The 121,896-nt window shown below is 49.7% G+C and overlaps 6 protein-coding genes across 7 annotated transcripts; 4 read left to right on the forward strand and 2 right to left on the reverse strand.

The window, feature by feature from the left end:
* Positions 1 to 18,720: 18,720 nt before the first annotated feature.
* Positions 18,721 to 20,383, forward strand: EMC4 (ER membrane protein complex subunit 4). Its single transcript, XM_086479842.1, has 5 exons — positions 18,721 to 18,794; positions 18,875 to 18,974; positions 19,328 to 19,481; positions 20,049 to 20,209; positions 20,304 to 20,383. The coding sequence occupies exons 1-5, from the start codon at positions 18,721 to 18,723 to the stop codon at positions 20,337 to 20,339; spliced, it is 525 nt and encodes a 174-aa protein (XP_086335968.1). The 3' UTR covers positions 20,340 to 20,383.
* A 4,121-nt stretch (positions 20,384 to 24,504) lies between these two features.
* TOMM5 (translocase of outer mitochondrial membrane 5) lies at positions 24,505 to 25,751 on the reverse strand. The gene is made up of 2 exons (XM_086479997.1): positions 25,619 to 25,751; positions 24,505 to 24,950 (listed from the first exon to the last, which is right to left on the reverse strand). The coding sequence occupies exons 1-2, from the start codon at positions 25,737 to 25,739 to the stop codon at positions 24,916 to 24,918; spliced, it is 156 nt and encodes a 51-aa protein (XP_086336123.1). The 5' UTR covers positions 25,740 to 25,751; the 3' UTR covers positions 24,505 to 24,915.
* Positions 25,752 to 62,736: 36,985 nt separating this feature from the next.
* FRMPD1 (FERM and PDZ domain containing 1) lies at positions 62,737 to 86,324 on the forward strand. The gene is made up of 15 exons (XM_086480027.1): positions 62,737 to 62,837; positions 63,659 to 63,816; positions 65,812 to 65,914; positions 66,322 to 66,367; positions 68,815 to 68,922; positions 73,005 to 73,100; positions 75,532 to 75,657; positions 76,795 to 76,914; positions 77,219 to 77,355; positions 78,587 to 78,713; positions 79,110 to 79,205; positions 80,452 to 80,634; positions 81,062 to 81,209; positions 81,904 to 82,719; positions 84,004 to 86,324. The coding sequence occupies exons 1-15, from the start codon at positions 62,737 to 62,739 to the stop codon at positions 86,322 to 86,324; spliced, it is 4,686 nt and encodes a 1,561-aa protein (XP_086336153.1).
* A 2,644-nt stretch (positions 86,325 to 88,968) lies between these two features.
* On the reverse strand, positions 88,969 to 93,275 carry TRMT10B (tRNA methyltransferase 10B). Its single transcript, XM_086479592.1, has 8 exons — positions 93,120 to 93,275; positions 92,928 to 93,043; positions 92,711 to 92,828; positions 92,064 to 92,216; positions 91,877 to 91,955; positions 90,971 to 91,038; positions 90,538 to 90,661; positions 88,969 to 89,215 (listed from the first exon to the last, which is right to left on the reverse strand). The coding sequence occupies exons 1-8, from the start codon at positions 93,273 to 93,275 to the stop codon at positions 89,109 to 89,111; spliced, it is 921 nt and encodes a 306-aa protein (XP_086335718.1). The 3' UTR covers positions 88,969 to 89,108.
* A 112-nt stretch (positions 93,276 to 93,387) lies between these two features.
* Positions 93,388 to 102,941, forward strand: LOC147413219 (uncharacterized). The gene is made up of 5 exons (XM_086480294.1): positions 93,388 to 93,438; positions 95,279 to 95,440; positions 97,262 to 97,361; positions 99,893 to 100,023; positions 102,660 to 102,941. Exons 1-5 carry the CDS (start codon positions 93,388 to 93,390, stop codon positions 102,939 to 102,941), a joined length of 726 nt encoding a protein of 241 aa, XP_086336420.1.
* Positions 102,942 to 103,560: 619 nt separating this feature from the next.
* On the forward strand, positions 103,561 to 121,130 carry DCAF10 (DDB1 and CUL4 associated factor 10). 2 transcript variants are annotated; one of them, XM_086479516.1, is made up of 7 exons: positions 103,561 to 103,862; positions 107,921 to 108,034; positions 114,968 to 115,165; positions 115,604 to 115,812; positions 116,629 to 116,736; positions 117,922 to 118,067; positions 120,236 to 121,130. In XM_086479516.1, exons 1-7 carry the CDS (start codon positions 103,561 to 103,563, stop codon positions 120,602 to 120,604), a joined length of 1,446 nt encoding a protein of 481 aa, XP_086335642.1. In that variant the 3' UTR covers positions 120,605 to 121,130. The 2 variants fall into 2 exon arrangements, with proteins under 2 accessions (XP_086335642.1, XP_086335641.1); XM_086479515.1 differs by having other exon boundaries at positions 115,604 to 115,806; positions 116,614 to 116,736.
* Positions 121,131 to 121,896: the final 766 nt, after the last annotated feature.

Genomic DNA, 121,896 nt, shown 5'->3' on the forward strand with positions numbered 1-121,896 from the left:
CCAGGTTTGCTTGCTGATGCTGAGGGAATTGATGCATGGACTCCAATCTGAAGACCTTTATTGTTTGCTACAGTGTCATTATATACTTTTCTGTACTAGTACATGCGCCACTACTACTGACCCTATTGGCTGCTATTTAGGAGGCTCATGTTCCTCTCATATCTAACAGTTCACACCTGTTTTCTTCCCTGTTATCTTTCTTTACTCTTGTTCAAGCTTCAGGGCGGAAACTGCCTGAATCTTATTAACTCTTTCCATCCCTTCTCTCCTTGTTCCTCCTCAATGCAACAGTGCCTGCCTGGCTTCCAAAGGCCTCTGACTTACTCCTACATGCCGGTTGTTAAGCATACTCACTGTATGGGGCTAGTCCTGTGTCAGGAGGCTCCAGTCTCTGTCTCCAGTGTGTGCCCTGTAGGTGCATCAACCAGGGCTATCTGGTGGGGACAGGGGACATTTGTTGCCTGGGGGAGTCCATCCCAGTGCGGGAAGGGAGGAGGAACATGGCAGAGCCTCAGCAAGGGACATGGCACTGTACTGTGGCACACTCCCCTTGCTGTGGAGCAGCTGGTGTGGATTATCTGGTGTGGGTAAATCATCCAGAGTGGATTATCTCTTGTGGGTTATCGCAGGTGAGTTATTTGCTGTGGATTATCCCAGGTGTGACCCCTTTGTGTAGGTCGTCCTACACACATCTCCCCATGCATGTTTCTACACACACTTATCCCCTCTGTCCCCAGTCTGTCTTTCTCCTGTCCTCCTGGTCTGTCCATCATCTCCCATCCTGCCCATCTGGTCCATCTGTCTTCCCCTGTGCCTCCGCCCCTCATTTTCTTGACACAAGTGTGTTTCCATGTGAGTGACATGCCCACCTATGTCCCCTGCTCTCCTCTCTCATGCCCTGCCCACCCTCCTGTATTCCACACTGCTGTCCCATAACCCTTCTGCCTCTGGACCCATGGGGTGCTGCCTGCACCTCCCCACCTGCTCATTCCCCACACCAAACACCCCACACACACACACCTTCCCTGAACCCATCATGACCATATAAAGTCATGTTCAGTAGTAAAACTAGGCGGTAGGTTGGCAGGGGTGCTGTTCAACCCATGAGTTTTTTCACTTTTACACTTCTGATTCTCTCCCCCATCCCACCAGGGGCAAGGGGAGTGCATAAGTGGTGTGATGTTTAATTGCTGACTGGAATTAAACTGTGACACAAGGTTGGCTGCAAGCCCTGCTGGGCTAATGCTTTAGGCTCTCCATGTTACTCCTACCATCTTGATAGGCCATCCTTGTTCTTTGTTGCTGCTTTATAATGCCTTTTGCGCCATAAGTAGCAGTAATCAGGCCGTGCAAGCATACCCGTCTCCCAGCTCTGTGAAAGACAGAGCAAAATAGCCATGGCACAATCTACAGCAATTCTGTCTCTTAAGGAACCAGAGCTGCTCACCCAATGCAGGCAGCAAAGGGCCGCTGCCACATGGCAGTGTGGAGTATGGAGCAGCAAGGAGTTCAGAGCTGTGCTCCTGTAGAGAGCAAAGATGGGACCTCTGGGTTCTACAGTCATCTGTTAAGGCCCTCTTTGCTTTCCTTGCTTCATGTCTAATTTACTTCGCACGCTGGAGGACAGGGTGGTAAGTAACATCAGATATTGTCTCTAATCTGAGTGACAAGGCTGGCAGAGGAAGCCTTGTGTGCATGCAAGTTCGGGAGAGCAGAGTACAGCTAGCACAGAGGCGTGGAAAGGTGCAAACAACAAAGCTCGAGGAGCGCCAGCGTGCTGTGCATTTGCTGAGCACCCACTTGCACCAGGTCAGCTCGGATGCACTGTTTCCTGATAAACATTGCAGCCCCTCTCAGAAAGCAGTCTCTTCTCATGTGCCTTCAGCATGGTGTCTGTGGTGCCTTCCGCTCGCCACCTCAGCTTCTGTTGACTTGCTGCTGTCACTCCCACCCCCCTCATGTCACAGCAATAGCTGGGGATTACTGTGGAGGGAAAAAACCTCTTCCAGAGGTTCCCTGTGCTGCTTCTTCCCCTAGGTAAAGGTGATTGGGGCGGGAGGGCAAAGACACGAACAGCCAGCCACCCGGATGTTAAAGCAGCCAAATGCAAAAGGCTGAAATATTCGAGCCATGTGGATGGTTTTTGGTACAAGGCAATGAATATTACTGCTGGGGCTGCGAGTGGGAAAAGAGCAGAGCAATGGAAGCCCTGCACCCCAAGCTAGTAGCCACTTTGGATGGGCTGAGACACCCGCCGCTGCTGAGCCTGCCGGCGGTCCAGAAAGACTCACTCAGGTAATGCTGCCACCCTGTGACCAAAATTCGGTACTGCAGGCCGGGAGCCGCGCACGCGCAGTGGCGGCGCTTTTGCCGTGCTCGCTGCTGCCGCTGGGCGCCGTTTCTGTCGGAGGCGCTGGCGCCGGGTGAGGCCACCGGGGGGTCAAGCGAGCCCCCTCGGGCGGCTGCGGGGTTCTCTCTTGTCCGCTGGCCGCTGGGGGACGGGAAGCGTCAGCCCCCTGCTGCGGCAGGCTCCCGGTCTGCTCAGGGCGAGCTGGGTCAGGGCAGCCCCAGGGGTGTGCCTGGGAGCTGGCAGGAGGAGGTGGGCGTCCCCCCAAGGCGCAGGTGCCAGGTGCCTCCCCAACTCGCCAGAGATCCCTGAGGCTCCCCCAGCCCTGCTTGCCCTGTGCAGCTGCCCCCAGTTCCAGCAACTCCCCCGAAGCCTCTTGTGTAGCCCCAGGTCGCCCCCCAGCCCTATCATGAAAGCAGCAAACTTGCCTTCGAGTGTCCCTTAATGTGGGCGCCACTAGCTGCAGTGCGGGGAAAGAGTGGCATCTCCAGGAGCCCCTGTGGAAGGAAGGGATTCAGCCAGGGTCGATCTACGGCCGTAACAGTCATTGCTGCTTCTTCCCCTCTTTGTAAGAGTCGGTCCGAAAACAGCGTTGTCTCAACCTTGTCATCAGGAATATGGACTCTGAAAGTTAGGCTAACATCTTGACATGAGTCTGCAGCGGCCTGCCTGAAACGCAGTTGCTGATCCTGAATGCCAGGCCTGTGAGGTCATTATGCCCTGGACAGAGCAAGGATGAGAACTGAGCAACTTGTTCATCTGGCTGAAAATAGCAAAAGGATAAAAGGTGTTGCTGTCTGCTTCTCCCTTCTAGAAACCCTGTGGGGGGAGATAACAGCCAAAGGAGGGAGCCTTGCAGAGGCAAGACAGCACTGTTTTGGCTAAGGGGTGCCGTGCTGTTCTCCAGCGCCAGGGATGCGCCTGAGAACTGTTATCAAGAAGAATCGATCAGCACCGATGGAGCCAAGAAGAGGCAGAGATACAGAGGAGGAGCAAGGTGTGCTACTTGGCTCCTCAGCAACTGAACTTTGAAAGCTTTCCCAACCAAAGATCGCGACAATCTTTAGGACTGGCAGGATGCTGCCTGGACCTGGGACCATAGGGACGCCTTGGACCCACAGTGGTAGCTATTGACCTCTTTCCTTTTTTCACTTTAGTTTCTCCTTTCCTTTCACCCTCTTTACCTATCGCACACCGCTTTACAGACAAACAATAAAATTTCACTGTTTGATTTTAGCAAACCCCTTCGGTGTGGTCGCCTTAATTTTGCACTTTGAGATCACAGCAAACGAACCATCACGAGTCCACTGAGTGGACAGTGACACTCTTCCAGAGGCTGTGCTGAGGATGTGGTTGTCTGTTCGTCCCCTGGGGATGCTGTTGACTGCACCAGCCGCAGGCTTGCGTGGGTTTTCTTTGCCTGGCCTTGCTTTCCTCACGGTGTGGGGGCGACAAGGAACAGGCGGAGCACTTACTGGCTGTGGACAGTGGACAAGACCTGCCATGGCTGAAGCTGGAGAGGCCAGAGAAAGGTAAAGAAGAAGCAATCGAAGGCCATCCAGCCAGCAGTTGCCTCCTGCTGCAGGCAAGAGTGAGCCTGCCTCTCCAGGTGAGGAAGGATCGCACTTTGTAGCCTGCAGTAGGCCAGGCCGCCAACATGCACTGCAGGGTCTGTATGTGTAACCCAAAGCGCAGTATGGTCACCTAGCGCACAAGCCAGAGAGGCTATGTGCCTAGGAAGCCTCATCTCGTAAGAGCTGTGAGACACCCACGTATTCTCTTAGGTGGAGAACAGCCAAGTGACCAGAGCTACAGAAGAGGAAGGGATGAGAGAAGGAGAAAGAAGCATCTGACCTGTCAAATTCTCCTGGCAGAACCAACAGCAAGAGATGCGGTGAGTCCTGAGCCCTTGGGGCCCTGCTGCCCCTCTTGTGCATTCTGGTCCCTCCCTTCCCCTCCCCTGGCCCCCTTTCTTTCCCATGCTGCTGTGATTTTTTTTTTTTTTTTTGCTTGCCTTTATCTCTCTTCTTCTCTCTATTCTTCTGTCCTGCTCCCTTGTCCTCTCTCCCTTTCTCTCTCTTGTTCTACCTCTCCCTTTTCTTTTTCTCTCTGCACTTTTTTCCTACTTCCTCTCCTTCCTTTTTTTAAATCCTGTATCCCACTGCTGTTTTTTCCTTCTCCATCTCTTTGGCCTGATCTGCATCTCTCTCTCTTTTTCCCTCCAATTTTTCTGGCCTGTTTCCTGGTGTTCTTTTCATCTCTGCACCTGTACATGCTGCTCTGTGTCCCTGCCCTCCGATAGCTCTTCTTCCTTTCCTTTCTCTCTCTATCCCGCATTGCCTTGCTGACTGCCACTGCTTTTTTTCCATTCTGTATCTTGCTGTCCCTGTCCTCCTTCCTGTTCATCTCTTACTCTCCCTCTGACCCTTTGTGTTGCTCCCAGACCCTATTATTTATTACTTCACCTCTCTCCCTGTCATTCTCTCTGTTGCTCTCGTTGGCGCTCTATCTCGGTATCCGGCTCCCTGTCCCTCTTTGTTTCACAGTATCCCACTTTCTGGCTCACCTGTTTTCTATATTGCTCTGTCCTTCCTCCTGTCTTTCCTTGCCCCTCTTGCCTGCTACTCATAATTTTTTCTTTCTTTCTCCATCTCTCTGCCTCAGTTCTGTCACTCTCCTCCTCTCTCTGTCTCCAATGTTTCTTTCTTCATCTCTGCCCTGCTCCCTGTCCCTTTTCTCTTGTTCTCTCTGTCCTCCATCCTCTCCCTAACTTTCTGTCTGTATATCTCCATACCACTGTCCCATTGTTTCTTGCTATGTTCCCCTGCCCAGCTCACTGTCTTGTTATTCCCCTCTGTCCTGCTCCCTAGCCTTTTTTCTCGTCCTGCAGCCCAGCACTGGTTTTTCTCCCTTTGTCTGACCTCCCTCTCCCGTCCCGCCTTAATCCCTCTGGCTCATTCCCTGACTTTTTCTTTCCCTCCCTCCTTCCTTATTCCTCTCATTCAATTTCTCTCTTGATCTGTCTGTTCTGAGCCCCGTTTATCATTTTCTCTCTCTTTCCCTCTGTCCTACTCCTGCGTGTAATGCATGAGTGAGCGAGGCTGTGTGTCTAGGAAGACTCATGTTGTAAGAGCTGTGAGACACCTACACATTCTCTTAGGTGGAGAGCAGACAAGCAACCAGAGCTACAGAAAAGGAAGGGAGGAGAGAAGGTGAAAGACACATCTGAACTGGAAAATTCTCCCGGCAGCATCAGGAGTGAGCGCCATGGTGAGTCCCAGCCCTCAGGGCCCTATCGCCCCTCTTGTGTGTCCTGGTCCCCTCCCTGGCCCCTTCTCTTTCCCACCCTCCTGGGATCTTTTTTTTTTTTTGCTCTGCTGTACCTCCTTGCTCCGTATCACTCTGAGTGGCTCCCTGTCCTCATCTTTTAGGTCCTCCCTTTCTCTGTGCCCATGGCTATTTTCCCCTTCCCTGTCTCTCTCTGCCCGGCTCCCAGCCACTATTTCTGCATTCCTCCCTCTTGGTCCTGTCACCTGTCTCTGAGTCTCTCGGTCCAGGTCCCTGTCCCTGTTGTTCAGTCTCTTCCTTCTTGGCTCTGTAGTACACTGTGACTGTTTCTTTCTCTGTCTCTCTTTATCCTGCTCCCTGCCCCTCATTTTGAATTCCTCCCTCTCTGTCCTGTCACCTGTCAGTATTTTTTTCCTTTCTCCATCTCACTCCATCTTGGTCCCTGTCCCTGTTTTTGTAAGATTTCCCCCTCTGCCCCTTAGACTGTCTCTGCATTTTTCTTTCTCTGCCTCAGTTTGTCTGTCTCCTTGTCCCTCTTCCTTAATTGATTCCTCTCTGCTGTGTCACCTGTTGTTTCTTTGCTTTTTTTCTCACTCTCTGCTCGCTGTCCCCATTTTAAAACTCTCCTTGGCCCAGTAGCCCGCCACAGTTTTCTTTCTTTCTCTGTCTGTCTCTTCCAACTCAGTGTCTCTCCATCTCTCTTTGTCCCACTCTCTGCTGCTATTTTGTATTTCCTCTCTATCTGTCTTGTTGCCCATCACTGTTTGTTTTATCCTTTCTCCATGTCTCTCTGTCCGGCTCTCAGTCCCTGTTCCCTAATTCCTCCCTCTTCCCTATGGCATGCTGCTATTTTTTTTCCATTCTCCATCATGCTCTGTCTGGTCCCCTGTCCCTATTTATCAATTCCTCTCTCTGTGGCCCATTGCTTTTCCACATTTTATTTCTGCCTCTCTGTCTGGCTCCCTGCCCTTGTTTTTGAATTTCTCCCTGTTGCCCATGCGATTTTTTTGCCTTTCTCCGTTTCTCTCTGGACAGCTCTCTGCCCCTATTCCTCCCTCTCTGCCCTGTAGCCTGTTGCTTCGGTCCTTTCTTCATCTTACAGTCTCTGTCTCCCCAATGACCCTATTTTAGAATTCACTCCCCTCTTCTTTCTGTATGTATTGCTATTCCTTTTACTCTCCAGCACTCTTTTTTTCTGGCTCCCTGTCCCTATTTATTAATTCTTCCTTCTCTGCCCTGTAGTGTGTACCTATATGGTTTGTTTTGTGTTGTTCCCCGCCTCCGCCCCCGCCTTTCCTCCATATTTCACTTCCCCCCAAAGGCGGCCCTGCCTTCTTTTTTTTTTGGTGGCAGGCTGCAGTTGGAGTCTAGATGATATTCCTACATGGAAATGAGACCTCTGGAAGTTAAGCTATTGATCTGCAGTTGTTCCACTTGTTTGACATTGGTTTTGCAGAGGGATGAGCTGTTCATCAGAGGGAAGGCGTGGCCAGTGGATGTGTGACTAGATCATAGGTTTATTTTATTTTGAAGTTGTGAGGTGATGAGCAAAGCAGGACACCAGCACCGGTTGTGTCTTGGGCAAAGGGAGCCATTGTTACAGAAGAGTCTAGCGAGACTCTCCACCGAGTCATGAGGTTCAGGCTGGACCCCCTTACTTTCTAAATTTCCTCTCAGAGAGGACCCTGGGTGCGGGTGGATCCAGTCTTAGCCCCCGACTGTAAGAAAGAGTTTGGACCCTTGGTTCTGCCACAGAGTCAGTTTATTCCAGCTTGAGCTTGGATCCTGAACAAAGAAATCCTTGGGCACTTATACTCTTACAATCTAAGCTCCTCTCCCCTCATGTGATGGTTCAGTCCAATAACAATATTTGGGTCTGGGGTCATTTTGTTCTTCACTGGAAGCTTTTCCTGTCTCCAGCTTTTCTTATCTTGAGGATGCAGCTTCTGTTGCGAACATGTGTAATAAAGAATGGCTATCAAGCCTTTAGAAAACTAGCTTTTAGAAAAGAACTGCTGACCAGCCCTTAGAGATAGGGAGGGAGGCTGATTTGTACTAACCCTTATGCATATATCCATTGCGGACTGACTCACAAACACTTCAAAGATAAGAATGAAGCAGAATCCGCCAAGCGAAGGACACCAGGTGGAATCTTCCAATTAGACTGTGGGGCTCAAGGAACACAAAGGGCTGAGCAGGAGAGATCGGGAGGGCAGCTAGCAAGAGCTGGTCCTGCAGTTTGGAAAAGACCCAGGATGGTACAGGGCATGCGCCACAGCATAAGTTCAAAAGTTCATCCCTGAGGAAGACTCGGACCTTCATCCCCAACGACCACCAAGGACCCCCGACAGGGGCGTAACTTGGGCGGACTGAGGCGGGACTATGGGAGGAACTTAGGGACTATGGGAGGAACTTATGTTAACGAATTCCTGGAAATAATTAGAATAACCCAACCGTTTCTTGGAAATGTAATGAATAAACATGAAAGCTGTAAATATAAGGCAAGAATCCTAATGCTTGGGTGCGCACATATGGAAGGAGCTATCCCCCGTGCTGCCCGGTGCCGCAAAAAAGAATATCTGCTTAATAACCCTGAGTTGTTACTGAGTTTTCTCAGATTCACATGGACACTGTATTTTCCACAGGATGCAGTTTCTGCTGAGAAAGAGGCTACCTTGTTTTTCCCAGGATATGGCTGTCTTGAGGCCTCCCCTCCTATATTAGGTATGAGTTCACCACTTGTGGCCAGTAAATCTGGCTACTCATGCTAAGCAAGTTATGCCAAGTATTATACCAAATCGCACAAAGGGATTCATTCCTTGTAAAGCTTACTTGAGCTAAAAGACTAGTATCCCTTAATGCACACTAATCAAAGCAAAACAAGTTCCAATTCAGCCTAAATTTAAGTGATTACACATTTAATTCTAATATCCTACAAGTAAACTATTTTAATTCCCAACAGCCATGACTGGCAGGCTGAAGTAGCAGTTAACTTTTCAGGAGTCATATTGTCAGTGAAGTTATTAGAAGCCCCTGTTGTTTGTGTGTTACAGGTGGTACCCGAGCCTCAGTGTGGTAGTCTGTAAAGGGCAGAGGCAGGGCGGGCAAGTTGCCAAAGTAGAGGAGTGGGAGGTGGCAATGGGGGCAGAAAGGCTGCAGTTTCGGGCAGTATCTCACGATATGCCTTTTGCTTTGGTTTTTTCAGGTGCCACAAGTAGGCTTGGAGTGGTGAAGCCACACGCCGATAAGCTGTCAGAGTTTTGTAGACAGTTTTCTGTCTACTTTTATCCACTCCTTGTCTTTATTTTTTAATTATACCTTGTCTTTCCTTACCACCCTCCTTTTTAAATTTTCTTTCTATGTCTCCATTTTTGTCCAGTCACTTTTTATACTGCTATATATTTTCCTTTTATTTCCCTAATCCATACTGGTTTTAAGATTTTCTTTCTACTTCTCTACTGTTATTTTAAATTTTTTTTTCCTTATTTCCTTAATCCCCATTGCTTTTAAAATTTTCTGTCTCCTTTATCCCATTTGCATGTCTGCATTTCGCTGTTGTGCTACAGGTGTAGCCCAGACCATCTTGTCATACTCACTGTAAAGGTGGAAGGTTTGCTGAGGAAGGGGAGCTCCTGTGGGGTTCCTGCTGGGGTCTGGCTGGGATCTCTCCTCTCCCTGCTCCCAAGGACTGCTCTCCTGTCGATTGTGACTGCTGCATGTTCATTTGGCTGAGTATAACTTTGTATACGTGTGTTGGTATTGATGCTGTCTCGTTAAATCAGATTTCACTCCTACCCACGGGTCTCCTCTCCTTTTCCCAATGCCCCTTTCTGGCTGGTGAGCGGTCATCAGGTGACAGAGCGACTGTTACAGTTTACCCCTGGATATGGACTAAAGGTAGATATTTGCTGCCTTTTTTAAACTTGTTTCTTGTATTTCCTTAGCGCCCTCGCTTTTTAGGTTTTCTTTCTACATCTGTTTTAGTTCACTGTCCCTATTTAATAATTTTGTCATTTCCCCAGTAACTACTTTTATTATTTCTTCTCTTTCCTTGGTGCCCTTTCATTTAATTTTTTTCTCCATTTTAGTTTACCATCACTGTTTTCAAATTCTTTTACTTATTTTATAATCACTGGAGCTTTTAAAATTTTGTCTGCTTATATCCCATTTGCAGTCTTAATTTTGCCACATTTTTAAAGTATTACCTGTCTTCCTTGGCACCCTCGCTGTTTAGATATTCTTTCTAGCATCGCATTTTATTTTGCTGTTGCTATTTGTTAGTTCTTTCCTCTCTTGCTACATTGGCTATTTTTCCATTCTTCCCTGTCTTAGTCTCTTGGCTTTAAAAATTTTGTTTCTATGTCTGCTTTTATCTAGTTGCTGTCTGTGTTTTAAAGTTTTTTTATTTGTCCTCTGCCCAGTCACTTTTGAGATTTTCTTTCTATATCTCCTTTGACCAAGCTCTCTATCATTTTTTTTATAGCTTTTCGTCTCTTGCATACCCTGTTGCTTTTTAAATTTACTTTGTATGCGTCTCTTTTTGTCAGCCTTTCTTTATTTTTCAGGTTTTCTTGTCTTTCCTAATGCGGCTTTTTAGGTTTTCTGTGCCTAATTTTGTCCCAGCCAATGCATTTATCTGTTAATTCTTTCCCATCGGTCCTCCAGCCCGTGCTTCACTTTATAAATCTCCTTTGTACGTGCCCATTCATTTAGGCTGCCATTTCTGTCTTTTGATGTTTTTCCTCTCTTAAGCTCTTGGCTTTTAAAATTTTGTTTCTATACATGTACCGGTAATCTAGTTTGCCATCCCTTATTTTTAGTTCCCTGCTGACCTTACCGTAGCTTTTTGCATTTTCAGATTTCCTTCTACGTCTACTTTTATTAAGCTCTCTATCCCTGTTTTTTAATCCTTTCCTGTCCATTACATACCCTGTCACATTTGATTCTTTCTTTCTCATCTTTTATTCAGTTTGCGCTCCCTATTTCTTTTTCCATTTTCCTTACCCTGTCACTTTTTAAATTTTCTTTTTATGTCCCCATTTATCTGGTTTCCTTGCCCTTGTTTTTAACTCTTTTCTGTGATGTAGCACGCTGCTTTAAAAATTTTATTTCTATGTCTTCATTTACCTAGTTCCCCAGTCCTAGGAACTGTAGCCCCTCGCTTTTTATTCTCTGCCTCAAATCTCCCTCTACAGAGCTCCCTTTAACAATTTTTTTAATTTCCTGCCTCTGTTCTGTTCCCTTTCTATTTCTCACTCCATTCATCTTACGTTCTTTAATTTTTAATTTTTTGCCATGTTTGTCGCTTTGTAGTTTGTCTGTCTATGACTACCTGTATCCGGCTTTATGTCCTTTAAAAAAAAAATTCTTTCTGCTTTCTTCCCCTTTTGTAGTTTTCTCTCCATTTCCCTCTATCCGGTTCCCCATCCTCGTAAAATCCACCCCCCCCTCACTCTCTCTGTCCCCCTCTGCCATTCCTTTCATCCTGTTCTGTCTCTTATGCCTGTCTGTCCTGCTCCCTCTCGGTCCTACTTGTTGCTCCATCTCTCCATTCCTGTGGCTTTTTACCACATTTCTCCATCTACCTCCTTGCTGCACTCCATGTCTCTCTCGACATCTTCATGCGGTTCCCCATCCCTTTCTCATTCCCAGTATCCCATTTTCTGACTCCCTGTCGCATATCTTTACCTCCCTCTGGCTTTCCCCCTCCTTTCCTCATTCCTCTTTTCCTGCGGCTTGTGGGCACCGAGCCTTGTAGCAAACTCACCGCTGGGACTTCTGAAAGGTGCGAAGGAACAAACCTTTGCAATCCTGGATGCGTTTCCAGCCGCTGGGCTTGGGGCAAGTGTCTGTGGTTGGGTCCAGGGGAGGGGGTGATGCACTGTGGGCCCAGGGTGTCCTGTTCCATACAGGCTCCAGCTGGGGCCTATCTCTGCCACGGTTCTCCAGATCTCTGCCTGCCTCCTTGCCTATCCCTGCCTCTGCCTTTCAGGCTCTCTGGTTCCCCAAAGCTTTTTGCTCTTCTGCTAGCATTACCCTGTAAACTGTCACGTTCTACCTTTCCTTTCTATGTCTTTCCCTTTCTGGCTCCCCACCAGCTCTTATTTCATTCTTCCCCATTACTTGTGAAAATGGCATTTCTAGGTCTCCCTCTAAATGTTTTCTCCATGTCTCCATTTATCCAGGTCCCTGTTGGTATTTTTTATGTCTTCCTGCCTCTCCTCACTTTCATCACCTTTTACATTTGATTTAGTGTCTTCATTTATTTAGTTTGCTGACCCTATTTCTCCCACCCACCACCCTCAGTTTTTAATACCTCTGGTTTTAAAATTTCCTTTTTATCTGCCCATTTTAGTTCACCGTTACTTCCATTTTGTTTGTTTTATAGGTAAAGGAAAGCACATAATTTTTTATCATAACATTGCTATTGCGTTTAATGAGCTACTTTCCTACACAGCTTAGTAGGACAACTATCTTTTTCTACCCTGGGAAAATTAAGTTGAATTCCCTACGCAGTCACGTTGCTGATGCAATGGATGTAGGTGCAGTGGAAGAGCAGGGATAGTCGTTTCCAATATGGGTGGCTTTCTCCATTCAGCACTTCGCACCCCATAAACTGAAAGCAGATGACAAAATTTGCTGCTGCTCCTCTGGCTGCCTTTATGTGTTCTGGTGGTTGGCCCTGCCCCTTTCCAAGGACATTGTGGGAAGGGCGGTGGGCTGGGCCTGGGGTATATGAGCCCTGGGCTGTGCCCAGGGAGCTCATTCTGCTCTGGGGCTTCTCTAGTGTCAGTGCTCTGCTGGGCCTTCAGTTAATGATAGCTTTTGGGCTGTCTAAGCTACTTGGGCAGATGTGTTTTTATGTTTGAAGGAGCAGAGAGCTCTGTCTGAGGTAGGAGCTTTAGAACCAGACAAGGTTTGGCTGTGTTTACATTAGAAAGTATGCTTGTATGCAGCTTTTTTTTTTTAGGTCAACCCTTTTGTTTTGAGTGTTCTGGGCTGGCAAGATGGCTTAGTAGTATATTTTTGGTTTATTTGTTTGCTTGTTTTGTTTTTTTTACATCTAGGTGCATTGTGTTTTGTTGGAACCCCTAACTTTATTGAAGATGGAACTAGTTTTGCTGTATACTGTATTAACTGTTGTTACCATCACTCTCAATAGGACTGATGGTGAGGTTGTCAAGCAGGGGTTAGGGTGAACATCTTGTATGCATCTGTGAGATGATGAATCATTTGATTTCTCCTAATCACAACAGTCACTTTCTGTCTTTTGGTTTTAGGCGCTGCAAGCGATGATGGCTATAGCATCTGATGCTGGAACCCTAATGGCCCTAATGACCATAAGCTGTAATGACCCTAAACCCCAACTCTGGCTATAACCTTTAACACTGGCCCCAGCCTTTGCTGTAACCCATAACAATGGCCCTAACTCTAAACCTGAGAGTAATGAGGCTAGTGACACTAACCTGTTACCCTGAAACCCTAAGTGCTAAGAACTGTAACTGTAATGACCCTTAACCCAACCCTGGAGGGCTGTAACCCCAGCTGTGTAACTGTACCTGCTCTAACACCTCCCTGTGTGGGTGGGGGAAGAAAAAATTTTTCCTCTCATTTGCATAATTAATGATTATTTGCATGTTAATGATTTGTCAGCTAGTGGTTGTCTTGGTTTGAAAGACAGGTGTCTCCTGAGGAAGGCAGAAGCCTCCCTTGAAATGGAAAATGCAACCCCCTTCCCTCCAAATTATTACAATTTTGAAATTAAGGGGCCTTCAGGCAAAGATATGGGGAATAGGAATAACAGTTCTTTACTAATATATATATATTTATATAACACAAGGCAGAAAAAAACCCCAACCCACTGGTTTACACTGACAGAGTCAGAAATACAACCTGACCCCCTGTTAGGGTGGCAGTAGCAGTCCGATAAGATGCTGGCTGCAGTCCTCCTGAAGCGATGGATGTAGTTCTGTGGAAGCAGCAATCAGGTAAAAGGGTCTGGTCTTCCTCCGAAGGTCCACTGGTAGGTAGGTAGCTCTTGTCCTCTGGAACTCCAGTGGGGGGAAAAACTCCTCTGGGAATCCAGTGGAAGAAGGCTGCTAGGGTGTTCGAGATCTCAGTTTTTATTTAGCATGGACTGCTTGGCTCCTTCCCCCCCCTCCCCGGGCGGAGCATCTCACAATGGGATGGGGAGTCGTGAGGCAGTTCCTTGATGGGCCATTAACAGGAGATAGCCCAGGAGCGAGTTATCGATGGGTCAGGCGATAAGGCATTGTTGTGCCCATTAACAGGAGATAGTCCAGAGGGGGGAGGCAGGGAGCACCGCCCCACCTGGTCTCAACAGCTCCTGAAGATGGTAATAGAATACTTTTTGGGCACATCTTACACTGTAACCTAGGACAGTGGTGTAGCTGGAGGTAGGGGCAGGTATGCAGCTGGGTCTGGTGGAGATTTGTGTTACAAGAGGTTACTCTCAGCTGGAGAACTAATTACCTATGCATAATAGGTATAAGAAAAAACCTTTAAAAATAGTAAGAGGCTGGTGCAGCCACCGGGAATGGCTCACTCCCGGGGAGTAACTTTTTCTAAATTTCTAATTTTAATTGTTATAATTACTCCCCGGGAGTGAGCCAGTTCCTGCTGCTACTCATCACTTCTTAAGAAAAAGGGGTTTTTTTAAACAAAGAAGGACACACACACAAAAAAACACACAGGAGAGAAAACTCTTTATTAAGACTTCATGATTTTCTTCTTTATTGTTTCCTTTACTGATGTGGTAAATAAATAAAAGTAGGAAGTTTACAGAGCTGCTTACAGAATTATAAGCACAAAGCTGTTCGCAGAGTACACAGTACAATGTACTAAGTTTACAGAATACAAAGTACAATGTTTACACAACACACAGTGTACAGAATACAAAGCTGTTCACACAATACAAAGTATGCAGTTTACACAACACAAAGTTTACAGAATAATAAGTACACAGTTGTTTACAGAGTACAAAAACTTGTTTACAGAGTTAAAGCACAGCACTTTAACACCAGTCGCTCTGGAGCTCTCCCTGCCCTTAAGGTCTTCCCACACAACTCTATTAGCACTCCACCCTCTCTGCTTTCTCGTTTTTTTGCTTATTTTGGGGTTGGTACCTAAAAATAGCATCCCTGTTTGGTTTGGGTATCCCTTACACCAAAGTACTAACCCACATTTCTTTTACCCTAGTCCACTTTGTTTGCAAAATAAACCTTTACACAACCACTTTAGACCTACCCAAGCGCCCTCAACCCACGGGCTTGCTTTTAAAACTCTCAATGACCTCAGTCACATACAAAGACTCTCAACTTCTGTTCAGATGCCTCCTTCTCCTTGACCCATATTTTTTACCTTTTGTTTTGAAGTCCTCAATGAGCACTATCACCACCCATCATTTTTTTCTTTTCCGACAGCTACATTTACCTACAGGTGTTACGGACGAGACCCTCGGCTGAACACAGCTCCCTGCAAGGACAGAGAAATTGCCACGTTCCAGACAAGTGCTGCTCTGCAACGTGATTCTTGGAGGCCTCCAATATCACCCTGCCTGCCAAAACCCTGGCCCTAGACCCTCTGCCACCCATACCTTGGCGATGAACACTGCCATGCAGACCGACTAGAACCAGGATAAAAACAAAACCTCCCAACTAGGTTTTTTTTATTCTAATGTGGTTGGGGGGGGGGGGTTATAAAATGCTTCAGAAAAAAGAAACAACTCAACTCCGTATGCAACTATTACATACTACCACACAACCACACAAAGCCACACACATGCACAACACAACTGTCATTCACCTACCCCACAAACCACCTCCCCCTCTCCGCTCAGCCCTTCGCCTGCCCACCCGCCACCGCGGGCCGTCACCCTGGCTCTGTGGCTCTCCTCAGGAACACCATTCACGGGGGCCTGTGAAATTGCCCTGCCTGCAAAAACCCCGGCCCTAGGCCCTGCACAATACCCGGCCATGCAGCGCAAGAAAACACCAATACAGAGCCATACAGTGCAAGGCAGTCTCAGTCCACACAAGCACAGAGCTGCAATGCGAGATTAACACAATACCGTGCCATACAGTGTCACACAAAAACAGAACGCTACAATGCAACACCCCCTCAGGTGGGCATCAATACGAATACAGAGCAAAACAACACAAAACCAGAACAACGGACATGTGAGAAGGTGGGCTTGAAGATCTAAGCCCCTAATGACACCAGGATGAAACGCTGTAGGGGATGTCTATAGAAACAGATTTTTCAAGAGCAGATCATTCCAGACCACATTGTCTCCACAAAGGTGACCCTCCAGAAACATCTGCGATGCAAGACAGGCTTCCGGCTCTGATGACAAGACTATAAGCACTTGACGGGCTCTATATTTAAGCGGTGAGGCACTCTAGACGCTACCGATGCACGCACCAAGCACAGAGAGCCTGGGGGTGAAACAGGGAGACCTGTGGAAGGCACCGTGTAGGAGATGGAAGGCAGACGACACAAATTATGCTAGGCCACGGATGCAGGGTCAAACAGCCCTGCTCAGCATGCATTCACATCCTGCAGAACAGACCCCAGGCACTCTAACCGTCCCCAGACTCAAGCCTCCCCAAACAGCCCTCTCTTCAACCCCAAATTTATACACCCTGATGGCCCCAGCCACCTACCACTTTTTGCCCCTTGACCTACCTTTCCAGAATCCATCCTCATCAGAAGCACGAGATCTAAGTGGGATTCTCCTGTATTCATCAAGTTCTTCTTCATCACTTGCAAGACAGAACGCCACCTGTCACAGAGACACCAGGCTGCATTCATCTCTACCCAATGACACCCTCCTCATAAGTGCCGCTCCCAAGAAATCAGATGTTGTGTCCAGCATCTCCCATGGAAACCAGAAAACCAATGAGATACAGCACCCATTATACTCCAAAGTTGTCATCCTCTCCAGTTCCCAGCCTGCCGCTCCTCTCTCCTTTACCAACTTGCCTCAAATCCTCAGCCCTTCGAGGAGAGCCCACGTGGCACCCACAAAACCAAAGTGAAATGCCTAACTGAGTCGCTGAATGATCCTCAGCTATTCGGGCCTAACCACGCCACTTGCCGAGTCTCTCACGCTCATTAAAATTTCAGTTCAATACATCTCCTGCTTTAAGTTTGTAGAATAATTTGTAGTGCAGATGAGTACAAATGAGCTCCATGCACAATTGTTCAAGGAGACAAATCACTTGACACAGCTGTGGGTATCTCTAGGTTTGCTTTATTAACAACTCAGAGTTGGGCCAACACCTCAAGTGTGCGGCAACTGAATTCCAAGCCCTCGCAGGTTTTATACCTTTTCTTTATCAATACACAGAGTCCAAAGTCACTGTAAATTTTCACTCAACCTTTCAGTTCTTCATCACTTATTCAGTCCGCTCACAATCCCCTTATTCAGCTGGATCCGTCTTTTCTGGTTCCAATTCTTGTTTTCAGTTTTGGGTCATCTCTAGGTCATCGTCTACAAAATTATCTTTTCTACTAGCCCTATATGGTTGCAATTCTGAGAGCTTCTTACATCAAATACTTATAAAGCACTTATTTAAGACTTAAGCAACAAGTAAAATTCAAACAATCCTAATTCTAATCTTATTTCCCTATGCTCAGCACACCTGTTACTAATTAATCACTATTATTTTATTTTATTTTCCAATATGATCTGCACAACCGGGTTGGGAGGGTCTATACAAAAGACACGGCTAAGAACATTTTCTTGACCTTTAGAGCAGCTTATTCAACTGTAAAATTTTGCTACAACAATACAGTGAGGATATCAAGAATGTCGGAAATGTGTATTCATTCATTGTGCTCTAAAATCTGAAAAAGCCCTTTGCAGTCATTTAAAGCATGAGAAAGCATATTGATTTAAAACTTTTGGGTTTGATCTGTGCAAGCTGAAACAGATGTTTTACAGTTATTTGAGTGAGACTGCCAGAGGTTTAATTTTATTAGTTTTAACAGGAATTCTTGCCTCTCTGGGTCACAAGTGTTTTGATGTGGTTGAGTAAGGTTCAGATTGTAAATAAATTAAACTCTCGTGTTTTCAGTCAATTCTGCTGTGGAAATGGCCTTGCATGTAATATGAAGTACCTTGTATGGACAACTTTTATTTAAAACTGATGACATAATGAGGTATTCAGGAGTGGATCTGAACAGAGTACAGATATCCTCAGGACAGCAGGGACCAAATGGGCATGGTAGATGGCAGAGAGGAAGGTAAGAGGCACACGACGAATGTCTGGGCCGTTCTGAAGGAACAAGAGTGGTACAAAGCTTGCTGTAGAGCCAAAAACGAGCCGTGGGGCACAGGGAAGGTCTCAGAATTCATTGTACAAGAGCACGGTGAGGCAGAGTGACAAAATAAAGCTTGAAAACACAAGAATGAAGCCGGGGAGAATTTGAAGAAATGTTCTCAGGGAGTCAGGGACTAAACGGAGGCATCCCAGATGACAAAGAGGCTTACAAGACCACTCCGGAGCAAAAGAAAACCTGAGGATGTGTTCTGAGGAAACAACAGCGGTCCAAGCTGTGCTACAGAGTCAAAAGAGGGGCGTGGGACACCACGAAGGTCTCAGGAGCAGGCAGGGGCAGGGGCAGCGGGAAGGCAAAGGATCGGGCACGGGCAGGGCAGGACCGGGCCGGAACCGCACCTGACCGACACTCCTCGCCGCCGCGAAGCATCTGCGCATGCGCCGAGGCTCGGCCGGAGCGCCCGCGCGGCACCGGCTCCGGGCGGAACCCGCGGCTCTGCACCGCAGTTCCGGGGCGGAACGGGCCGGGGTGCTGCGGGGCGGGGGGGCGTTTGTGCACGGCCACAGTGAGGTTGCTGTGAGGAAGGGGGCCGCCGTGGGGCTGCTATGGGGCCGGGCATTGCTATGTCGTTGCTGTGGCTTTGCCAGGGGACACGGAGCTCTGTGTGGGGACCAAAGGGCCCGGGGGGGGTGTGGAGGGAGGTGCCCCCCCCCCCCTCACATGACTCCCCACGTGGTCCCCCACGTGACCGCCCCCCTTCCTGTTCGGGCGCTCTCAAGATGGCGGCGGCGGCGGCGGTTCGGGGACGGCGCTTCAAGTGGTCGCTGGAGCTGGCGGCGGCGCCGGGGGGGCGGTGAGGGCCGGGGGGTTGGGGGGGATTTGGAGGGTCCAAGGGTCTCCCTGGCTTCACCTGTCCCCTCCTTTCCCCCCCAGGCCCCGTGGAGCCGCCGAGGGCCGCGGGCCGCTGGGGTTCGCTGAGCGGCAGCTGGGGGAGGGTGGCGTCCACGAGAGCGACAAAATCCTCATGGAGAAGGTCGGCGGGGGGGGACCTAGAGGGGCAGGGCGGGGGCGCGGGCGAGAGGGATCCCAGAGAGGAGGGAAGGGGGGCACGGGCGGGAGGGGACGGGACCCAGAGGGGAGGAGAGGGGGGCACGGGCGGGGGGGTGCCCAGAGGGGAGGAGGGGACACGGGTAGGGGCGACCCAGAGGGGAGGTGGGCATGGGTGTGGGGGGCACAGGCGGGGGGACACGCACTCATAGGGGAGGGGAGCACCCCTGGGTGCCTGCATCCCCGTGGCGGGTGGTTCCTGTCCCAGCCGCCTGGGTCCCGCCCGAGGGCGCCCCCCCCCCCACATGCCCGGCACCCGGGTCCCCTCTTTCCCTGCAGCGCTGCTGGGACGTGGCACTGGCACCGCTGAAGCAGATCCCCATGAACTTATTCATCATGTACATGGCCGGCAACACCATTTCCATCTTCCCCGCCATGATGGTCTGCATGATGGGCTGGCGCCCGCTGCAAGCCCTCATGTCCCTCTCTGCCAGTGAGTACAACCCCACATAGGTGGCAGCTCCCCAGGTGTCCCCCCATGGCCATCCTCTACTGTGCGACAGTTTCCCCACGTACCTGCGGCAGTCCCTTGCCCTGCATCTCCCCCGTGGCAGTTGTCCCCATATATCCCCCTGTAGTCACCCATGCAACAGCCCCCACCATGCATGTCCCCCTGCAGCAGTTTCCCCCATGTCAGTCACCCCTGCACGTCCCCAAACAGCCATCCCTATGACAGTCACCCCAACATCAGTTTCCCCACATGTCCCTGAACAGTTGCCCCTGTGTCAATTGTTCCTGTGCAGCTGCCAACAGTCACCCCCACATCACTCGCCCCCATGCATCCCTCTGCAGTCATCCCCGTGACAGTCACCCCCGTGTTGGTCACTCCTGCATGTCCCCTGACAGTTGCCCAACAGCCACCCTATCACACCTACCCCACCGCTCTGCCCCGTGATGCTCCCCTGCTGTTCCCCACCCATGGTTCCCCCCGGCCCCCCACAGTGCCAGGTGTGTGGGTGACAGTGGCGTGTCCCCCCACCCCACCCTGTCCCCCCTGCAGCACTGAAGGCGCTGGAGAGCTCGAGCCGACGGGCACTGCAGGGGCTGGTGTTCCTGGTGGGCAATGGGCTGGGGCTGGCACTGGCCCTCTACAAGTGCCAGGCCATGGGGCTGCTGCCCACCCGCCCCTCCGACTGGCTGGCCTTCGTCGCCCCCCCACAGGTGCGCCTGGATGCTGGGGTCCCCCTGTCCCACCCTTGCTGCCCCGGACACTGGGTACCCCCACTCACCCTCTTTCTCTCTCTTCCCTTGGCAGCGGATGGAGTTCACTGGGGGGGGCCTGATCCTGTGACCCAATGTGCCCACCCACCAATAAAGGCGATGGCAGTCTGGTGATGTTGTTTTTGGGGGCAGTTCCAAGGGTTTGGGGGATTAGGACAAGTTGGAGCAAAAACAAGTTATTGGCGTCATGTGCTGGGAGTGCTGGGGTCCATACTGGGAGTGCACTGGAGCACCACTGAAGCCTATACTGGGAGTGCCCTGGGAGCCTTGGGGCCTGTGGTGGGAGCCTTGGGAACTGTACTGAGAGTGCATTGGAGTTGCACTCAGAGCCTCAGGGTGCATACTGGGAGCACTGGGAATGCACTGGGAGCCCCGAGGCCCATATTGGGATTGTACTTGGAGAGCTGCAGCCCAGACTGGCACTGTACGGGGAACACTGTTCATACTGGGATCTTAGTTTGACTGTAGCTTATGCTGGCATCATACTGGGAGTACTGGGGCCTATACTGTAATCTGACTCACGGCTGTGGCTCAGGCTGGCATTGTACTGGAGTGCTGGGCCCACACTGGGAGTGTTGAGGCGATACTGGGATCCTACTTGGTGACCTGTGACCCAGACTGGCATTGTACTGGGAGTGTTTGTGCTATACTGGAAGCACTGGGCCCATACTGGGATCATGCCTGGAGACCTAAGGCTTAGGATGGCATCATACTGGAAGCACTGGTGGTATACTGGGATGTGGTGGTTTGGTGTCTGGCAGGGTTTTGGTGCCATTTTGGTAGCGGGTGAGGGAGCTACAGAGGTGGCTGCTGTAAGAGGCTTCGAGAAGCTCCCCCAGCTCCAATTTCGGACCTGCGTGTGGGCAAGGCCGGGCCAATGGCGCCTCTGCGAATAACTATTTAAGAGTGAAAGAAGGGGTTAATTGGGTCTTTTTGTTCTGTTTGTGTTGGTGAGCGAAGGGCGATGGGAGAGACACAGCCCCGGGACACCCCGGTCAGTGAGGCAGGAGAGGGGGAGCTGTGCCGGAGCAGGGGTTCCCCTGCGGCCCGCGGTGGGGTGGCGGCTGAGCCCCTGGAGCCCAGAGGTCGCCCTGCAGCCTGCGGAGGGCCCCGGCCCAGAGCAGCCATGACTCTGGCCGCGCTGGAGCCGCCCGTCGGTGGGAGGGCGGCAGCCCCGGGAGGGACCCGCGCTGGGGGGTTCTGGGGAGCTGCGGCCCCGCGGGAAGGACTCGCGTTGGGGCGGTGGGTGGAGGAATGTCTGCCGGGAGAGGGACCCCGCGGTGGGGCAGCGGAGGGCTGCGAGGGCCCCTCTCCCTGAGGGGGAAGGAGCAGCAGAGACCCCTTGTGCTGGATGGGCTGTGACCCCCATTCCCTGCCCCTGCGCTGCTGGGGGGGGGAAGAGGGAGCAGAGCTGAGCCCGGGGAGACCGGAAGGGTGTAGGGGGGAGGTGTGTTGTATTTAAGACCTGGTTGTAGCTCTCATTCTCCTTGATGGTGGTGGTTGCTTTGTGTTAAATGTGCGTTGTTATCCCCAAGTTGAGTCTGTCTTTTGCCTGTGACCATAACTGGTGAGTGAGCCCTCCCTGTCCTTTATCTTGATCCTCAAGCCTCTTTGGTTGCATTTTCCTTTGGTTGCATTTTCTCCTCTGCATCCCTCAGGGGATGAGCAAGCAGCATGGTGCGTTTGGAGGCAGCTGGGTAGGCTCAAACCAGACGGGGATCATACTCTGAGAGCTGTGTCTCAGACTGGCATTGTACTGGGAACATTGGATCTTTTGCTAGAACATTGGGCCCATACTGGGATCATGCTTGAAGACCTGTGGTTCAGGCTGGCATCGTACTGGGAGTGCTGGGCCCATACTGGATGGTGGTAGGCGAGCCAGGGCAGTGTATGTGTGGTACTGGGATGTACAGGGCCATACTTGTGAGCCTAAGGACCAGGGAGGTCCCTATCACCCACACCACCAGCCCCAGCCCCTCCAACAGCACCTCCAGGAACTCCAGGGATGACCCATGTTGAGGGCCTGGCCCACGGCTGACCCATGCTGCACCCCACACACCCCACACTGCCCTGTAACTGCCCCAATTCACCCCACCTGCCCCATAACTGCCCCACACCTGTCCAAGTGCCCATAACTGCCCCCAGTTCACAGAACGGTTTGGGTTGGAAGGGACCTTAAAGCTCATCCAGTTCCAACCCCCTGCCATGGGCAGGGACACCTTCCACCAGACCAGGTTGCTCCCAGCCCCGTCCAGCCTGGCCTTGAGCACTGCCAGGGAGGGGGCAGCCACAGCTTCTCTGGGCAGCCTGTGCCAGTGCCTCACCACCCTCACAGGGAAGAATGTCTTCCTTGTGTCTAATCTAAACCTGCCCTCTTTCAGTTTGAAACCCACCCCTTGACAAAGAGTCCCTCCCCACCTTTGCTCTTGGCCTGCTCTAAGCACTGAAAGGCTGCTTGAAGGTCTCCCCAGAGCCTTCTCCAGGCTGAACAACCCCAACTCTCTCAGCCTGTCCTCATGGGGGAGCTGCTCCAGCCCCCTGAGCATCTTTGTGACCTCCTCTGGACCTGCTCAAGCAGGTCCAAATCTGTCTTATGCTGGGGGCCCTAGGGTTGGACACAGCACTGCAGGTAGGGTCTGACCAGAGTGGAGTAGAGGGGGAGAATCCCTTGACCTGCAGCCACGCTGTTCTTGATACAGCCCACGAATATCCTTGCCTTCATTTCTCAGTAAAATCCAGGGAATTAAGTAGGACTGGGTTATTTCGTTTGACTGCAGTAGGCATCCAAGGCTCCAGGGCTGTCAGCTCTGGAAAGAAATCTCCAGATTGCTTGGTTATGCTTCCAAATTAATACCCACTTTCCAAGCCTGCCATTCATGAACTGCACTTTCAACCCCTGCCTCTCTTCAGGATGAGTACTCAGGGGGGGCTTTTTACGTCAGGCCTGAAGCCAAGAGGCAATACATAGACCTTGGTGGTTGTCCCCACTCCTCCCCTGTCTGTTCCTCTTGCAGCTTCAATCCTACATATGCTTGAAGAACAGCTTTCTGCAGGCAAGCTCAAGCTCTGGCCAAAACGGAAGGGTGGAAATTTCCAAGGGTCAGTCTCTCCATTGTTCGTAATTCCTCTCTTCTCTTAATGCCAGCCAACAACAAAGTGCGCCCCTGCCATCTGAACTGACCCAACAATCTCTGCCCCCTCGCTTTTCATAGACAACTTTGCACTCACACAAGATCTGGGCAAGCACAACAAATATTCCACCGTGCTTCACACAGGTACCGTGCTCAGCCAAGGGCACAGCAAACGGGAGGAAGAGAGTCTTCCTACAGCTGAGCAAGCGAGCAGTAGAACAGAGCAGGGTCTCTGCAGGCACTGCCTTAACAGCAGGTAAAAATTACTTCAAGTACAAGCCTGGGAAATGCTTAAGTCTCTCTGGAGATCTGGTGTGCAGCTGATCTAAGGATGTCGTGTCAAATCCCAAATCTATCTTTTAAGACTTAGGCAAATAGAGAAGTAACCCAAAATGGCTGAAAATCCAACTCCTGCTTTGGCAACTCAGTTCAGGGTCATCTTAAACCCACGCATACTAGTAACCACCAGCCCCAGAGATCATGGAATCCCTTTCAGAAAGGAAAATCACAACCCTCTTCACAAAGCAAGCTGCTTCTGTGAGGAAACACCCCCTATTTTGACACCGGCATAAGGAGAACAAGGTAAGAATATTGCAGGCAGCCTCTGAGTAAAGTGATTCACCTGAGCTATCAGAATACAGCAATTTGTCATGGTAAAACCAGCTCAATTCAAGACATGACAGAACACTGCAAGTACTGGCACGAGGCAGTAACAGGCATTATAAAAGTCTGCTGTGACTAAAATTCAGAAGTACGGCATTGTCCCTGCTTTACTTTGTGTAAATTCAAGGTCCAGGATGTTCTGATTGAAAGGGAAACTGGCACAGGCCTGCTCGATAAAGCTGAGCCACCCTTCCCCTTCTATTTAGCTGAGTCTTGAGTACACATTCATGTTTCACAGCTGAGCAGCTACATGTTTAGCAACCCGAAAAACACATCATTGCCTTGTCCTTTTCACTCTCCTTTGCTTTTCCTCAAGTTCACTTTAAAGTTGGAGGAGTGAGCTTAAGAGAAGAGCCAGGGAAATAATACCAGATGAACTCTAGTTTAAGTGATGATTATTAAAAATGAATTACTACCAGAGTTAAGTGGTGCAAGTGCTCTTCCATTTATTTAAAATCAAACTGCTTGTGAACTGGATTCATTAAAGATTTAATTTTTCATGCAGACAGATTCAGTAAGGTTGACAGCCAGAGCATGTGGCGGTTTAGAAGCAGCTGCACAACAAAGCAAACAGTCAGCACTTAACACTTCATTCAATGGAGATGGACTTATATTTTAAGCAGTACAAGAAATGTTCCACAACGAGTCATGGCTTGATGGTATCAGGGACCGGAATTCACCTGTGGGGACAACAGGCATTTCCCCAGGCTGTCATTCTCAGGTCAGATATGCTTAAGTGAAACATCTTAGAACCATTTAGTATTGGATGTCTGCATCTGGCACAACATTTAATTAACAAACAGGGGAAAGCAGCTACAGTCCACTTTTCATGTACTGAGTCTTCTTAAGGGTTCATATACTGTCCAGCTTCTTCAGAATGAAAGGAGCTGAAAAGAGAAAATAAAGCAGTGTGAACTTAAGTCAGCTGAATGTAACGCGAAGTTTGCACATAAAATACTCAGACTCTGGGTGAGACACCACCCCCCTACCTCCCACACGGCCCCTTGTTTGTTTTAACAGCTCTCTCCCTGCACGTTCGCTTTAACAGGCAAGGCAGCACGATTCAGGTGGGAACCGCCTGAGCCCGCTTCTGCTGCAGGGCAGAGCCCAGGGCCTGTTCCCGACACCACCGGGGGACGGACGGACAGACGGACGGACGACACACCACCCAAGCCTGACTTTTGGCTCGCCAGACCGGAGGGCGCCCTAGAAGGAGAGGTCGAGCCTCTGATGCAACACACAACAGCACGGCCGTCTCCGCCGCGCTCCGGCACAGCCCAGAACCCCGCTGCTCGACCAGCGCCCGCCCTGAAGCCGCCCCCGGCCCCCGCCGGAACGCTGCCGGGACGCCGAGCCCAGCCCGCTGCCCCCGGGGACGCGAGGCCCCGGCCGGGACGCGGGGGGTGTGTGTGTGTGGGGGTGTGTGTCTCCCCGCAGCCCCGCGGGCAGCAGCCAGGACGCCGCTACGGGACGCGAACGTCCGCGCCGGGCTGGGCCGGGCGGTCCCGGGGGCGCAGGCTCCGCCGCCGCAAGCCCCGCCGCGCCCAGCACTCACTGATCCGCAGCAGCGCGACGTAGATGAGAAAGTTGCGGACGGAGGTGAGGACGTCGCGGCGCATCTTCCTCTTCAGCTCCTCCGGGTCCATCTTGGGCCCGAGCCCCTCGATGCGGAACATGCCGGCGGCCGCGCGCCGCTACGGCTGCCGCGCGGGGACACGCACGGCCGCGGGCGGGATGTCCGGCGGCGCATGCGCAGGAAGCGCGGCGATGCCACGGCCTCCAGCGGAGCTCTGGCGTCCGCCCGGGCCCGGCCCGGAGTCGGGGGGAGCTGCAGGCGGCCCCGGGCCTGGAGGGTCGGTGGGCCCGGGGCGCTGGGAAGGGGAGCTCTCCGTGGGCCCGCCGCGGCGGGGAGGTGCGCTGCGGGGTCCTGCCGTGCGGCGGGGCTGCGGCCTGCACCGCCGTGCCATGGGGCTGCGGCCTGCACCGCCGCGCCGTCTTCCGCGGTGCGGAGCGCGTCTGGGCCCCCCCCCCGGCCTGGCCCAAGGGCTGCTGCACGGACAGTCTCCCGATTAATTTGTTCGAAGGATTGTCCTTGCTCGGGGCCGTACCCGAAATGGTTCTTCTGCTGGGTCACTTCACAGAGAGGGCTTACAGTCAAGCCGTAACCGGGAATAGGCATCTTCCAGAAACCCACAGAACACTTCGGTTTACTTTTTGCTAGTTGATGCATTATTTTCTCTGCATTATTTTATTAACCGCTTTCATTGGGATCTGGCATCATCCATCGTGCCATTTTGTTCCAAAAAACCTGAATCTGCTGTGCAGGTCCCTTGTCCTTACTTTATTTTATGGCAAAAAAATGCCCTCAGAACAATTTGGATTGTTTTCTCCCCTTTCTCAAAAACTTTTGCTATGTTGCCCCATATGATGTCATCATGTTATTGCAGGTGTTGCGGAGCTTCACGCTGTTCCAGTGTAGTCTCAATCAGTCTATGGCAAATGGTGGGGCTGTGTTTCCACCCCTGGGGCAGTCAATTCCAGGTATACTGCACACCCCTCCAGGTGAAAGCAAACTGTGGCCTGCACTCTGCTGCCAAAAGGATCGAGAAAAATGCACTGGTGATATCAATTGTGGCATACTGCTAGGCTACCTTTGACTCTGATTCGTACTGAGGTTCTAGCATGTCTGGCAGCGCTTGGCAGCAGCATGACTTCATTCAGGCCACAATAGTCGACTGTTAAAGTATCTGCTCCTGTCTATGTTTAACCTATACCCAGGGCCACACTGTAACAGTCACTCTATCACCCAAGAACCCCTCATCAGCCAGGTAGGGAAACTGAGAAAAAGGAGAGCAAACCTGTGGTGGAAGTGAAACAGATTTAGTGAAACACCACCAATACCAACAGAGATATACTCACCCAAACTAGTATCCAGTCATCACAATCAACAGGAGAGCAGTCCTCAAGAGCAGGGAGAGGACAGAGAAGGAGGAATGACCCCACAGGAGCTCTCTCTCCTCAACAAACCTTCCACCTTTATAATGACCATGACATTATGGGATGGGCTACGCCTGTAGCTCACTCAGGTCAGCTGCCCTGGCTGGCTCCAAACTGCCAATGGTCTGCCTAGCATGGCTGGGCTGTGATTCTGTCCCAGCCAAGCTAGCACAACGCTCCATTAGACTTTTGCACTGGCCATATGGGGCTGTTGAAGGGTGAGTGAGTCCTGCTGATCACCCCTTGGCTCTCCAGTTGACGAATCAGCTTATGGATAGGAATCAAGGAGTCTCGGTTGGTGCAGTATTGCCACCGATGTACCGTTGTGGTAGCGATTGGCACCTGTTGTTCTTCAGCCTTCAGCAACCCCACCACAGAAGGGTGCTCTGAGAGACCAGGCAAGGTGAACTACTGTTCAGTTTCCTCCATCTCCAAGGCAGCTATGCCAAAGGCCCACCGGTACCCTCCTGGGTCCTTAAGTACCTCCTCCTGAGGCAGTCTATGCCAAGGATGCACGGAACCTCTGGGCCAGTCGCGGTGGCGTGTTTATGCCACTCATTCCCAGTTAGACTCACTTCAGCTTCCAGTACAGTTAGCTGTTGGGATCCCTGTCACTCCTGAATTACAGGCGGGGTCTTCCCCTTTGATGTTTGATGGCATTAGGGTGGATGGGGCACCACTGGAGCCTTACACTCCTGTGGGTCTGACGTGCCAGTCCAGTGAACTCTGTGGCCTGTTCCCCCACTGGGCCGGAGACCGGGCCCCTCTACGCTGGACGTAATATTCGTTATTGACGGATGGGTTACTGTGGTATGCATGGGTCTCAATCTCATCTTGGTTACTCACTTCTCATAAATATGAATCAGAACTTCTTCTTGTAGGATTGGGAGCAACCCTTCTACTCTGTGCAGCTGATTACTGGAAACTGGATCGGCAATTCTCCTGACAGAACCTCAATTTTTAGTTGTTCTTTCTTGCCACTCACATACCCTTTCTTCTAAGATCGAGGTAGGTTTTCCATCCCATTTTTTTGTGTCTTCTCCACGGCCACGCAGGTAAAACCACAGGTTCCCCCGTGGTGTACACCATCTTTCTTAAACAGGTGAGCACATGCTCCTTCCTATTAGCAGAGATACTGGTCTATACAGCTGCCACCAATCACCTCCACATTTTCCAAGTGCCATAGCAGAGCCTTCAGGAGGATCTGCTCCTTGATCTTGCCAGGCACAGAGGTGAGACTGACTGGCCTGTAGTTGCCCGGGTCTTCCTTTTTTCACTTTTTGAAAATGAGGGTGTTGTTTCCCCTTTTCCTTTTTTTGCTTTTGGACTCAGAGGAGGTGGTCCTTGACTATGGACCAGCTTTCTTGGGCCCCTCTCCTCTTCAGGGCTTCCTCCCATAGTACTCCACTAAGTGGACTCCTGAAGAGGTCAAAGTCTGCTCTCTTGAAGTCCAGGCTAGTGGACTTGCTGTGCGCTCTCTTTATTGCCCTGAGGATGTTGAATTCTAACATTTCATGATTACTGCAGGCCAGGCTTCTCTTGAGCTTCACATTAGCCACCAGCCCCTCCTTGTTGGTGAGAACAAGGTCCAGTGTTAATAAATCAACACTATGACCAGCAACTATTAAACCAGTACAATGAATGCTTACAACAAATTTGTTTTAACACAGTCTGATCCGATCTGTTGTTATCTCAACCCCTTGAGCCCCACATCGGGTGCCCAAATGGACTGTTGTGGTTTAACCCCAGCCGGCAGCCAAACACCATGCAGCCACTCTCTCACCCTTCCCCGCCCTGGAGAGCAAGAGGAGAGAATTGGAGGGGTAAAGGTAAGGAGACTCGTAGGTTGAGATAAAAACAATTTAATAATTGAAATAAAATAAAATAATAATGATAATAGAATACACAGACAAGACATGTGCAATGCAATTGCTCACCACCTGCCAACCGAGGCCCAGCCCATTGCCAGCTAACAGTCTCGGAGAAGAAAATCCGAAAATCACAATCCTGGAGAGTCCCCACTTCCCGACCAACCCTAATCTATATACTGAGCATGTCGTGTGGTATGGAATATTCCACTGGCCAATTTGGGTCAGTTGCTCTGGCCATGGTCCCTCCCAGGTTCTGGTGCACCTGCACACCAGAAAGACATGGGAAGTCAAAAAGTACTTGATTCTTTAGCAGCGACTGAAAACATCGGTATAGTATCAGCATTCTTCTCGTACCAATTCCTGTACTGAATCCAAAACGCGGCACTATTCTAGCTACCAAGAAGGAAAATTACCGCTTTCCCAGCTGAAACCAGGACACAGGAGCCTGAGTTTCACAGCCTGCCTCTTCTGAGGGGTGCTGGCAGGGGTGCTGGCCATGGCAGCACCTGCTTGTGCCAGGCCAAAAGCACAGATGTGGGGTCTGACCAGGGGACGTGGAGCTCGGGGGGGTCCCCACAGACACAGTTTCTCTGGTCATGCCACCAGCAGTGTGTGCCTTTTCTGGTCCTGCCCGGTTGCAGACGGTGGTGTGCTGTTTCCCTTGACAAAGAGGGCTGAGGTGGGTTTGTGATGGGGAGCTGTGCCATCTGAGTTACCACTCCTCCAGGGCTGGAAGGCAGCTCTCTCCACCCTGCAGTTAAGATTACTGCAGAGCAGCCTAGAAGCTGCCTGGAATGGGAGTTCTCCTGGTTAAGGAAAGCTGTCATGGAGAAGAGTCATGCAGACTACCAGGAACCTCTCCCCTCAGTCAGGTGCCTTTCCCTAGAAGGCAGAGAGTAGGGACCAGTTGTGGAACAGCCTTACACAGAAAGGCACCGAGGAACTGTACAATGCCTGCCAACTCTATTGCAAATGATAGTGCTTGGAACGTTTGTTACCAACAAGATCTGTGACTAACGATGGTCCCGAGGAGCTGGAGTTACATCTGAGCAGTGGGTACAAGATGCTTGTCTTGGGCATGGGAACACATCATACAGCTCTGTCTCAGGGAGACAGACAGAGGTGAAGCAGAGCATGCTTTTGCGGATTACACCTCATGACACTTCAAAATGTCACACACAGCACAACAGTCTCAAGCTGAGCAGCTCTGGCCGTGCCATCACATCCCCTGCTGCAAACCTGTGGTACTACTGTATGAGGTGTGCATGAGAATGCAGTCCTGAAGAGCAAACTAGTCTCCATGTGCTTGGTCACTGAAAAGAGAGAGGGTTATAGCCACGCCAGGCAGGAGTGGAGGTTGCCTTGCTGGCCTCTCTGAACTCTTCCGAGCGCCTTCATTCTGTGTAATCTATTTACAGTGGGACTTAACAGATGTCTGCTTTTGTCTAATTGCAGGAAGGAATTCATGTGGCTGTGAGTCAAGGTGCATCTGGCTCTGCTAGCTTTCCTGAATCATGCACTGTCTCCTGAATTATGCACCATTGGTTTTGGTACCACTGCTGATCTGCAGAGCTTGTTACCGCTTCAGCTAGTAACTGACTTATCTGTGCTGCCTTTTTTGGTACACAGGAGACTCCAACCCAACACAGAAACCCATGTGCAAGCTCTTTGTCACAGGTTAGGGCTGACTGGCCACTAACAAATTCCAGATGTTCTCTATTAACCCCTCTCCCTCCCCAGAAGGGGAAGAGAGAAAGAATAAGGGAAAGAGACTTACGGGCTTTGGAAAGAACACTGATACGACTTTAATGAAACAATGTCAAGAAAAGATAATAATACTGGTAAGAATATGATAATATATACACAAATATACACACGACTAGTACCGATTAGCCTCTACAGGTGCTATAGCAAAGACCCAGCAATGCCCTCTTGGGTCTTTAAAATACTCTCTCATGAGAAAGTCTATGCCAAGTATGCATGCAGCATCTGGACCAGTCACTATAGGGTGCTTTTCCCACTTATTCCCAGTTAGGCTCACTTTGGCCTCCAAAACAGTCAGTATTTGAGATGCCCCCATCACTCCAGAAATAATAATGGATTCTGTCCCATTACAATTCAATGGCATTAGCGTGCGCTGTGCACCAGTGTCCACAAGGGCTTTATATTTTTGTGGTTAGAATCATAGAACAGTTTTGGTTGGAACAGACCTTCAAGATCGTCGAGTCGAACCTTTGTCCCAGCTCTACCAAGACCACTAAACCATGGCCCTAAGTACAACATCTACCCATCTCTTAAACACTTCCAGGGATGGTGACTCCACCACCTCCCTGGGCAGCCTATTCCAATCCCTGACAACTGCTTCAGTAAAGAAATTCCTCCTAATATCCAGCCTGAACCTCCCCTGGTGCAGCTTAAGGCCATTTCTCCTTGTTACCAGGGAGAACAGACTGACCCCTGCCTCGCTACAGCCTCCTTTCAGGTAGTTGTAGAGAGCGATGAGGTCTCCCCTCAGCCTCCTCTTCTCCAGGCTAAACAGCCCCAGATCCCTCAGCCATTCCTCATATGAGACATGCTCCAAATCTGGCTTGGTAGCCTGCCTCTGTACCGTCTCCAGCACCTCAGTGTCCTTGTAGGGAGGGGCCCAAAACTGGACACAGTATTTGACATGTGGCCTCACCACAGCCAAGTACAGGCGAGTGATCGCCTCCTTACTCGATGTGCCAGGCCGTCAAATCCACCAATGTGTGGTTCTAATATGCCAGGCCATCAAATCCACACTGTCCAATAGACTTGATTGTCCCTTCGCTCCACCCGGCTGGAGGCAGGGTCCCTCTACTTTTGAGGGTAGTACCCACTATTGACAACTGGGTTCGCAGGGTTTGCAAGGTTTGTGAGGTTTGCGGGGTTTACAAGGTTTGCAGGCTTCACCAGGTTTGCGGGATTTACAGTTTGAGTGGACTACATGGATTACACTTTCATTCCCCGTACTTACATTTGAACCAGAGAACTGCTTACTGTCGACTGGAGCAACCCTCCTGGAAAAACTCTGTCTTTTATTTGTTTTACTTTGTAACTTACTTACTTGAGCCCGTAGGGCAGAGGTAGGTTTTCTATCCCATTGAGCATTGAGGTTTTCTATCCTGCATGAGCGCAGAGATCACAGGGCACCTCGTGACAGGTGCCATTCCTCTTGAGCTGCTCTTGGAGGAAAGCATCTTCTAATGGCTCCAACGTGGGTCCATTCAGGGGATGAATAGGATCTATTCTCCCTCTTAGACAGTTTATCACACAGTTTTGCAGCTTCCTTAGTCGTTTGTTCTACGGCCAAGACGCAGGCCTCATCCTTTGCAGGGGACAAGAGGGACTGCCTTCGTACTGTCGTACTTTGTTAGCCACTTCATTCACTGTTGATGTCTTGCCATCTCCTCCCCAGACCATTGTTGACAATGTGTGGGAATACAATGACAGTGCACTCTGCACAAACTTCTTTAATATAGGTCACTGACGTGGCATTTCGTGAGGACCTCCCTTTCTTGCGCTATACATCACCTCTTGCACAGCTAATTCTCTCAGGTACTTAATACCTTTTTCCATAGTGTTCCACTTGCTTGGGTGGCATTTGACATCATCCTTATAGGGATACCTGTCCTTTCAGCTGAGAAGAGTCACCTCCAGAAGCCGAGAGCTTTCCTTTCTTACCAGCGCCTTGTCAATGCCTCCCTTTCTGGCCAAGGATCCTAACTGCCTGGCTTCAATACTGCCCAAGTTTATGCTATCAGCCCCATTATCCAGCATTGGAGCAACCAGGACAAAATTGTCTCACCTTCATGATGGCTGAAGTCCTTTCTCACATTTCACTACTCCTTCCTAGATAAGGGTTGGGTCTCTGACTCCTCCTCCTCCAATGGTTCTGCTTGAGAACTACGCTCATCCGAATCTTCGTCATCCTTTGCCTCTGATTCCAACTCACGTGCTGATTTTGCTTGAGATGCCAGGTGCCCACCAAAGCCGCTCTATCACTCTCACCTGCTCAGCTGGACAGGGGAGAGAAAATTTAACAACAGGCCCATGGGTCAGATAAAGACAGTTTAATGAAGCAAAAGCCATGCGTGGAAGCAAAAGCAAAACAAAAGATTTTATTCTCTACTTCCCATCAGCAGGCGATGTCCAGCCACTTCCTGGGAAGTAGGGCTCTGGTACATGTAGCCGTTGCTCTGGATGACAAATGTGAAACGAATGTCCCCCCCTTCTTATTTTCCCCAGCTTATATTGCTGAGCAGACGTCATGTGGTATGGAATATCCCTTTGGTCAGTCTGGGTCAGCTGTCCTGGCTATAGCCCCGCCCAAGTTTTTACCCACCCCCAGCCTACTGGGGAAGTGTTGGGGAAACAGCCTTGGTGCTGTGTGAGCCCTGCTCAGCAGTAGTCAAAACGCTGGTGTGTTATCTAGCTATCACTGCACAGCACAGTGAGGGCTGCATCTCAGGCAGACCCATTACAGGGACCCTGTCTCAAATCTGCTTGAGAGGGACTCTGAGAAGGACCTTCTCCCAGATCTTCCTCATCCTTCACTGGGCGACCTGACTTTTTTGCGTGTTTCTTTCTGGTCATAGCAGCGACTGGTACCAGTACGGATTGAGTGGGTGTTGTTAGTGGCTGTCAGTGTAGCAGCAGTGATTTTTGTGGCAGTTGAGGTGGCCACCACCCCTGGAACCCCTGGAGAATCAATAATAGTGTAATGATATTTTGATAGTAATGATATCCGGAATCCTCCAAATCTAATTAAATGGGTTTGCCATAAAAGGAAGAAGTATAATTTCTCCACGCATAAAAGGGAAAGTATAATTTCCCAAGGTGAAGCTGAAAGTGCAATTAGTAACAAAACTCGCCAGGTGATGCCCAAGGTACACAGGTGTGGCCATGACCCCATGTAACCCAAGATAAATCAGTATCACAAGCCATATGAAAACAACAGCTTCCCCCACATGCCCTACACAAATAGACTGCAGCTAAACACCGACAGCTAAACCGTAATACAACACAGCCAGCAGAAGGGGCTGCAATATGACACTTAACGCTGAACCCAGCTCTACTAACCGACGATGTAACAATGCTTTTAGCAACCCTATCATGATATGACCTGTCCTTTTTAATTTCCAACCCTTGAAGATTCTCAAAGAGAAAAATCTGATAGTCTCTCAGTTGAGCAAGACAAGATTTGAACTATTCAGGTAATTTATCGGAGCCCAGTTGGGCCCCACATTGGGGTCCGATTATCCATCAGACCCCCCCCCACAAGGGTCTGACACTAACGGATGACAGATGCTCTCAATTAACCCCTCTCCCCAAAGGGGAAGAGAGAGAGAGAATAAGGGACAGGGACTTGTGGGTTTGGAAAGAATACTGAAACAGCTTTAATGAAACAATAAAAAGAAAAGATAAAATACCAATAAGAAAATGATAAATCTCTACAAATGTACACGAAACCAATACCCAACCACACTGATGGCAATACCTCACCGCTGACACTACAGGGCTGGCACTGGGGCAATCCCAGGCTGGACTCAGCAGCAGGTGGGAACCAGACTCTGGAGCTGGATTCAGGAGCTGGATTCATGAACTGGATTCAGCAGTGCAGAAGAACTGACAGAGTCCTCAGATGCTGCCCATCAAAGTAGACAGCTTAACCCTTGTGATCTCTCAGCTTTATACTGAATATGACATGTATGGAATGGCACACTTAGTTGGTCAGTTTTGCGTCACCTGTGCAGTTCGCTCCTCCCCACAGGTGTGAACTTTTTACTTGCTTACGATCTTTTCCCTTACAGCACTTCAACATGGGACACCAGATTCAGCAGTGACCTTGGTTGCTCTAGGAGCAAGTATAAGCAAGAGCCTTTCTTCACACCATTCCTTGGTAGTGACTATAAACACCAAGCATTGTCACTACTAGGAGCAGTCACTGTCTGGAAAAATATGCTGTTGGTTTCAGAAACTGCAGTTACTTAGAAGAGACTTAACAGGAAAGTAAAATCACTGAACAGAATTATCTCTGGTTTTGCTCAAACCAGGACAGTCTTGTGCAAAGGCAATGCCTGTTCCCAAACAAGTCCAGGGAAACTGTTGGAGGCCAGTAATATTTAATAACAGAGAGACTGAGAGAGCCAGGGATCTCAGCTTTGGACAGGCCCCTTGCCAACCACAAAGCTCCCTGTCCGGGAGCTGGAGGTCATGGGAAGCTGGGCTGTGGATGAGTTTCAGTCAGAACAATGGATGACTGTGAATGCTGAATTGAATCGTGCCCTTTTGTAAGGATAGGAGCTGGTTCAGGCCTGAGACTAGGCTTACCCACAGAACTATGTATGCAGCCCTCAGTCCTCACTCTTGAGCTCCATCTGCACCACAGAGGCTTCAGCCAGCCAAGCCCTATGTTTCCTGGCCAAGGCAGGCAGCCAGCAATGCTTTCAGAAGCACTCCTCAAATGCTGGGCATACTGACAGATGGACACGGGCACTAGTGATGCCTGGAGAGGCTCAAGCAAGCAGGCAGTGTCTTGTGTTTCTCCCCACCACTCCCGCAAGTTGCCTGGGTTCCACAGCCCGCCCTGTTCTGCCTTATGCTCCTTGGGATCAGGCAATACACAGGAGGCAGATTATTCCGGAAAATGGATTTCTCTCAGCTAAGCTGCGTATGACCGGAGGCAAAGCCAATTACAGAGCAACTGCTTTCATTGTGCCAGTGATTAATGGGGCTAATTGCATCTCCCACTGGCTGGGGGAGCTTTCCTGCCTTTCTGTGCTACCTCGAGTGCCCTCCCTGACTTTGCAGAGGATGGCCAAGGAGGCATGTTCCCAAACCACGCTACTCCCAGTACATTTGCAGGACATTCAATCCCAATACCCAGTGCAAATGAATAGGCAACCTCTTCTGGTCACAGAAGTTGTAGGACTGCCTTCCTGAGAGCTTTTACAGCAAGGCCCTGGAGGAAAATGCAATAGAGCTGCCCAGATCTGCAGCTGACACAGGCTAGCCTTGTTCTGCTGGCCCCCGGGAAATCTCTTGATTTACTCAAATTTTCATTCTGAATGGTGGGTTTTCTGGTCTTTGCTAGCAGAAACAGACTGGCAAGTCCCAAGCCCATCTTGGCAGAAAAGCAAGGAATCTCATCCTACATTTCGAGACTGTCAGTCCTCCCAGTCTTGGTTTGTATTTGAAAAGAAGAAGTGATGCTGTTTTCCCAAGCATTACTCTGGACAAGATAAAGGAACTTAGGCAAATCTGGGCAAGGCTGAACCAAACATGACCCAGTATTGAAAAGAGACTGGAGCAAGAAGAAGACAAAAAAAAAATGCTGTTAAGGAGCAATGTGAGTGAGGACTCCACCAGGACATTGACAGGAAAGTTGTTGCCACAAGTTATTTCACTGAAGCTACCCCATTCTCCTTGTCCTTTTGTTGTCATTGTTATTAAAAAAAAAAAAATAAAATGTGATTAAAGCAACTGGGAAGGTGCAAAGGCTCCTTTGTATGGTCCTGATCTAATTTAGGTGAAACAGTAACTGACATGATTTAAGATTAGATTTAGGACCTAGCTATTAGACAATGTGGCTCTGTCAGAAAGGGTGCTGGATTGTGGTTTGGCCAGCAAACCATGAAGAACTGCTTGGGACTGCCAAGATTAGAGAAGGAGACTGAAGGTAACTCTGGCAAGGGGAGATTGCGACCACTGCTCGTTGATCACCTACCCAAATGATACCATCTACTCAAAAAGGACAATAGAAGAAGATACAGACTGTGCTCTCATGTGCATCAGAAGCAAGGAAGAAAAACCAATCATTGACGTGAATAATGATGAATATGTATTAGTTAAGTGTATAATTATGAGAAACTCTGATGCTAGGTGTGCCGTCTCGGAATAGACACCCATTGATGTGCATCAATGAAATAAAATACCTCGACTCTGTGTGTATATTGGCATTTTACACACCGGGTACTGGACCCCACTTGTGGGACAACACTTTTATGAGATGGGGGGATGAGAAACACTTCCTCTGGGACACATCCACATTGAATAGGCAGGAGACTTCAAGTGTAGAGTGACTGGCAGTGAACAGAAGGCATAGGCTTTGGGTTTTGACAGCAATATGAACAACTTTCTGGCTGTGAAATGTTTATGGCAATTTTCCAGAATTCCCTCAAACCTCCAAACTGCGCAGCTTTGGCAGCGCATACCATGTCTTTAGTTTTTTTTCAGTCTTGTAATTGCAGGAGAATCTTACCTTTCATTTCCTGGGGCTAAGGGCAGATTACTAGCCACTGACTGGGCACTAGCTTGAGGTTAAGGTCTCTGAACAGAACATGGATGACTGCACAACATGGTATGTGAAATGTCTACGTGTGGCAGGTAACGATGTGAAAAGCTGACAAAAGTTGCAGATAATGCCACAAGGGACAGCTGGATCTCCCAAGTGGTCATGGAGCAGTGATGTAAGGAAAGGCCGAACTTCACAGATAGCTGGAGAGAAACACTGGGGTCCTTCTGGGGCAAGGCCAGGAGTTCCTCTGTAATTGTGTCAGTAATAACACATAATGCCAAGATTAGCTAGGTAAAAGTATCAGAAATATTAAACTAGACACAGATGTTGGAAAAAACCCCGCAATAGCAATGGGGAAAAGTTAAAAGCCAGTTGTTCCTTTGGGAGGAGACTGGGACAGAAAAAGAAGTACAACGATTGCGAAAAGGAGGGCAAGAAACAGGAGAAGGGAGTTCCAAGGTACACGAATGTTGCGTATGGAGGAAGCAGCCAAGCGGCCCTCTGTGTGATCACTGTTGCTAGAGCAGAATCTAAAACCAAACCTATTGTTTCAGCCATAGCATGCATATCAAACCTACTGTCCTGGTCAGGAGGGTGAACCGGAAGGCACATTGTTTTCCCTAACAGACTTGAGGACACCCAGGTGAGTGGATTGAACTTCCCAGTATTACCATGTAGATGCATCTTCTAGGTGTGACGGCTTTGGCCTAACATTGTTTGAAAACAGGTTCACTTCCTGACGTTGTTTGAAAACAGGTTCAGCTTTTACCAGCCTAGCAAGGAAACCGGTTCAGATGTCAGCCGGTTAAGGTCCACATAAGCCACGGTGCATTTCCTGTACCAAGGATAGGCATGGTCTGGCTGCCTCTTTACTCCAATGACAAAAACACCAAGAAGCAGGCCCAGGTCCTGGCATCCCTCTGTATGCACAATAAATAAAGCAACATTCCCATGTGCCTGTGATTCGGATGACTTTGTGCCTGAGCGAGGAGCTTTGGTTCTGGCTGCCTCTTGCCATCGCTGTGGGTGGGTCAGTGGAAGCTATGTGGAAAACCACAGGATCTGGGTGCAAACAAGTCCTACAGGCCAAGAAAGAGAGACTCCAGGTGAAAGTGGCAGGGTTGTATGCTGGCTGGGAATGCAGAGAAGAGGGGCTGGCTGGCAGGGCTGCCCAGGGACCTGATCTAGGACACAGTAGTGACAACTCGGACTTCTTGTCCCAGGGATTCCCCCCCTGCACTGGCACTGGCGCCGGGGTAAGACACAGCTAGTGCAGAAGGCAGGCAAGAAATAGTGCTTAGAAATTAAATCTGCCCTGATTGCCCTTTTTGAGAACTCAGGCAGGTTTGTGGGGGAAAGGAACTCACCAAGATGGCTTGATCCTCCTCAGTGAAGATGTTTGGTGAAGTAGCCCTCCATACGGTGTTCTGGAGTGTTGCTCCCATTTCATGGAGGATGAAAGGACAGTGTGCCTTTCCCTGAGGCAACGCAGCATGAGCCTGCCCTGATCCTGTCAGCATCTACCAGAAAGATTCAGAGAAATGCCAGAAACCTCCACTTCTGCAGCTGGATCAGGCTGTTTATCACTGATGCATATCAAAGGCATTTGAGAGCCCAGGGGAAGCCTTGCAGAAGTACTAGGGGGAAGCAGAGTAGATAGTGCTGGAGCTTTGGTGCTACCTACATTGTTGACCCTTTCACCACATCAAAAGAATCAATATTGATACATATACTAATGGCAGCATTTGCCTTTGTGCAAACAAAGAGACTTTCTCTTTGTCTGGCCAATAAATTTCAGCTTTGTAGCTGAAATTCTGTAGTCTCTGTCTCCATGCTCCACACAGTTGATCACACTGTACAAAGATACATTTTCTGGGCTTCATCCAACTAGCCTGAGAAAGCAAATTAATGTGACTGCCAATTCAAGCTGAAGGGACAGTTCCCATCCACCCCACTGATGCCTCCCAGCTTCTCAGGCCTGGTGTAGGGGGTGATGCCATCTCTCCTAGTGTATGGGTGCACAAATAGTGTGCATGGCCCGTGCTGCTGGAGTCAGATGCTGAGTTCATTGGCTCCCCAGTGCCTGGCAGCTAGAGCATCCATACTCACTGCTTTCAGTTCAGCTGGTCTAAAACCAGATGTAGCTAAAGACCAGATGTATGTTGAGTGTAGGACTGATACATTTACTGCAGGCAGTGCTGCACAGGCACGTGAGAAGATACAGGTGTCTAACCCAGGCTTGACCAGGGCAAACAAAGTGTGTCAGAGTTAGGCTGGCTTAGGCTGGTTCATTTCATGCAAGGCAGGTCTTCCTCATAAAGGAGAATGCTCTGTCAGACCTTCCCAAACAGGACTGCCCTGCCAGCATTGCCAGTAAAGCTTGGTCTGCCATTTCAGTCCACCATCTGTTTTCTTTCAGGCCAATCCCTAGTGAAAATTTTTCTTCTTTATTTCCCGTGTTTTCCAGCCTGAATCTGCAGCCTGGGGTGTGAAGGTCAGGAAAGAAGACAAGGGCTGTTACATAGGATTCTGCAAGTTTCCAGCAAGTTTTTCTACTCAAATGGTGCACAGCTAAATGCAGCTATTGTACATGGTGTCTGGGGCAGCTGTACAGCAAGATCAGTGCCCATTGCTCTCTCAGTAGTCATACTGTCCAGGGTTGTGGTAACAGACACCCAGAGATAGCACGGTCTTCCATCCACTCACCCCCCACTCCTTAGTTCTGAGGCAGGTAATATCATCCCCATCTTGCTGGAGAGAAAAAGTCTGCAAGATAGGACCTGCCTATACACAGTTAGAGTTCTGCCTCTGACTTCACCAGGTCTGAAGACTTTTCCTTTCAACTAATTCCAGCCAGAAGCTTTAGCATGGCTTGCAGCTGATGGCAGCTACTTAGGGCCAGCGACGTCAGCAATGCCCATTACATCTTTCCAATGGGACTCTTGGTGACTGCACAAGGGGGAAGACTCTCTGGCACAGATACTTTCATTGAATGACAGACTCCAAAGCTGAAACAGGATCTACTCCTTCTAATACTGTGCTGTAGCAGAGCTGTCAACTGGATGGCTAAGCCAAAGGGGAACCAAAGTGTCAGGGAGTTTAAGTAGAGAAAGATTTTTAAAAATATATCACACTGGCCGCTTCTAGGAACAAAGCAGGAGACTGTGTAGATTCTTGTGCAGGGGTACATTTGGTGTAGTACTGCTGGGCAGAGTGACATCCTTAGCTGACACTATGCTGACTGTGGGAGAGATGTTATTTTTCTGCAGAGCAGAACAAGAAATAAGGCAGTGTTCAGGCCCACAGGGTATTCTGGGGGTTATGTAAACTAAGTCATAAAAAGGGGCAAAACCACACCAGATCAGACACTCCAGCAATATAAATCCACATAGTGCTGTTAAAACACAGCAGAACAATTCCAGGGCAGGAAGACTCATACCGCTACCTCACCTCTGCATTGCTGTGGGCACAGTGAAAAGGCACAGCGAGGCACAAAGAGATGCAGTGTGAAGAGACGGTGCCAACCACACAAGTGGCTGTGTCCTTAGGGCACCTTGGGCTGGGTATCTCCCATTTCACAGCAGTGGCGTGCTTCTACCCAGATCCCTGATACCCTTTGCTCCGGGTCCTATCTCTGCAGCAGCCTCGCCAGCTACATCCTACTTGGTGGGGACCTGGGGCAGGAGGACAGTGCCTGGTGTGTGGCAAGAGGAGAAGGAGCAGCAGGACAGTGCTCACTCAGACTCTTGCATGCTCACCACATGTCTGGACACCTGGGGCTCAGCACCTCAGGGACCAGACTGATGCAGAAAACCACTGTGATAGGACTTTCTTTACCATCAGAGGTCACCATCCCACCAGCTCTGTCCCAGTAGTGGCAGCTTGGTGTGTGACAAGGTGGCTTTAGTCCACCCCTTTCCTCGCTGCCTGCACTGTCAGACAGGTTAGAGCTGTTTGCTCCTCCCGGAGGGAGCACGCTTCAGACAAGGGGTTCTTCTGCTTCTCCTGTCACCTCCATATGTGACACCCGGCCACCTCTAGCTCTTCTGTGAAAATCTGAAGCTGTACCTGTAGTGGTTGTTCCCCAGAGCTGGAAGGAGACCAGCACAGCAGCCTCAAGCTGCAGCATGGAGCAGGCTAGTGGCGATGCTCCAGCCTCTCCTGTCTGCTTCTACCAGGCTGCTGACACTGGCTAGCCAGCAAAGAAACCATCTTTGACTGCTCCCTGTCAGGGAAGGCCAGATCCAGCAGCCCACGAGAGGCTAGGCTGCTGCACACAGGCCCAGCCAGGACCAAGGCTGAGCGGGTATTTCCAGAAAGTGCACACACACATGCACACACTTAGATGAGACAGGTACACATATATACATGGCTGGCCACACACATGAACTCAGACAGACACCCTAAGAACTCACTCAAATGCAGACAGCACAAGCAGCCTCAGCCTGCTCCCCTTTCTGGCCTAAAACCACTGTGAAAACACATGCATGCTGTAGAAAGTGCCTCAGGAAAACTGCTAGAAGTGGAGTTGAGCAAGGCAGCAGGACAGATTGCACTGACCCAGTGCAGGGCTTGGCCAAACAAGCATCTGACCAGAAAAACATTTATATGCTGCTGGCCCTTTTTATCCCCCTGTTTTCCCACGTTTGTTCTCCCCAAACCATGTCAATGCCTGCCTTTCCCCACATTTGGTTCCTCCCCTGGGCACCCTGCAATAAGCTTTGTGCAGTCCCAGAATGCTCTTCCCCTGCACCCCATAGCAAGTCCTGTACCCCTGGCAGTGACCCCTGGGTCTGTGAGGTGCTCGTGAGAGCGTGATGTCCCCCAGCCCGCGGGGCTGAGCTCCTCTGTGACTGGGAGGAGCTGGGCAGGGGCTCGTGGCTCTGAGGTTGTCACTGGGGATCTCCTGTGACTTGGGGCTCTTCCTGTGTGTGCAGACAAGATTTTTATCTCCAAAGTTAGTGTTTTTGAGCTGTGATCTTTCTTTGAGAGACACAATAGTGAAAGGAGTGTTATTTGACTACTCGTATTGGAATCTGCCTCAGTCAGCCCATATGATGTCAGATAGTTTGAAATCACCCGTCAGTTCTCAGTTCAGGAGTGTCCCGAACACTCCAGGTCTGTTTTCCCACCCTTCAGCCAGTCCTATCGTTCTGCTGTGGTCTGGGACTACAGCACAAAGGGCTGAGGGTGCCCTGGCACTGCTGGCACTCCAAGGGAAGATTTCGGTTCCTGCTGTTTTCCCCTAACCTTGGGAGGAGCAGAATGTGGCCCTGCCATTCATGTACACTCAGGTGTAGAAACCAGCCCTAACAGCTTCTGTCAGAAGTGAAAAAAAAAAACCACTAAAAAGCAACATCAGAGCATCAAGGCAAATACTTCAAACTTGCCATCCATTTACCTGTGATCTGGGACAGGGAGAGACAGAACAAACAGGAAATGTGATCGCCCCAAAACCGTGACACATAACCACAGCATGTTCTGCCCATGCACCAGGTGGTTGAATGGGATTTCTGATGTCTTCAAAAGGTTTTAAACCTGTCCTTTATGCTGAAGGGAACCAGAAAGGGGACATCATTTGCGTCATTTGTCTGTATCACTTTCTATCTACTCTAAGCAGAATTAGAGCATGTAGCAGAATGTTATGCTACTGTCTGTACAGTTTGAGTGAGTTTGAGCCTTCAGGAGAAACATTTCCTGGTCATTACACCATTAACAAAAGTGTTTTGCTTGTCACACTCTCTCCTTTTTGCCTTCTAGCCCAGATAAAAAATTGTGGGTTCCTTTTTGAGCTCTCTGTCATTGAAACACATTGTCAAAGACATAAGAAGATTCAAGAAGGGCAAGACAGAAGTTTCAAGGGCAAATTAGGGAATGTATAGTTTGGCTCTCATGTGTTTGAGCTTTTCTGTGTTATGGGTTCATTTGTCCATTCCTTGCTGAGGGATTTGAATAGCTTTCCTTAAAAACAGTTTGGTGGGGGGTGCCTGAGGGTAGATTCAGACTAGATATAAGGAAGAAATCTTTTACAATGAGGGTCGTGAACCACTGGCACAGGCTGCCCAGAGAGGTGGTAGAAGCCCCATCCCTGGAAACATTCCAGGTCAGGTTGAACAGGGCTCTGAACAACTCAATGTAGCTAAAGCTGTCCCTGCTCGTTGCAGGGGGGTTGCGCTAGATGACCCTTAAAGGTCCCTTCCAACCCAAACCATCCTGTGATTCTATGATTCTAAGGTAGTTTGGGTCACTCACGTAATGGTCGGTGACCTTTGATGGGTCAAACATCGTCAGACAGCTGGGCTTGGTGGCAGCAGCAGAATGGCATGGCCAACCACACAGAGAGGACTGAAGTTTATCCTTGTGTGTGTGCCCTGTCTGCAGCTTTATCCTGCAAAAGGGCAGGCAGAATGTCAGGGAACTTGAGCTGTTCTGGCACAGTTCACGGAAAGAAAAGCCTGCAGCACCCAGGTACTCAAACATGGCTGGGAAGCCCCACCGCATCCAGACTAAGGCACTCTCAGAGAGGGGCTGACTAGTCTGCTGAGTTCCCTTTTTCAGACATGTGAAATGTGAAGGTTTTTGCTCCTTAGCGAAATCTTAGTCATTCTGCTTTAGTAGATGCAGCTCTCTGGATCCTAAAGCCCAGCAATTCCAGAGCAGTTATCTGGATCATGGGACATGGAGATGGGTTCACAGGTTCAGCTCATGACTAGGATGAGCTCCCAGAGGTTTGATATTCTTGCATTCTTCATAGAAACAGCTTGGCAGGCAAGCAGCAACGAGTTGGGAGCTTCCAAATAGTTTTGAAATGTTTCCCCAGGCAGAAGGCTTTTGCAGGTCGGCTGTGACATGATCAAAACATGAGCAATGAAGAACACTCTTTAGAGACAAAATGTCTCATAACTTTCCCCAGGCTTCTGAAACTTAGAATAATCAGAGAGAAGGAAACCACATGCTCAGTTCCATCACCCACAGGTACAAATAATACATTTGGTACCCTGGCATGAAGCTCTGGTTTCTCTTGTCAGTGAATACCATGTTTCATCCCCAGGAAGGACAACTATGCCTTAATTTCTCTTTTAATTCAGCTTATGCTTCCTGTGTGGATTGCTCTGAAAACACCATCCAGGGGCACTGGTAGGAAGGGAAATGCGATGCAGATTGTCCAAATAAGCTGCATGAATCAGCAGTTGATGCAAAACCTTTTCCTGGGCACTGTTTAATGTTATATTAATTACAGATGTCAGGCCCCAACCTCGGTTTTGGTTAAGTTCAGTAAACATGAATTCCTACTGATCATGAAAGGTGCCAGACAAACTCAGCTTTTACACCAGCAGAAAAGAAAACCAACCATAGTTTCTGTTAGTGAGTTGATTGAGGAGCAGTCCCTGAAAAAGGTGCAGAAAGAGCAGCAAAGGTGAAGGCAGAAGGACCCGCAGTGCAGAAATATTCTGGCTAATTAGGGAATATGAAAGAGCAAACCCAGAAATGCACAGAACAGAAAAAATCAATACCTTTCAGTAGGTGAGTCTCTGTTTCCTGACCAGCCCTGTGCTAAATAAAGAGCTGCAGACAGTCACAGAGGAGTTTAAACACAGAGCGGGGCATTTTTACAGCAAAGGCTGGTGTCAGAGAAGGAGAGGAAGAGCTGACACAGCGGATGTGGGTTCCTGCATCCCTGTTTGCACAGTGCCTAATGAAATCCATGCAGTGCCAGTCAGTCTCCCAGCAGCCTTGCACCCACTTTGTCCTTAGGACCGCCAAGCCCTTTATGCCCAAAGCACCAGGAGCAAGAGCACTGCATGGTGTAAGGTGATAAAAGTGGCTCTGCACACCCACAGAGGAGCACAAGAAAGGCAACAGCAGGGTGGGAAACCTAAATAATACCCTGCCCCGTCTACTCCCAGGCCCATACAGGAGCCATCAGCCCATCCAAGGCCCACCTCCATGAGGAGCACAGGGGCATAAAGGCAGTCGGGAACACAAACTGGGGACTCAGAGGAAGGGAAATCCTGTCTAGAGCCCTCCCAGGGCTGTCCCAGGAAAGGCTCAGTCCCACAGTCCAGGCATGAAACCTATCAAAAGGCATCACCGACTTAGTGCCTTTGGGACCAAGGAAGCTCCCTGCCATCAACATGGGACATGCTGCGGGGTGCAGGGGAAAAGCATAGGCTGCCCAGGGGAGGAACCAAATGTGGGGAAACATAGGCATTGACATGGTTTGGGGAGAACAAACGTGGGAAAACAGGGGGATAAAGAGAGACGGCAGCATATAAATGTTTTTCTGGTCAGGATGCTTGTCTGGCCATGCCCCGCGCCAGGTCGGTGCAATCTGTCCTGCCACCTTATTCAACTCCACTTCCAGTGGTCTTCCTGAGTGAGGGACCATCTCTCCGGTGTGCATGTGTGTGTCAGAGCAGCCCGCATGTCAGTGGTGCAGCACCTGGAACAGCGTGGGTGTGCAAGCAAGTGTGCGAGTACTGGTGATGACCCAGCCAGCTGAGCAGCGAGGTGATGTGGCGAGGGATCCAGGGTGTCTAGGGGTGAGACCACCGGAGGGGCTGGCTGTTGGGGGGACCAGGGTGGTCCTGGGCACCTCCGTATATCTGTGTGTCTGTGCTGGTGTGTGCAAGAGGGTCTGATCCAGCAGCTGGTGTGGGGCCGTGGCCTCGGGGCATTGTGTGTGTTGTAGGTGCCCGCGACCGGGACCCAGGGGCAGGTGCCGGGCTGCTGGAAGGACACACCCCACCCCACCCCTCTCCCCGTAAGGGACCTTTATGCAGCGGGAGCTGCGAGGTCCGCGGGGCGGGGCGGGGCGGGGGGGGGGCGCGGCGGGGGCGCGGCCCCGGCCCCGCCTTCCCGAGCAGAGACCGCGTCTGCCCCGTCGCTGCCGCCGCCGCCGCCGCTGCTGCTGCCTCGGCGCTCCGCTCCCGCAGCAGGTAACGGGGGGGGCCGATCTCCGCAGCGGCAGGGTTGGGCGTGGGGCCCCTCCTGTCCCAGGACCGCCGGAACTCCGGGACGCCCCGGCTCCGGCTGGAGGCGGCTCGGCGAGACCCCGACGGCGCGGCGACTCCGGGGCCCTCGGCCGGGCTGGCCGCCCCCGCCCCGCCGCTGGCCGGCTCCGGGCTGGGCCCCGACCGGGCTCCGTCCCGCAGCCGCCCCGCGGCGCCCCCCGCTGCGCTGCTCCGCGGGATGCGGCGGGTCTGTCCCGCCGCGGAGCGGGCCGGGGGGCGGCGGCGGGGAGCGGGCCGGGCGGAACCGGCGGTTACGGCGGGAGGGGTGTTTCGGTGAGCGGTGACGCGGTTTGGCCCTGCACTGGCTGTCTGTCCACAGCCGCGTCGTTGCAGCGGCTGTGCCCGAAACGGGCCCCTGGAGGGGTGAGGGTGCCGCGGGCTTGGCCGGCAGAGGCGGTGGGAGAGGCTGTGCCGTGCGGACGCGGGGTCCAGCAGAACGCCCCGAGGTCTGTCCTGGTGTCCCGCAGTTGTCTTTCATCCAGAAATAGCTCCTGGGTTTCTGCCGTGTGTGTGTGAACGAAACGTTCACGGTCTTGAATTTTGCGTGTCTCTCTTTACGTCTAGGTGGCTTGTTTAGCAGTTTCTGGCACCAGACACTGTGAGCTAATTTTAAGGGGATGAAGCTATATGCGCCCCCCACCATCAACAAAACAAGCAAACAAGTAAAACCCCAACACCTCTCTGTTGTGGAATTCACGGACGATGATTTTGGCTTTTTAACCAGAATAGGAAAAAGTTGTGAGAGAAATTTCACCTGAGTTTGAGGGGACAGAAGTCAGAGTGGCTTTAACATGCAGGCATCTGGTGCAGCCCTCTATGGAGAGCTGCTCCATCACCAGGGGCGGTGGTCCTGCCGACAGAGGCCGGATCTCTGGGGCAGCTGCAGCAGAGAGATTGGAACTCTGTGAAGGAGAGTGGATCAGATCAGAGTGGCAGCGCCTGCTCATCTGGTAGGTGTCACAGTTTTGTATTGCTGGCCAAAGTGTTGTGTTTGCTCCATTTGTATGTGCTCATGATGGCTGTCTAACCACTGAAAACACGCCTGCCAGCTTCTGCCATGGTAACCTGGTCTGGGTGTGCATGCTGATCTCCACCTCTTGAGCGTTGTGCATTTTTGCTGACGTTCTAGAACAGCTTGTCGATGGCTCCTTTGTGGAAGACAGGTGTTGGGAAGCTGTCTAAAGTTTCTCCTTCCTGGCAATTTGGCTGAGACTTAACCCAACAGTGAGATGTGGGAGATAAGGCTGAATGGTCTAAAGGGTCTAAGACAGGAAATGTTAGGAAGCCATAGTCATGAGGGTCTTGTCCTGGAGGAGCACTCCTGCTGACCCAGAAGAATCTGCAGAATTGGAGGTGGAAATGATAGTCATGTTCTATAGGAAGCCCTCAGTGAACCATTTCCTTTGCTTTATCTCTTCCTCTGGTGTTGTTCCCACTTCCATATGGGGTTCTCTCTAACAGGGCAGAGAGAGAAATGTTCAGAGGGCTATCGTACAACCTGATAAAAATCCAAATGGAAAAGGAAAAAAATCTGGAAGTCTAGAACACAGCATTTTGTTCTCCTTGCATAAATTCCGACTGACATCAGCGAGAGAGGCACCTAACCCTTGCTCTGTCCCTCCGTTTGTGAATCAGCCCAAGCAGTTCTGGCTAGACTGATGAGTAAGCTCTGGGACCAAATTGGGTGGGAATGCCAGAAGCAAGGGGGCACTGGAATGATTGCAAGGATGAAGCAGAACTCAAAGGAGGAGTCTGAGCCTCAGTTCAGCCTCATGACACCAAAGACATAATAGAGACAGTGATACAGAGACAAGTCTTTCTCAGAGTAGAGGGGTAGGAGGGCTCTGGATGGACAGGTGGCTTGAAAGAAGCTCGTGAAGCCTTCCAGGAAATAGCAGGTGAAGTTCTTCTCCACCAAAGCTTCTTGGTCACGTCCTGTACCAACTGCAGCTGCTATGGGAAAGAGTGGCTCAGCAGCAGAAATGCCAGCATTTGGGTGCAGCTGGGCTTGTAGCCAAGAGTGGAGCTTGCTGTGGTGGAGACTCCTTTGCTTCTCCAATTTAGCCATTGGTAGCAGGCATATGGCACACATTTCCAAGTGTAGTGCTACCTAATTTATCCTGGGTTTTGCCCCTCTTAAGTTTTAGTAAATTACACTCTAAATTCCTACTAAGCAAGCTGCTACCAGACAAAGCGATGTGTTTAATGCTGTTTGCTTATCTGGGCTGTAATGCTTGCAAAAAGCCTGGGATTTTATAGCTGAAGAGAAGCTCTTAGACTTCTGTGAAATGTCTCTGTATGCAGCGTGAAATTCCTGAATCGGTATTTTCCAAGTGCATATATTTTCCCTTTCTTTTTCTTCCTTTCTTGGCATTTGCCAAAAGGCTATGCCTAAGTTATTTCCCAGTGTATAGTCTTCATGCTTAGTGAAATCCGAGGCACATGTAAAGGTCATTTTTACTGACAGGTATGGAGGAACCTGTTGTGTTGCCTGCCCTGAACTTGTACATGCTGAGGTGAGTTTTCTGCTGTGCAAACAGTCACAAGAAGACACTGGAAATACTCCAGAGTGCTGAACTTTATAGCATGTTTGTTCGTTCAAGGTCTGTAGCAGGATATGGAGATGGGTGCCAAGAAAGGTTGGGCTGGGTGGTCCTTGAGGTCCCTTCCAACCTGCTATTATATGATTCTATGAGTATGTGGAGTTCTGCACAGAATCTTTCCTTTTTTTACCCTGTTGTGCAACTTGCAAGTGGCATGAAAGTGTGGTAACGGGGTGAGCTGCGTGATTTCATAGTGCTGTGCATACAGGGGCTGGGGAAGAGGATCCACCTACCCACTCAGAGGCAGTTCTTTTCATCACTGTGAAAAGAAGTTACTCTTGGAAAGCCAAGTCAGGAAATTAGAGGGGAAGATTCCTTCTGTGCTGGCAGTTCTTGTCCAGAGAGATACAGCTGAAGGGATGAAAGTCTTCACAGACTTCCATGCTAGTCTATTTTTAGAAGTGAAAGCTATTCAGGAGGGGAAGTATTGATTTTTCTCCTTTCCATCTTGAACGTTCTGTTATCATTTTCTTCAGTTTGTGTGTAATGGGCCATAAACAAAGCTATTCTTACTTCTCCCCTTCTGCTTTAAATGTATGAGCCAGGCAAGGACGTAGGGCCTTTGCTAAAATGATTTTTATTTGGTGCCCGGAGTCTTTGCACACGATGTCTAGAACCTCGTATTTTAAAACCAATTCAGATGTGAAGCCTCTTATGTCTGCAGGAAACCAGAGCACAATAAGGGTAGTAATGGTACAGGCCAGACTTGCAAATGACTTTATAAAGAAAGCTGACAGCTGGCACTGCCACGCAGTTGGCTGGGGAGAGCATCGTGGTCACTAATGATTTCTGGCCACCAGCAGCGTCTCTGATCAAGCTAAAAGGGACGGAGAGACCATATTCATAAGTGTCTGGCAGCACTGGGCATGATCTTGCAGCACTGGCCACGGTGCTCTGCTGATGTTTGTGTCTGTTTTCAGGCAAATGACAAGACATGCTCCTGGCTCCCTGGGTCTGCCCAGGTGTTGCTTGGCTTTTGCTTAAAAATGCCATGTGGTGGAATCCTCTGGGCCTCTCAGAAGATGGCTGTGCGAGGTGATTGCTGTGGAGGGTGTAGCTCACTTGGAGCTTCCAGTTCATCCTTCAGCTGGCCAGTGGCCACTGGTCTCCTCCTCTGTTCTGCTGCAGCAAGGCCCTGCTCCGGGGCTGGGCATGGAGCCACCTTGCCAGCAGCAATGGCACCGGGTCCCAGCAGCACTGAGCCTGTGCCCCTTCCACTAAATCCTCTGTTCACAGGTTGAGTGGGGTCTCATGCCATTCCTCTCCTCCATGGGGACCCTGACTGCAGACAGTGCCAGAGCAGGGGCACATCTGCTGCATGGCAGGTTCCCCTGTGGAGAACACCTGGCGGCTGCAGCTGGGCTCTGCGGAGCTTTGTCCCAAGCGACATGCCTAAGATACTGTGGGCTCTCAGAGCCAGACTGCGTCCTGTGTAAAAGCTGACCAGTACTGTGGGAAAGAGGAAGGTCAGATGACTCGGGTAGTTGGAACATGCAAATACAGATAGCACAGGCTGTGTCCCTGGAGGTGTCCCTGCTGTTCTGAGGAAGCCTCATCTGTGTGCAGCAATTGCATCAGGCGGGGTTCAGCAGCACCACGGCCTGAAGCAGAATCTCTCCTGTGTTCCCTGGGTTGCCAAGCGCTCAAAATTCTCCTGCTTACTGTTTTTGACTTAAGGCAGGTGGCAAGTTTGGGTTTTTTTGTGGGTTTTTGTTTGTTTGTTTGTTTGTTTTGCTTTCTGGCAGCAGCTGTTTGTAGGTGAAAACCTGGGTTTCCAATAACATCAAAAAGCAACAGTGCTTCTTTATTTTTTCAGGGGGGTTGGAGGTGGAAGTGGTGGTAATTCTTCTCCTGATGTTATGAAGACATGCTGAACGTTAAATGGTTCTCCATTTTGTATGAGCTGAAATAATGCTGTTACTTGGCTGCACTTTGTGGGAACTGTGGCTTGGGTACATGTATCTGACATGGATTGCATCTCCTGAAACACTTCATGGCTTTCTCACTACACGATGTACTACTTTCCTCCTTGAAGACTGGAGGATATAGTGTGTTGTGGGAGAAGTTCAGTGAAGGACTGTGACCTCTGAAGTGGCTGCAGGAGGCATCAGAAATCACGCTCCCTCAGGCTGCTGCCATCTGTCTGGTTCACTTGGTGGTCTGGGTCCATTTTCCAGTGGTGAGAAGCTGCCCTGGCTTTGCAGATGGGCTGATGAGTGGGCATGGTGGCTGCTGTCACTCTCTTGTCTGAGCTGAGATGAGCCACTTAAGTGCAAAGTACTTTCATTCTGTAGAAACAAAAGCCTAAAACCCAAGATGCATTGATAGCTTGATGAAAAACTATTTAAGTCAGGTGGGTGCTTTTGCCGAAGGTAGTTTGTGACAACAGCTGACAAGCCAGAACTTGCTCACGGAAAGCATGGCAATCTGAAGTGGTGGCTGCTTGCTTGAATGGCTGGAGAAGGCTTGTAATTGGATAGTGCTGGACCTACCTGGTCTTGCTTGGCAGACACATTTCTGGCATGGCCCATGTTCTCTTTCTGGCTCCCAATGGCAGCAGATGAACCAGAGCATGTACAGAAGACTGTAGGATTGTGCTGGTGTGCTGCCTACTGGCCAACCTGGAGGGATGTGGGCCATGCTTCTGCACAGTGCTTGGTCACCAGCTTGCTTACCCACAGGCTGGTGCTATAGGGCTCCTTCCCCTTTTAACCAAGTCAAAGGTGCTCATTTTCTGGGACCCAACTCAGCTTCCCTGACGTGGAGAGGCCAGGCTGAAGAGCTCAGGACTGTCACACAGTCAGAGGGATGTCAGCTCACAGAATCACAGAATGTTAGGGGTTGGAAGGAACCTCGAAAGATCATCTAGTCCAACTCCCCTACCAGAGCAGGACCACCTAGAGCAGGTCACACAGGAATGCGCCCAGGCAGGTTTTGAATGTCTCCAGAGAAGGAGACTCCACAACCTCTCTGGGCAGCCTGTGCCAGTGCTCTGTCACCCTCACAGTGAAAAAGTTTTTCCTTATGTTAATGTGGAACCTCCTGTGCTCCAGCTTGCACCCATTGCCCCTTGTCCTGTCATTTGCCATCACCGAGAAGAGCCCGGCTCCATCCTCCTGACACTCACCCTTTATGTATTTATAACGATTAATGAGGTCACTCCTCTTCTCCAAGCTAGAGACCCAGCTCCCTCAGCCTTTCATCAGAAGGGAGATGTTCCACCCCCTTCATCACCTTTGTGGCTCTGCGCTGGACTCTTTCCAGCAGTTCCCTGTCCTTCTTGAACTGAGGGGCCCAGAACCTGACACACTGTTCTAGATGCGGTCTCACTGGGGCAGAGTAGAGGGGGAGGAGAACCTCTCTCAACCTGCTGACTTCACCCCTTCTAATACACCCCAGGATGCCATTGGCCTTCTGGGCCACGAGGGCACATTGCTGGCTCATGATCATCCTGCTCTCCACCAGGACCCCCAGGTCCCTTTCCCCTACACTGCTCTCTAACAGCTCAGCCCCCAACCTAGACTGGGACATGGGGTTGTTCTTTCCCAGATGCAAGACTCTACACTTGCCCTTGTTGTATTTCATTAAATTTCTCCCTCCCCAGCTCTCCAGCCTGTCCAGGTCTCGCTGAATGGCAGCACAGCCTTCTGGTGCGTCAGCCGCTCCTCCCAGTTTTGTGTCATCAGCTCACAGCTCAGCTGGGAAGTCCTTATTAAGAGAGCAGGCCGTTGTGTGGTATCAAAGCAACTATAACCAGGGCCCCAGAGGTGATCAGACAAGCAGCTGACATAAGCGTGTGGAGGATAAACTCTGCTGAACAGAACTCAGTTGTGTTAGAGACACCTGGCATTATCGAGTGGTGTCATGGGGGTGTTTTCCTCGTGAGGATAAGCAGTGCTGCCGTAATGGGTGTGGGGACTGACATCGCGACACGATGATGTTTGTGGCCATGGGGAGGGTCCTGCTGTGGACCCTTCTCCTAGGGCAGCAGGATGAGCCCCAGGTAGGCCCATGACTCTCATATGGCAGGAACTTTGTGTGTGGACAGTTTGGTCTGGACTTTGGTCTGGACAAGCCCTGTCTGAATGCAACTTGTCTCTGCAAAAGCCACATTTGCTCAGGGAAAACTTCTGCTTATATTGTGTTGACTTATGAGACAAGATGACCATAGTGATTTTTAATTTTTGTTTGTTTTTGCAAGGGTTATGTTATTTAATTGTGTGATTGTGGAAACTGTAACAGCAGCAGCTCAGTCACAGCCAAGTAATGACAGCAGCATGGCTCATCCCAGCCCACGTGCTCATGTTCCTTTTTCCTTAGCTGTTCACCTGCCCTGCCGCAGGGGCTGAAGATGGGAGCCATGACAGGGGCCTGTAACAATCCTCTGTTTCTGTAAAAACCTCTCCCTGTCAGCCTCTGCTGTGTTTGCATGGAGGTGAGCTTGGGGAGCGTCGCAGGGGATATGGAAGCCGGGAGGTAAGGAGTGAGTGCTGGCTGCTGGGCTGCCCTGGTGGACTTGTGCTCTGCCTCTGTGGCCATGTGCCATCCAGCTACTCCAGGCAGAACTCACATCATGGAATCATAGAATCATTTAGGTTGGAAAAGTCCTTTAAGATCATTGAGTCCAACCATTACTCTAACAATGCCAAGTCCACCACAAGTGTGGGCATCTCGGTGGCGTTTCAGGGTTGGTGTCTTGGGGAAAAATGTCTCCTAAGAAGAGCAGAGCCCTTGTGGGCCAGGTGCTACACAGGCAGAAACATTCCTGAAGGGGTGGAGTTTGCTCGTGTTCTGGTGGGACTGCATGTTTCCAGGGAAGCTTTAATCCTGGTCCTCTGGCCCAGCTATCTCCCCTGACCATATCTCAGAGAACATCTGTAGAGGGTACTGTGTGGAAAATCTAAATTACTGTTCTGTCCCAGTGTCTTGTCAGGGCTGGCTGACCTTCAAAAGTTTTGCTGCAGAGATGCCCAGTCCTGCCAGAAGTGTTTTCTGATGCAGGCTCACAATGAACTGTTGTCATCAAGAATGAGCTTGGTTTTTCTGCTGCCTGCCTAGGAAGCTAAGAACATGCTTACCCTCTGGTAGTACTTGGACAAGAGCAGCAGCTGAAGGAGCAGACATCACCAGTTGTAGCGGTACCTCCCTACCTTGTAGTTGACCCATTACGTGGCTTGGATCCTCTGGCTGATCAGCAGAGAGATCTGTGTTTGGCTGTGTGAGAACCTGCCTGTTCTCCTGAACCTGCCTGGATCTGCCTGACCAAAGCAGCTCCACAGCTGATTCTGCTGTCGAAGGTGTAGGCTCGTTCCTTGGCTGAGTGACCACAGACCAGTCTTTTGTCCCACAGGACCCCAGGCTTTCCCCAGAGTCAGGGGTGTTCATTGGCTAGAGAGGACTTCAACAAGAACCTGGGCTGAACCTTTCTTTTTCTGTCCTTGTGATCTCTGGAAGCAGTGAAAAAAAAGTGTGGCTTTCTGACAGCAGAGAGGCTGAGCATGAGCTGAAGGGCTCCTTTGTGCTGTTCTCCAAAGCAAGGAGATCAGCCATATGGCAAAAGAGAACACCCTGCTGCTGCAGTTTCTGCTTTTCAGAGCTTGTGAGGGCACCATGTAACAGACAAACTGGTCTCTAGGGAAGACCATGTCTGATGAGTTCGGGTAGCCCAGGCAGGGGCCAGCCCCGCTTTGTCTCTGAACTGCGCAATATGAGGGTGTGTCACCAGCTATGCAGGAGGTGAAATCATAGAATCATAGAATGGTTTGGGTTGGAAGAGATACTTAAAGGTCATCTAGTCCAGCTTCGCTGCAATGAGCAAGGACATCTTCAACTGCTGCTCAGAGCCCTGTCCAGCCTGACCTTGAATGTTTCCAGGGATGGGGCATCCACAACCTCTCTGGGCAACCTGTGCCAGGGTTTCACTACCCTCATTGTAAAAAGTTTCTTCCTTATATCCGATGTAAATCTACCCTCTTTTAGTTTGAAACTATTACTCCTTATCCTATCACTACACTCCCTGATGATTGGCCTCAATGATCTTAAAGGTCTTGTCCAACCTAAACGATTTCATTTCTGTTGCTGGCTCATGTCCAGCTTTTCATCCTCCAGTACCCCTGAGTCCTTCTTGGCAGGGCTGCTCTCAATCCCTCCTTCCTCCAGCATGTGTTAATTCTGGGAGTTGCCCTGACCCAGGTGCAGGACCTTGCATTTGGACTTGTTAACTTCATGAGGTTCACATGGGCCTACTTCTCAGGGTCCAGGTCCCTCCCTTGGTGTCATCTACAGACTTGCTGAGGATGTGCTTGATCACACTGTCTATGTCATTGATGAAGATACTGAACAGTACTTGTCCCAACAGAGACCCCTGAGGGACACAACTCATCACCGATCTCCATCTGGACACTGAGCTGTTGAGGGTAGTCCCTCTGGATGTGACCATCCGGCCAATCCCTTGTCCAGCAAACAGTCCACTCATCAAATCCATATCTCTCCAATTTAGAGAGAAGAGTGTTGTGGGGAACCGTGTCAAAGGCCTTACAGAAGTCCAGATAGACAACATCCATAGTTCTTCCCTTGTCCACTGATGTAGTCACTCCATTCTAGAAAGCCACTAGGATGGTCAGGCAGGACTTGCCCTTGGTGAGGCCATGGTGGCTGCTGTCTTGAATCACCTCCCTGTCCTCCATGTGCCTTAGCATAGCTTCTAGGAGGATCTGTTCCATGATCTTCCCAGGCACAGAGGTGAGGCTGACAGGGTGGTAGTTCCCAGGGTTTGCCTTTCTACCCTTTTTAAAAATAGGTGTGATGTTCCCCTTTTTCTAGTCACCAGGGACTTCACTTGACTGCCAAGACCTATCAAATATCATGGAGAGCGGCTTGGCAACTGCATCAGCCAGTTCCCTCAGGACTCTGGGATGCATCCTGTCAGGTCTCATAGACTTATTCATGTTCAGGTTCCTCACGTGGTCTCAAACCTGACCTTCACTTACAGTGTTCCCCCTGTCCCTGCTTTGATGTCTGTCCACTCACAAGGTACAGAAAGAGAGGTTGCCAGTGAAGACTGAGGCAAAAAATTTGTTGAGTACCTCAGCCTTCTGCTCGTCCGTTGTTACAGTTTGCCAGTCATGTTCATTGAAGGAGTACACTTTTGACCTTCGTTTTCTGGCTGACATACCCGTAGAGGCCCTTCTTATTCTTTGCATCCCTTGCTAAGTTCAGCTGCAGCTGTGTCTTAGCTTTCCTGACCCCATTCCTACACAACCAGGCAGCGTCCCTATAGTCTTCCTAGGATACCTGACCCTGCTTCCACTGCCTGTGCATTTCCTTCTTGGCCTTTGACCAGCAGGTGTAGATGCACCGTCATTCACATCATCAGTTGGCTGACCTTCCAAATCCAGAGCCTCATCTTTGTTATAAAGAGGCACCTGGGAAGGCAAAGCAGGCAAGGATGGGGTTTGCCAGCCGCCCTGAGCGTAGACTTGCCTCCATTCACTCCTTTCCCTTCTGCCTAGTGGTGGGAGGGCGCAGTATCACTTTCATCTTGTGTTTTTTTTTCTGGAGGATGTTTCTGTTTCTGGCTCAGGGAAGGCAGAGCATGATTCTACCGGCACCTTCAGCCTTTTTGACAAGAAGAGCTACAGTTTGTGTACTGGCAGGACTGTGGATTATTTATATTCCTCTAGTCTGCTACAAGAAGGCAGAGGGGAAGGAAGACATGATGAAATGCACAACCCTGTCGTGTTATTTTTCACAGCTTGTTCTGGAAGGTGGCTTCCACAGCTGCAGTGCGCAGCATCCTCATAGCACTGCGTGTGTGGTGCAGACACCTCTGCTTTTTCTCCAGGGTCACTGCTGAAGTTCAACATCACTGTGATTACTTTGAAGCCCAAGAGCTCTGATGTGACACTAGCCATCTGTCAAAGGATGAGAGGAAAGATAAAACACTGAGGCTGCATTAGCAGTGATGAATGATGTTAGTACCAGCAGTCCTGCTGCTTTTGGGAGGCTCGTCAGCCCCATAAAGGAGCATTTGGAAGAGGACAAGAGGCCATTTTTGGAGCTGGGAGCCCCTCCTGAGGAACAGCAGACTGCTTTTTAAAGATCTTCTAACCTGGTGCACAGGTTTTGACCAAGTGTCAAAACAGAGATTTGGTTTTGATGAAAAGCAGAAGGGATCAGCACAAAGCGCTGTATTTACAATTCAGGCTGTGTCACTCACTGCCATTGGGTCTTACTGCCTCTGTTTTCAACACTACAAATTTTGACTGCAAGCCCTAAGGGTTTTCCAGTTAAGGGAAACAGATGTTTAGAATTTGTAGACACATCTGCAAAGGTAATGGTCTCCCCCACAGCTGCTGCAGAGGCTGAGGTCCCTGACATGTCCGAGTGGCCAGAGGCAGGGTTTGTGTCTTCCACAATCAGACAACCTTGTTGCACGTGGCAAGGCTTCTTGTGAGGGCTGTGTAGGATTAGCTGGAGCTTAGAGGCTGGAGCTGGGTGCTCTCCTGATTATCTCTGCTGTGAGCATTACTGCAGAGTGGCTGGTGGGCTGACTTGAAGATGGGAAGTGGAAGAAGCTTTAAAAGTCCCTTTACTCTCTTAGTAAATTCACATGTGAGGCAGGAGTACTGCATTAGTCTTCGCGTAGCTGCTCATACCAATCTCCTGGTATGTGCTCCTTAAACCCCACAGAGAGCAAGTTACAGTAATTGGGTACCTGCTGCCAAATCCCACCTCATCTTCCGCTGGCACTGTCAGCAGGGCTGCAGCAACAGTGGTAAGGCAACTACTGATCATCTGCTTTTCAGGCAGAAAAGTGTGTTTTATGAAGAAGAAAATGTAGCTAGTTTGCATCTGCTATCAATAGAGATATTGTCACAGTAAAATTTGTGTCATAGCTGCTGATTCCCACTATTTAGAACAAATCAGGCCCGAAACTTCAAACAAAGAAAAAACTTGAATTCCTCTCCATTTGCCTCACGAATATGCACCTGGGAACATGTGTCAAGGGTGATCAAGAGGGGTTTTTTTTGCTGCCACTCTAAAGGTCATGTACTTCACTCACATGGTAAAAATCAAACCAAATCTGAAACTTCCAGCCATTGGTATAACTCTAGAGCAGGGACTCTGGGGACTCAGTGCAAGGGTGGCTGGGCTGATGTTAGTGCTGATGTAAAGATGGAGTGTTGCAGAAAGATCTTGTATGCACACCCTCTGTGTGGCCTGCAGCTGTGGGCCTTGCCCTGCCCTGCCAAGTCCAGTGAGTCGCTAATGTCCGCAGGAGGTTTGGGAGCTTTGCAGGGAGGTGCAGATGCAAGGGAGTCCTTAAAAGCAGAAGAAGGGAATTTTCCTCAGCTGGCTTGACCGCCTCTGACGTCTGTGGGAGAAGGCAGAGGCTGCGTTGTCTTTCTCACCGTGTCTCAGCTCTCAGAGCTCAGCACAGACAGATGGAGTCAGACCTGCCCATGATCTCCTCCCATCTGCTTCCCCTCAGGCTGCCTCTTGTTCTGGTTGCTCTTGGGTGGCCTGCCTGATGTCTGTGGCAGAATCAAAAAGCTGTGTAAGAAAAGCCACTGTGCTGAATATCCTGAAGAGAGACAGAGGTCATTTAACCTAGGTTATCCTTGTTCTCTCTGTTGGTTACTCAGAGGAAGCCTGGATTTTGGCCTGGTGCTGTCTCAGCAATGTCTGCTCTTGCAAGGTGCCAACAGGGAAAAAATTGCAGCAGAAGAGCAAGGATTGTGTTCCCACAAACAATGATGCTGTTCTTAGCCTTGCAGGGTGGTTTGCGACATGCACAGTGGTCCACAGGTTGAAGGCGTGCTGGCTGCGTGGGCAGTGAGCAAGTGAATCACAAGCAGCAGACCTCTGATCACCCAAAGGAGCACTGAAATGTCACAGCTCTTGTCAGTACCCATTGTTGTACTGTGCTTCGGGGACTGGGGCAGGACAGGGCATGTTTTTACACTATTTGGATTTTATTATTGCCTTCCTTGAAATTTCATGCTACCGGCTGGCATCCATTGCAAGAAGTACTTAGAAAGGTGCTTCCAGAAGCCCAAATGAGTGAAGACAGGGGTGTACCGCATTCAGAGCTGTTTTATGACAGCTTACGGCAACTATTTCTGTTCCTGTTGTTCTCCACCATCGGTGAGTGGAGGAGACCTGTTGATTCTGGCTGCTGCTGCTGTCACATTTTGATGGAAGTGAACACTTTAAGACAAAGATATGATTTCAAAAACATCAGTAAAACTTTTGTCCATCAGAAAATTTCAGTTTGATGAATGAATAATTTCCATGGAACAACGTGAGAAAAAATGAAGCATTCTCCTTGAAAGCTGGTTTGGGTTTTTTTCCTGACAGTCGAATCTGGGCCAGCTGACTGAAGAGTCCATTCGGTACCTTCTGCCTGACTGCACCTATTTCTTCACAGCTTCCTCTCCTCATACAGCAGCCTGCCACTAGCTTTCCACTCCACTTTGGAGAGGACAAGAACGAAGTGATGTGAGATTCGCTCTCTGTTGTCTTTGTTTGCAGCAGGGGTGGGGTACATGAATCTACTGTGATGATGTAGTGGCTGAAAGGGAGGCTGAGGAAAAGGAGGCTGGTGGGGAAGCAGTATTCTCACTCCTGTGGCAGAGATACGTGACCTACAGACAGTGAAGGCTGGCACTTCTCCTTGTGTCCTCTGTTCCTCCACGCAGGTGACAATGCACTTCCCAACACTTCTGTCTGTTGTACTGCCCTGTGGCTGCATGCTCTGAGTTTGTCAAAGCCCTGATCTTCAAGTTGGTGTTGTTCCTGAAGAGTCAGAATCACCCACCCAGGTTTCCTCTGAGAAACCAGACAACGGCTCTCTGGATGGGTCAGTTAGCCATGCAGATACCTGGCAAGTCTTATTTTCCTCTGAGAGTGTTTAAAGATCTTTGTGTATTAGGATCCTGGCCCACTCAAGCTGCTTAGTGACGTGCTCAAGGGCTTGGCTCAAAAATAGTTGCAAAAGGGTGGGTGGGAGAAGGAGTCAGGTCAGAGTTTTCATAGGACATCTGTGAGGCAAGGAGGAGGTGCATAATGGGTCTGTGCAAAAGGCTGGGTAATCCTGTCCCACTGGGCACATGTGCAGATACCAGTGTGCCCTGGGGACACCATGAGAAAGAAGGCTGCTATCTTGTGTTTTGCACTATTATAGGGAAATATCTGCCGAAACTACCTCTTCTAAGACAACTTTTGTTTTGCTCAAACATTCTGGTTTGACAAAAGGGCAGTGTGGGGTTTTTTCCTCTTTTGATGTTCCATCTGGGTTTTTTAAGCATTTATGTTTGTTCCTCAAGCTTTTCCTTCTTGTCCTGTAGATTAAGAGATTTCCTCCAGAAATTCTGTTTTGTGAAGCACAGCAGAAGCATGGAAAGAAAAGGCTGTCTTTTCTGCAGAGAAGTAAAAGACGCGGGGCAGGAGTGGAGGGGGGAGCTACCCGTGGAGGTAGTGGGAAAGCTGTGGAGAACAACTGATCTCAGTGCATCAGTAGCTGAAGCAGGTGACATCCTGCTTCAGGCACCAGAGAGCCTCTTGGGAGGAAGGGCCAGCTGCAAGCAGGACTTTCCCTGTGGCTCAGAGGAAAATGTTAGCGCATTTGAAGGGATGTGGAAAGCCAAAGCGCTTTGCACTACTGAGAGCAGATTAAGTCAAAGTCAGAAGGTGGTTGCAGCCCCACTGTTGCACAAGTGTTACAGTGCCTACGAAGCTGACTATCAGAAACAGTGAAATACTGAGGCTGAAAGGGAACATGCTAACCATAGATGATGGCTGCTCAAGCCTTGGTTTGGCGTGTCCTATGTGTGTCTTGCTGCAGAACTGCTATGCTTCTACCTGTTCGATGGTGACTTCCCAGTCAGTCTCTGGGAAGGGAGCGAATTTCCCATCCTACAAGCTCTGGTTTCCTTCAGAAAACAGCACTTGATTGCAAGGGTACTAATTTTTGGTTCAGAGATGCTGCTCAGAGGCAGATAGAGGAGCAGTGTGGCTGAAGGAGCAGTTTTGAATTGTGGTGCATGAGAGAGCAACCAAGAGAATGCCCAGTGAAAGAACCCCTGAAGGGTTGAATTGTATGGCCCTCTTTTCTGTCTGTTGCTACACAGGCAGGCAGTGAAATGGGCCAGAATGGCTTCCTGGGAGGGAAAGAGATATCAACAAATGTTGGTCCTGTCCTCTCATCCTTGTTAGAAAAGACGAGTTAGGGGGAGTGTTGTGAGTTGTGAGGGTGCTGAGGGGAAGAGATACGGTTTGTGTTGAGATAAAGTGTTTTGTGCCTCATTTCTGTCAGCTTCCAACCATCTCTTTTGTATCTTGTTGTTCTAAAGTTAACTTACTAATATGTCTGCCTCAGCAGAGCTCCTGCTATGGACCAGCAGCCCTCTGTCCTGTTCACTGTCCCAGCGTAACAGACAATGTCCCAAATGTGCAGAACTTGCTGTCTGAGCAGAAGACACGAGAGAGGAGCTCAGGACATACAAATCTTGCAAGCTGACCAGAAGACACAGTGTGAAAGGTGGATATAATAATTCTGTTTCCTTGCTGAAATACAATTGAAATACAAAGAGTATGATGTTCTTCGTGACTTCTCATGGATGCAAAAATATTTTCTGTTTAATTTTGTTTCATTTGCAGCCCACAGTTCTTTCCAGTGTTTCAATGTGTAACAGAAATGGTATGTGGCTACAGGTTTTCTATATCTTGGAAGGCACAATGTTAAAGTGACAAATTATGTGGTTTGGTAGAGGAATTGTGGACTGGCAGGTTCAGTTTAGGGTCTGGAAGCTGACCTATCCTTTGCATCTTCAAAAGAAGATTTTTAGGTGCAATTAAAGTCACAATGAATTAACCAGATCTGAGCCAAACCCTTCTAACGCCACGGTTCTTCAGTTCAGTAGGACTAAAAACATCCTGTCAAAGGCAGAGGGTACACGCAAAAGGAGCAGGTTGGGTGAGTAGCCATTTACATATTGTTGAACTAGAGCTTTTAAATGGGAGATCCAGGATAAGCCGCTCACTTTACTGATTTCTGGAACCACATATGTTTGCAGAGCTCCAGGAATAGTAGATGTCAGTACACTGGACCAGTTTTGGCAGAGACAGATTTGAGCTTATGACCTTGGTTTATAGACTGCTTCTGCTAGTGCGAACAACAGTGTGCAGCAGCTTGCACTGGCCACTCAGTTTCTTGCCTTGTTACTGCTCTCTGTAGCATTTCTGTGGCTGTATTAATCCGAGAGGCAGTCTGTCGCACGTAGGGAATACACCAGCTCCCTGCCTACCCAAGAAGGCAGCCAGGAGTTGATTGTAAACCTCAGTGTCGTGCCATGAAGTGTTTGGCCCACTGAGGCCAAAGGCTGTGTACTTGTCCCTGAAGTGATGCTCAATGGCAGAAGAGTGTCTAGTTTGGATCAATGTACAGGTGGGTGTTACTGTACTTACCATTTGGAGATCTCAGACTAAAATAGACAAGGGCTCTCCTATGACTAGGTACGGCAGCTTTCTCTTGTTGAGAAACAGATCACTGGATCCAGAAACCATGAAAACGGAATACAGAGGCTACTGGGTCATTCTCTTCCATGAGAAGCTAATGCAGTATGACCACCAACATGGACTAACCAAAAGCACCAGGCAGGGGAGACTGGATGGGCAGGAAGAATCATAGTAAGTGTTATAGATATTAACATCCTCTCTTAAAGCACGTGGTCTTCCCAAGGTGACAGTGGATCTCTTTATTATAAAAGAGTTGTGAATTGGTGCTGGTAACTCTGAACTGTGTCTAGAAGATTTCCTCGATCTTTTTATCATTCTGTTTTCCTGTGATTTCTGTCACTTTCAGGTAAATGGAAGATTTGGAGACTAACTTAATCCAGACGCGCAAAGCATGTAGAATAGAGCAAATGGTAGCAAAATGGCTTCATCGCTCTCGAGATGGTGCACCCAGGTAAACATGTTTTTTGCGAAATGACTGTCTGTTGCTCACCTTTGACCAGAGACAGCACAAGCTTGCTCCTGACTAACAGGGGCAGTCACATGTTGCAGATCTTACTTATTGTTTCAGTTGTTCTTGGGAAATATGCATACAAGTAGTTCCTAGAAAAAACAGTGTTTTTAAGCATCCCACTTGGTTGCCAGGGACAGATGTTCCTGCTTTCACCCATTCACCACATGGTTTTGTGAGCCATATCTGCAGAAGTACAGCACAGCTCCATGCAAAATGTGCTTTTCTTGAAGACGGGGTTGTACTTCTCTCTGTGTCTTGCCATTGGCCCATGTTTTTAGGGCAAGACTGGGTTGCATTTACAAGGGATGCTGGCCCACAGCTGCTTTACTTTCCTAAGGTCTGTGAATCAAAATTTAAGCCGGGCTGGCAGAAGCAAAGAGCTGTAAATTCTCTCGCTGCCTTTCTGGGTAAGGCTGTTGGTGTGATCTGTGGAGGTCAGAGCCTTGCTGTGGGGCACACCTGGAGTTCTCCTTCCCTGTGACCACTGGGCTGGGGTGGCTGAAAGAGTTGTGGTTACAACCAGCTGGTGCCACTGGTCTGATGTCTTCAGCTTTTTGTGGAGCCCGGGGGATCACTGCTGGCCTGCACAGTGCAGAGGCACCCATGGGTTCCCAGAGAAGTGCTGGCTTCTCTGTGCACCAGAGGGCTGGCTGCACCAGCCCACGGAAAGTGGGGGTATGTGTATGTATGTGGATATATACCCGCTCGATAAAGTATCTTCTGGCTATGTCTTAATTAATCACCTGCTTCATGTCTCACAGGGGCAGAGTGTCTGTGACAGACAGCACCAGTGATGGCAGCGGCCAGCCTGCCAGCCGTGTCAAACTTACTGTCACAGTATACAAAGATTTGGTCCTCCATCACTACGGCTTTGAGATTTGTCCAGACCTTCCTCTTACAATTGCATCTGTCACTGCAGGTAAGCACCGTTTCCTTCGCTGTACAATCACAGGTGTGAGAAGCCTGAACTCTCCTAGGTGGCCTTAGTGGTAAGATCCTGCCAGGTATTTATGTGTTTACCTCTGGTTGGCATGTGATCCTTGAATACTGAGGGCAAAAGCCTGTGTGCCTGTGGTGTGCAGAGTGCTTGGACATCTACCTGATTCTGATGGCATGGAAGAAATGTAAGCCAATGGCAGCTTCACCACTAATCCTTCACCTGCACTTGGACACAGCTGGTCTTCAGGGATGCAAAGAGCTGATTCAAAGCAAAGTTCTTTCTGGTGTTTTATCTGGAATGTGAAGGCAGAATTTAATCTAATCTTAGAGTTCTTATTCTGCAGTGGCCCCAGTGATCTGTTGCTGAAAATGGTCTCTGGGCTTACAGCCCTGTAATGCGGAGAGGATCACTGCTAGTGACAGGCAGCCCAGGCAAAATTATGCTTATGTCAAGCAGATCAGCTCTTACGGTTATAAAAGGGAGGGATATAACTGTGCTTTTAAGGTGGCCTGGGGCTTTTGAATAAAAAACTGAATCTGTTTTTTATTTACCTTTTATTTTTTTAATGGGTGCACAAAAATGCCTGCTTTTATCTGTTGGTGTGAGTATGACAGCCAGAGAAAGACTATGCCCGAGCTGGGCAGATAGGTGTTGTGGGGAGGGTGGCTGTTGGGCTGGCCTGGTCTCTGCTTCTGGCTACCCATGTGGGCTGTGGCATCCCCAGTCTGCCTGGGGGAATGGCCTGTCCAAGTGCTTGCGCTTGTGTGTTGTTTAGCATAAAGGCACTACAGTATGGTCTCTGTCCTTTTACAGTGCATTTGAGTGAGATTTTCTCTTCATGTCCCTTCCCATGGGAAACATGGCTAAATTCACTGAGATGCTTGGGGCCTAAGAAGTAGGGAAGGAGGTTTTCTGTTGGGCTTTTCTTTTTTCCTAGTTGGAACAAATCAACATTGTATTAAAACTGAGGCACAAAGAAACCTGTCCTTTTAAGTCCTGTCTGTCACTGTGTAAGCCCACAGCTAAAAAGTCCCTTGTTCAATTCCAAATTATTGTCTTTGTGTTTTGTCTTTCACGCATGTATGCTACTTGGTGCTGGGGTTTCCCTGAGGGACAGGTGGTGGGTGCGTGGGCAAACCTGTCTGGCAGAGGAGTTCAGCAGTGTGCCTTGGCCACCAGACTAGCCATGGTGGAGCTGGGGGCTGCATTCACGCTCCTCCTCCTCAGACCAGAGGTCCACCTGCTCCTTAGCCCCTTGGATCCTGTGGCTGCTACTCTCCTGGAAAGCAAAGCTCAGAAACCATCTTCTTCCATTGTTGTGAGTCCTCCCAGCAGACAGTCTTCTGGTTAAGGAGACCTCATCCATGCTTTCCCGGGTTGCAGAGGGGAGTCACCGTTCTGGGAACCCAGCCGTCATCTCCCAGGGACTGCTGCAGCACCTTGGTCTGGATGGCAGCACGCCGGGAGCGCCAAGCCCTGGCCTGCGTGCTGTATGTGGTCAGACATAGCCCACGGGGCCAGGCCAAGGTGTGGACCCCGCAGAGAGGCAGCACTGTGCTGCGGCAGCTGCCCAGGGCTCACGGGTGGACAAAGAGTGAGGCAGTGCTGCTACCCCCCAGTCCTGGCTTCCCAAGGGCCTGCAAGCCCTCCTACTGTATCCAGGGCAGGCAGTGTCCGAGGCTGCATGGTGGGCTGCGGTAAGGGAAAAGACATGCACAAGAGCTATTTTCTGTGGTGCAGGGGCAGCTTGTGGGGCCAGAGGACCCGGGCCAGGCAGCATGGACACAGGCAGTAGTACACCAGCTGGCATCAGGGCCCAGCGTCCTTTGGCCCCTTTTTATTTTGCCATCCAGAGGCAGTTACGGAGGCAGGTGGGTGCTGGGTGGGAAGATGGGCTCATGGCGAGCATCCTCAGTGGGAGGAAGGCTGGCGGCACGGTGCTGTCATGACTAACAGAGCGCCGGTTGCCCGCAGGGAGCACCGCTGAAGGGAAACTGCAGCCGGGTGACCAGCTCCTCGTGATAAACTCTACGGCGGTGGATGATGTGTCTGTCGAACGAGCAGCTGACATCATCAGGTGTGGTCCCACATGGCCTGCGGGGACAAGGTGGCAGAGGGCGGAGAGGAGAGGTGCTGTGGGGACTGGGTCTCACCAAGGGTTGCAAAGGTGTGCGGCTTTGCGAGGCCAGACACGCTGCACACGCTGCAGAGGAGTACTTCGCCCCTCCGGGGCTGTTGCGCTCGGCAGGGGTCTGCCCTGTGGGGACAAGTCCACCCTGTGGGCAGAGGGCCCCACAGCCCAGGAGAGTGGGGTTCCCCCACGTTCCTCCTCTGTGGGTGGTAGGATGCGCCCTGTCTGTCTGAAAGCCTTGCCTCACAGTGAGGACGGAGGGGCCAAAGGCCTCATGGCGCCGGCAGCCATGGCACTGGGGAGGAGGGCACAGGCAGCTGCTGACCCTGGCTAACTGTGTGTCTCTGTTACAGGGAGGCCGGTGACGAGCTCCTCCTAACCGTCCTGCGCTGCACGTCGGTAAATGGCCTTTCTTCAGCACTCTCGACACTCCCAGCAGCACTGCCCCAGATGGCCGTGGCCAGCAGTGTGGCCTGCAGGGAAGGTGGGGTGGCTGGGCTGGCACGCCGGACACAAGGGCCCGACCAAAACCATGAGGGAGCTGTGAGGGTCCTCTGCTTTCATGCACGCCCCCTTTGAGGAGGTTTTGGGGAGAATCGGTGTAACTCCTCGCAGCTCCCCTGGGTGCCAGGCCAGGGCAGCTGGCAGAGCCTGCCTAACAGAGAGGCTTGCTGGATGGCTTGAGCCCATGCTCCCTGGAGCTGGAGGCTCCATCAGAAGCTCTGAGGGCCCAGTGGGCTCCGCAGAGGCCAGGAAGCCACAGTGGCTGGGATGCAGGCAGGTCTCAGCAAGCTGTGGCCAGCCCACCAAGAGCAGCCTGGAGTGCTCTGCGTGTGTGGGGGCTGTCTGGGCTGCAAAAGGCAGGCCATGAAAGGCAGGTGCTGAGGTTGGAGGCTCAACATCTGACCTGGGTGTTCCTTGGAAGCTCTTGAGTGCTGGAAAAATGTATCCCTTTTTCTTCAGGCTCTGTCTGGTTAAGGGCTGGGACCTCTGGGTGTGGATCATCCTTTGCGAATAGAAGCAAGGTTATAGTATGAGACTTCGGTGCTGATTGTCCATTCCTGTAGTGTAAAATTCCCCAGAAGGCGTTTATGGCCGACATGAGGTGTTTATCCACGTGAATTTCAATTTGTGTAAAAGCTGAGCTGCAAAGCAAGGACAAAATTTGGTTTGTGTGCTTTTTGGCTTCTTGTGATGTATGAAAGTGGCCTGAGGGAGACTTCCCCCCTGCCCCACCCCGGAAAGCATTTTGGCAGTGTTTTTTCTTTGTTTGGAGGATTTTTTGTTTTGATTTAGTCTTAGAAAGAAGAATGATGATTCCTTCAGAAGAGTTACTGGAGCTCTGAGGCTTAAGGTCATGAGGTTTCTTGGCCATTCAGTGAAGGTACATTAAGGAGATGTACCTTCTGTATTTGTCCTGCCCAAAGTTTCCCAGGTGTTGGCATTCAACGGATGTGCACAAAGCCATAGTAACCAGAAAAACCTCAAGCAGACCCACTGAACAATGGTTTCCCTCTTTTATTAATCCAATCTCCCCTGCCTAGTACACTGGCTGTCAGTCTTGCTAGTGCTTGACCTGGCTCTGGAGATCCAGAAAATGAGAGTTAGTTATGCAAGACCTGAATGCCTGCCAAAAGAGGGAGAATGCAATGACTTTTCAGAGAGAAAAGGATTCGGAAAACCCTTCATGGGATTTGGAATACCCTTCACAGGCCTTCATGCATTGTTGAGAAGCAAATGGGGCACGAACCCATTTTTGTTTTTTCCTTTGCAGGTCACTTTAAGGACACCTCCAAATACAGCCAAGGCTGATCTTGGGTTTGGGGTTGGCTCTGGCCCCACTCTGAAGGCAGCTGTGCTTAGAGCCGAGAGGTAACACCTCCCATCCATGGATACCAGACCCTCTGCCGGGGCTGCTCTGGCTGGACTAGAAGGGACGTGGGAGGCCTCGGCCCTCCTCAAGGCAGCTGTGGGGCATGATGCTCCATACAGCCCGGCAGACTCTGGAAGGGCTTACTGTTCATGGAGGGAGACTCCTGCCTGCCTCCATCCTTGCCATATGGCCTTGGGGCAAGATGGGGCAGGTTGGGAGGCAGCTGCACCTCTGGCAAGAGCGTAGGAACAGCTCTACCTCTAAGCTGTCTGGGAGGATACTGAGGATACTGCCTCTGTTCTTCTTAGGGAATATCATGCTTTACAAGAGTAGGATATTCGGGCACAAGAACTCAGTGGTTCCTAGGCTCATGTGGTGTCTTGTGAGCTTGGTAGGCCCCCATCACGGTGAAAGCATGGTTATGTGACAACAGTGCAATGAAGTCAATTTGGCTTTTTTAGCCTTGGGCAATTTTCTTAAACATTTGCAATATGAGAGTATGCTCTCAAAACTCCAGCCGAGCTGGGAAGTCCTGCATACATGCTGTGTTCTTGTGGTACACTGGCAGGGGGGTTTGTCTGTCCCTGCAAGGCGCTCTGCACATGTTGGTGTATGGTACGGTGTGGCCCTTCTTGCAAGCCAGCTGTTGATAGATTAACAGTTGTTCTGCAGGATCCTGGCTTCATTGCAGGAGTTGGGGAGATGCCTAAACACAGTAACTGGTTGACATCCAGTGAAATGGGGAGTGTGTACAGCACATGTTGCATGTGTGTCTGCTTGTTGGGCAGCTGGATTTGGGTTCAGAAAGCAGCAAATGTCAAAAAGGCCTGTAGCAAGCTGGAGACTGGGAAGCTCCTGGCAGCACTGTTCCTTTAAGTGCTGTGATCTCACCCCTGCCTGCACTGTGGGCATCTGCCTCTCATGTGTAACTGCAACAGACAAAGCTGCCAACAGAGTGCTGTTATTTTTTCAGGGCGGGCCTAAGTCATCATTTCTTACTGCAGAGAAGAGAGCAAGGCTAAAAACAAACCCCGTGAAAGTACGGTTCGCAGAGGAAGTGATGGTGAATGGACACACACAGGTCAGTGGGGCATGGCTGCAGCCAGACCGGGCACTGCGTGCTGGGAAGAAATGGGTCTCTCCTGCAGACAGATGTTGGGCTGGGTTAGCGCAGCCAGGGCCTGCAGAGTGACTGCACCTTCACTGTGCTTGTCTGCCCTGGATATGCATCCAGGCATCTCATCCCAACTTGTTTCCCAGGCTTACTGGTGATCGTGGGGAAGCACTGTCATCTCCAGCGGGTTTTACCTTTGATTTGCTTACTTAGACTAACGGAAAATGTACTACTTTTGTCCTTTCACCGTCAGGTAAACTTTAAACCAGCACTACACAGATGTGGGATGAGATGTAATCTCTCCATATTAAGCCTAGACTGAAGTTTGGGCATGACAAATCCTAACCCTAAAGGTGAGAGGTGAATCCTGCTGTCCACGCCAGGTTTATTTGCTGCCAAAGTAGCTGGGGCATCTTTTCCTGGCCTTCAGCAGTGTTCAGGTAGCATTGTGTTTGAAGAGTGTGGTACTGGTGACTTTGCTTTGCTGTTAAATTTGACATATATTCTCTAGCTGGTAGGGTGACACTTGTGTTTCATATCCTTGCAGAGGGTTTCCACAGAGCATTCACAGCTGCCTCCACAACAGACCACCTGTAAGCTAAGCCAGTCTGTTCTCATCTGGAACAAGATCACGGCTCGCTGGAGGAATGCTGCAAATTTATCACAGGGTTTCTAGCACTGATAACAAATGAGCTGGGTAGATGTGGGTCTGCCTGTAGCAGAAAAGGACAAGCAGTTAGAACACATGCAGTTTCTCTGAAGTGCGAAGAGCTCTTAAATGTTTCCCTTTTCTTTCTCTGTAACTTACTAAGCTCAATGTGGTTGGGATGGACTGGGGTCAGTTGGGAGTCTTTAAGTCTGTTGTTTTCTTTTTTCCCTTTGGAATGAAAAATTTCAGCGGTCAAAAATCCTCAACTCGTGTCCCTTGCTCATTAGTCCTGTTGAGTTGTTCAGGTCTGACCAACTCTTGCTTCTTTGCACTTTGTGATGATCATGAACCAGCCACTAGGCCCTTTTCATGTTGACTGCCTTAAAAGAGAACATCTCTGGTTGTAGGGAGCTCTCCTGACACAGCTCAGGCAGTGCCTGCTCTGAGGCAGGTGTTTCCTCCTCTTTCCCCTGCACCAGGGAAGAGGTGCAGCCAGAGATGCCATGGATGTCACCAGCCTATTAGACAGGCACAATGCAAATGCTTTGGCATCTGTGCCTGACTCCAGGCATGTCGGGACTCCTTCACCTTCTCTGGCCTGCTCTCCAGACCAAGAGAGGGTCAGTTGTGACTCCTGTCCCATTTGCCAGTAAGTCTCTAGATTATGGGATCCTTTCTTTCCTGCCAGGGATACTGCCAGATGTGCTGGAGCTGCTGCAAGGCTCATCTCTGCTCTACCAAGGGCTATGTTCACATCCCTCTGACCTTAATGACACGTCTGTCTGGGATCCTGCCTTAGCATTACAGCAGCTGGGCCACGCTTTCTGACAGAGAAGCCAGATATTGGAGTCCTCATGTCGTTGGGAGATGTGACACACAGGCCACAGAGCTCACAAGGCAGGGAACAGGAATAGGCGGATGTGCTCTGGAAGTTGTCCCAGGCAGAGATGACTGAGAGGCCTTGGGCAAGGCTGGTTGTGGGATACAGCCAGACCTGAAAATGCCAGCAGTCTCTGCTTTTTCTTAGAGCTGGAGGTTCACACTAGTATCTGCTTGGGAGCTTCCATGGAGCTGTTTCAGCCAGAGGCTAGGCACTGGTGTTGCAGCGTATGGAGGTCTCAGATCTGTGCCATTGACTTGCTGATTGCAAGGTAGGTCTTGAGAGGTGTGAAGAAGGTGCTTCCGGAGGGCACGCTGTAGTCTGCGCTTCCTCCAACACCTCTGTCTGAGCTAAGTGAATCATTGCGAGTGCAGAGGAGGGTCACAATCAATACATAGTTTGCCATTCATTTAATGAGAACATAAAGGTAAGAGAAATTCACTCTGGTGTTGGGGTCCCACTGGTTTGAGCTTGCCTTTTCACAAGTTGGGTATGGACCTTGCTTTGAGCACTAAAATATTAGCACAAAGGAAGACTAAATAAATTTGTTGCGTATCTATGACTTCTTTCTGGAAAAGCACTATTCACCCTAGACAGCAGCTACTCTGCTTGAGTGTTTTAGAAGTGCTCTCTTTTCAGCGGACTGCTGTATTAAGACAGCCAAAATGTGCATTATGGCCCTGAAAAACTGCAAAGCCTCCTGTTTCAGCAAATACACTACTATTGTCGTCTTAATGGAGCGTTGCTAAATGATCTTTGTGGCAACTGGAAGGAGCCCAGAGGCTGCCTTCTGCAGTTGAAACCTGAAACTCCAGTTTGGGAACATAAATTGTTAGTAAGCCTCAATGCTACCCAGCCTCCATTTTCTGTTGTGAACTTATTGTGTATTTCCATATTGACTGAATGATATGCAAGAGACAGGTCCCTCGAGATCCTCAGGTCAGCATCAGTCAGTGTATTATTAGAAGCTGTGGGCCTAGCTGTAACATGGAGTAAATCAACTTTGCACCAGACAAAACAGGAGGGGTACAGCTGCTTAAGCCATAGCAGAATTAATTCATAGGAGTCTATTAGAGCCTGCACAGAAGGAGAGAAATCCCATCTGGGTGTTCTAGCCAGCTAATTCAGTCTGACCAGGAGAGTGATGATACTTAATTTGTATATAAATTTCTATATAGATTTAAAGTTCTGCTGTGTGCTGGCTGTACAAAGCCCCATTCGTATGATAACTGTGGCTGTGAGAGCTACCAGAGAAAATGTGCAGTTGGTGTAAACCAGCGTCACTTTTCTGAAACTGATGGAGAACCCAAAGCCTGTCAAAGATGTGATGGGTTTGTGCTTCTTAGCACAAAGGAGTTAAAGCTTGGGCTCAGGAGTAGTGGCAGTGTTCACTCTTTTTTTTTTTTTTCTCAGTGATGACTGTGGGCAGCTTGAATCCCACCAAACAGGGAGGGGAGGAACAAGATTCAGAAATGTTTATTCTGGTAGTACTTCCAGGGTGTTTGGGCCTGGAGGACCCAAGGTTACCAAGGTTGTGAGATCTGTAAGGTGTTGCACAGCAAATTAAACATGGGAGAGATCCTTAGAAGTGCCATATTCAACCTTGAGTCTGTCATGACAAGTAGATAAGCTCTTTAAGATTGGAAGAACATGCTGGTCCAAGAACGTAAGACAGACACGCTGAATGGGAAGTTGAGGGGTGGAGAAGTAAACCTTCTTAGCACTGAACAACAGCAAGAAGAAAGCTGAAAACAAGAAGGAAGGTGCAAATGAGCCCTGCTACAGGAGTAAAGTGGAAGGCTGAAAGGTGCAGCTCTAGACAGCCCCAGAAGGACAGAGGCCAAGTTCCCAGACCCTTCTCAGAGCACCCAATGGAGGTGCTTTTGCTATGGGAGTCATTGCCTTGTCTAATGTATTTGAGACCTATCTCAGAAAACCGGTGACATCACCTCCTGTTTGGGAAGCCCCAGAGTTACAAATGTTTGGAGAATGCTCAATAAAAGTACTATTGCATGTTTAGCTGAATCCTGTAGCCTTCCTATGGTGTGCGAGATCTAGTCATGGTAGCCTGGAGGGTTTGGGTAGCTCTTGAGGTGAAGTCAAGGCTGCTGTGGGAAAGGGTAAGTCTGGGAGTTAGTGCTGCCTGGTGCCCAGCAATGGGAAGATGTCTTTTCTGGCAGACATCGCTGCATTTCTGGTAATGAGCAGGGAGGATGGGTCTCTGATTTCAGTATCTGCCAGGTCTTCCTGTGCCACGTGGGAACTGGATAGTGGGCATATCTGGGCCACATGCAGCTATTGCACTGGCTGGAGTTTTATAATAAAGGCATTTGTTATTCTGTCTTTCTCTTGTTCTGTGCCAGAAGCATAATTGGGGAATAAAGCTTGGTGCCACAGAAGAGGATTGCAAAAGCAGAGAAAGATTTTCATTTGCACCAGGATGTGCTGTGTCAGGCAGAGCAGCCTGGTGCCCGGAAGCTTAATGTCCAAGGACTTAGTGCTGTTGCTTTTGTTGTGCAGGGGAATTCTCTTCTTTGTATGCCCAACGTTCTCAAGGTGTACTTGGAAAATGGACAGACGAAGGCTTTCAGGTTTGAGACAAGCACTACTGTGAAGGTAATGATGCTTGGTTGTCCAAGCACCACCTGAATTCAATCTAGTAGTGAAGGTGCCATGCAGTGGAACTTGCAACATTTTGGTTGTATTGGCCACCTAGTGGGAACTGGATTGCCAGCTGATGCTGAGCATGCTGGATTGTTCATGCCCTTCCTGCAGAGGAGGTGTTGCTTTGGTTCAGCTCAGTTTTCTTCTCAACAACTGATTTTCACAGAACTTGCAGGAACATGGCTATGAGACCACTACAGCTTTGTGAAGTGTGATTGAGGTTGATCAAGAGGAGAGGTTGGTGGGGGACTGGCAAATCAGCAGCTCTCTGCACAAATGTTGCTTTCCTTGGAAACATGTGGCAGAACATAAAGGAGGTTGTTTAATATAGCAGTGACGACATGCATGCCTGAGAGGGAGAACGAGTCTCCTGGCTTGGGACCTGGACAGTGGAGTCCAGGCCTGCATACCATGCGAACTCAGCAAGTGCAGTTGTGGCAGTTGTTACTTGAAGTGCCTGTCCATGTTCCAGCCTCATTTCTGCACTGGGGAAAATGTTTCCCTGTGGAGACATGAAAACTGATTAAGCCCTTGAGATGGAAAAGCGGTACCACCTCCCTAGTATCGCTTGTGCTTGGAGGCATTAAAGACAAGTTCTCTTCAAAATACAAGGTGCTGCTCTCCAGAGCCATTATCTAGCACTTTCCATAATTGCTATGTTTAGACTAGGCTTACAAACTTCAAGTTTTTCTAGCCTGATCTTTAGAGTTGATCACTGTTTATATTAGAGTTAATAAAATTTGCCTGTGCACAGTGATTGGAAGCCGTAATTTCTTTAGGGGATATATGGTGTCCTGCAGCAGTGCAGTGGCAAAAATGCACGATGAAGAGACATTCTGGAGTTAACAGGCTGAAAGAATATTAAGGGGAAAAGCGAGGAGATTTTATTTCTAAAACTGAAAGCTTTGTAAAAAAAAAAAAAAAAAAAAAGAGTTTATTGTCTGGTTCATCCAAAGTTCACAAAACTGTTGTGGTCTCTCATGCACATAAGTCTCTGCAAGTCTTGTGACTTGCAGGGCAGAGAAAAAGAAAATAGTGAAATAAAGCATGGAGTTAGTAAGGAAAGGTGAGATGGGTTGTAAAGAGATTTGAATACCCACCTGCAAGGGATTAATTTCTAAAAGATGGATCAGATCTTCATGTTTGACTTGAGTTGCTCACCTCCGACCTGGAACAAGTTTTTCCTTCCTGGCATTGGAGTGCGGCTTTTACCAGTGTCCTCACAGAAACACTCAAATGGGTACAATGCTTCCAAAATTAGTTTTTTTCAGAAATTCCTCTGCTGTTTCAGAGATCCTTGCTTAAAACTGAGATGAGTCAAACATTTATGCTTGCCTCAAGAGGCTTGAGGGAGTCAAAGGAGTTCGTTTTCAATTTGTACTCAGTCAAGCCTTCTGTAATGTTTTCTGTTTGCCAAAAATAAACCTAGTTAATTCCATGACACTTAGTATTCCAGCAGGATTCTCCATAAGACTGAAATACCAGTTTCAGTCAAATTTGGTAAGATTTTTACAATATGCTCTCAAATTCTTGTTTATTGGTGGACAGAAGTGTTTTTCACCAGTTCTTTGTAGTTTCTTCAAAAAGTGTCATAGAGTTCTAGAAAGCTAGAATGGTTAACAGCAAACATTTGGATCAAGGGTGACAAAGTGCTCAACACCACCAAACTAAAAACTGTAAGGCCAAAACTTTCAGCATGAAGCAGCCCAGGACACGCAGCTCTAGGATATGGATTTGATGCCTATTGAAGTTCGCATCTTACTGCACTCTTACCACAGCAAGCAGCAGCTTCCCTGTCTTATCCTCGTGATCCACTGAAATGCGTTGTCCTCCCTTTATCTGTGCTTCCTGTGCTTCCCCTGCAGTTCCCTTGTCTCCCTTCTGTACCAACTGGCTGGCACCAGTGGATGTGAGTGGCTCTGACCACCATCCTTCCGACTGCCTGGCTGGCATATTCTTACGTTGCTTAGACATCCAGCTGGGATAGCACAGCAGTGAACTGCCAAGCTTGTGCTTCGTGTCCCAGCGAGGTTGCTATCTCCCACACCTCTGCTTCTGATGAACTTGCAGGTTTTCTCTAACCTTGAGACTTCATGGTTTGTCTAGGTCAATGTGTTCAGAAGCTGTCTGTGAAGAGGGAAAGGCAGTACATCAAATAGGCACTGGTTTCCTGTGAGCCAGCACTAAAAATTACACTCTGTGTTGCAGCACCAAGCACGTTCTTGGCTGCAGAGAATTTTGTGTCTGGCCACTGCCCTTTCAGTACTATCCCACATAGCTGCCAGCAGCAGGCTAGTATCATCCACATTCATGTGGTGTGCTAGCAGTGCTAAGCAACTGTGCCCAAATTCTGTTTGGCCATCTCTGTGCCTTCCCTTCCCAGGACATTGTTCTCACCCTGAAGGAGAAGCTCTCCATCCGGAGCATCGCGCACTTTGCCCTCGCTCTGGAGGAGCAGTACAATGTTGCAAAGATCCACCTGCTGCATGAGGAGGAGCTCATCGAGCAGGTGAGGAGAGCCCCTTGCGTGCCCTCACAGCCATGCTGGGTGGGCACCAGCACCGGTGAATTGTGGCCAGTGAGGTGTGGAGAGCGCTCAGCTCTGCAGGTGTTACAAGAGGGAGGGAGCTTGGTCCCGTCTCCAGAGCTGCTGTCCTCTTCTCTCTGTTGCATGTGTTACCACTTCATTAACCAGAGCTCCTGGAGAAATGGTGCTTTCAGAAGCATCTGACTCCGTTTAGAGAGCCCAGAGAGCAATACCCATGGGCTGGTATTGCTTGGACCTTGTAGAGCAATCAGGGATGAGCATGTTTTGTGCCACCTGTCAGATAGGCCTGTCTGCAGAGGGCTATTTGAGACAGCCTTAAAATAGCTGCATACCTAGATGTTTACAGTTCCCCAGGTAGTCAGGTGCTGCTTTGATTAAATCCTAAATCAAAAGTTTGTGTCCTGCAATCATGAGGTTAGCTCTGTTAGTGATTCTGTGGCTCCGTTAGTCATTCTGGGCTAACCTAATTTGTGAGAATGTGCCTGCTTGGGAGTCTCACTTCCATGCTGTTGGCTCTGTTGGTTGGTGATCCACTCTATTGCAGAGAGGTTCAGTAGCTAACACTGTCCAACCACTGAGCACACGTGCCTGAGAATTTCTGCTTTGTTTCAGTTGGCGAGCCTGTATGGGATTTGCCCAGAATAGAATATGTTAATGTTAACCCAGGGGTCTTAACATTGTATGGACATTATGATGGTGATCCAAGTGTCCATTTAGGGCTGCTCTATCTTGTGACTGAACTTAAAAGCAGAGAAGCTTGCCCCTTCCTCTGTCATTGTCATATGGCCTTGAAGCCTCTGCCCTGATCATACTGCAAGTATATGAGATCAATGGATATTTAATGAAGTTTTGCTGTCAGAGGACTTCCAAGCTACCACAGGGAGAAGCAAGAACCAGAAGAAGAATCAAAGATAAAATTATGAACACTAGCAATGTCTCCTTGTATTTATTAAGGACAATGGCTGATCTGCAGCCATCCCACTCACTGGTAGCTTTAAATGATTTCTGTGAGTTCATATAGGCCAGAGGCTTACTATGCACTTATGAAGGAAGGGACTAGAGCAGTAGTTGTGGCATAATGCTGTTTGTCTGTTGCAGGTGGTCCAAAAAAGAGAATCTCAGGATTACCGGTGCCTCTTCAGAGTTTGCTTTGTCCCAAAGGATCCCTTAGACCTCCTGCAGGAAGACCCAATCACTTTTGAATATCTCTACCTGCAGGTAAAATCGAAGCATTCCATGCTTCAGAATCTCTTCTCACCCAGTTCTCATTTCTGCTTTAAACCACAGCATACTTCAGGCCAGTTATGTGAATGTGCAATGTAGAGCACTTAAGAGCAGAGCATCTGGATTCAATTTGCCTTAAATTCTTAAATCAGCTTACATGCTTGGCTTTTTAACAGAATGAGATTTAAATAAGCTGGGTGGCTCCCTTTATTTGACGCACTGTAGTCATATCAGAGGTCTTATCCTGACTACCTCTTGAGCTCCCATCATCATGCTAACTCAGCTCTGTTTGTTCCAGAGCTGCAGTGATGTGCTTCAGGAAAGATTTGCTGTGGAAATGAAGTGCAGTGTGGCATTACGTCTGGCTGCTCTGCACATACAAGAGAGGATCTATGCTTGTGCTCAGCCACATAAAGTATCCCTGAAATACATTAAGTAAGTTCCCAAATTTCTGTGTTATGTTGTGATTAAGCCTGGCAGAAGAAGGAGCCAACTAAAAGTGGCGTAAGCTCTATGTTTGCCCACTGTTTAGCTCTAGATAGAAGACTGTCTGACCCAAAGAGACTGCAGTCTCTTAGATGTGCCAGTTATTTTAGGGCAAGGTGGCTTCACGAGCCTCCTTGTCCTTAACCTGCTGCTTGAATAATATGGACAGTATAACATCTGGGTATGTCCCTAAGCAGAGGGAGGTGCTGATCTGTAGCTAGAGCAGGGACATAAAATTGCAGATCTCTCTCATAGTTATGATTACCCAGGCTGCCTCTGCCAGTATACTAAGATTGGCATGCAGTAGTTGAGAGAGGGGTTAATCATCAACTTTGCACAGCCAGTACTTTACATCTCTTAATCCACCAGACCTATATGAGAAATACCTCATTTCAGTATGAGTGATAGGTCCTGTAAAGTTATGGGATCTGGAAAAAAAATACCAAAAAATGCTTTCACAAGGAGCAGGTGTGCTGTGCTTCATGTCAGTGCTGTTAGCCTGCACTTGACCTCAAGAACAGCAGTACTTTAAGAACTTATGATGAACTAGTCATTAAATAACAGACATTTGTGTGGTAACTGCACATTGAGCCTCTTCCAGCCTGTGCAAGCACCACTGATTCCTTGCATACAGCCAGACTTACTTAACCATGTACCGTTAGCGGAGAGTGAAAAGCAACTACAGATAACTGCAGTATTCTTAGTTCCTGGATATTTAATGCTTGGGCTGAATAAATGCTTCAGCAGAACAGATGGCCTGCATTTTTGGGTCTAGGGAACTGGAGATGTTAAAATGCAATAATCTTGTGACCAATGTAAAGTGAATGGGAAGACAGAATCTTCATCCTCTGAGTGGCAAGGACAAATTGAGACCATTATGCTGACTAAGTTTGTAGATTGTCTCTTGTATAACCATGTGAAAACGGGCATTCTGCATGTTCCCCCCCCATCTCTTCACCCAGTAGCAGATGCACATAGAAGTGAGTTTGAGTGAGGCAGTCATGCTGCATGACCCATCTGGACACATTACAGTGCCCTGAGGCTTGGTGCATCCTGGTGGACTGGCGTGGTGCCTCTGCCCTTCTCTGGCTCTGGCCCACTGCCCTTCTGCACTTTCCTGTGTCGGCTGAGGGACAGCACAGCTGGGACTTCCTTTGCTCCCTTCCCCTCTTTCTGGCAGGAGGGACTGGGGAATTGAAAACTTCATCTCACCAACCTTGCTTCGAAACATGAGAGGGAAGGATATCAAGAAGGCCATCAGCTACCACATGAAGCGGAACCAGCTGCTGCTGGACCCTCGGCAGAAGGTAGTGTGAGTCCCCTGGGTTCAAGGTGCCTCCCAGGACGGCGGCAGCATCTCTCAGGGCCAAAGAGGCAAGGTCTTTCTTCCGTGGGTCTCCTTTCTGTGGGACCCCTTGGGGCTTTTCCCATCTTTTGCTCTCGTAACTTCCTCCACTGCACATGCACCCTAATTTCCCTGCATAGTGTATTCTGTTGGAGTTTGCTTGTGGGATTGCCACATGGCAAATGCAGTAAGGTGGGATGGTCTTGTACAAATCTATTGCCTATCCAGACCAGGCTAGGAGTGCTGGTCAGCTACTAAGTCCTGTATGAAACAAACATCTTCTAGCCTAGAGGCTGACTGGTAAACCTTATCCATCTGTCGTGCTTCTAAACAGTATTTCTTCTCTTGCAAAACGAAGCACATGCTCGCAGCAGTCCAAGTGCGCCTGAGCTACCTACAAATACTGGGAGACCTGAAGATGTACAATGGGAGGATCTTTAATGCCACCCTGATGGTACGAGTGCTGTTTATTTATGTGATTGGGTTTTGGTGTACTGCCGTGTTGCCTTGCTTTGTGTATCTCTTGCAGCAGTGTACTTGGGCAGTACCTGCAAAAATAGGGCACAAGAAGCAGTTTTAACCCTTTTTCTTCACCAGTGGGTAAAATGTCTTAAAACCAAAGCAAAGCCTATCTAAAGCAGAAATGTTTAAATATTTTTCTGAATTGATTGTTGATTTGCGACTAGCAACCTCTTACTGAGTCTCCTTCCCTGTCTTTGCTTTGATGCTCATAGAAAATGTAACATTAGCTCTGGTGATGCTGTTTCAGCCAGCTGCAGTCACACCACTTTTCCCTGCCCTGGGACACCATGATAAATACGGGTAAGGGACTCTGATAGGGTAACTCAGCATAGTTCCATTGAAGTGAGTAACATACCAGCCTGTAGAATAACTGCGTATTTTTTCAGTTTGAGAGTTGTGACTCTTGTTCTTCAGAGAAGCTCTGTCTCTATTTTGTATGTCATAAAGTACTTAAGAGATTGGGGGAGGTTTCAAAATCTCTTGAAAAGGTATTGGCCATGCTTAAACCTCACTGTAGAAAAGAACACTGCTCTCTTCACAAGAGGTTTCTTGGAATTTTTTTGCCTGTCCCCACTTGGGTCTGTACTGAACTGTGGACCATGAGCTGTTTTGTACAGAGAGCTGAGCAGTGTAGGTGGGTCTGTACCAGAGGCGGACCTTACTGATGGGTTGCGGTAATGCCTAGGTTTACACTTGTGTGCGAATTGAAATATTTCTGCCAAATTATATGGAGGTTAATTCCCTTTTTTAAGTGTCTGATCCTAACAGAAAGTATTAACACCTCTTCCAAAAATGCCTTCCTGAAGTTTGTAGCCAGCTCCAGTAGGTCTCTCTAGGTCCATCAGGCACAGCCTGCCAGGTGATACCTCTGACAGCAACCTGCTGCTGGCTGCCTCTTTGGATCTGCTAGATGGCTGGTGCATCTCTGGGGCCATCTGCCTTGGGGGCACAGGGAAACTGGCGGTCCCCAAGCCAGAGAAGAGAATGGCCAGGAGCAGGGGACCTGACAGCCTGTAAGTAATAAGGGGCTCCCTTTCCAGCTGGTTACAGCCCAGTTGGAAAGAGTCCAGTGTTGAAAGGTACCGTACCAGATTGGGTGGCTGAGGAGTCCCTTCCCAGCACAGGTGAATGGGTTCCTGCTCAGATTTCGGCTACAGATTTAACCTCTTCCCCTGCAGCTACAGGACAGAGAATCATACGTTGCCTTGCTGGTGGGTGCCAAGTACGGGGTGAGCCAGATTATCAATAATAAGCTCAACATCATAACAAATCTGGCAGAGTTTGCAAACATCAGCAGGGTGGAGCTTACAGAGGAGTCTGAAAAAGTCAGCATGGTGAAAGTCTACCTGCAGGATCTGAAGGTAAGCGGTGCTTTCATGATGGCCAGCGTGTGGCTGTGTTGGGGCCAGAGAACAAGGGGGGTGTCATTCACACAATCTGTTTTCAAAATCTGATATTTAGCTGACGGTGTCATCAGTACAAAAGGCTTAGAACAGGCTGAGAAGAGAAAGCTTGTAGGAAGGATACAAAATGACTGAAGAAAAGTGATTCTTCCTGCTGTCCTCCTTCAGTGAGACATATCAAAGAAACAAAATGCGAGAAAAACAATTTCTCTTCTTTCTCTGCGCCTCATGCCAAAACAGTGCTCTGCAATGATGGCAGTATAGGGGGTGGGGAATGTCTTTTTGCTGTGCTGCTTGTTCCTGCAGATTGTGGTACAAGCAATATTTGTCTATTCTAACTTTTTTTACTGTTTTCTCCCCTCTCCCATCCCACCTCCCAAAAAAGCTGCTGACTCTGCTGCTGGAATCAAACAGTGCGAAAGATCTTGTCTGCCTCATCATTGGCTATTACAGACTGTTTGTGGATGCAAATGCCTCCATATTTACCTGGGGAGAGAAACAACGGCAACTGCACCGTGTCTCAGCTGAAGAAGGTTTTAAAAAACAGCCGTTTTTTTGCCAAAGGCTAGGGAGAAAGTGGGGGGATCCTCCAGCATTAGAGGTGTTACTCCCTCCTGGGAATAGCGTCATGCTAAAACAGTAGCCCAAGGGTGCGCAGTGGCATCTGCAAATTATTAAGCCTGTCAGCCTTGGTGTGGGCAGGGCCAGGTTTCCATCAACCCCAGACACGTCAGGCAGGGGAACAGCAGCAGTAATTGTCAGTTCCTCCCAAGAAGTGAAGGCTGATGCCTGTCCTCAAAATGGTAAACCTGTCACTGAGCGTTTGTGCTCTTTTACCAGCCTCCTGAACAACTTCCCCTCTGCTGGCATCCCTTGGCCAGGAGTGAGAGGATCTGTTTGCCATGCTGTCCTGTCCCTTGTCAGGATAACTGCAGCCTCACAGGGGTTGCAGACTGAAATTTTAGGCAACTGACTGCTGTTCTGCAGCTCCCTCTGGTACTGCTCTGCAGTAAAACCGGGCAAAGCAGGGAGGAGGGACCCAGCCTCCACTGACAGGTTGTGACTCTGCAGGTCAGACTGCATCTTCATCTTGTTTGCTGATGAGCAAGTGAAGGCAGCACTCTCTGGGCTTTGAGTCCTTGCTGTGCAGACAAGTTCCTAACCCTTGTCTGGCTGTTCCTCCTTGCCACTGCAAAGAACAGGCTGACAGATGTGTTTAAATCCCAGGGTACGAATCTCGAACCTGCAGTGACTCTGAAGACTCCTGGGAGCTGGATTCCTCCTCAGAGCATTGCATGGACACTCCTATAGCGTACAGAAACACCCATCCTGTGTGCAGCGAGGAGGAGCTGGGAGAGGTCCACAGCCTGGAGAAGGACAGCACAAAGCCCCAGGCTGGAGGGAGTGACCAGTGCGATGGGGGTGACAATGCAACAGACAGCACATCCGAGGCTTCAGATTCAGCCAACACTGAGAGCCGAGGGTTTAAGACAAGTGGCTCCAGTGACTCTATGGATGCACTAGAGGAAGATGAGTTGGAAGCTTGCTCTTCCTCCAGGCCAGAGTTCTTCCATTTCTATACACCAACAGTGCAGGAGATGAGCAGCTCAGACAAGAGCTTCTTTGCCATTCGTGCTGCAGGAGGCTCCAGCAGAGCAGAAACCAGAGACTACTTCTGTTTCTTGCAGGTACCACGTGCAGAGGAGCCTGGGTGTGAAGACAGCCCCTCTGAGCAGAGAGGGGAGGACATTGGTGCGCCTGTGCTGGAGACCAATCTGTCTGAGAGAAACACCATGGGCTATTACAGCCTGTGCTACAGCATATCGCCTGCAGGCAGCGTGGAGAGGAGCCACACCAGTCACAGCCCTCAGAGAAGTCCTTGGAAAGATGGGTCTGCCCAGGAAGAGGCACCATGTGGAGCAGAGCTGACAGCAGAGTCGAGTGACCTCATTTTGGAGCCACCCCCAGGCTTTGGTGACACCAGCTCTGAGGAGGAGTTCTATGATGCAGCAGACAGGCTCAGCCCTCTGGACACCCTGGCAGGTAAACCCTCACCCACTTGTTGCAGGTCACCTTCCTTCTACCCCTGGGCTGGGGTGTTGCCTGTTTCCTGTGTCTGTCTTCCTGGAGGGATCATCTTTCAGTTCTTCATAGTTTCCCGAGATTTTTGAAGGACCTTTGAGTACCCATTGTTCATAAGCCACTCCAGCAGAAATACAGTGGATGTGCACATAGGTCAGAGCTGCAGCTTTGCAGGGAGATCTGTCATCACATCCAAGCAGTGGATCCCAGAAAAAGTCAGTTTTCAAATGTGTTTGCCGTTGTGGAGAGTTCCCAGGTTTCTGCAGGAATTCCACTGTACCGATGTATGGCTCCGCCTGATCCTGAAGCCAATGTGGTGCATGAGTAAGTTATGTGCATCCTTCTATGTAGGCTGAATCTTCTGTGACGAAGAGAGTGATGAGTCCCAGAAACAGAACACGGGAAAGATGTGTGTCCTTGCACTGAGAGGGAGCTTTATGGCACATGTTCCTACTGGCAGGCAGTACCTTCACTCTGCTATCTTCCTTCAAGCTGAGGAGAGCTAAAAGCTGTAAAACATTATTGTTCCATGCACCCCCAAGACCAAAAGTAATTTTTGGGTCAAGGGCACATAATGTAACTAGGTCAAGGAGTCCTGTGGCTGAGCAGCTCCCTGGTAGCTGTGCTTTCTTAGAAAGGAGAGGATACTTTTTTTCTGAAATAATCAGCTCTTTCAACATTAACTGAATTTCTGAAGAATTCAATTTGTGTAGTTAGAACAATTTTGGCTTTTGTATTCATGCACAGTAACAATACTGTGTTCAGGCACAAAATTATAATATTTGGCAATTTTTATCATCTAAATATTGAGGCTGTGAATTTCTGATAATGTTTCTATTCAGTGTTAATAAATCTACAGCTGTAGGCAGTGCTTTCTGCAGCTGATGCCAATATCACCAAATTTAACTTGAGAATTACAGCCATACTGCAGATCAAGTGTCTCCAGTTAGCAAGTGGTGAGATTATCCAGAGCCCTTCATTGCTAATTCTGGACTTCAGTCTTTGTAGCCACAGGCCCAGACTCTTTAGTTTTCTTGACATAGCTGACTCCAAGTACGCGCTTGATCGTAACATAAAAGACAGTTTCCTTTGGCACTTGGGAGCCAGGCTTTGCTGCCAAACGTTTATGTCTGCAGTTACAGGACCCACTGTGGTAAGCACTTTTTGGCCCACTGCATAGATGCATGGATATGCAGCTGCCCGGGGTTATTTCCTGACTTGCATGGGTTTTTTTCTTGCCAGCAGGCTACAACATGACATCCTGGGAGGGTACAGACAACTCCTCTTGCATCCTAAAGAAACCAAAGTGTTACAGCTTGGGGGAAAACCTGATGACAAGGCAGACAGCAAGGGAGAAACACAGAAGGGAGAAGGAGCTGACACTCACCAAGAGCCTAAGGAAGAGGAGATCTTTCTTGAACACTGATCACACCTCGCAGGTCACTTTCCCCTTGGTTTTGCCAGGCTCTCTGCAGAGCTGTTGCTCTTGGTCACCACCCTACACACTCCTTGCTCAGCCCCCTGCTCCGCCCTCCACAGAGAACATCAAGGAGGATGCAGAGCTAGGACTTCCTGCTGCCACCCAGGCCCAGGGTGACACTGCTGGCGCAAACCCATCTTCCAACCTCATGGAAATGGAGCCTGACACCATGGAAACAAAATCAGTGACTGACTCAGTGGTTTCCTGCATTTTAGCTGTTCACTTGCAGGGTGACCGGCACCGGGAGGAGAGTGCAGGCCTTGCCACACATGTGGACAGTGGCCTCCAACCTGCACATGCTGTACATCCACCTTTCCTGTCCCTGGAGGAAGCAGTGCCCCTTCCTGAGGGACAAAGCAGAGCTGCCCAGGAATGTTCCTCCATGAAGACAAATAGTGGTTGGCTGAGTGAGAAGAGCTGGGTGGCCACCAAAAACTGGCTGGCCCGAGTGGCACCGGAGGAGGTGGGTGAGGCAACAGCAGCCCAGCAGAAGGCTGGTGATGCACCCTCATTCCTGGGCCAAGAGGTGACCTGCCCTGCTGACGAACACACACTGCCACCATCAGCTCATGGGCCCAGCATGGCCTCTCCCCATGAGGTGGCCCAGGACCAGGGACTGCTCCCAGCTGCTGGGAGGCAAGCAGTGTGTGAAGAGCCTGTCCCGGCTCCCTGTGAAGAAAGGAAAGGTAATGGTGGCAGCTGTGCTGAAAACAGCAGTGATGGTGCCTCGTCACAGGCAAAAAGCAGACAAGGGATAAACAAGGAGGCCTTATGGGAAGTGCACAATAAAAATCATGTTGGTTTTCCAGATGCAGCCCAGCTCTTAACAGATTGCAGCAGCACTTCAGGGGTTATAACTCGCCTCTCCTGGCTCTCATTTGGGCTGAGGACAGAGCTCACATCACCCAACCCATCTCAGGAAAGGGTTTTGGCCTCTCAGAAGACCAGTGGATGTCTGGGGGCTGATGCTGTCAGAAGGGAGATGCAACCATCCCCAGCTGGGCCACCCTTCGAGAAAGAGTTGGTAAGCAGCCAGGGGCTGAGTGAAGGAGAGCCCAGAAAAGATGAAGGAAATGTGGCTCACAAACAGCTGCAGCCTGTTGAGACTCCTCTTCCCAAAGAACAGGCTACTGAGGTGGGGAAAGACCCTTCTCTGACTCCATCTCCAAGGTTTTCCAGCTCTTCAGGCCCAATTCCCTTGCCCTCGCTGGGGAAGAGAGCAGGAGAACATGGGGCTCCAAAACACTCCTTCCTCTGCTTTAACCACAGGAAGGATGAGCAGACCCCTCCTGAGCCCATCATGGCCAGGTCCTTGGGATTTTCCACGATGAAGACCTCTCCACCACAGCTTGGGATGGACAAGTGCAGCTGTCAGCTGCCCTATATCAGCTGCTTCCACATGCCTGATGAGAAGGGGGAACATGAAACCACCATCCCCATGTGCAGCACGTTTCTGGGGCCCCTCACCACCCCACCATCCAGCAGCTGCAGTCTTCCTGGGACCCTCGCGAGCAGTTACCCAGTCGCCATTGCTAGGGACATGGCATGGTGGGACCCTCACGTCCACACCCTCAGCCAGCTGAAGGACCAAGCGCGGATGAGCCCTGCAGATTTCTCCTGCTTCCTAGCCTACACCACAGAGCTTCAGGAGGTGGTGGGGAAGCTCTCTGGGAACCAGGCAACCCACCTGCAAGATCAATGTGCAGAGCAGGGTGCTGAGAGCAAGGGTGCCCTTGGCTTAGCCTCCCGGGGCCTGCTGTCCAGTTGCCAGGAGCTCCTGAAAACAGAGCAGCCCCTCAAAGAGCTGCAGGGTGCACTGAGGGTGACGTTCGACCACCTGGTTCAGCTGGCAGTGGCCTGCTTCCAGGTGACGCACTGCCAGCGGTGCAGGCAGCGGCAGCCGGAGCTCGGGGCTGCACTCGTGGACGTGGTGGGCACCTACCACCAACTCGTGCAGGCTGTTCACCAGCAGCTTTGTAGGCAAGGCTGCCCGGATCTGGGTGCCAAACTCCTTGCCCGCCAGCACACAGCCCTTACCGCAGCCATGTTTTGTCTCCTGCAGCAGCTCAAGGTGCCCCCATTGTGATGGGGCTGTTTGGTGGCACACAAGCCCTCTGCGTGGGGAAAGGCCCAGCTGTGTTCCCGCTGTCCACTACCAGGCTCTCCCCCATGGGACGTTTAGCCCCACATGGAAGGATGCGGCCATGTGTGTTGGCTCAGCTCCACCAAGGGCTGCCCTGGCAAGGGTGGTTGTGGGGCAGGGTGTAGCACCCTCCAGCCTAGCTTGTGTAATTCTGCATACACAGTCTGTGTGTAATAGGAAAACTCATAGAGTATTTCAGTGTCTTATGTATCTTGCCTGGGGCTTGTCCCTTGCCTCCCAAAGACCGTGCAGGTGGCCAGTCGCAAGGTGTTGTCTTGGCCTTCTGTCACCTGTGGAGAAAGGCAGGAGCCTTTTGGCCTGCCGTTACTCCTGCTCCTTACTCTCCAGGCAGTGACGTCAAAATCCCACCCTGGCCCGACGTGCAGGGACCCAGACTGCCTTGTCCACCTTCTATGGCTGAGGACAGGTCTGGACTTGTAACAGAAGCCTCTTTGGGAACAAAGCTATGCTGTATTTAACTGGTTTTCCTTGCAAGGGCAGAAAGGAGGGTTGTCCCAGCCAAGGGAGGCAACACCAGACCCTGTTCTTCTGATACGGTTTCTGTGTCGGTCAGCTCTGCTATTGCTGTTCGCTAATGCTTAAGGAAGTCCCCGATTAACGCCCCCTGCCACTGCTAGTTACGGATCCGTGTCTTCCAGAAGGAATGAGTAAGCCTTGAGACTGAAATGGCACCTTCACAGCTGTGGAGATGACCCGTTATGCTGGCATCACTACAGGAGGGCAAGCCCTTTTCTCCCAACCTCATCAGCAGCTCTTCTTCATCACGGGCAGTATAGCCCTAGCTAGGCAGGAGCCATTTGCCCTAAAGGCCTTCTACTTGTGCATCGCTAGTGAATCGTCACTCTAGAGCTGGAGGGGTGGTCCTGGCGCCCTCCAAGGAAGAGGGTGGAGGCAGGTCCCCAGTTGCTGGTGAACAGCCTGCTGGTGAACAGCTCCCCCCTCAGCTGGGCGTTTGTTGGGGAGCGACTGGCTCTTGCCAAGGGATGTGGGCAGCATGTGCGCTGCGGGACAAGCAGTCGCTGCACCAGGCAGCAGCAGAGCACAGGTGGGTCACGAGAGGCGACCAGCTCTGCCCATGCACACCCCATCGCCCCAGGCTCAAGGGCAGCCTGGGGACAGGATTGTCCTGCAGCTCTATAACACCTAAGGGAGGCCACCTCCACTTTTTGCTGATTCTTTAATGCTTCTGGAGGGAGTAAAGGGCCAAGTCCTTGCAGCTGAACCCTGGTATTGAAGAGGACAGCAGCTGGGGCAGAAGGGAGTGCTGCAGCACCCCTGAGAGACCCCCCTCACCAGGCAGACGAACAGCCAGGCACACAAATGCCCACAGGAATTTGGGCAACCTTTAGCAGCCCTGCACCAAATCCCCCACAGCTGCTGCTCTCTGTGTGCCTGCAGGCAGCAAGCTAGCTACCCAAGGCCAGGCTGCTTTCCTGGCCGCACGGGGACAGAGTGGCCAGAGCACCTTCAGCCACTGGGGAGGGCAGCAGTGCCGGGTGGTTTGGGTTAGCGCATGCTGCCGCCTAGCAAACCGCGGGGCTGAATTAACAGATCAGGGCTCTTACACTGAAGCCCCAGCTCAGAGCTAATGGCACACCAACAGCTGATGAGCAGGGGAACGCGAAGGTGAAGATCTGGAAGAGCCCACAGGGCACAGCGCCACAGGCGCCGGCAAAGACACTCAGCCTCTGTGGGGAGCAACACCAGCTGCTGCTGCTGGCACTGGCTCGTGGGTGCTGAACTCCAGGTGTTGTAGAAGGCCCTGGACGTGAAGGCGAAATGAAAACACATAAGCAAATGAGATAGATAGATAGTAATTTACCTCAGAAGACCTTTGAGTCCTTCCAGTGGTGGTTAGACACAGTCATTGCCTGTGAGGGGATTTTCGGGGTTTGTCTTTTTTTTAGCAACAATGGCTGAGGTAACATATTGACTTAAGACACATCAAAAATGCTTTCTGCTGCGCATGTGAAATACATTGCTGCTCTTCGTGCAGGGCACAGTCAGAGCTCAGATACCCTTCCAGGAGGAACGTCAGAGTTAGTGTGTGATGATGTACCACGCGTCAGTAACTGTAAGGGTGCACTGGGAGTTTAAGAGTGAACATTTTATTTTAGATTTTTAGATTAGATGCACAGGATTAGCTTCAACAACTCACCCAGGCTTCAACTGGTTTCAAGTTGTTGGGACATGGTGCACCAGGGAACTGTTTCTCCACTGGGGAAGCGCTTCCCATCTTGTGTTCTCCAACTGGAACCGCACTGTCCTTCTCCATGGGAAGGAATTTTCCTCGCTAGTGAGCTTTGCAATTCCAACTTCACCTTACTTACAGTTTAATCAAGATGAAAGAAATACCTTAAAGGTCTCCTCCCTGTCCCAGAACAAATGTAAACACACGAGTCAGAAACACTCGAACAAGCCTTTGCAAAGAAGCAAAACTGTCAGTTTTTACTCGATCCCAGGGCTCCATCGGCTTTTGTTTTCTGTTTGAGGGGAAAAGTAATTTCCAGCATTGTAGTGCTGAGGTAGAATGCGTCACTCTCGACGTGGTCCTTAAACAAGATTTAAGCAGAGCTGTTTTCTTTATGCACATTCATGCCAGTGCCTCTGCTTGAAATTTGGAGTTTGCCTCTCTTGTCTGCACAGCTCCTGAACATCAGAAAATAAAGAATTTTCTTGCGCATTGTCATGCTGAGGTATTTCCACTTATTTCACTGCATCTGGTAGCATGTAGCCTTTTCCAGAAGAAACTCCAGCTTTCAAGGCTGCTGGCCAGCTTCGGGTCTCATAGTAAGTTGATAAGACATCAAAGACTGTCAGGAAGAGAGAGGTGTACCATGCTGTGATACTGCTCTCAATAGCAAGGTCTGTAATATGCACCCCACTGGCTGCGAAACATCAGGAAATGACAGTAGCTGATGCCAGGGGAGGTTAGCATGGGGTTTGCATTCCCTCCGATTTAAAATCTGATGAGCAAGTGCTTGAGGCTGCTCATCTAGGAGGAGATGACTATTTTGAAGATGACTTTGGGGAGCTCTGGCTAGGAAAAGCAGAGGCTGTGTCAACTAAAGCAAGGTGCCCCCGGTCACTATTTTGACTACGCTGTACTGCCCCACCTGTGCTGCTGACAGGACACCCATGGTGGGTCACAGCTACTGTGCTTCCACCGTCGCTTCTCACATAGAATCATAGAATCGTTTTGGTTGAAAAAGACCTTTAAGATCATCAGGTCCAAGCATTATCCTAACACTGCCAAGCCCACCACTAAACCGTGTCCCTCAGCACGACATCTATACGTCTTTTGAACACCTCCAGGGATGGTGACTCCACCACCTCCCTGGGCAGCCCGTTCCAATGTCTAACCACTCTTTCAGTAAAGAAATTTTTCCTAATATCCAATCTAAATCTCCCCTGGTGCAGCTTGAGGCCATTGCCTCTTGTCCTGTCATTAGTCACATGCTACATCTCCACATCGGGGCTCCCTTGGGAAACACAGTGGACTCCAGCAGCCACGCTTGGTGCTCTGCAGCGCCCTCCGCCACCTCCTCTGCCTTGTGCAGACAGAGATGGCAATGAAGTCCTTGTGCCAGAGGCAAGAACTTCCTAGAGCTGGCCTAGGACACAAGCCCCTCCCTATTTCCCAGCAGAGAGGGGCTCACATGACAAACCCACAGACTGCCAGCAGAGGCAGAGGAGCACAGGCACAGGTGGCGCAGCCCACGGTCACAACGTGGAGCCACCATGGTGGTACAGCACCCCAACACCCCCCACTCTGGTGTCATAAGCCTTGCCTTGATTGAGCCTGACACAGGTTTGACAACTGTCCTCCCTTGCCTGGGACCTTGTGTGGCTTGTAGCAAGGGCAGCCTCTTCACACCTCCCCACACTGACTGTTCACTGCTCTGTGCAAAGCAAGGGCAACCCAAGTCCTGCTCCCCTGAGAGCGGGCTGATGCAGCAAAGCACACAAGACCTTCAAAATGGGGGCACCAGGGATAAAACAGCCAGGGGAACCTCTGCTCCCAGCGTTTCCCCCATGACTCTGCACTGGGCCGCCCTTCTGAAAACACTGCTGCTTCAGCGCTCCATAGCCTGCCCCCCTCCTCCAGCCTAGGCACGCGGGCTCAGCCTCTCACCTTGATTGATTGCCAGGGTCTCCGAGTGGTAGTTCTTGGTGTTGGCTGTTTTCACCATGTACTCACGAATGGGGAGGCGGGCTGTGTGCAAGGACTGCTCTTGTGCCCTCTGCAGTGTCAGCTTCTGCAAGGGAAACAAGAACAAGGTGCCCAGCGCACACAAACTTGCACATCCATAGCACGCACATTGTCTTGGGTACAAGCAGCTACAAAGCTGAAAACTGTCCTGGGGCTCATTTCGCCCAGACTGCCGCCATCTCTCTCAGCCTGGTGCTGGATCCAGGCAGAACCTCGAGGAAAAACAGATGGTGGCACAACAGTGATGTCTCAGATTGAGGCAGGAGCAGTGCTGGCTGCTACCAACGGGATGTCTCTGCTCTCATGAGAGAGTGGGGCAGATGGCACCCTCGGGTTCCGACAGACGACTACCCACCTTGTGAATACTTTCATCCACCAGGCCTCCGAGGACATACACTTTATTTGGATCAATATCTTCAAGGACTAGAAACAAGATAAGCACTCGCTCAGTAAAATCCTGCACCTCACCATTCTCCAAGCAAGACCCCACCTCCATGAGAAAGCTATGGCAGGAGTCCCTTCACCCTGAAGCCTCAGACCGTGCAGGAGGCTGAGGCTTCAGAGACAAGACGTGTCTGCCTGAACCCGCACGTGGACTGAAAGGGGGAGATCAGACACAGGCTGAAAGCACAGAGTGCCAGAGATACCACGCATCGCTTCCTTTAACTGTCTCCTGTTACAAGATGTGGCTGGTCAGGTCAGTCTCATCCCAGCCTACTCCACAGATGCCTCCCCACTGCCAAGGTCACCTCTTGAAACGTTGCCCCACCCTGACCAGGTTCTTTATCAGAGCAAGGGACTTGCATGAAACAAGAAAGGAATCGGCACCCCCAGGAACATGTGGCCAGTCAGAAACAGAGGAAGATGAGAACATAAACATAGCAGCAAATTAAGAAATAAAGGGAACATTGTAGCTGCTGCGTTATCTCACAGAAAGACGTCATTTAGACTGTATCCAAAATTGCCACAGGATCTCCACTTCGTGGTATTACAAACCTCAGGGGGTCTACACGCAGGTTTTAAGTTAACTTTGCTGCAGATCACGCATAGCCTTGAGTCGAAACCTCACTCCCTGTCAGAACAGACTGAGATAGGAGTAGACCTAGCGTCAGAACCAAGTACACAGTACATCTCGTGCAATTCAAAACAGAGAATGCTTGGCATCGAATCACCTGAAGTACAAATGAGTCTCCAAAAGCAAAGCTTAAAAATCAGCCTTTGGCCCTAGTTCCCCTGTGCCTAAAGCATGTGAAATATTTACCGTTCTCAGAATCAGGAGTGAGATAAACAATTGCATCTAAAGGAAACAGGTCCAAGTAACTCTCTTGAGTTGTATCCATCTGAAAAATGCAACATAGGAAAAGAAGCCCATGAGCCCAGTCCATCTGCCAGCATTGTGGCTGCAGGGTGCCACGAGCCTTGAAAGCATTGTGGTCAGAGAGCCTTACCAAATAATTGGAGAAGCCGTCATTCATGCGAAAACATTCCTCATAGATCAATGAGCCCACTGCAAACTCCGTCAGACAGAGCCAAAATGGCTTCTTGGCCCGCCTGTTTGCCCCATAGAGTCTTCTGATCTGGGAGGCGAGGCGGCTTGTTTCCTTTCAACAAATAACAAGCACGGTGACCCACAAGTCTAGGGGCAGGGGGTAAAATGACTCCGTTCAGGGCCCGCAGATATCACGAGCTAGTTGCGGAGGCTCTGGAAAGGCTGCTCCTGGGGAGCACAGCTCAAGGAAACCCAGAGAGCTGGGCATGCAGCTGGCCAGTGCCGGAGGCCAGGCAGCCACGGGCAAGCCCAGGGTGGAGGGACAGGCAGAGACACAGAGGGGCACGCACCCAAATAAGACTGAGCTCAAGGGAGCTGCTGTGCACACGCTCACAGGTCGGGGCTCCAGCCGAGCCGCACAGTTTCTTAAGAGTTTCCAACACAGCTAGAATAAACCAGCAACCTGCGCCTGCGATCCCAGCTCCGCGAGAAGCAGAGAGGACAGACAGACAGGCAGAGCAGCTGCCAGGCTGCATCGAGGCTACGAGGGGCACGTCCCCAGGACCCCCGAAAGTTCCCAGACCCCGTAGAGGGCCTGCCCCGTACCTTCTGCGTCATGCGGTCGGCCACGCCGAGGTCCACGCAGAGCCGGGGCCCCGACACCCGGGCCTGCAGCAGGCGTTCCTTCACCAGGGCAGCCGCCGCCCTCCCGCCGTCCCGGCTGCTAGCAGCCCCTGAGAGGCAGAGCACAGAGAGGGCAGCCCGGGCCCCGGCGGGGCCTCGCCCGCCCTCGGCCAGGAGCCCCTCGGCGGGGTCGCGCCGCCCCTCACCTGGGCCCTGGGCCCGCCGCGCCCGGCTCCTCTCCCGCTCCTCCCGCCGCTTCCTCCTCTTCGCCGCCAGCGCTCGCTCCCAGCGCCTCCGCTTCCGCAGCGCGTTCCTCTGCGGGACCGGCGGGGCCTCAGGCCTGCGGGCCTCCTGCCGCCGACCCCGGCCCGCCCCGCCCCGCCGCACCTACCGAGCACGGCTCCGCGCCGCCCGCCCGCCCCGCGCCGGGGCCGACGGCCGAGGGCTCGATCCGCAGCAGACGGAGGGCCTCGCAGGCCACCGCCGCCTCCCCCTCAAGCTCTACCGACGGGCCGCCGCCATGGCTTCCATCACCGTCGCCCGCCATCGCCGCCGCCTGCCCGCCTCGGGCGGGGCCGGGGCGAGGCCTGGCCCGCTTTCCCCCGGCACGGCCTCCCCGCCCGCCCTCGGCCCCCGCCCCGCCCCGGCGAGGACGCGCGATGAGCGGGTCCCTGCTCCGCGGCCTGCGGCTCTGCTGCCCCCGCCCGCCCGTGAGTAGGGGCTCGGCCCCGGGGGCCAGGGGGGCGCGGGCGCTCCGGGCGAAAGGAGCTGCCGCGCGGGGCCGCGGCGGTGGCCGCGGCAGGGCCGCCCCGGCGCGCTCCGGGCGGCTGCGAGCCGAACGTGGCGGCGGCTCCTGCCCCGTCCCGGGCAGCCGCGGAGCGCGGCCCCGGCCACCCCGGGCCGGGGTCTGGCCTCGGTGCCTGCCGAGGGACTCGCCCCCGGCGGCGGGTTCCGGCCGGCCGCCCCGCCGGGGAAGCGGTGGGGAGGAGGAGGCTCCCTGGCCGGGCCGGCCGTGGCCTGCGCGGAGCTTCCGGGTCCCCCCGAGGCCGCCGGCCCCGACCCCCCTGCCGTGCCCCCTTCTCCCTCGGGCCGTCCCACCCCACCGCAAGTGGACAGTGAATCCGCCGGGCGCTCGGCACCGTCCCCTCCGACGGGCATCCGGCGTCCCACGGCCCCTGGTGCTCGTTCCTCCGTGGTGGAGACGGAAAGCCACCAGGCTTCTGTGCCAGTGTGTACAGGCCTGCTCCGGTTTTGAACCGGGCGTGTGGATGACCTCTACGTGATGGGATCCTTGCCGTAGAGCTGCTTCTGGCACCCTGGCGTATCCTGACACTTAGCCCCAGAAGTTTCATTTTTGAGCTGGTCTTCCTGTTTATACGTGCTTTAGTGTGTTCTTGTTTTCATAGGTGGTACCTGGACATGTCCTGGTACAGCACGTACCACTGTTTCAGCGTCTTCCTTCCTCACAGCAGCAAGCTGGGATGTCTGCCCCGGTTATCGTTGTTACTCGTCTATGCTGCAGTAGTGTGTTGGTGTTTCAGGCCAGAACTCAAGTATATGCCAAGCAAAACCACTTGGAGAAGGAGAATGTGTGATCCACCAGGTTTAGTTTTTGCCCCTAAATTGTGGTGGGGTGACGGGATCACGCAGCGTTCCTGGGAACATTCAGAACACCCATGGTGTGTGCTGGAGAGCTGGGAAGATGCTGCAGGTGCCCCCTGAGCAGGGGGCTGGGACACCTGGGCTCTGCTCCCATGCCTGCACCCACTGCCCAACACCAAGTCACTCCATGCTCCAGCCGAGCCCGCCTGTCTGCAAGATGCAGTGCGCATCGTGAAGGCCTTTGCGATTCAGCTGAAGAGCTACGTAAAAGTCCTGTAGCCTAGATGCTGCAAAGCCACAACTTTTTACAGTAATGGGGCGTTACGAAGGGTGATACAGCCTTGTCAGTACTAAACCCTTTTCCGTGGTTCTGGCATAGCAATGTTGTTTGCTCCAGGTGTCCAGAAGGCCTGATTCTGGTGCCATTGATTGTTCTGCAGGACAGAAGTCAGCTTTGCCTGGAGGAAGGCTGATTGGCAGGAAAAAAAAGGCCTTGAATATATTCTTTGTGTGCCTTTGTTGAAGGAGACCTGTGAGGGCCACTGCTGGATGTCTGTGTGGTGCTGCTGTGTGCAGATTGGCAGGAAACACCTTTTAAGCTTAGGAGATACTTCTTTTCAGTGTTGGTGCAGATGGGCTGATCCATGGCTGGTGGGGACTGCAGGGAGGAGCAGCTGGGGCCTGCAGCTGCGTAGGAGGGGGGCAAGGGGAGGTGACACTTGCTGGATGCCCACAGAGCAGCTACAGCCAGGAACGGGACTTGGGTGTCCTTTCCCAGAGCACTGACTGCCCTGCTAATGGAGCCACAAGTGGCTTATAGTGACAGAGGTGCCCCTGAGTCCTGTCGGAAAAGCAGGAGTCCTCCTTGAGGAAGTCCTCCCTCCCCAGGCTGCCAAGATGATACGTGTCCTTCCAAATAACAAACCTCCCTCCCTCCTTTTTCCCCAGCTTCTGGCTCTCCTAGCCTCAGGGGGGCTCCGGCAGCAGCCCTGCATGGCATACAGCAACAAGGGAGAGAGTGCTGCAAGGCCTGTTGGGCGGTACCCGGTACCCAACAAGAAGGAACTGCCGTACGACATCGTGGAGCTGATGGAGGAGGTAGAAATGAAGGTAAAGGAGTTCTGCTGCAAGACTCTGTCAGTGGAAAGGGCCCAAAGTCCGATAGGTCATACACCCTAAGAGGGCCATTCTGGTGCAGTTAGGTCTGCAACACAAACCTGACAGGAGACGGAGGTGAGCAGCACTTCTTGCAAAGCTGCTTCCAGTCTCCAGGATGGGGAATTGACTGAAAATGCTGCAGAGTGTTGACAAGATTGTCATGGTTCCATGAGACTGGTGGGTTGTTGCAGATGCTGTTCTGTGCATGGAGTTAGCTGGAGCACTGACATAGAGTTGTTTTTCTGGGAGAGGATCTGTGTTTACTTGAGACACTATTAGGAGTATTTTTAACACTTTTTAATGGAGGAAAAACAGGGGAGGAGCTGTTTTGATGGCAGTAGTAAAAGGCTAAGGGGGTATTTCTGCTTTTGAGCTTTGACATTGTTTCTCCAAAGCCAAATTCCAGTGGCGGAATGGTAAGCCTAATGCAGAACTGTGTATAAGGGCAAAAAGAAGGACTTGGACAAGAGTTTCCTTCCCTGCTGTTGCAAAGAAGGAATGCCACACAGTCCTTCCTGATGGCTAAAACGGTCCACCAGCCACAGCCCCGGGAGACGTCTCTCTTCCAAGAGCTTCCTTTCAGGGCAGTGCCGGTCCACCCCTCCCTGTCCTTCCTGCTGGCGTGTTGAGTGTGTGCTCTGCTGCCATTGCAGTGGCCCCCGTGAAGTTTGCGTAATAACGAAAGGAGTTGGCAGATACACGGTGGAAAAGTCGGCTCAAATGTCACATGCTGTGATGCAGACCCCTGTGTGTCAGTGCACTGAAGGGGTCAGCAAAGATCATGGATCCAATCAACCTGGCAGACTTGGATGTCCAGACAGTGCTGCCAACCTCTATTGCCAGAGGTTCCTAAGTAAACTAACGGGTTGTGGACAAAGAGGGAAGAGCCTCCCCTTGGTTAACTAACAGTAAACAGACCGGTGAGACAGCAGGAAGGCACAGGCAATTGTGTGGCAGAGGAGGGAGATTGCCAGAGGGGTCTGTGACACCTGGGCTACTCTCCTTCTCCATAAACACCCTGAAGAACAGCAGCTGGTAAGCCAGTGGAGCCTGCAGGCAGTTACTGCAACCACAGTGAACCCAGCCTGTTTAGAACCTCCGTGGGCAGCCAAGTGCTGCGGCTGAACCCCTGCTGATAAATGCAGACTACTGGGACCCCGGCATGGGTGGGCCCTGCATCAGCTGATCCTGCACGTGAGAGGCAGCAAGCGATTCTCTGGAAAAGGCAGCCTCACACGCCACCGCAGGGGTGGGCTGGGCAGTGACAGTTATTGGGGGCAGAACAGGTAGAGAGGTAGAGCGGTATCATTGTGCCAGCGCATGCGTCCACTGTGTGCCAGCACCTCAAACGGCATGCTGTTCAGATTGGGCCAGCCCTGTCTTTTGTCCTGTAAGCTCGGAGGGAAGAGGAGAGCTACAGAAGGTTTAGGATGGTCCAGTGGGCAGAGCCGCATCTGTGCAGGGAGGCCAAGTGGAGATGGCTTCTTGGTTTGGAAAGGAGCTCGCCGATGTGACTGTGGTCATTAGAGCTGTGGCTGAAGTAAGCAGGGCAATGCATGCTATGAAACTGCAGCAACACTTAGTTAAGAACCACATTGTTACACGTTCAGCCATACATACAAATGGGCTCAAAGAGCAAGAGAATGGGTCTGCAGAGATTCCCCAGCCCTGCTGTGCTAAGAAATTATTCTCTAAGCCTAGTGCGTTAATGTCGCCCTCTGTGGCCTGTGTTAAGTTACAGTTCTTGACTTGTTTTTCTTTTTGCTTGAACAGACTGGATTTCTGCCCAATGTGTTCAAAGCCATGTCTCACCGACCTGCTGAATTCAGAGCTTTTTTTGCTTATTACAACGCCATTATGAACAAAGACACAGGTAAACCATACAAACCACCCCAAAACTGCCCTTCCTTTTGCAGATGTGAAAAGTTGCCAGAAGCAATATTTCTGACATCCTCAGATGTATTGCCTGACCGTGCCTTCTCCTAGCCCATAATAACAGCTGGCAGAGGCTGAAACCGCACAGCTGCTTCTGGCTTTGCTTGTATTGTGCACAGCTTCATACTCTTTAGCTTGTGGTTAAAAAGCAGTTCTTGAGCCAAGCTCTGCTGCCTTGCTGCACCATGCTCTGTGTCCCAACAAAGAAAGGACAGACTGCTTCCTAAGGGAAGATGAGCTGGGAGCTGACTGTGCTGGAAGGATGCAGGCAGAGGCAGTGGTTTCATGGGTGAGGCTGCAGCCCCACACTACCAGAGCACTGCAGGCAGGGCAGGTCTGGCAGCGGTGACCAGGGCCAGTCAGGAGTCCAGATTTCCCAGGCAAGTCTATGGGGACAAGGCAGATCCAAAATCAAGCCAGAAATTCAGCCTGGGAGTCTGTCAGGTTCCAGACCAGCAGGGTTATGCAGCTGCTGCAGCGTGGCTCGGGTGGGGTCACAGCCTACGGCCCAGCATAAAACAGGTCCCAAGGGAGGGGCAGGTCCCTGCTGAGCCTGCCTGCAGCTCTGCCTTCACAACAGCTCTCAGAGATGAGCTGCCCATGAGCAGCATGCAGGATTTGTGCGAGGGAGGCTGTGCCCTCTGGCACCCGAGATGCTGCACCAGGGACCTTGAACCCAGGGGTGTCCGTACCCTGCAGCAGCAGGGAGAGGAACAAGGTGCTTGCTGTGCCCTAGGACCCCTGCGCTGCAGGCGTGGAGATGAGGGAGGGCTGGCTGCAGCAGTGCTGCTGGGCAGGGCTGTAAGGAATTCTGCCCGGCTCTCCAGCCTTTGAGGAAACGCAGTTTGAGGACTGCCTGTTGTTCCCTCATACTTCCCATGGTACAGGGCACCAAGGGGCCTGTTCTCATTGCTTTTGCTCTGAAGGTACATTAGTAAAACCCAGATTTTGTAAAATCAGCTGGCACATGTAGGCTGCTCCTCCTGCTTATGGGAGATGAGGGTTCAGGAGGAATTTCTTGTCAAGGTCTGGGGGCAGCGAGGAGTGCAGTCTTACGCCTCTCCCACATGGTACCTGCAGGCTCTATGTGAAGCCTTCTTCTCCGCTTGGAGTGGAACCATGTCCCTAGCTGTACAAGGGTCCATTTTTTCCCTTCTCATTCCCATGCTTCCTTTTTGTTTGACTTGAAGAGTAAGACTATTTTGGATCCCACCTTCTCGAGCATCTCTCCTGCAGTATCATGGCATTGCCACCTTCTGGCACTGGACCAGACCAAGAACGCCCCTTCTCCTGACTCCTCTTTACCCAGGAGGTTTCAGTAGTGTCTTTCATGCTCTTAGAAGACACTGGTTTTATGGAAATATTTTCAAACTGTGGTAAAGTAGTAGGTTTTCTGGGGAGTAGGAGAGACCCTGACCTTCCCTGTGAAGTGTAATTTTGAAAAAACCCTGCTGCTAATTATCTTAAAAAAGGCAAAGAGTGCTGTTACGGAGCCAGGTAAGTTCCTCAGATCCTGTGCACAGTCCTGTTGTGAAGCTGTTTGTGAAAATGATTGATTCTGAGTATAACAAAGCACAGCCTTCTTCTCCACAGCTTCTCTAGAGCAGTCACTCTGCAGAAGTTGTGTTTTGTCTATCTGGCAGTCACTAGAAGTTCTCAAAGCCCTAGTCCTAGGGTACCTCATTGTTCCTTTTTTTTTTTTCCTTTCAGCCTTCAAAAGCTGCCAATAATGTTTTCTTAATGAAAGCTGCTTGGAGGGCTTTAGAATGTTGCACTTTTCTGTAAAAGCAGCAATAAAGCATCAGAGCACGAACAGACAGCACCCTCCCTAACCATTTGCCTCTGAGACATACATAGAGAAGTACCAACTGAGCTTCCTACTTGGTCAGCAAGTAATCTTGCTCCTCTGAGTTTTCCTGTTATGTACAATTGTTGTTTCCCCATTGACCAAATCTCATGTCTCTCATCCTAATTAGGTTCCTCACGAGCAGCTGTCCAGGTAAATTGGTTGCGTGGATGATCATAGAATCACAGAATGGTTTTGGGTTGGAAGGGACCTTCAAAGACCATCTATTCCAACACCCCCCCCTGCTATGGGCAGGGACACCTTCCACTAGACCAGGGTGCTCAAAGCTCCATCCAACCTGGCCTTGAACGCTTCAGGGGTGGGATACCCACAATTTCTCTGGACAGCCTGTCCCAGTGTCTCACCACCCGCATCGTAAAACATTTTCTCCTTATGTCCAATGTCAACCTACCATCTTTCAGTTTAAAACCATTGCCCCTTGGCCTGTCATCTTGGAGCTTTGGTTGCAGCGTCTCCCTGCATACTCTCTGGAGCTCTGTCTCCTGGCCTGTACTGCTGGCAGCTTCTGCTCAGAGCTCTCCCCTCCCCATTTCCCCAGTGATACTGGCTGTGGTGGACATTTTTATTAGCAAAGTGTGCCAAGTTTTTTGCTGTCCCTGTAGGGCAACTCAGCAAGGCAGACAAAGAGCTCATAATCGTGGCTACGAGTGCTGTGAACAGATGTCCCTACTGCGTGGTTGCACATGGAGCACTTCATCGGATATATTCCAAGCAGCCAGCGCTGGCTGACCAGGTCAGTGAGATCACAGAATCATAGAATCGTTAGGTTGGGATAGACCACTAAGATCATCAAGTCCAACTGTTGACCTAACACCACCATGGCCACTAAACCATGTCTAGAAGCACTACATCTACACGTTTTTTGAACTCCTCCAGGGATGGTGATTCCACAACTGCCCTGGGCAGCCTGTTCCAATGCTTGACAACCCTTTCAGTAAAGAAATTTTTCCAAATATCCAACCTAAACCTCCCCTGGCACAATTTGAGGCCTTTTCTTCTCATCCTATCACTTGTTACTTGGGAGCAGAGACTGACCCCCACCTCTCTACAACCTCCTTTCAGGCACTTGTAGAGAGTGATGAGGTCTCCCCTCAGCCTCCTCTTCTCCAGGCTGAACAACCCCAGTTCCCTCAGCCGCTCCTCACAAGACCTGTGCTCCAGACCCTTCACCAGCTTTGTTGCCCTTCTCTGGACACGCTCCTGCACCTCAATGTCCTTCTTTCAGTGAGGGGCCCAAAACTGCACCCAGCATCTGAGGTGCGGCCTCACCAGTGCCGAATACAGGGGCACGATCACCTCCCTGCTCCTACTGGCCACAGTATTGCTGACACAGGCCAGGATGCTCTTGGCCTTCTTGGCCACCCGGGCACACTGCCGGCTCATGTTCAGCCGGCTGTCGACCACCACCCCCAGGTCCTTTTCCGCCAGGCAGCTTTCCAGCCACTCCTCCCCAAGCCTGTAGTACTGCGTGGGGTTGTTGGGACCCAAGGGCAGGGCCCAGCACTTGGCCTTGTTGAACCCCATACAATTGGCCTCAGCCCATCGATCCAGCCTGTCCAGGACCCGCTGCAGAGCCTTCCTACCCTCGAGCATATCAACACTCCCACCCAATTTAGTGTCACCTGCAAACTTACTGAGGGAGCACTCGATCCCCTCATCCAGATCATCAATAAAGATGACAAGACCGGTCCCAACACTGAAGCCCTGGGGGACACTGCCTGTGCCTGGCCACCAGCTGGATTGAACCCCATTCACCATCATTCTCTGTGCTTGGCCGTCCAGCCAGTTTTTAACCCATTGTGGAGTGCATCTGCCTAGGCCATAAGCCGCCAGCTTTCTTAGGAGAATGCTGTGGGAGACTGTGTCAAAGGTTTTACTAAAGGCCAGGTAGATGACATCCACAGCCTTCCCCTCATCGACTAGGCCTGTCATTTTGTTGTAAAAGGAGATCAGGTTGGTTAAGCAGGACCCAGAGACTTGTGAATGTCCAAGTGACATAGCAGGTCATTAACTGCTTCCTCCTGAATTAGGGTTTATTCTGCTCTTGGTGCCCATCTTCCAGCTCTGGGGGCTGATTTCCTTGAGGGTAGCTTGTCTGACTAGCAACAACTGAGGCAAAGAAGGCATTAAGTACCTCAGCCTTTTTCTTATCCTTGGTGACAATGTTCCCCTCCGCACCCAACAGAGGATGGAGATTCTTCTCAGCTCTCCTTTTGTTGTTAATGTATTTGTAGAAACATTTTTCATTGTCTCTCATGGCACTGGCCAACTTGACTTCTAGTTGGGCTTTAGCCTCTCTAATTTTCCCTCTGCATGACCTAACAAGATCGCTGTACTCTTCTTGAGTTGCCTGCCCTTGCTTCCAAGAGTGGTAAACCCTCCTTTTTTCCCCCTGAGTTCTAGCAAAAGCTCCCTGTTCAACCAGGCCAGTTGTCTTCCCTGCTGGTTTGTCTTCCGGCACATGGGGACAGCCTGCTCCTGTGCCTTTAAGACTTCCTTCTTGAAGAATGTCCAGCCTTTCTGAACCCCTTTGCCCTTCAGGACTGTCTCCCAAGGGACTCTCTTGACCACTGTCCGGAGCAGCCCAAAGTCAGCCCCCCGGAAGTCCATGGTTGTGGTTTGGCTGACTCTCCTCTTAACTTGACCAAGAATAGAGAACTCTATCATTTCATGGTCACTAAGCCCAAGATGGCCTCCGACCACCACATCTCACACCAGTCCTTCTCTGTTTGTAAACAGCAGGTCAAGTGAGGCACCTCCCCGGTAGACTCCCTTACCACAGCTTGCGCCCCACCTCCTTCACATGGTCCTTTGGGAGGTGGGAATGACCCTCGTGTCTGCTTTTTCACCCAAAGTTTTGATCCACAAATCTATGTGGTTCCCAGCAATCTCAACATGACTGGGGCCCTAACTCATACCTGGCTTAGTAGGTTCACTGATGAGCAGTCAGATCAGTAGCCAGTCGGGGCAGGACCTCAAGATGGGGGTCTGTGTATCCTCATCCACCTTCCAGGCAGGAGGCAGGGAGGGATAGTTGACCTGCAGATCATTCATACTCCTGCCCACATTCTCTGCGGTATCAGTTGGGTCTGTGGAGGAACTTGCTACCAACAGGGAGTTGCAGCATCCCACTGGTGCTGGGTCCTGTTTCAAGAACTCCTTCATAGCCCGCTCAGCAAAACTGCCACAGTCCCCGAGAGAGGGAATAGTAAAATAGATGAGTCTTTTGTCTGTGGGTAGCCAGGATGCCTGGTTCAGGTGCCAAGTAAGAGACTGTGTGCTTTGGTTTGCGGAGCAGAGAAGGTGGTCATGCGGTCAGACTGCGTGCTGGGCCCATCTGCACTGCCTCTGGTTTCTGCCTTCTCACAGGTCATTGTGAACTGGAAACTGGCTGACCTGAGCGAGCGGGACCTTGCGATGCTGGAGTTTGCTCTTGCAGTCTGTCGAGCTGATAACATCACTGAAGAGCATTTCGCGAAGCTGGAGAGACATGGTTTTAACCGTGAAGATGCCTGGGACATAGGCATGATTTCTGCTTTTTTTGCTATGTCTAACCGTGTAGCTCATTTTATTGACCTGCGCCCAAACAAGGAATTTTACACGATGGGCAGGACGCCACGTGGAGAGGAGGAGGGAGCTGAGCATGCCTGACACGGCTTCCCACCGCCTACGCATCTGAAAGATTGATCAAGCTCTTAATTATCAAGCTACCATGGCTCACTTCTGAATGTGTAAAAGGGTGTAAGAGCTAATGCTAGAATGTAGGGGCAGTGGGCTTCGGAGTTTGGAAGGCTGCCGAGACCCCTCTTGGGTTGGGTACGTGCCAGCTCCGGTGCTGCCGGCACGACTGGAAGGCCCCAGCTTTGGGACCGGTCGCGCTGGTAACTAGCTCGCCAGGCCGCGGCCCGGCTTCGCACCGTCTGCTCTGGCAGCTCCGGCTGTCGGGGCTAATGTGCTCCTATCCGTGGCTGGCGGGGCCCGGGGCGGACAAGGGCATCGGCTGCGAGGGCGGGGGCGGGCGCGGCCGCCGGGGACCCGAAGCCCGCGGGGAGCCCCAGGCGCGGGAGGAGCACGAGCCACGGGGCCTCGCCCTCCTCCGCCTGACGCGGCTGTCACGTGGCCGCCGCCGCGGCGGGAGGGGCGGTCACGCGAGAGGGCGGTGGCGGCGCAAGGGGCGGGGCGGGGGGCGGGGCGGCGGGCGCGCAGGCGCGGTGCGGCTGGCGAAGGGTAGACGGAGGCGCGGCCCGGCGGTGCCCGGGCCCGGCGCACCATGAGCGCCAAGGCGGAGGCAGTCCGGGCGGGGACTGGCGGCCCAGCGGCCCCGGGGCCCGGCTCGCCTGCCGGCATGGAGCAGGCGCTGCCGCCCACCTCCCCGCGGGCGGCGGCGGCTGGGGGCGGCTTGTTCGGGTGGCTGCGCGGGCGCTGCCTGGGCCGCAGCGCCGCCGTGGACCCGGCGCGGGACACCTTCCGCGCCATGACCGGGCTGTACGGCTCCATCCAGCCCGCCGACTCCGTGTACCTCAGCACCCGCACGCACGGCGCTGTCTTCAACCTCGAGTATTCGCCCGACGGGTAGGGCTCCCCACTCCCTCGGGCCCCTGGCCCGTCGGCCCCCGGGCGGGCGGCGTGGAGCCCGCCGTGCGCTCCGCGGAAGCTCCTCCCGGGTGCTGGTGCTCCCCCAGGCCCGCCGCTCTCTGCTCGGGGGGCCGCTCTGGTGATGTGTCCGCGGCGGGGCTGCCGTGAGGCCTGAGGTGGCTCGGACGTAGGAGCACCGGGGGAGGCAGGGCTCGCCGCGGCGCCGTGCGGCGGCCGCCCCGCTCCGCCGCCCCCGCCTGCTCGCCGTGAGCCGTCTGGCTGTGTTCCGCGGCGGGCTGGTGGCCGCGCTGCCGGCAGCGGGACAGAACAGCGCGGGTGGAGCAGGAGAGCGGTGGCAGAGGGCTCCCCGGGACCGGGTGCGCTTCCCGCGGCCCAGCCACGCTCCCCGCGCCTCGGCGGCCCCTCCTTCAGGAGACGGGGAGGCGAGAAACTGAGGCACAAGGCTGAGAACAAGGTGGTGGAACCATTTCTGTGACTAGCAAAAGCGTTCGTGTTAGATGTCCTCAGAGAGCTAAGTGTCTTTCTGAAATGCAGTACTTATTTATTCATTTAAGGGCTCAGGAATGCTGTGGGGTGTGCTGGCAAATGCGTTTAGAGGTGTCCTGTAGGACACTTGTGTAGCAGCGTAGGTGAAAGCAAGTGACAGTTGGACGCATTTAGAATAAAAGAAGTCCTGGCACACTGGCTCAAGCCAGTGTGAGGTCGTTAGGGGATATCTGCATATTTGGATATTCCCGTATGCTTGTAGGTGAGGTTTTCTTGGCAGAAAGACCATGCAGCCTAGGGTAGTGCCAACAGTGTTTTTGGTTTGGGTAGTCAGAATTGAAATCTTTGTAACCCTTGATGGCTAGTCAGCTTTTCTGTTTTCCATGAGTTTTCATCAGAACAGAGTTCTGGTTTCAATGAGCACCTGAACTCGTGACGATATTGCACGGTGTTGCTGTAAAGCCAAGTTTCAACTCCTTATTCATTCCTCTCTTTTCTGAAGAGGACAAAGTTAAGGTCCAGGAACTGTCAAAGCTGTTCTCAGATGACTTTAGAGATGCAGATCCCCATCCAGGTGTGCTTAAGGTTCCCAAGGCACAGGGTCCTCTCTGCTGCACATGGCGGTGGGATTGCTCTGCTGGCTTAGCGACAGTGAGAAAGTTGGAAAAATACCCACACATGGATGTTCTGTACTGGTGTAGAAACTGTCAGCTGCAGTAGCAGTACAGCTGGGCTGTGGTTTAAGATTATTGTGCAAGTTTCTGGCAAAAGGTGTAAATCTGTATTCCTCCCACCTGCCTTGTGCTTGATGCTTGCGAGGCTGCCTGGTGAGCTAAATCAGGGACCTTCCCTCTCCAAAAACAAACCCAGCAAAAAGCTGCTCATGTCAAAGGGATAAACCTGTGGAGCCAGTGTTTAGTGTGGCTGCTGTGCTTGGCCCAGCGGACCACAGGTGGCATTGGGCGTAAGTTGGCACCGTGGCACTGAACCTCGGCTGCCTTGAGACCAAATGAAACAGCCCAAACCTGCCTGATTTTCTGCTGGTTAGGCTCAGCCTAGAGCAGTTGTGGAGCTGCCCTAACTCGTGCTGGCCAGACCCGTTCTGTGCAGCAGAGACTTCTGGGCTCTCTGTAGCCTCCCTGAAGGGAAGCGACTGTGGTTAGTGGTGCTGCATCCCTGTTCCTCACCCCTTCTGTCGGCTTCTGGCCCCTCCAAATGCTGTTGTGGGGCCATGGCGGGGATGTTGCCTTTGGGCTGTGTGTGTGCTGCCAGTTAGGTCCGGCCTGCCCGTGGGGAGCTTGCTTTGTGGACCAGGGGTTGCAGGGACGGACTGCCCTTGTGCTGTGACGCTGCTGTAGTGGTCAGAGGTGCTGCAGCGATGAGCTTTCCTGGAGGTTGGCTTCACTAATTTAAGCAGGCCAAACTCCACTGTCACTGTGGCGTCGTTGGTGCTTGGTCAGACCTTTTCAGTGTGCACCGATCCAGTGAATACCGATACCCTGGGAGAGGCTGGGGCAAAGCTAGACGGCCTGCCCAGGCTGTGGGCAGTTGGTGTTTTCAGTGCTGGTGGGAGCCCTCCCCTGTGAACTCTCTGCCGAGATCTCTCTCGCTTCATTCACAAATAATGTGTATCCTGGACAAGGTCTTTGATTTTTTAATTATTTTTTTTTTTCTCCAAGGAAAACTGTAAATGGGTACAAGGAGGCCTTCATGTGGGGAAGAAAAGGTGGTTTTTCTTTTAAAGGAGTTAACATCTTTGAAATTGTAGTTCTTGGAATTTGTTCTGGTTTTGGCAAGTGAATTAGGTGATGCAGTCAGATACTAAATCTTGCTCCGGACTTTTCTGTGTCCTCAGAGTAGTAATGGTAGCCTGGTTTAGTGTCTGTTGTGAAATTAATCTAAAAAAAATGTGGATAACAGTTAGCCGTGTTCCCAGCCTGAGTCTCTGCTAATGCCCGGTTTAAACCAGTGCCGATGCCTTGCTGTTGTTTGACCGTCACTTCCATAACAACATTACTGCATTTGGAAAACAACATCTCTTGTCAGAGAACTCTTTTTCTTTGTAGTTAATAGCATGTGATGCTGGTAGCAATCCCCTGACTTCCTGCTATTTAAAAAAGCAAAACTTTTAAGTCTAAACTTTATAATATAAGGTTTTAGTGAAAACTGGCTCAGTTGCAGAAAGGCTAGATATTTTAATTAAACCTTTGGATCAGTCTTATTTCTGCCTTTAGCAGAAAATTTAAAATTTAGCCCAAAAAATTTACTGGCTTCATGCTATTCTGATGTAGAAAAATGCAGGCAGTCTGCAGAGCTGCCTGGGTAGTCAGATTATTGGAGAAGGGTGTTAACCTTTGGAGTTTGTTTTTAAAATTCTGCTCCCGAATATGTGGTCTGAATGTCATCTTTATGCCGCTTTTGGGTGGATGCCAAACCAAGTAGCCGTCAAAGTCGGTGTTTCGGAAGGAGGCGAGGAAGGGGTATGCCTTTGCCCTGAAGAAGTCAGTGGTTGCACTTTAGCACTGGCTGCTTTTTAGGAAGTGGTGGTGTGGTTGGGGTAGCATCTGTAAAGGCCTTGAGGGATATTGTTGCAGTTGATGAGGGAGGGAGATCAGAGGGGGTTGTTACTGTCCATTGCCCTCTTTACTGAGGGTTTGTGCAGTGGCAGAGCGCAGGGTACCCAGAGGTGGCTGGTTGTGGGCAGATGCCAGCAGCTGCCAGCGCTTGGAGCGGTCTGTGCTTCCTCAATACGGCCTCTGCCAGACCCGTGCATGCTGTAGCACACCCCAAAAAGCAAACTACAGTGTCTCAGAACCCCCCAAAAAGTGCTGCCAATGAATGGATGGGGGGATACCATGAGGTAGGCATAGTCATATGGGAAATAGGCACTAGAATTTCGGAGTAGATGCCTTTCCACTTACTTTTGGGTGCTGTTGTCTTTTCCTGCAACATTAAGCAAATATCCTGACTTGAACAAACCAGTGGGTTTCATGCCAGAGCTTGATTTTTCCTTTTTCCCAGACAGGAACCATCGAGTTCATGCACTGCAGTGATGGGACAAATCACTGTCAAGTAACTTCTAAAAAAACCACTGATGTAAATACGCTTAACTGTGTGACTCAAATAATGCCATCATTTACTCTATGAAGTACATAGCTTGCATGTTAAAAAAAGGGCAAATTAAAAGATCACGTGGTCCGTCCAGCAAATGCACTAGCTGTGCATTAGTTATGCCACAGCCAGGCAGAAGAAGAGTCCTGCGCTTTCAGAAAGGAGTGAGAGAAGTTAACTTCTCCAGGCCCAAACAACATATTGTTGTTCTTTTGTGGTTTTCATGTATTAGGTGCCTGAGAATAGGCATCTGCAAGAAGGCAGTAAAAAAAATAAGCATGCTGCAGCAGATCCTGTCTGGTGTGAACAGAAAGCCAAGCTAAGTGATGGTGAAGCTGTGTTTCTGTGAGGATGGGGAATGGAGGTTAGCTGGATGCGCACAGATGTCATTTCTTTTAGTGATTACTAATGTTTTGCTTTGCTCCGCTCCCCTGCAGGTCAGTGTTGACTGTTGCTTGTGAACAGACTGAAGTACTGCTTTTTGACCCAATATCTTCAAAGCACATCAAAACTCTCTCTGAAGCTCATGAAGACTGTGTAAATAATATCAGGTAGGTCAGAAAGAATATTTTGTCTTAACATAGATGCTTTTCTTACGACAGTGTGCTAAGTTTGTGTTACACACTTTCTTGGAGAGAATGGGTTTTGTGAAGCCATTAGGCTGCAGTTTGTGCCATTTTCCATCTCTTTGGTATTGGAGGTGGTGAAAGGCTGCAGAAGGGAGGAAGAGGAGTCTGAAAGTGGTGGTGGTGTATAATGGTGGCAGGTGGTTTTGGTGATGGAGGAGCTGCAGTTTATGGGAAGGGAAGAGTGTTAAGGTGTTACCACTTGTTTTAACTGGCCTTTGGAATGCCCTGAATGAACACAGTAAATCAGAGTGTAACAAGTAGTGTGTGATTTATGTTTGAAGTGCGAGTCCCAAGGCTGTAGCAAGATCAGATATTTATGTGAATATAATATGGCTGCTACTTTGGACCGTAAGAGTAATTACCATAGATGCATAGAAATTTCCAAACAAAGATTGGCTGCTATAAATACTGGTATGATATAGGAGAGCTGGGAAAGTGAAGTGGCTTCTGTGATTCAATTTAAACCCAGTCTTTATGGTTTAAATCCTTTGCCTGTTTCTCAGGATGAAGTGAGAAGCAGCAAGCACGGGAACCTAAATTATCAGTATTTTTGTCATGTAATGTTTTTCCTTTTAAATTCTACTATTTTTAGCTGTTCTGATTCTGAGTATAAACTCTGACATGTGAACTTCAAACGCTTTTTAACCTTGTGGACAATATTGCAGCCCCTCATCACTCAGATTCTCAAAGCAAAATAAACCAACCCAAAACCCAAAAACTAAAGCCAAACAAACAACACCAACAAAAAAAAACCCACAAGAAGATAACTGTAGAAGCAATCTGAGGATTTCCCCTCAAAAGAGCTGAATGAAATGTGGGGTGCCAGTATCTTTACACATTCATTGGATAAACCAATGTTTTTCACCAGTTGCCTGTCCTTTTTAGAAGAGACTGAAGTTGTAAATCAGTTGGATGTCTTTCAGAAAAGCTAAAGTAAAAGCTGGGGCTAGCTGATATAAATAGAAGAGATGTTGAGAATGGGCTTTTCTGTAAGGAAATACAGCTTTTCACGTGTCTGGCATGCCAGTGGTTGTCCTTTAAACGTGCTTAGTTTTTAGAGAAAGCTAGGTGAGAAATAAAGCCATGTTATCAAGATATCGTCAGGCAAAGGCAGACCAGATTTATTTTGATTTTTATGCATCCCTAACTCAGTATCTGATCTGTACATTCACATTGCTCTTGCTGGGGTTTCCAGTGAGTTTGTCCGGGTCATGTTTTACAAAGAGCATTCTGTTGCAGGCTCCTTGACCCTTTGGCTGTCTCGATTGCAGTTAGCTGTGTTGGTCTTGAAAATTTATCTCATTCCTTGGTTGAGAACAGCATTGAAATGTCCTGCCACTCTCTTCCCTTATTCAAAGGGTTTCCTTTCTTTCCACTTTGTCTGTCTCTGTCTGTGGGGCTTTGTAAGTCTGTTCTTGGTCCTTAAACCTCTTTTCTCTGTGTAGTTTGATTTACATACAAATACCAGTACTACCTCCGAACAGATGACTCTTAGACCTACTGTTAATCACCAGACTAAGGTCCTCCTTTCTTTCAAAGTGCTTCTTAAAGCTCTATTTTGTCTTTTTAGGATATTGGCATCTTTTTCTGTGTTTTCCTGCATGGCCCCGTTTGTTCCTTGTTATAAACTTAGTTGCAAGGAATGTAACTATATTCTGTAATATGTGGTTAGTGCAGCATTGCATGAAGTATTGTTTCTGCTTAATAAGCAGGACTCCAAGCACTATAGTACTACAGAAATTCCTTGTAATAAGCACAAAAAGTAAATACCATTACTGTTGTGTGCTACAGCAGGTGCCTCAGAGGTATGTGTGAACAGGGAATCGTGTGGAGGTCCTCTTCCAGTAGTCTCTACGTTGCTGGAGATTTGTGTGTAATTATCTGAAGCAGACATTTTTTTCCACCTGAATTTGGTCAGGTTTTGAGCTTACTTAAAACTCTCCCGTGGCAGAGCTCCATGGCACAAATGTGTTTCAAGGAGTATTTAATAGCGTTTTTAAAACTTGCTAGCTTAGTGTGAGGCCCTCTAGGTTTTTTGTGGGAAGACAAGGCATGAAGACAAGTGGGAAGACAAGGCACAATTCATCTCTGTTTACTTCTCCGCGTGAGTCAGTTTTATATGCCTGAGTCATACGCACCTTCAGTTACCTGTGTTTCAAGTGAATCCTAGTCTACTTGGCTGTTCCCTATATGAAAGCAGTTCAATACCATTTGTATCTACCTGTTTATTTCTTCTGAAACCTGCTTGTGGTGGGTGAAGCAGGATTGCCTGTAGCATCCAAGATAAAGGGAAATGTTGGATTTATCCAGGCAAGAGGTATACACTGCTGCCCTGAAAATCTGAAATGTGGGATTCTTCCCATTGTATTTGGTTATTGTTCGTTGGAATTGTTGCTGTTTTTACATGGTGTAGCCTGGTTCTAAGTCTAAAAGATAAAATGCTGTTTCTAGGGTTAACTTATCACATGTCTTTGTGTAGATCGTTCTTGTCTTGTATTCACATGCAGCTACTTCTGGTTGGTTTTGGATAGGTTTTTTTTTTTCCCTTTTACATCAGGTGGGGCTCTTTTTTTTTCAAAATGCCTTCATTAGTGTCACGGTTTGAGGCTGGGCTGGCCACTAACGAGTGACAGATGCTCTCTACTAACCCCTCTCCCCTCCCAAAAGGGAAAAGGAGAGAGAACAAGGGAGAGAGACTTTACGGTTTGGAAAAGAAAACTAAAACAGCTTTAATGGAACAATAACAATAAAAGAAAAGAAATAATAAGAATAAGGAAAAAATGAAATATATACAATATGTACAAATATATACAACACCAATACCGAACCCAGCTCCCCCCACCCTGATGACAATACGTCACCACCACGCTGCAGGGCTGGCACTGGGGCAGTCCCAGGCTGGACTCGGCAGCAGGCAGGGATGGGATACAGGAGCTGGACTCAGGCACTGGATTCAGGGATGCACGGATCGGGACCGATGACAGAAGAACAGACAGAGTCCTCCTCAGATGTCGGCCATCGAAGAAGAGAGAGACCCTCGTGATCTCTCAGCTTTATACTGAATATGACGTATATGGGATGGAACACTCTCTTGGTCAGGTTTGGGTCACCTGTCCAGTTCGCTTCTCCCTGTAGGTGCGACCCTTTTCACTCTTGGCACCCCAACATGGAGTACAAGATTTAGCAGTGACCTTGGTCGCTGTAAAAACAAGTATAAGCAAGGGCCTCTCTGCATCCCATTCCTTGGTATGAACTATAAACATCAGGCCTTATCACTGCTGGGAGCAGTCACTGTCTGGAAAAACATGCTGCTGTTTCAGAAAATGCCGTTAGTTAAAGGAGACTTAACTGAAAAGTTAAAAGCACTAAACCAGAATTAGTTCTGATTTAGCCCAAACCAGGACAATCAGGCATGAATTCCAAACCCAAAACAGTATGCTTTGCCTTTCTAAAAGTAAGGGCATGCATAAATTGCAGTGTGAGTGGAGTATGATAAACTTTGATCTGTGTAATGTGAACTAAATAATTTTATCAGTGCTTTTCTCCGTGAACCAAATAACTTGTCTAAGTACGCTTTCAAACTAAGTCTTTTCATCACTTGGTGTTTTTGAAAAGTCTTGCATTTGCTTCACTAACCTCTAGACCCAAATTATTCGATTTATTACCTAGCTATGCCTTTTTAGTGCCGGTTCCAGATGCTCTATCCCCTTCTGTCTGATGGAGTGATTTTACATCAGATATTCTTTCCTTCTTTTAGTCACTTGAAGGTCATCAGGCTGCCTCGTACTACTTCACGCAGGAGTGATATATACATCAAATTTGGGCTGAAGATCAGAGATTATCCTGATAAAGAATTACCACCTGAACAGGCGAAGTACTTAATCCGATCAGTGTAGTAACCCAACTAGTATGACCCATATTCTTTTCCACTTCCTCATCTTCTGCCAATATGACATTATTGACAAGCCTGTCATCTGTTAAGAAAGCAGGACCTCAAGACCTGCTAAGCACAGAACATACACAGTGCGTTTGGAGCACTATGCATGTGATACAAATCACTGCTGCGTAAAAGCGTACTGTAGAACTGCAGGTCTGTAAATATCTTGTGAAATATAGAGCAGCACTGCTCTTGCAGTAGTTTGAGTTAAGCAGAATTTCCTGTTATCTTGTGATTCAAACTCAAACCACTCAAATGCCCATCTGTATTGAAGTAGTCCATAAATTTGGGTAGCCTGTGCCACTTGTGCAGCTGCTGCTTCCAAAGATGATCTGAAATTCTCATCCTAAACAGCGCTCTGCACTTGCACTTTGATATGCCTACCTGCTTCTGTGCATTTGAAAAACCCAGCTTCACATGCCTGCTTCAAACATGTGAACTGTACTGTGGGAAAGGCAGAAATGTGGGAGCAAAAGCCCGTTGCTTTTTCATGGAAACTGTTGAGACTGTCCAGGTGGTACAAAACCTCCCTGGATGCAGGAGGTCTGCACAGGTCCTCCTAGCCCTGCAGCTGCAGTGAGCAGTGCTCCTGGGGCATTGCGGAGCTGTACGGGCTCCAAAGCAAAAGGTGGACAAAGGTGAAATGAAGGGTAGTCTGGGAAAATGTGCCAACAGTGACAGTGCTGCTCAGATTTAAATCTAGTACATGTTTCCAGGATAGCAGTACTGTGTGTAGTGTGAGCCATGTGGTTAGTAAAGCAAGCTGTACATTGGACAGCTAATCCGCTGAATTAAATCTGTTGGAAAAGCACCATTGTATGTCCCGTGTAAAACCACAGGGCCAGCTTTTCAGTGTGCGTGGTGCAGCCAGGTGGTGTGCCTCAAGTGTCATGGAGTGGCAGGAGGTCTGGTTGGAATGAGCCTCTGGAGATTCATCACCTGTAACAGCCTTGTGGTAAGAGCACGGCATGGGATTGCCTCACCAGCACCCAGGTGAGCCTGGCACTGAGCATTTCCAGCACGGGCTGTTCCGCCACGGTCCATGCTGGGCTGGCTCGGCAGGGCATTTCTGAACACGGGTCCCCGTCACTCGACTCCTGTCACGGGCTTTGCTACGAGCACTGTGTTCGGCCTGTGCCAGCGTGGACAAGATGTGGTGAGAACTTTCAGTCGGGACTGACAGTATTGGAGGCCGAGTGACCGTCTGTGGTACAGAGCAGCATCAGGCCTTGTGGAGGGGGAGGCGTTCAGGCGTTAGCTGTTCGAGTTAAACAGGACGCCCTGTGTTCCAGCGAAGCTGGCAGGATGTGCACCGTACCCAGCAGCAAGGTTTAAAAGCCATAGGGGGCTTCCAGTAGGAATGACAAAAGGTGATCTTCATTTTGAAAACCTCCTTTTTGTGCAGGGAGATTATGTCTGTGGTGGGGAAGAGAGGAAGGTTTACAGAATAGTAGGGAAAGAACAAGGGTGGATATGTGGGTAGAAATTAAGAGAGTAAAGAGGAGCATGGGTTTAACTAGTTAAGAGCTGGTAGGATCTTTTGTAGTCTGAACTGAAGAAAGAATCGCTGAGGAAGATGAAAGGCATAAATTACAAACAGTCTAGGCTGGAAGACCTCTGCTGCAGGGACTGCCAAACCAGTCAATGGGAATACTTTGCCAGTGGTCCTGGGACATTTGTGTCTTACAAAGAACTGGTAAGTTTAAAGCTGAGTATTGTCCAGATGTATAACTGATGTAGTCACCACAGGGATTATGTGAGCCTTTGTTCCACTGGTGGTTTGGTGGTTGTGTGATGTTTACATGATTTGGTTTTTTTTAAAAAAAAAAAAAAAAAAAAAACCAACCAAACAACCCACAAAAAAACCCAAACAAAACCCCACAAAAACCCCCACAACAACAACAAAAAACCAAACTGAAAAAACCCCAACCAAACCAAAAAACAAAACCAAAACCCCACTTCTGCTATGCTTCTGCAGGTTTACTGGCTTGCTGCTACTGGCTCATATCCCAACTGTACTGTTTTTTAATGAAAATGTTTTGTGGGTGTCTTGGTTTGAAAGACAGGTGTCTGCGGAGGAAGGCAGAAGCCTCCCTTGAAATGGAAAATGCAACCCCCTTCCCTCCAATTTATTATAATTTTGAAATTAAGGGGCCTTCAGGCAAAGATATGGGGAATAGGAATAACAGTTCTTTACTAACATATATATATAACACAAGGCAGAAAAAAAACCCCAACCCACTGGTTTACACTGACAGAGTCAGAAATACAACCTGACCCTCTGTCAGGGTGGCAGTAGCAGTCCGATAAGATGCTGGCTGCAGTCCTCCTGAAGCGATGGATGTAGTTCTGTGGAAGCAGCAATCAGGTAAAAGGGTCTGGTCTTCCTCCGAAGGTCCAGTGGTAGGTAGGTAGCTCTTGTCCTCTGGAACTTCAGTGGGGGGGAAAAGCTCCTCTGGGAATCCAGTGGAAGAAGGCTGCTAGGGTGTTCGAGATCTCAGTTTTTATTTAGCATGGACTGCTTGGCTCCTTCCCCCCGGGCGGAGCATCTCACAATGGGATGGGGAGTCGTGAGGCAGTTCCTTGATGGGCCATTAACAGGAGATAGTCCAGGAGTGAGTTACCGATGGGTCAGGCGATAAGGCATTGTTGTGCCCAGTAACAGGAGATAGTCCAGAGGGGGGGAGGCAGGGAGCACCGCCCCACCTGGTCTCAATAGCTCATGAAGATGGTAATAGAATACTTTTTTTTGGGGGGGGGGCACATCTTACACTGTAACCTAGGACAGTGGGCAAACTTTCTGCTGTATGTTAATTTTTTTTTGTGTGGCCACTCTATTTCTGTGTTAGCTTAAATTCCTGCTTAAGAATATTTAAATTAGGCACTAAGAAGCCACAGTATTTCTCTCCCATTTTCAGGTTTCTGGATAATCGACTGTTTGCCACTTGTTCTGATGACACTACAATAGCACTTTGGGATTTGAGAAAGCTGAACACAAAAGTGTGCACTTTACATGGTCACACCAGCTGGGTTAAGAACATCGAGTACGATACCAATACGAGATTACTGGTAACGTCAGGGTTTGATGGAAACGTGATCATCTGGGACACAAATAGGTACGTGGCTGTGTTCGTGCTGTTGTGTTTCTGGAACACACAAGGGTAGGGTTCTTCTGTACATGGTGGAAAACCTGCTTCCTTGAATGGTGCTATAATGCATCTTAAGTACTGTGATTAGTTTATAGCCCTTATCAAGAGCTTACATCACCTTTATATGGTAACAGTCCAGTAGCTAAAAAGAGAACTTTTCTTGCTGTTGTGCCAAAATGTAGTTCTTATTTTTTTAAAAAGTTCTGTCTTCTTTGTTGTGGTAATATGAAAACGTGACTTCTGCCATTTCATTAAAATCTGATTTAAATAGGGTGAAGACAGTACTCAAAAAAAGCTTTAGGGTGAACAAGGATGCTTAGCACATCTTGGACTCTTCTGGACATTGTTAGGGACTTGAGTTGAAGCTAATTGCAGCCATTTGTTGTGGTTTTTTTCACTGTCCAGGTGCACAGAAGACGGATGTCCCCACAAGAAGTTTTTTCACACCCGTTTTCTTATGAGAATGAGGCTGACACCAGACTGTTCCAAAATGTTGATCTCAACCTCCTCTGGATATCTTCTGATTTTGCATGACCTTGACCTAAACAAATCTTTAGAGGTTGGCAGCTACCCGATTTTAAGAGCTAGGAGGACTACATCAAGTTCAGGTGAATGCTTGTGGAAAAGTTGGTGGCAGCTTCTGTGTTAGAGGTGTTTTATGGTGTACTCTTAGCTAGCACGAGAAGGCAGAGGTGGAGCTGGAAGGATTCTGCCGAGGAACTCTTCGGCACAGTAGCTGCTCTGTTGTTGAGGAGTCACACACATCTGTACTGCTGAGTGGTATGTTCTGACTCAGCTAAAAGGGTCTAGGTTTGATTTTTGGTATCAAGACTTCAGTGCTACAGGATATAGTGCCTGTGGAATTTTGTGCTGGCAGTCTCTAGTTTTATTTATCTACTGTCCTTGGTCCTGTGATAAAAGAAACAACTCGTGTTGAGTGGGCTGGCTGTGTATGAGCTCCAGACGACTGCTCATGACTTTGGGGTAGTGGTGTGGTTGCTCTCAACAGCAGACCTGGAAGAATTGCATGCTCTGAAATTTCGCTGCTTCCTCCTGCTTTGTGGCAGTAACAGAGCAAAATACTGGCAAACTCTGCCATGTGGTGTGTCAGGATATAAAGGGAGTGGCCTGGCGAAAAATTCATACTCCAGCTTCTAGTAGTGACGGTGCACGAGGAGGAATGAATGCAGCTCGCTTCTTGCTCCCAGTAGTTTGTTGTGCTGGCAGTCGATTTGTATGGCGCTCAAACAGAATGGTACTTTTAGACTATAAACTAAGCTTTGAAAAGTGTTTTTTTAACCAGATGCCTTACCCTTGCCCTTTACTTAACATTTCTAGGGAGGGTTAATTGGGGGACATGCATAGTAAGTGGGTGTACTGAGCTGTTATGTTCACATGGCTGATGCTGTTTGCAGACATAACGTCATCAGGTTCGTCATCAGGTTCGTCTGGTCCTCGAGTAGCTGGTTCACCATGTCACCAGAATGATTCAGCTCCACTGTCTGAGAAACACATGTCACGGTCGTCCCAGCGGGAAGGTAGGAAAAGATTTTTTTTTTTTTAAATCATAAAAAATCATGGATTTTGACTCATTGTACCCAGAAGAGGCCAGAGTATAATAGTGAAAAATGCAGTTTTGTCACTTCTCAAAGAATAGTGTTGCTATGACTTGTATTAAATCATAAAATATCATTGCACACCGAAGTCTTGGCATCTAGTAATTTTCTTCCAAGAAATCTGATAACAGCAACAAGATCTTTATTTTATAGTAATACATTATTGTTATATAGAGGCACTCCCTTTTCCTTGTGCTTTTTTTTCCAGCAAAGTTTGCGTGAATGACCTTTAGGGAAAACAACAAAACCAAAACCAAACCATCAACAGAGCAGAACAAAGCTATGTTTTGCTTTTTGTTTTCTTTAACGGTGGGAATATGCATCCGCAGTTTCTCTATGAGGAGTCAGTAACATAGAAAAAGAGTATGCAGACAGGTTTTCAATGTAGACAGAGTATTTTGTGAAGTTCTGATTACAAACCAAGTCCTATCTAACTACAGAGGTATGAAAACTCATGATCCTGGGATTAGCAGGCTTCCTCTGAATCTCGGATACACTTTCAGAGAATCACCATGACCTTGGTAAATTGGTAAATGCTCTGTGAATCACAAGCAGTTTAAAATAAGTTTAATGTTAAGTTTTGACTACTCATGGTTGTGAGATCTTCAAACATACTTATGAAAGGAGGCAGCTTATCTGGATGCCTGAGCATGATTTTACCTGTGAAAAGCTTTCTAGGGGTGAGGGGGAGAGGGAAGGCACGCTGCCTACAGCTGAGCAGACTTTGGAAGGAATTTGGACAGGACATGAGACCCAGCAGTACTTACAAAAAAACCCACTCTTTAGACTTTGTTTTAATGGTAATGAAGAGTGTATGTGTGGAAACTTAAGTCTGACTTAGTTCGTAACATGAGGTGATTTAATGCAGGTCTTGGAAGGCAAATTTCAAAAAAGAAGCTATTTGAAGTCAGGAGTGAGCCCATTGGTGTTAGCTTCAGTGGTTCATATAACGTCTCTTTTGATTTGTTCTTTCATAAAGGAGAGATCTTTTCTAGCAGCCAGATGCAAGTGTCACATGTTTGACCTAGTGGCAGCAGCAGACTGATGAGAGAGGTGAATGTCAATGTATAGACTTCGTTGAGACTTACAGTTGACTTCTCCTTCTAGGTGGATCACCTAGAAATAGTTTGGAGGTCTTAACACCAGAGGTTCCTGGAGAAAGAGATCGAGGGAATTGCATTACGTCACTACAGCTACATCCAAAAGGGTGGGCTACGCTTCTTCGGTGCTCAAGTAATACAGATGACCAGGAGGTAAAACAAATATGTTTGTTTTTTTTTTAAAAAAAAAAGTTGAGTAAGATGTATGATCATACAACTGCATTGAAATTTCCTTGTTTTGGGGTAAATTTGCATTTGAATAGGTTAGTTATTTTTGCTTACAAACACATTAATTTTACATCAAGATTATGAGCTGGGTTTTTTTGGCCTTGTATAACTGTGTCCTGCATTAAGCGCTCCTGTGGCCCGGCTTTTTCACAGAATATATTTTATAGTTCCCAGCTCTGTTACAAGTTTTCAAACAGTAGTTGTGCTGCCAAATACATGACTTAAAAATACTTGCCTGCAAAATATAGGAGGTGTGAACTTGGAAGAGAAAGAGTATTACGAGTTATGTTCTGGTGAGCATGGTTTAAGTTGAACAGGGAAGCTCCTCTGAATTCCTCGAGTGCCTTTGGAATGATTTCTGCCTCCATTGGTGCTCCAGGGACAAGTGTTCCTGCCATGCTGATGAAAGCTTCCAGAGGCTGCTCCTGCAGTGCTGTGAAAAAACCTCATGGCATATTTCTGCGTCTACATGAAACTGCCACACCATCAGTGTTAATATGGTGAACTCCAGTGATGCTCATGTAACGTCGAAGTGCCTTGGTCTCAACTCCCATCCTAAAACTTAAAGGGGGTATCACTGATCTTCCTGGCAGAACCCGTTTCAAGCCTTTACTCAAAGTATTAAGGCCAGCTACAGCTCATCTGCCACTTGCAGGTTTCGCTCCCCTAAATACTGCTTTAAAGAAGTAATGGCAGACTTTAAGACCAGCATTGGATTATGTTTCCCCAGATTCTGTTTGCGAAGTGTCATGTAATAGCTGCTGTATTGCACTGGGAGCCTGTTTTAAGACAAACAAGCAGTATGTAATTCGCTCAGGAATAATGAAAAGACTTCTTCATGGACTGCGTGCAGAAAGCAAGAGCCTGCAGCTTGTGTTTGGGGTCACCTGGTTTTGAAGAAGTAACTTCCAGGTTCACTTACAACTTAAGGCCAGCCGGAGCCTTCAGGACACTTGGTTTCCACCAGATGGTCCTCTTGCAAACACTTTTTTTTCCCTAGGGCTATTTCAAAACTAGTGCTGTGGCAGTTGTGCAAACCGCTCTGTTTTCAAGACACACAGGTTTTATATTTGTTTTCCAAAACCACAAAGAATTCTTTGAATACTTGACCAATAATAAACAGTTTAGTTAATTTGATAGCTGATATAAATTTGGGTTGGTTTGGTCGGGGGGGTTGGGTGTGTTTTATTTATTTGTTTGTTTGGGGGGTTTTTGAAGAAAGCTGCTCTTTGTAATGGTTACTTCTTATAAATGTGCAGAGGACTGGATGGAAGCTGACCAGGTTTGTTATAAATTTTAATGCTGGTTCTGTACTTACAATGAAACCGCTATACAACACAGAATATTTTGAAAATGCAAATACTGTATCGAGTTAGTTGATACTGATGGTTGACCTAGCAGTCCTATTGTCTGCCTTACTCTCTTCTAAATACTCGTTAGTATTGTTGCCTGTGTGTTTATTTCAGTGGAACAGAACTAAGAATGCTTCTTTCGTCTTGTGGGTGAAATCGGATCTTTCAACGTGATACCAACTTTGCCATAGAGCTCTTTTTGCAGTTGGTTTGAGATTAGATCACACATTAAAATCCCTGTCTGTCTCACAAGTAACAAGCTGGCCACAGAGCTTGTTCGTAACATTCCTTCAAAAATCCATTTCCCTCTTATTTCAAGATTTCTTTCCTTTTGAAGTTAAGGGAACAAAATGCCAATGGTAAATTATAAATTACAGTAGGCTGAGTTCTGCTTCATCGCAGGTTTCGTTTAAATGTGTACTAAATTAGGGCAGATGCCTGGCCGAAGGATTAGGCTTTGATCTTTCCAGATAAAAACTAGATTTAGAAGATTATATCTAGCATCCATTTAATTAAAAAAGCAGCTTTGATGCTGGACAGCTGTTTTGCTTGGGCAGTTCAAAGCAGAGGAGATGCCTAGGGACCGGCCTGTTTTCAGTGTTTCACAGCAGATGCTTATCGAAGAGTAGATAAGCAATAGCATTAATCACTTCTGTGTTACTTCATGTGCAGCGGGAGGGAATGGGTGTCTGCGGTGCTTTACTTTTCTTTCAATGTTCCTTTCTCTGCCTTTCCCTTTAGTGGACTTGTGTCTATGAATTCCAGGAAGGAGCCCCCGTGCGCCCCGTCTCGCCTCGTTGTTCCCTGCGGTTGACTCATTGCATTGAAGAAGCCAATGTGGGCCGGGGTTACATCAAAGAACTGTGTTTCAGTCCCGATGGCCGGATGATTTCATCCCCGCATGGCTTTGGGATCCGCTTGTTGGGGTTTGATGCACACTGCAGTGAACTTGTCGACTGTTTGCCCAAAGAAGCCAGTCCCCTGAAAGAGATCCGTTCCCTCTACTCCCACAATGACGTGGTACTGACAACCAAGTTTTCTCCAACACACTGTCAGATTGCCTCGGGGTGCCTTAGTGGACGTGTTTCTCTCTATCAGCCAAAGTTCTAGGCACATCTTGCATCAACAGGACCTCCAGATGTTTGTGTTTTTTACTTCAGTTTAGTTGAAGTGTGTTCTTTCTGAAATCTCTGAATCCAGATAAGATCATAGTTACTATGATCTCTGAACACGACAGTAGAACGAGTTTCCAGCCCAGCACTGTATGCATTCTCGTACTGCACCCACCGGTCCACTTCCACACACCGTGTTTTCCGCCTTCCAAGCAGACCTCTGCTTCTCCTGATCCTGTGCCATCCAGTCGTTGTCCTGTTTTTTTTTGTACCATAACACTTGTTGATAATTTCCCTTGATGCAACTTGAAGTGGGCTACTTGAAACAAATGTAGAGGGGGCAAGGGTAGCCAAAACTCACCGAGGCTCCCTGGGTACGACACCTCTGTGTTCCAGAGGAGCTGGACTTCCTTACGTTCATTTCCTTGGCCTTTTCTGTTGCTGAAATGACTCTGCAGTGACTATTACGATTATGAGCTGGTTTTCTACGTCACTAACAGAATTAGTTACTGTCACAAAAAGAAAGGAGAATTTTGTTTTCACTTATATATTAATTTGAGTGTTTGTGATTGGCTAGAAAAATCAGTCAGCTTTCCGTAATGTTCTGCTGCAGTTAAAGCGTTTGGTTTTCTGTGATTGCATATATTGTGTTTATTGCCAGAAGGAATCGGTTCTGGTTGGAGATGTAGCTGCATTTTTTCCTCAGAGAATTGAGCAGGAGCAGACTGGGGCAGGGAAGCAGGACCTGAATGGGTGAAGACCCTCCCTGTAACTGCTGCAGATGAACTGTTTGGATGTTTCGTACGACAGGGGTGTCCTTGGTCAGTCTCCCTTGGCCGGCTTTGACTCCTCAGGCTCCAGGGTTTCTGTGGTAGGGAGCTTTCCACATCGGTAACATAAACCTTCATCCCATGCTTGAAACTTGACATGGCAGAATTTTCTGCTGATATTAAGGCTGTTTCTCACGTGAGTGTTCTTCCGTGAGAGGAATTTGTCTGGGATGTGTCCGTAGTATCACCAGATAAGCCTTTCCTCACATGTACTGTCAGTTTGGGAACGGATTAAAAGCATGCCTGTCTACAGTAAGATCTATTTGGATTTAACTGGGCTTATCGCAAATTGTAATGTTCACCACTAAATCACGTATTGAGTATGAATGCGTTTTACCCCTCAAGTTAATATAGCCAACCTTGTAAACGCAGAGTTATTTCAGTCTCGTATGTCAGTATCGGTTTATAATATTCTCATCACTTAGATGTTCCAACTTTTTTTTTTAAAGTATTTCGTTAA

Source organism: Leptosomus discolor, chromosome Z, assembly GCF_034619465.1.
Source record: "Leptosomus discolor isolate bLepDis1 chromosome Z, bLepDis1.hap2, whole genome shotgun sequence".
Taxonomy (NCBI): Eukaryota; Metazoa; Chordata; class Aves; order Leptosomiformes; family Leptosomidae; genus Leptosomus; species Leptosomus discolor.

Coding starts and splice junctions, on each gene's coding strand:
- EMC4 (XM_086479842.1), top strand. CDS start 18,721: ATGGCGGCGGCGGCGGCGGTTCGGGGACGGCGCTTCAAGTGGTCGCTG. Junction 18,795..18,874: donor GCGGCGGCGCCGGGGGGGCG/GTGAGGGCCGGG, acceptor TTTCCCCCCCAG/GCCCCGTGGAGCCGCCGAGG. Junction 18,975..19,327: donor ACAAAATCCTCATGGAGAAG/GTCGGCGGGGGG, acceptor CTTTCCCTGCAG/CGCTGCTGGGACGTGGCACT.
- TOMM5 (XM_086479997.1), bottom strand. CDS start 25,739: ATGTTCCGCATCGAGGGGCTCGGGCCCAAGATGGACCCGGAGGAGCTG. Junction 24,951..25,618: donor CGTCGCGCTGCTGCGGATCA/GTGAGTGCTGGG, acceptor TTCTCTTTTCAG/CTCCTTTCATTCTGAAGAAG.
- FRMPD1 (XM_086480027.1), top strand. CDS start 62,737: ATGGAAGATTTGGAGACTAACTTAATCCAGACGCGCAAAGCATGTAGA. Junction 65,915..66,321: donor CGAGCAGCTGACATCATCAG/GTGTGGTCCCAC, acceptor TCTCTGTTACAG/GGAGGCCGGTGACGAGCTCC. Junction 77,356..78,586: donor GTATCCCTGAAATACATTAA/GTAAGTTCCCAA, acceptor TCTTTCTGGCAG/GAGGGACTGGGGAATTGAAA.
- TRMT10B (XM_086479592.1), bottom strand. CDS start 93,275: ATGGCGGGCGACGGTGATGGAAGCCATGGCGGCGGCCCGTCGGTAGAG. Junction 92,829..92,927: donor GCCCAGGGCCCAGGTGAGGG/GCGGCGCGACCC, acceptor AGGGGCTGCTAG/CAGCCGGGACGGCGGGAGGG. Junction 91,956..92,063: donor ACGGCTTCTCCAATTATTTG/GTAAGGCTCTCT, acceptor TGCATTTTTCAG/ATGGATACAACTCAAGAGAG.
- LOC147413219 (XM_086480294.1), top strand. CDS start 93,388: ATGAGCGGGTCCCTGCTCCGCGGCCTGCGGCTCTGCTGCCCCCGCCCG. Junction 93,439..95,278: donor TCTGCTGCCCCCGCCCGCCC/GTGAGTAGGGGC, acceptor CTTTTTCCCCAG/CTTCTGGCTCTCCTAGCCTC. Junction 95,441..97,261: donor TGGAGGAGGTAGAAATGAAG/GTAAAGGAGTTC, acceptor TTGCTTGAACAG/ACTGGATTTCTGCCCAATGT.
- DCAF10 (XM_086479515.1), top strand. CDS start 103,561: ATGAGCGCCAAGGCGGAGGCAGTCCGGGCGGGGACTGGCGGCCCAGCG. Junction 115,166..115,603: donor ATCATCTGGGACACAAATAG/GTACGTGGCTGT, acceptor TTCACTGTCCAG/GTGCACAGAAGACGGATGTC. Junction 115,807..116,613: donor GAGGACTACATCAAGTTCAG/GTGAATGCTTGT, acceptor TGCTGTTTGCAG/ACATAACGTCATCAGGTTCG.